Here is a 144,179-nt window from a genome sequence, read left to right on the forward strand (position 1 = left end):
GTACCCAATATATTGGGGAGAACACAATATTTTATTTCAATCACAATACGATTTTATCGAATTTTGATTTTATTGTTGATGGATACAATGTACTTATAAATATGGTTGATGATGGACGGTGTCGGTAGCGAATGGAACCCGGAGACGCCTACGCCTACATAACGGGATCAACGGATGTCGCGAACCGGATCGGTGTTGCACGAAAAAGTGGTGATGTCGAAGAAGGTTAATCGCAGGACGCAGGACCGCTGCTGTCCAATGTCTCATCAATTATCGAAAGTTGTATACGTAGCGCGCTGGATCGCTTTCTAATCGAATGTTGATTAAACGATGATCCTGTCCTTTTTGTTACTGTTGTCGACCACAAAATCGTTTCCTTTCACTTTAGTTGTGATAGTTCTACCATTATCATCGGGCGATCGACGCTTACACATTGGACAACCATCGTTACCTGTGATGGTTGGTATCTGCCGTAATTTTGCGTGGATACGGTTTAGAACACTTTCCGTCGACCATGCACGGTGATTGGCGGTTGATGGTGCCACACGGCGAAATAATCATATTCTTGATTACAACATCATGTAGGTCTGGGTCGGTTTCAGGATCAAGAATCTCCTCATATATGATATCATTTATTTGATCTCGCCGAATTCTATCGACTAACCAAATTAGAATGTGTGCATGCGGCAAGCCTCGTTTTTGCCATTCAATTGAACACATCCAGCATTGGGTAATCCCAAAGACGTGTTGTTTAACAATGTAATTCATCAGTGACTGGATTTTTTCGAATAGATTATCTTCAAATATCCTTGGTTACGAGATTAACAAGTGTAATTTTTGTGCCGCGAGATCTGGCTAAATCTAGTAGAGTAGTGAAATAATCTACTCCACAGCCTAAATCTCGTGATTAAGTGTCGGAACATAGTGTTGTAACGGATTTCTCGATAAATCGTCTACTTATAGCTCACTCTTGAGTTTGATCACTGGATGGTTAAATGAAAGTCCCAATTTAATTGCTATACACTTATCTTTATTTCTAATTCCAATAACTTAACACTTATTGCTCGATATTCGAGTTTACAACTTCATGTTTATAGCTTAATTGCTCATATTACGACAACACTCTAACAAGAACTCTGTCTGCTGCAGAGTCCGGCAGCCCTTATACAGTAAATCTTTAATAAAAGTTCGCTGCTAGAACATTCTGGCAACTATGAATTTGCTGTCAAGTTGCTTCTGGCAGTTTATCGTCGATTCTGATTTGTTCTGGTATTCGTGTTCGCCACACTGCCCTCCACCTAAGTCGATCGTCCCGATTAGACATATTTGCGGTACCAAACGCTGCACACCGTTCCAGATGAACCACCTTCATTTTATTCCTTGGTCTTCCAATGGTCTGTATGCGATACACTACATCCTGGTATGGTCCTTCTCAATTACACTGTAGTTTGGGAGATAACCCTTGCTTTCGTTGTGGGTTATATAACAATACTCAATCGCCTTCAATAAAACCCTCAGAGTTTGTTGCCTTGTCGTATTTTGCGTTGCCATCTGGGACATTTGCGCTGACATTTGCGATATTGCAGCCAAAACAACCTCTGTTGAACATTGAATCCTTTCCTTTTCTTGTATTCTCGTTGTTTCTTCCTCTAATTCCAATTGAAACACATATATGTCAACATTAACGTTTTCTGCTTCAATGGCCTCTCCTAAACGTGACTGTAAGTCGGCCTTTACTCCATTTGTTGTCAAACCAAGTTGCCCCAACTCATTTTTCAGTTGTGAAATCTTCAAATCATTAAACTTAGCCATTTTCTCTCGTTGGGAGTTTATTTGAAAATCCCACTTCTGACACCAATTGTAACGGATTTCTTGATAAATCGTCACTCACTCTTGAGTTCGATAACTGGATTTTTAAATAAAAATCCCAATTTAATGGCTATACACTTATCTTTATTTCTAATTCCAACAACTTAACACTTATTGCTCGATATTCGAGTTTATAACTTCTTGCTTATAGCTTAATTGCTCATATCACGACAACACTCTAACTAGAACTGTGTCTGCTGCCCAATCCGGCAGCCCTTATATAGTAAATCTTTAACAAAAGCTCGCTACTAGAACATTCTGTAACTACGAGTTCGCTGTCTAGTTGCTTCTGGCAGTTTATCTTTGATTCTGATTTGTTCTGGTATTCGTGTTCGCCACAGTATATTCTACTTAAAATCTACCTGTGCGAATCTGACTTCGCGCCATCTGTTTGTCACAATTTCTTTTATCGCACTGATTTTGACACCAAACACTGTCAAAGTGAAAAAAATTAAAGAAATAAATAAAGTAAAATGAAAAAATTAGAGCAATAACAAGTAAATAAGTGAAAATGGCAGAAAATAATTTCCAAAACAGGAGAGTAATATGGAGTGAAGCTGCAGAAGGCAATATAATACAATTGTGGCGAGAAAAAATGTCACAGCTTTGATCGGTTAGTCAAAAACAGATGTTTTGTAAATCTGCAACGGCTGTGAAAACAGTCTAGATTAGTAAATGAATAACACTTCAAATTTTTGGTACGAACATGTTGTTATTCTCAAGAATGATAGAATACAATATTACGACAATTATTTACTCTTACCTTTTTTCAATTTAGCCTGTGACAATCGTCACAAAAACAAACTATGCGCCATAATGTGGCTTAATTTTTTTGAGATGAGAAGAAGAAGCATCGAACAGCATGTAAATTGTGAACAAAATCCTATAAGATGGGTAAAAGTTAGCTAACTGGTTACCGATAGGCTATCAGTAATTAATGCATTTGTTATCTGATAAATTACGTTTGTTCTAGCCTCGGGAAAAAAGTAACTATTTCTCCCCTTTCACTACACGTCGGTGTAATCTTAGTCGCTCTCTTTCATTGATTTTCCGCAAATGTCATAATTTAGGTTCACGATGCGGCCATTATCAAAATATTTCACTTTTCGCTGAGGATCTGAAAACGATGAGCGTGTTTCACTACAGAAAATTATTAACGTGAAACACAACATCAGGGGACCCAAAAATAGCAGAGCATTTTCAGTATTATATGAGAAAAATATAATATTTCATGATAAATACCGCCTAACAGTCAATTAATGTCGTGTTGCCTTTTAGCTGAACTAATTTAGGCTTTGATGAACGTAATACAATGATACAAAATAAATATAAACATAGATAGACGTATAAAGTATTTTATTATGATCAACAATACATACAGAAAGGGAATACAAATAAAAATTAAGTACACTCGGATTAACTCTGTTCATTCAAGCCCTTGTGGGCCCCGACATTCTTTGTTTTTTTGTCAGACGCAAGAAAAAATAAAGCGGATGGTTTATCGGCACGTGAACATGCCACGTACAATTGACCATGAGAAAAACATGCATTTTTTAAATTGAGGCCACAAATAGTTCATTGCACAGTTTTGGTTGGTTTAAATTTCTAATCATGATGACTATCCAGCCAACCCTCAGTTGCAAATTGTGCGGTGGTAAACCAGGCACATCCAAGGAGTTTAAAAATTCAGTTGGATAATTAGTGGCTTCATCTTCGTTCGTTACACAGTCGATAGATTTGAAAGAATACAAAGTACCTACGATTTGATTCTGAATTATAATATTTAGGTCAGCTACATCTTTATTCTTAGCCGCCAAAATTGCTAGCTTACTTAACCATTTAGTATTTTTGTGGTTAGCAATGATATCCGGGAATACTTTGTTGATAAGCTCGTCTTTCGATGAGACGAAATTGCAAAAATTTGAAGGAAACGAAATCAATCCGCTCGATTCGTCAACAGGAACACGTCCATTACCGATAGTTAGCAATTGCTTAGAGAAATCATCAACAGATAGATCGTTCAACAATGCAACTCTCATATTTACTGACAGTTGAAGTTTCTTTGCATATCGCCACAGATTTGATGCTTTGAGGCAAGCGATGATTTCGTCGGCAGCAGTAGATCTTGGATTGAGTGGTAGTGTTTGTCGGAAATCGCCAGATAGTAAAATCATTGAACCACCAAAACATCTCGAGTCATTGCGTAGATCTTGTATTCGGTCAAGAGCCTCCAATGCGCGTTTGTGCGCCATTGCGCATTTGTCCCATATTATGAATTTTGATGTTACTAAAACTTTGGCTATTGCGGATTGTTTCGAAATGTTACATGTCGGTTTTTCAGTAGTTTGAAGGTTTAATGGCAATTTTAACGCTGAGTGAGTCATACTGCATCCGTCTAACAATGTGGCCGCAATTCCAGAAGAAGCAACTGCAACCGCAATTTCTGATCTCGCACGTACAGTGGCCAAAATCAATGACATAAGGAATGTCTTTCCAGTTCCGCCAGGGACATCCAGAAAAAATAAGCCAGGTACATTCGTTCGAACTGATTGTACTAATTCATGTGGATCATATTCACGTTCACGTCCCAATTCTACATTAAGTGCGTCTCTCATTCCGCGACCGGGCGCTGGCATTCTTAACCTGACTAACAAACTGCCGCAAATGAAGTAACACATATCTTCGATCAAGAGTTAGCGCCTGGTTATGCATCTCCACATTCGCCTCAATATCGGGGTTTCTTGTGCTGACACGAATTCGATGTAAAATGTCTTCTCACATGTTATCTTTGAATTTGTTGCACAGGTCACGTGGGTTCGATGGAAAGCATATCGAAATGATGATAGCAAATAATGTGCGTATCTGATTTGGAGATGTATAAACAATTGCTTCAGCGATTGTTGTATCCCAATGAGCATCGTTTCCAAGCAAATTGAGCTCTTGACATGCTGCAGGAAATGTGGGGCACTCTATACCAATAACAGTTCGTAGTGATTTAAATGATGTTGGGACTCGAACATGTACCCACAACAACCGCAAATAGAAACATTCATCATTCTTCGGATGAACTGTGTGAATACGACCAAGAGCATCAGTAGAACGCATATCTAGATGACCAGGAACTGCATGGCCTTGCTTCCGACGTTGAAATTACTTCTATGTAGCGTTCCATGTGTAAAAACGTGGCATCTCTGAGTACAGCAACGTTCGTGCGAACGGATCGCTTTGACAAATCGCAAAGAAACTGGTCAGTGTTGTCGCTGGAGGTGTTGCAGCACGTTGAGCAGCATTCGACGTTGTGAACTAAACTCTCTGACCGTTCTCTAGATGCACCCCCATATGTACAACAGTGAGATGACGTTCGTGAATAGGGAATGAGAATATACGCCAAATTGCTTCATTGCAGTTCACATATCTACCGACTTGATAGCGCGTAATTTCATCGTTGGTATTGGATGATTGGATACCAAAAACCACCATGTCGCTGCCTTTCGTGACATATTTGCAAATGTATTTAATTGACTTGACCTAATTGCAATACTTAACATTACAATGTGCCTTGAATGTTTTGGAAAAAAGTGGCGAATATGGAACAACCCAACTGTTGTCGATGATAGTTTTACCATCATCATCGGGCGATAGACTGCACGGTGATTGGCGGTTGATGGTGCCACACGGCGAAATAATCATATTCTTGATTACAGCATCATGTAGGTCTGGGTGGGTTTCAGGATCAGGAATCTCCGCACATATGATGTCATCTATTTGATCTCGCCGAATTATATCGACTAACCAAATTAGAATGTGTGCATGCGGCAAACCTCGTTTTTGCCATTCAATTGAATACATCCAGCATTGGGTAATCCCAAAGACGTGTTGTTTAACAATGTAATTCATCAGTGACTGGATTTTTGCTTGAAAACACGTGCGGTAATGCCGTGTCGATCACTTGATGTTTGTCCGGGAAGTAGCAGTTGAATAATTTCCATCCATTTCAGATTACAGGTACGAAACAAAGTAACATTTAGGGAAAATGATTCATCGAGTTTTCATTATTTTTAAGATGTATTCTGCTATTCGGGGCGGGGACAAGTCCAACGAACCAAAATCCATGAAAATTGGTCTAGCCGATCTCGAGTTATAAGTGTTGTAACAAACCCGACTTTGTTTTATATACAATATTGTTTTATATTGTAGATAATTAAATGAAGTTTGTATTATTACCTAAATATTTAATTAATATAGGTTATATAAATAAAAACAAACAGTGTGTCATGATGGCTAATTGGAAACATGAAAGGATTGAAATCAATGTTATTATCACACAATATTTTTGGCATATATAATTTTTTTTTTTCAAAAACAATTTTTTTAAATTTAATTCTCACTTTCAGCGGTCACTGTATTCATATTTTTTAATATTTGCAAGTGGATTATGATAGATAAAATAATAAAAAATAATTTTTCTGCCGAAAACTGCATAAATAGTGGTCCCCTCTTTTGTCGTTGGATTGTATTGTAGTTATGGCGCATCTTCTAACAATGAAAAACTGATATTAAAATCATCCGCAAGAACTACCGACTGTTCACAATATTCTACGCGTTCTCCAATAACATCGCCCGGAGCTTGTGAACCCAAATTCTTGCTAAGGAGCTTGAGTAAGGAGCTTTTATTTGCAACTGAATAGTAACAACGTAATATCTGTCCTGTTTATTACGATAACTAGATGGCAACACCTGAATTCCGAATTTCATTGCATTTAAATATCGCAACAAATTCAAAACTTGGTACTTGTACCGTAGGTTCTTCATTGCTCATAAAGCTTTCTAATAACATCAAAATATTTGTATTTTCGAAGAGTCGATGGGTAAAATCATTGGCGTGTGCAAGAAGACTTTGACATCGAATCGAAATGTCTTTATTTGAGTTAATAAAGTCGAATACTTTCTTATCTAATAGGCAAATTGAATTTTCCGCAATTTAATCATCTGTGAGGATACCTGTGCTGGTATACACGCTTCGTGCTCTTCTGACTGTGAGGATATTTTTACTGCTTTACTCGTTTGCTGATCTTCTGACTGTGAGGACATGCGAACGTCTTGCTCTCTCGACTTTAAGGACCCTTGTACTGGTATATACGCTTCCTGCTCTTCCGACTGTGACACTTGTGCTGGTGTACAAGCTCCTTGCTCTTCCAACTGTGAGGGCACCTGCGCTAATATACGCATGTCCAGCTCTTTCACCGCTGACAACTGTGCTGATATACATGCATGTTGAGCTGTGAACTGCGTCGACAACCGCATTTCTAACTGCGACATTCATAAAGTCATACGAGCATCCTGCTCTTCAAACTGTGTCGATATTTGCGTTGACATTTGTGTTAAAGTTTGCGTTGATATGTGCGACATTTGCGTTGACATATGGAATAATTACGCTGACATCTTCGACATTGCAGCCAAAAGCATGTTTGTGTCCATAGCTTTTGATGAGCAAGTCTCTTCCTTTCTTCTATCTTCGTTGTTTCTTTTTCTAATTCCAATTGAAAGACATATTCCTCAATATTAATGTTTTCCGCCTCCCTGGCCTCTCCCAACAGTGATTCAGTTTTTAACCCATTTGTCGCCAAACACATTGCTCCAGCTTGTTTTTTAATTGTGGAATCTTCAGGTCAATAAATATCTCTTTGGAAATTTATTTGACAATCCCACTTCTGACGCCAATTGTAACGGATTTCTCGATAAATCGTCTACCTATAACTCATTCTTGAGTTCGATCACTGGATTGTTATATAGAAGTCCCAATTTAATGGCTATTCACTTATCTTTATTTCTAGTCCAAACAACTTAATACTTTACTACTTATTACCCGAATTCACAATTTCTTACTTATGTATTAATTTCTCTTTACAAGGCAGCACTCTGATTAAAACTGTGTCCATGGTAAAAAATTAGGTACAATTCAGGGACAACAATAATAGTACGCAAAACAATGTACCAATTAATGAATAATATTTAATAAAAACATTCTTAAATTTATAAATTTTAAAACATAACACTGCAACACACTTAAGCAGATTTGAGTCAATTGTACGTTTTAGTACTAGAATATTAGTTAGCAGCCCGTACCAAGTGTGACTTTTATAGTAGAATATAAGTAGGCAACCCCTACCAAGTGTGACTTTAGTAGTAGAATTTGCGTGTGTATTACTGACAATCCAAACAAGGATTGGTTACTTGTTGATTTATACCAGGGATAATGGGATGCCCAACTCTTACCAGTGTGAGAGCGCCTCAAAATTAGAATTTTTTGTAACATTTTCCATTGTAGCCAGATCGGAGAAAATAATAATTTTTAAAAATTAATTAAATATAAATTTAAATTAAAATACCCATCATTTACTAAGATTAAATATTATTATACTTGTATCCGTTAAACATATGCAGAAACTTTTTATATTATTTTTTTGTGATTTTGTAATATATTAAACAATTGATTTTTGAACTTTCAATATGTAATCAAAGTAATAAATGTATTAGCTCTCACTTAATAAATGTTTTTAAAAATGTTCAATTGAAAATCAATACTAATAAGCATGGCATCACAAAAGATATCATCACATACATTTCAATTTCGCGTTTTCTTTCATTTTCATTGTTTTTAAATTTTTGTTAGTGATCTTCAACATCAGCACACATTTTTCTGTTTACATATATTTCTGTAGGATTTCAATCTGGCCGTCCCTCTTTTTCCAATTGCAAACGGCAGACCTGCTGAACTTTGACAGTTGCTTGCATTGTATAAATCTAATAAAGCTTATACAATGGTTGCTTGAGTTTAGAAGGTTTTGACGTTTAGAATTTGCTCTCTCATTTCCAGTGAGAAACGAGGTGGGCAGGGATAATTAATAATTTATCTCTGACGGAAATATAGGCTGTTGAAAAGGAAGAGTCATCCCTAGTAAATTGTAACTAACTCACTGAATAAAATTAAGATTGTAAGAAGCAAATATGGGATGTGATGGTGGAACTATACCGCGACGAGATGAACTTGTACGCACTGCCAAAAAACCAGAGCAGGTAAGCTGAATTTGGAATTTTGTTTGAATCTATCAATATTCGTCTTTTCAGAAAGATAAAGATGCTGAACGCGAATTTCGCTGGCTACATTGCGCACTTACTCAAGAACATCTACAGGAGCCAATTGTAATGTGCGGGTTTGGACGCTTGTATTCTAAACAAAGCATCATTGAGCAATTGCTAGAAAAAGAAAAGAAGCCCGAATCTATTAAACATATTCGTACCTTGAAAGATATCAAAACACTTAAGCTAACATCGAACCCGTCATACACAACTGAAGATAAAACAGAAGGTTTATTAGATACTCGCCATGCTCCTTACATATGCAAGTTGATAGGCCTTGAAATGTCAGGAAAATTTCGATTTGTAGCTTTATGGTCTTGTGGATGTGTAATATCGGAGCGTGCTCTTAAACAAATTAAACGAAATGACAGTGGAGGCAGTACATGCCCTCTCTGTTTGGAACCTTTCAGTGTTGAAGATGTGGTTGTTCTGAATGGGTCCGAAGAAGATTTGGAATTAATGCAAGCAAAAATGGAAATACGTAATATAAAAAGAAAATCCAGCAAAAAAGATAAAAAGGGCCAGGATGGAGTAAGAAATGTTGGTAAATTATCTATTCAGAAAACTTTTACCGAAGAAAAAAAACAAGATTTTGAAAAAGGAGAGAAATGCAAAAAAACAGAAGATCAAAACGACAATACTCCCTCCACAAGCCAATCTTCAACGATTGGGCCAAATAAGCTGATTTCAAACCTAAAGCGTTCGGTTGTGTCTGAAAATGTATTAGAAGATCCCGAATTGAAACGTTTAAGGAATAACTATAGTGTTGCAAAAGATCCAAAGGCCAGCGATGTATATAAATCTCTGTTTACTACACATAAAAGCGAAAAGGAACAATCGCGAGCTCATTGGGTCACATACAATCCATTCTACAATTAGTTGTTAAAATCGAAGAAGTATAGTTTTGTGTTAACATATTCAAGAATTTAATAAATTCCGTATATACTTAACAATTTTATTTTTTCGAACCATGCTAAGTTTACAATTTAATATTCACAATAAAACATAAGCAATACTGAAAAGCCACAGGGTAAAAATGTCAATGGGGGTCATATATCTAATATATAAAGATGTTTATACTGAAAACATAACACTAACATTATACGCAAATTATATAATGCAGTAATCATGGACTAAACTTTGTTCTTTCTCTATTGTATTACTGACGAGATTTTGAGTTATGCATATAAAATAATGCCCTTCATTCCTCTGTTTCAACTTCTTCTTCAGCACCGTAATCATCAAAAGAATTCTGGTCGAAATCTTGTTTTACCGTTTCCAAGTTCCCATTTCCATTATTCTCATTATCTCCCATACGTTCAAAGTTACCAGGTCTTACTAATTCCCCATCGTTCTTCCTAGTATCGACATCCATAGCAATTTGCGGCAATACACCGCCAGTGCGCATAATTAATTGTAATTGTTGTATATATTGTTGCTCTTGTAAACGACGTTCCTCTTCACCCAAATAATCAGAAGACATTTGCATTTGTTTTGTATTACTGTGTCCAGTATCCTTTAGCAACACGGCATGCTTCTGTGTAACATGTAATGCTAATGAACTTACGTCTTTATGCAATACTCCGCAAACAATACAAACTAGCGTTTCTTCTGAAGGCACAATACCATCTGATAATTGAACAGCATTCGCCACATTCATGGCTATTGTGTTTTCTCCTGCTGTAAGATGAGCCTGTATGTGTTTGTTTAGATAGGCTTGCTGACTATAGGACTTACCGCAAATATGGCAAGGGTATGACTTTTCGCCAGAATGAATTTTCATATGAACACTGAGGCTAGATGCTTGCGTGAATGCTTTGTCACAGAGTTTGCATTGAAATGGACGTTCCCCAGTGTGAATACGCATATGTATTCCAAGGCTGCCTGATTGCGTGAAAGAACGATCACAAATAGAGCATGTAAAAGGTTTTTCACCCATGTGACATTTCATATGCTGCACTAACTCCGATGATGTTCGAAAAGCTGTATGACAAATGGAACACTGATATACAAGTTGTTGTGTGTGCATTTGGAGATGTTTCTCGAGTAAGTCTTCTTGTTTAAAAGATTTGTCACATTCAGGACAATTGAAAATTTCAGTGTCATCATGTGATTTGAGGTGTAATACGAGCGAGCTTGAGTTTATGAAACCTATAAAGATAATTTAGAGAATAAAAATCTGTAGTATAGGAGATGTCATAAAAAATATGAATACCTTTATCGCATAAATAACACTGATGTGGCTTTCGTATAGAATGAGATCGAACGTGCACCATTAGGCTGCTTGATTGTGTAAAAGCCTGTAGAAGAAAAAAAAACGTATTTATTAATAATTATTCGAAAAAATTTGTTTTCTTCCTTAATTTACCTTTGGACATAATTCGCACTTATACGGTTTCTCGCCACTATGAATTCTAATATGAGTATTCAAACTGCCGATGTGTGTAAAGGTCTTTTCACAGATTCCACATTGAAATGGTTTGTTTGTAATATGGCATCGCACATGTTTCGAAAGGTCACCGGCGTTTTGAAATGAGACTTCGCAATGTGCACATTGAAAACATTTTTTGTCTCCATTTGTTAAAGCAGCAAGTTGTGCATTTTGTGCTGCGCTGCGTCTTCCTCTTCCTGGCTTAGGGATAAAGGGTATTACAGTCATACTATTTGAGCATTCCTCGCTAATATTTTCCAGCAATGGCTTAAGTAATATGATCGAAGTAGATTCACGAGGATCCGCAGTTCTTAATTTAATCATTGGATACGCAGACTCACTAGTTGTACAGAAAGAATTTGTGGACTCATTCCCAACAATCTCTTCATAAATAGCTGGTGGCACTGTGTTGGTACTTACTGAAGTCATGCGTGTGTAATCGTCATCATGACCTTGAGAGTCGTTCAAACTCGTATCTCTAGTTACCGAATTGGAATTAGAGGCACTAACAGTAGTTGAGCTACTGCTTGAGGTTTGAGAAGAACTGGTGGACGAATCTTCGTCCGAATCCGAATCGCTATCTGAATCATCATCTCCATCATCGCCTTCCATATCAACTATTTCGCAAACTGGCTCAAGTACCCAGCTATAATCTTGATCATCATCATCAGATGCCGTTTTACCCCCTTCGTCGCTTTCTAATGGTTGTGGATGTTGACTGTTCATGTGTTGATATAACATATAAGGATTTACAAAGTATGCCGGGCAGCACATACAATGAAATGTTAAATCCGGTTGCACAGAATTCATATCAGATTTCGATGCAGCCGAAACAGTAAGATCTTTCAAAGCGGGTATTATAGGTGTTATTGTGAGAGGAAGATTGATATTTGCGATATTGAAGGAATTTAACTGAACTGTCATTTTGTCATATGATCTTATTTTCCAACATATAAAGTTGCTGTTTTAAGGCTGAAAGTATATCCGAATATGATGAATATGTTAATTAAAACAATATGAGTTTAAAATATCTAAGTAATATATTTATGATTCTTCATATTTATCTAACATCCTTAGGTATTTACCTCTTGTTTGAACTTTTATAATTTAAATTTGGTTCCAATCGCTTGCAGGGAGTGTTAATTTTGTAGGACCGTATCTTTTCATTCATAAACACAATGAACATAGATATAACATCTTTTATTTTAAATATTTTTTTCCATTATTTTAGTTTTATACATAAATTGACTTTCCTATAAAATGTAAGAACGCCTGAATTTATTAATGAAATGAAATCGTACAAAAAGCTTCAATTTCTGTTTTTCATATTTAAAAAAAAACTTATTTGATATTGTAAAGCGTAAACCACCCGAATACACGCCATAATTGTTGTTGACAATATTTTTTTTACTAGCAAATGACTTACAGCGTTGCAAATGCTTAAGGTATACACAGACTGTCATTATTAATATGATGAAATCATCTAAGGTGTTAAAATGGGATGAAAAATTTTATTATGGAGTAAACAAATTTTACATTTTGCTGTGACAAATAGAAAGAAGAGTTTTGTCAATTGAGGCTGTGTGCCAAACGGTAACATTTTTCACTATGTTGAGTTGAAGTGAAAAAATTTACTATGATGTAAATAAATTTTACATTTTGATGTGCCAAATGGAAAGTAAAATTTTGACAGTTGAAGTTCAAAACAAACAATAGCGAAGTTTGAATTTTTGTCTTGTTGATTAAATTATTAAATACATTCGTCAAATAAATACAAAGTTACGAAAATACTTTGCTTTGTTAATAACAATATTGTGACGAACACTGAAAGAACAAAATCTAATCGACGATAAATTGCAAGAAGCAACTAGACAGCGAATTCGTAGTTGCCAGAATGTTCTGGGGGGGAAGTTTATCAGCAGCGAAAGAGCTGGACATGCGTATGTCAGCGCAGGTGTCCTCACAGTTGGATGAGGAGGAAGCGTGTGAACCAGTAAAAGGGTCCTCCCAGTCAGAAGAGCAAGAAGCTTGAATACTAGCACAAGCGCCCTCACAGTCGGACGAGGTGGAAGCGTGTATACCAGCACAAAGGTCCTCACAGTCAAAAGAGTTGGAGATCAAGAAACATGTGAACCAGTAAAAGGATTCTCACAGTCAAAAGAAGAGGAAGCGTGTATACCAGTACAAAGGTTCTCACAGTCATAAGAGCAAGAAGCTTGTATACCAGCACAAGCGTCCTTACAGTTAGAAGAGCAGGAAGTTGGTATACCAGCAAAGGAGTGCTCACAGTCGAAGAGTGTATATCAGCACAGGTGTCCTCACAGGTGGAAGAGCAGGATAAAATCAAACCTGAAACGGATGACTCTTTGCAAGCAGGACCAGAATTGGAAGGTGTAATACGTTAAGTAAAGTTGAACCAATGTACAACGAGTGGAAAAATAAATATAGAGTGGAGCAGTTTAAAGTTGGTGTGTGGCTGCTTGCATGGAGTATGAAAAAGCGAAATATACTGAGTGTATTGTAGCTAAAGGATCAACGTCTAGGAGTCATGGCTAGATGAAACAGTACAATTATTATAATTCTCCTAAAACTTTTTGCTATCAGCACGTGCTGTGTCCGAATACTTTAATTAACGCTCCAATTATTTCTGAAGAAGACGTCCTACGTAATTTAAATAAGTTAAAACCATCTTTTAGTTACGGCCCAGACATGATACCCTCTGCTTCCTAAAAAATAGTGCCCCTCTCTTAAACACGGTATATTTCCTTCAATATGAAAACAGTCATTTATAATTCCTTTGCATAAAAGTGGATTTAGGTCCAACATTGAAAACTATAGATGTATCGCAAAACTATCAGTTATACCTAAACTTTTTGAAGCTATCGTCGCTGACCATATAACCTTTTCGATTTCTCCGTTAATTTCATCTCAGCATGGATTTCGAAAGGGAAATCGACGCTAACAAACTTACTGGAATTTGTAAACCATGTATCATTGGGTTTTAGGGAACATAAGCATACGGATGTTATATACACTGACTTTAACAAAGCTTTAGATTAAGTAAATCTCTCATACATAAACTTGATCTGCTGGGCTTTCTGTCAAGATTTCCTGAATGGGTAGCTTTTTATCTTTATAATAGAACACAACGAGTGAAATTTGAGGATACTCTTTCAGATACAATTAATGTCTCTTTAGGTGTTCCGCAAGGTAGTCATCTTGGCCCGATTCTGTTCTTGTTGTTTATTAACGATATCTCTTCAGTAATTTAATTCTTAAAAATTTTATTATACGCTGACGACGTAAAGCTTTTTAAATCATATACTTCAACAGAGGAAAGGTGTCTGTTGCAAACAGACTTAAACAATATGGTTGCATGGTGTGATAGAAATGATTTGCCAGGGAATCTGAATAAATGTAAGATGATGTGCTTTTCTCGTAGATCTGTGCACCCCTCTTCTTATGTGATAAAACACCATATTGTGGAGCAAGTTTTTAACTATGTTGATTTGGGAGTTAATTATTAACTTAGCTTAATTTTTGTCTTCATATTGACACCATGGTCTTGAAAGCAAAAGCTGTCCTCAGTTTTGTTAAACGTTGGTCTAAAGAATTTAGAGATCCGTATATTACTAAAACACTTTATATAACTTTGGTTAGACCTATATTGGAATATGGCTCTGTTGTATGGAACCCTAACTACCAAATCCATTCTAACAAGTTAGAGTCTGTTCAAAAACAATTTTTACTTTTCGCCTTAGGGCATATCCGATGGGATTCTAGGGTAAGCCTACTTCCATACACTAGTCGTTTAAAACTTATTAATCTACCTACACTTTCTAGTCGCTTGGCATAATATTTTTAGTGAAAATTTGGAATGGAAAAGTTTGCAGTTCTTTTCTCCTGTCTGAAATTAAATTTAATATCCCGATTCGCTTTTCGAGACAGTTTAGACCTTTACTGTTAAAATCCTGTAAATCAAATTTTGAACTAAACGAGCCATTCCGCCGTATATGTCACGATTTTAATTCTCATTCCAGCACATTTGACTTATCTGACTCACTTTTCAAAATTAAAAAGACTTTATTGTTTTCTTTTAATCAATGAAAATGTAACAATTTATTATATTGTAACTATAAATCTTAGCTGTTGAAATTTTTGTTTCTGCAGCTGAGCAGTTTTAGATATCAACATTTAAGAAACTCTCTTACCTTTTCTGACTCGGCTAATTCCGCACATATACGGATTGCGCCCCTCACGTGGGGCTTGGCGGGTGGAGGGTAATTGTTGGGTCATTATTATTTCAGGAAACTCGAAATAGCAGAATTGAGCATTTTCAGCAAAAACGACTCTGCATATAATTTATAGATATTCTGTATATATTTGATATCAAAGCATATAAGTATGTATGTACAAATTTACCTATTTCAAGTTATATTTCATAAAATCTCTTTTAATTTATATATATAACAAAAAGTCGGGTTTGTTACAACACTTATAACTCGAGATCGGCTAGACCAATTATCATAGTTTTTGGTTTCCTATAAGAAAATGCTGATGGGTTCACCAATGCACTTACATTTATTATGTCAGTACTTTATTTAGTTTACTTGTCAACTGACCGTCACTGTTATTGTTAAACAGAGACATCTAGAATCATGTAAGAATGAAATTGCTGAATCCTTTACTCAACAACTGCGCAAAACAATTTTTAGTGTTCTTCTTGCCACAAACGAAAAGTGTTGTACTCTTCTTTTGGGTTTGGTGTTAAAAATATAAATTTTTATGAAAGAGAGGAGCTTTCAAATATGATATACACACAAGTGTAAGTTAAATAAGCTTTAAATAAAACTATTTATTTAGTTAATTTCCGCTTGCATTTTTAAATTCAGAAATATCCACTGAACGACGTACGCAGAGCTATTGAGAGGAGGAGATGGCATCATGTGAAAATTTCTTTTCATATTTTATTATTTAATTATATTTTTTGTTGCAATCCATTTTATATTTATGTATATTGTTATAAATAATTTTGATTCAAAGTTTGAAATTTATTAAAAAAATGAAAATTATATTATCTACTGCGCAAAAGACTTTTTCACTTGTGATATATTTACAGTCATGACTGACAAATTGCTGCTATGATAGCGTTTCAGTCATCACTGACAATTTTCAGCTATGATGGCTTTATAGTCAGCAATGACTCAGAAAAAAAGATATATAGTGAATAAATTCCGAATACCCATGGGTTAAAGAGAGACGCAAACTCACACACATGAGTTTGTTTACATCAGTTTTTGCACAAGGCTCTTAAGAAAATTATAGAAACTTTGTTTTGCGCGTTGACAAAATTTTTTCAGCTGTGACTGTCATATGACCAGTCAGATGACTGTCACTGTTTTTGTAGGGATATTTAAGTATCTATTTGTCCTATATGTGTGTGCATGTAAACAAATATGAAAGAACCATACGCAGAATGTTTGTAAATTTGTGTACACACAAATTCGTATGCTCTTTGCTTCACCCTACATGGACATTATATAAATCTACATGTAACCAATCCTGAGATATTTGCCTCAAATATTCTATTACTAAAGTCATCTTATAATGGATTGCCTACTAATATTCTACACTAAAACGTCCAAATTCCTCATATCTACTACCCTACAAGAAACTGCTGATGGGTTCACCAATACACTCAAATTTAATATGTCAGTACTGACCGACAGTTTACTTATCAACTGATCGTCACTGTTATTGTTAAACAGAAACATCTTCGAATTATATTGCTTACATGTGTAAGAATGAAATAGCTGAATGTTTTAGTACTGTCACCACTGACAGACAAATGAATAGTAAAATGACTGTCAGTGCTGACAATTGTCAAAAAAAAAAAACGCTTATCAACACTAATCATCATTTTTCCACAATTATCTCTTTGCGTAAAAGCAACCCTGTCAAAAAGGGAAGCATGAAATTCCATGTGTTTATCAACAACTGCGCAAAACAATTTTTACTGTTATTCTTGCCACGAACGAAAAGTGTTGCGCATTAATTTTGAGTGAAATTATATTTCGTGAAAATTAATAAAATATATAATTTATTTAATAATTTAAGATAAGTTAAAATTAAAAAAAGGACATTTCAAAACTATTTAAATAAAGAACCAAGGATTTTCGAATCCAAAATAAAAAAAATATAAAAACTTTCAAGAATGTGCGGGAAAGTTGAACAGAGCAGTGCAAAACAGTGAACTTAAAAAGAAAATTAAAAGTGTTACGAAAAATTGTGAAGAGAATGATGGTCTTGCAATAGTGAATTGTGAACTTACGGATGATGCTTTTACTTCGGCCTTCTCACCAACAATAGCAGCAGTTGGGATTTCAGCTTCATCATCCTTACGAGATATTTGGTGTTCAGATAACAAAGTAGAATCTGAGACGAAAGCGAGTGAAATTAGGTTATGGGCTATTAGAAATAATGTCCCTCAAAATACTTTAGAGGATTTATTAAAAACTTTGCGTAAGATAGGAGTTAAAGATTTGCCGGTCGGCATAAATCCCCCACTGAACCCTCCCCGAGGGTGCCGACTGGTTATAGATACCACAGATTTACGACACAAGCGGGGACGAGCTGGTAACAGTCCGCCCCTGCCGTAGACGTGAGGAATCTAGCTAAGGTCAGACTTCTTATCTGTGTGTTCGATGTTCCTCAATAGCATAGCATACAGATAAGGAGCCTTACCATGGTCGGGGGTAAAGGGCTGGGTCAAGGTGTCATGCGATCCGTGCCGAGGATCAACCTGGCTGGGGGACCAACAATGAACCAAAACGCAAATAAACAAAAACAACAAATAACGAAACAAAAAATCGGAGAGAGCCCGGATCTTCAGGAAAAAAGCCGGAGGGAGCGAGTTGCTCCCATAAAAGAGCAGCATTTGGAGCGAGCTCAACAAACACGAAGAGGACAGGAGCGAAACTTGGTCCTGATGACAAGGCAAGCACTAGTAAAGGGGCAGAAGCTAAAGCTGGCCCACAGAAAGTGGTAGCGCCGGAGGCAGCCAGACCCAAACCCTGCGGCCAAAACACGGCTGAGAAGCAGGGGGAGGGAGGAGATGCCAAAGGGGCTGCTACTGGAAGTGCATCTGCCAGGGAGTGGCCTGCATTTAGCATGCAGGACCCGACAAAGGCAAAGTATGCGGAGAGACGACGCGCCGCATACTTACTAAGGTTGGTAGAGCTAAAGCCGCCAACGAAAGAGGAGCTAACGAAGGAGCTCCAAGCATCGATTGACTGCGCGATAGCAGTCATACCCAACTTCAAGTTGGAGCCGCCGGTAAAGGCAGCCAAGCGACAGAGGTCAGCTAAAGAGGCAAAGCCGTCAGCAAAGAGACCGAATACCAAGGGTGTAACGCCCGCAAAATCATTTGCAGAAGTGGCCCGGAACCGAATTTTCATTGGCGTTCTGGATGAGGGAGATCCCGAAGGAAGAATCCCCAGATCCCAATGGAAATGGGTGCAGGCTGCGCTGACAAATGTGGCGCTGGAAGTGCTATTAAGCAATCCGGGTCCGCCACCGTCATGCACAGATGCCGGCTGGTACCAGGCCCAGATCAAAATGATTGCTTGCGATGACGAGAGATCGGTCGCTCTATACAAAGCTGCTATAGCCAAGGTGGGAGAGGTATACCCCGGGGCAAAATTGGTAGCAGTGGACAAGAAGGACATAAGATCCAGACCAAGGGCAAGGGTATGGATTACGGCTACACCATCACAGCCGGACCAAATTATGCAGCTCATAAGAACCTGCAACCCGAGCCTACCCACGGAAGGGTGGAAGTATGTCAGGACATTTGATGACAGCGTAGCAGAATCTGGCGTGGAGACCAAAAGGGCCACGATGCAGATTCTGCTGTTATTAACGAAAGAATCCATCGAACCGCTGGCGAAAAGTGGCGGGGAGATAAATTACGGGTTTACGAAAGTAAGGATAACGCCTTACAAGTCGGACGCCGATGCTGCAGACTATCTGGCATCGGGGAAAGAGTTATGCGAAGTAGAGGAAGATCCTATGGAGTCCTCGAGCGACGCGGAAAGTATGGAGCAAGGTGAGTGTTCTTCTTCCGGGTCTGAGCTTGCGGCCAGACTCTCAAGCTTGTATACTGAGAAAGAGCTTTTAAGCGACTCTCAGGAAGACGCAGATATAACAATAGTTAATGCGTCTTCTACAAATTAATCTCCATCATAGCAAACTAGCTTCAGCAGCCCTAATTAACCGCGTGGCAATGGAACAGCCTGAATTTGTCCTCATTCAGGAGCCATGGGTTAATGGAGGGCGTATTTGCGGACTGAGGACGGAGAACTATAAGTTGCTGATGGCTAACTGTGAAGGTAAAATCAGAGCCTGCATAATGGCAAAGAAAAACCTTAATGTTTTTATATTACATAATTACAGCAACAACGACACAGCAGCAGTAAGCTGGGAAACGGGCTCAAGCAGTTACCGGCTAGTGTCGTGCTATATGCCGTATGAGCAGGAGCTGGTGCCACCTCTGATGGTAAAAGAGGTGGTACGGGATAGCGAGGCATCCAAGTGCATGACGATACTTGGATGCGACTCAAATGCGCATTACACAATCTGGGGCAGCACAGATGTAAACGACAGAGGTGAGTGTCTCTTTAATTACCTACTAGGTACTAAATTACTGGTGTGTAATAAGGGAAGCACTCCAACATTTATTACAAGAAACCGACAAGAAGTGCTGGATATCACACTTGTGTCGGAAGAACTAATTGACAGGGTAACCCAATGGAGGGTTCTCGAAGAACATTCCTTTTCGGATCACCGATATATCGAATGTACAATAGAGGAAAGGGCCGATAGAGGCATTAACTTTAGGAATCATAGGAGAACGAACTGGCAGGTGCACATGCAAGAGCTAGAGAAACGTATCCCTATGATTCTACCGTTTCAGCCCAATAGCAAGGAGGATCTAGATATCCTCGTTAATCGACTCACGGAATCGTGCCGGCAAGCACTAGAAGTGGCTTGTCCAATAACACGAAGCAGGGGTAGAATAAGGCCCCCCTGGTGGTCTCTAGAACTTAAAAAGCTACAAAAAGAATGCAGAAAGCAGTTCAATTTAGCTAAGCAATCCCAAGGCGAGTCAGACTGGGATTATTATTACAACCTCCTTAGGTCATACAAAAAGGAAGTTAGGAGAGCAAAAAGAAATTCATGGAAATCGTTTTGCAACGACATCGAGAACACGGCGGAAGCGTCTCGACTTAGGAAAATAATGGCACAATCGGTGCATAGTATCGGTTATCTTCAGAAGCCAGACCGAAGTTGGACGGTATCCAGTGAAGAGTCCTTGGGGCTACTAATGGATACCCACTTCCCAGTCAGCTCTGAAAGCCATACTGCAGAAAATACTCAAGACAGTGGAGCAGAAATGAGCCCCACTCTCATAAACATAGTGTCAGAAAGCAACGTACGCTGGGCAATAAACAGCTTTAAGCCCTTCAAGTCGCCGGGATCAGACGGTATATTCCCGGCTCAATTGCAGCAGTCGCAGAATTACATAATGAATTGGCTAATTGCCATTCTTAAGGGGGCGCTGCAATTAAACTACATCCCTTCGCTTTGGAGGGAGGTCAAGGTAATATACATACCAAATGCAGGCAAAAGCTCGCATACAAGTCCAAAGGACTTCAGGCCAATTAGCCTCTCCTCTTTCCTTTTAAAAATCCTGGAAAGATTAATAGAATTACATATAAGAAATAAACTGAAACCAGAAAAGTTGGCTGGTTCGCAGCATGCGTATTCTAAAGGAAAATCCACAGAAACAGCACTAAGCACTGTGGTGGCGGAGATTGAAAAATCTCTGGAAGTCAAAGAATACACTCTATTTGCCTTCTTAGACATAAAAGGAGCCTTCAATAATATCCAGCCTAGGGCCATACTGAGTGCGCTTAAGGATCTGGACATCTCTGAACCTCTCAGGAAATTAATTGAACAAATGCTCACGACCAGGTCAATAATTTCAACGATGGGAGCGTCAACGATGTGCAGATCTGTCCAAAGAGGTACACCTCAAGGAGGCGTGTTATCCCCACTTCTCTGGGTCCTGACAATGAATAAGTTGCTGATGGATCTAGAAAAGAAGGGGGTACATGTTGTGGCCTACGCTGACGATGTGGCAGTATCGGTCAGAGGCAAATTTTCGAATACTCTCGCAGACCTTATGCAAACGATATTGGACGATATAAATCGCTGGGCAGTATCGTGCGGATTAAATTTAAATGCTGGTAAGACAGAGCCGTATTGTTCACCAGAAAACATAATGCTCCAGAAGTTACGGCGCCAATAATAAATGGTTGCAGACTAACAATTGGAGATAAGGCAAGCTACCTGGGACTAATCTTAGACAGGAAGCTTTCTTGGAAACAAAACTTGGATGCTAGGGTGAAGAAGGCATCCACAGCACTCTACACCTGTAAAAGGATGGTGGGCCCCAAATGGGGACTTACACCTCGGGTAACTTATTGGCTCTATACAGCAGTTGTCAGACCAATCATGACATACGGTATATTGGTATGGTGGCCAATAATGGAAAAGAAATACGCGGTAAAGCGTATGGAAAGCATACAGAGAGCAGCCAGTATATCCATTAGTGGAGATCTTAGAACAACGCCAAGCCAGGCTCTTAACGTCATTCTACATTTACTGCCAACAGACCTGTTCTGTAAACAAGTGGCGGAAAAGTCAGCTCTTAGACTGAGGGAATCCTCTCAACTAGTCGCATGCAACAAGGGGCATTCAAGGATACTCAGTATATTCCCGTTCCTACCCAAAACCACGGATTTCCACAATCCAATAGAACGGATGCTAAATTCGGTCCATAATATTGCCTTCCCCACAAGAGATGAGTGGAAAAGGGGCGAGGTGGACAGGAATACAGGAATTAGCATCTACACGGATGGATCCAAACTGGATCATCGAGTGGGAGGTGGTGTCTTTTGCGCAACATTAAACACCAATATCGCCTTCCGTTTGCCAGATCACTGCAGTGTCTTCCAGGCGGAGATCACAGCAATTAAAGAAAGCCTAGTGGTATTGACAAAAAGTGTGCTCACAACAAGGAGCATATATATATACACGGATAGCCAAGCGACCTTGAAATCACTCAAGTCTCAAATGGTCTCATCCAAGCTAGTGAAAGATTGTCTTGATCTATTAGAGGATCTGACATCCTACTTCACAATAAACCTGCAATGGGTTCCAGGACATAGCGATATTCCTGGTAACTGCGAAGCAGATGAACTAGCCAGAATAGGCACCACTTTGCAACTAACCCCTGAAAAAGAGGGTATCTTTATGCCTCTGGCAACTTGCAAACACTTAATCAGCGAACATGCTATAAATATAGCTGAGTCTCGGTGGAGACAATCAATAACCTGCACAACCAGCAGACTAACGTGGCAGGAATGGAGCGTGAGTCGCACAAACCGACTACTAAAATTTAAAAGGAATGATATAAGAACTCTGATAGGAGTACTAACAGGTCACTGCCTAATTGGAAGACATGCAAGTAGGCTAGGTGTACCATACAACAACTATTGTAGAAGCTGTCAAGAAGTAGAGGAAGAGGAGACTGTAAAGCATCTTCTATGCGAATGTAAAGCTCTATATAGGAAAAGAATCGCAACTATCGGTCGTGGATTCCTTGAGGACGTATCAGAAGTTGCTAATATAAAATTATTTGTACTGATGAACTTCATCAGGAGCACAGGTTGGTTCAGAGAGGAGACGATAGAGTGAGGGAACATTAGTCCCGGTGGTATCACAATGGGCCTCTAGGCCTAGGTGCGTCATTGGACAGCCACTCAACCTACCTACCTACCTAAAGATTTGCCACTTTCAGCAAAAACTCTTTTAAATACAAACAGGTAAACGGTTAACGTTGAGACTATGTCTAATGGCGAATTCCTTTAAATATAGGTATACAAAAATATTTTCTTTATAACACCGCAAACCTTTTTTAAAATTTGGAAGAAACATTGCTTGATATAGGTATTGATGGCTTAAAACTTTTTAAAAGTTCTAATCGAGTTTTGTGGCCCATACTTGGGACTATTTCAAACTTACCAAATGGGACACCATTTTTGATTGCTTGTTTTTCTGGTTTTAAAAAACCGGATAATATCAATTCTTTTACGGCAAATTTTTGTGCGGAAGTAAGGCTTTTAAAGGAAAACGGAATTGAAGTTGGTCAAGACCAAAGTTTAAAAAAATTTAATGTTCGCTTATTTTCATGTGATACTCCTGCTAGGGCTTTTGTTACAAGTGTTATTTCACATAATGGTAAACATGGTTGCCCTAAATGTTGTCAGGAAGGAACATACAAATACAGAAGTGTATGTTTCTCAAAGCAGGTTGGTTTACCTAGGACAGATTTAACTTACGCGCTAAGAACTAGTCCATCTCATCATCTCGATGATTTTAAAACAAAAAAAGCATTATGGAGGAGTCCGGATTCGGAATGGTTTCACAATTTACTTTGGACTCTATGAATTTAGTTGATCTGGGAGTCACTAAAAAACTACTAAAGTTACTAGTTAAAAAAAAGTGATGTAAAAAAGATTAATAAAAAAATTAATTCTATTGCTCAATTCATTCCCTCAGAATTTGGTTGTATAGTTAGAAGCTTAGATGAAATAAATCATTGGAAATCTACTGAGTTTAGGCAATTTTTATTATACACTGGAATGTATCTTTTAAAAGATTGTATTATTAGCGATTTATACTATCATATTTTGCTGTTACATAGTGCCATGCTTCTTTCATGTGAAAGGTCCTATAGAGTTGAGGCAGATACAGCTCAAGAAGTTTTAAATGATTTTGTAAATTATTTTGGGAGCATATATTGAGATGAGTTGGTAAGCTTTAATATACAAGGTCTGCTCCATTTGTCGGAATGTGTCAAACAGTTTGGTCCATTAGATACCTTTTCAGCATATAAGTTTGAAAATTATATGCAGTTTCTTAAAAAAATTGTTAATAAACCAAACAAAATATTGCAACAAATATTCTTACGTCTCAATGAAAGGCATACATTTTGCGACGATTTCAATATGGCATCGAAAATAGGAACATTTGAAATTAATCCCATTAAAGAAAAGGATTCTTTTTGTTTTAATAAAAAATTTGGACCCATGAAAGCTATAAGCACTAACACATCAAATAAAGCGAATAAATATATATGTAAAGCTTTTAAGAAAATAGAGAACTATTTTGAGACACCTTTTGAGTCTGCCAACAGTCTGGGAATTGTTTTGGCTAGTAATTTAAGTAATGATGTTAGTGAAATATCAATAGAAGATATAGATTATAAGTATTTCTGCATACCTCATGGCGACAAGTTTCTCCTCATTCCTTTTTTGCATCATCTCTTTCACGATTTTTCGCAACAACCCACACATTCTGTTTCAACGAAATAAAACACATACAATAAACACATTTAATAAAATTTGTATCTTCACATGAGCTTCAATACAAGCAATATGTTTGGCGATTCTATATTTGAGAGCCAAGAGCAAAATGGTAAGTAAAACAAAAATATGAGATACTCGTATACAATCAATAATATTACATATCTATCATTATCAGATTATCAATCAATGATACCAAAAAAAATATATAAAACAGCAATAGCAACAACATCAACTCCTTTGAAATGTAAGGCGAAATAACATTAAAATAAACATTAAATTAAATTTTTTAATTATTAATTTGAATATAATAAAGTAATTTAATTCATTTCAGAAATGATGGTTATGCTAAATAAAATTTTATGCATTATTGCATATGCATTTATTTTTTCTAAAATCTATAGCAACAAGTATTATTCGATAAAATTGGCTCGTTGGAAAATGGATATGTGACGATAACTGCCAATCAAGACATATTACTGGTAAATTGGAAACAATTGAACAAGAAGTAAGAATTTTTATATAGAATTAAATTATAAATATAAGTGTTTTTCTATTTTAAAAGGCAACAGATAAATCGGAAGTACTAGCACAAAGCTCCCTGATTAGAGAATGCAAGGTGCATATTAAAAAAATTTAGCGATCGGTATGTCTCATGACCGGAGAGGCAAGAGATGACACTATTGATGAAGTAGCAAGCCTTTTACCAATTGAAACGGTTGAGGTATGTCTGGAGGTGGAAGAAAAACTAAGAAAACCCGAATTCACACAGGCTATGGTAAACACGTTCTTTATAATTACATTAAAAATTAATTACTAATTACAACTATATATTCTTATTTTACAGACCACGTATATCTACAAACTGAAGGGTGCATCCGATGACATCGAAAACGTTTTTAGAAATATTTTTACAGACTGCCTCCTTGAGTCCTTTAATTGGGATGGAAGAGGCGAAAAACATGCCCTAGGCGAACTAAGGCTCATTAAAACCATTTTCCGAGGTAAATAAGATGAGTGTAAGAGCTTAAGACAACTGTTTTTAATTAAAAAGAAATATATGGAAAGGAGACGAAAAAATTAAAATGTATATAATTTTTTAATAATTTAATTTTATTTTATAACAATTTTTTAGTTTTGCAATTTAATTTGTATATATGAATTATATTTTTTTAATTAAATTATGTAAATATTTAAATATTAAAAAATTAATTATATTAATTCAATTAATAATGTAAATATTTAGAGTTAAAAAATGAATTATATTGATCTTTCAGTTAATCATGTAAATATTTAAATTATAAGAAACGAGTTATTTATGTAAATATTTAAATATAAATTATTATAATTTTTCACTATTCTGTATATATGTATATTTAAACATTTAAAAAAATTACCTAGAGAGGAAGAAATGTTATTAAATTCTAATAAAACTTATTTTAAGAATTATATAATTTTTATTAAATTTTTTGTAAAATTCTGAATTTTATAAGTTTAAAATTGAATAAAAATAAAACTATTTTGAACAAAAACAGAATTTGTCATTAATGATAGATTTACGGTCATAACTGACAAATTGCAGCTATGACGGATTTATGGTCAGCAATGACTCAGAAAAAGACATGAGAGTGAGCAGTACAGACATATAGTGAATGAATTCCGAATACCCATGTGTTAAAGGAAAATGCAAACTCACACACATACGTTTGTTTACATCAGTTTTTGCACAAAGCTCTTAAAAAAATGATAGAAACTTTGCTCTGCGCGCTGACAAAATTTTTTCAGCTGTGACTGTCATATGACCCATCAGATGACCGTCACTGTTCTTGTAGGGTACAGTGTGTTGCCATGTTGTGTTTTAAAATTTATAAGAATGTTTTTATTACATAATCAAATGTTTTTCGAATACTAAAATTCCTAAAGATTAAATTTACATTTAATTAGTATATCGCTGTGAGTGATTTAATATATTTGGTAAATCTTATTTACTAATTAGTTAATTGTTTGGTCTATTATTATTGTTATTCATGAATTGTACCCGATTTTTTATATATATTTTTCTTTTATTTTCTTTTCAAATTAATACAAAAAAATTGTTTTGTCATGTATTTGTTAATGAATACAACTGAATTGTAGCTGGTTTTATATATTCATTTTGGTTTTTGTTTTAGGTGATTATTATATATACATATATATACATTATATATATATATTTTTTTTAGTTATATTTGTTATTCAAAGTATATTGATTTAAAACTGTATATATTATATGGGTGAATATAGGCCTCTGGGGAACCAAACACCCAAAATAAAAACGGTGACGTGCCTATATTGCATCCTCAGAGGTGGTGAAGAAAAACAATAAATATATAATAAACTTTTGTTTCGAAAATATTTTTGAAAGTTTTCATTAATGTTTTCCATTACAAATACCTGTTTACAAAAAAGTTATTAAACTACATTTCTTTTATTTACATCTCTGTGTCAAAAAAGGCAGATTTCGATCAGGTGATCTCAGCTTTGTTACACACATAAGAAAACAGCTGATTCTTTTGTTACTTGTAGGGTTATACAATGTACATGAATCATGCGAAATTTTCGTTGACACGGACAACCAGTGGCCGAATCTCACGTTTTTTGCTTTCATGTCAAAGAGTCAATGTGTCGAAGGACTGACGCGACGACAAAGCGGCATTGTGTTGTTGGTATAAAATCCGATCGGTTTCGAAAAAAACATACGAACGATAGCCGATTGTCACCGCATCCCTTGCCGCTCTAACAGCTTTGTCTACAAATCATCGTAAATATGTATGTTTATGTTTGAGCATGTATAGATATCGACGCAGATTTTTGAGAGCCACGGAAAAATATTTTAGAATTGACAAATATTTTAAATCGACAAGAGCTATGTTGCCATTTTGGCACTTTTTTCTGTGTTTGCGCAGTTGTCACTTTTCCCTTCAAGAGGGAACGTCAGAAACTTGTTTAATTTATGATTTTCAGCTTTGCTAAATGACCACTCAATCCCCCCTCACCATAGGACACTGTCACACCACACCAATTCACATCCACACAACCACACCTACTGACTACACCATGCACCAACACGCACGTAAATACAACAACACCACGATCACACCACCATGAAGACATCAATATATTATATTATATAAGGGACTAAAAGAAGGATCCCACTCGCTTTTTAGCATTTCGATTCGGTTACGACCACATCTCTTTATTTCGAGCACCCGCCTCTTCACTTCGCTTTACTTGTACGAACGGTGAGTGAAATTAAAATTAATTTACTACTTAATTGAATTATGGTCCTTCGAGCCCTAGTGGACGGCACTATGGGTTATTAAACATAAAATAAAAAATATTAAAATAACGTGAAAAAAAACAAGAACCGGTGCATTTATTGAAAAGAAAAAAAAAACAAGTGCAGTGACAAAGTGAACAAAAAACCAAAACGGTGCAGAGACAGTTATTGGAAAAAAAGTGCAGTGTAATAATATAAAGAAATATATACATATATATATGTTACTAGGCGCCCTCCGCTGCACTCCGGAACGCTCGCTCGCCTACGTCCGCTCCCCGCCGAGCGCGAGCTAGCTCGCTCTTATGTTAGTTGATTCTCGACAGCAGCAGAAAACGTTTATATATAATAGAGAGATATGTATGTGTACACATGAAAAATATATGTACATATTTATATACATACATACATACATACATATGGAAAAGTGAAGTTCAAAGTTGAGTGATCGAACGTTTTTTCGAACACATACACATACATATATAACATAAAAGTTTGAAAGTGTCAAAACATATTAAACGTGCAAAAAAACAAACACATAAAATCAAAAAATACTTCAACACAAAAACAAACGGGCGCGAAACCCAAAAATATACAAAAAATATTAATCACAAACGGGCGCGAGACTAAAAACAAAATATATATAGCAGCCAAAACACAGGAAGAGAGCTGCACAACAGGCATCAGAACAGCTGGCGTTAAGGAAGTTGGGAAAGAAGGGAAAACCAAAAAACCCTCAAAAATAAAACTACACGTACATTCTCCCCAAAATCCCCTTGAGGCGAGACAAAATAAGTGTATCGTATTAATTTTTCTTATTAATTATATATAATATGTATGTTTGTAAATCCTGTATACCATTAAAACTAAAAAAGTCCGTTTTAACAACGAATATATATATAAAAGAAACACGGGACGGAACTAAAAATTTAAGTACTATATACTTATAATTTTTCCTAACGTTAACGGAAAATTTCAAAAAACAAAAAAACGGGTGAATATTCTTATATACATATATACTTATATTTACACATATATTATATTAACAAATTATTGATTGCCTAAACTTATGTGCTTATATTTGTGTATATATACACACACAACAACCACAAAATAAACAAGTAAGGAAGGGCTAAGTTCGGATGTAACCGAACATTTTATACTCTCGCAAAGTCAAATAGTATACTCGTTTGAGATTTCTTTTTGGATTGACTGATATTTTCGGTAGAAGGTCAACTATAGGCACTGGGGTCCACATATTTAGTACTTAGGGGCTTGAACAGTTTTGTTTCGATTTAGACAATTTTTGTCCACAAGGTGGCATATTTTAATCGCATTATTCACGCAAAGTTTTATCCCGATACAGTCATTGTTGCCTGATCCGCATAGTGGAAAGTGAAAGAATCAGATAGAATATAACATGGTGTAAGATGGGAAGTAGGCGTGGTTGTAGTCCGATTTCACCCATTTTCGCACTATGACATAAAAATTTGAAAAGATCGTTATGCACCGAATTTGGTTGAAATCGGTTAAGCAGATCTCAAGATATGGGTTTTCACCTAAAAGTGGGCTGTGCCACGCCCACTGTCTAATTTTGAACGCGGTTCCTATAAAGTCATCTCATACCATCCCAGAGATAAAATTTAATGTATCTGGCGTGTTTAGTGCTTGATTTATCGCGCTTTTAGTAGTTTTTAACAGTACCGTTATATGGGGAGTGGGCGGAGTTGCCACCCGATTTCACCCATTTTCACACTGTGGGTAGAGGTTCTAAAAACATTTGCTTGAATTTGAATTATGTTATTAATGCATTAGCGGTTTAGGAGATATGCACATTAAACCTATTAGGGGCGGGATCAATTTTTACTCAAGTTAGAGCTTGCACGGACGGACGGACAGACAGTCACACGGATTTCAACTCGTCTCTTCATCCTGATCATTTATATATACATAACCCTATATCTAACTCGATTAGTTTTAGGTGATACAAACAACCGTTAGGTGGACAAAACTATTATACTCTGTAGCAACAGGTTGCGAGAGTATAAAAATAAAATTCAAGTATTTACTTGCAAAGAATTTCTGGCAGTACCTCTTAGGCTTAATAAAGCAATAAGCAGGACTGCGTAACGATAAGTAAGCTAAAGGCACAATAATAATTACAGCTAGAATCTACAGCAAAAAGACAAAAATACAAACATATATATATATACATTCAATCGGCAAACAATATGCAAATTGCATTTACCGATAAATCTTATAACTAAACACTCCCTTATATTTTTATACTCTCGCAACCTGTTGCTACAGAGTATAATAGTTTTGTTCACCTAAAACTAATCGAGTTAGATAAAGGGTTATGTATATATAAATGCTCAGGATGAAGAGACGAGTTGAAATCCGGGTGACTGTCTGTCCGTCCGTCCGTTGAGATATCTTTATGAAACTTGGTACACATGTTTCTTGGTACCGTAAGACGGTTGGTATTGCAGATGGGCGTAATCGGTCCACTGCCACGCCCACAAAACGTCATTAATCAAAAACAAATAAATTGCCATAACTAAGCTCCACAACAAGATAAAAGACTCTTATTTGGTATACAGGATCACAATAGGGAGGGGCATCTGCAGTTAAAAAATTTTTTAAAGTGGGCGTGGTCCCGCCCCTAATAGGTTGAATGTGCATATCTCCTAAACCACTAATGCAATAATAACATAATTCACTGGAAGCAAATGTTTTTAGAACCTCTACCCACAGTGTGAAAATGGGTGAAATCGGGTGGCAACTCCGCCCACTCCCCATATAACGGTACTGTTAAAAACTACTAAAAGCGCGATAAATCTAGCACTAAACACGCCAGATACATTAAATTGTATCTCTGGGATGGTACGAGATGACTTTATAGGAACCGCGTTCAAAATTAGACAGTGGGCGTGGCGCAGCCCACTTTTAGGTGAAAACCCATATCTTGAGATCTGCTTAACCGATTTCAACCAAATTCGGTGCATAACGATCTTTTCATATTTTTATGTCATAGTGCGAAAATGGGTGAAATCGGACTACAACCACGCCTACTTCCCATCTTACACCATGTTATATTCTATCTGATTCTTTCACTTTCCACTATGCAGATCAGGCAACAATGACTGTATCGGGATAAAACTTTGCGTGAATAATGCGATTAAAGTATGCCACCTTGTGGACAAAAATTGTCTAAATCGAAACAAAACTGTTCAAGCCCCTAAGTACTAAATATGTGGACCCCAGTGCCTATAGTTGACCTTCTACCGAAAATATCAGCCAATCCACAAAGAAATCTCAAAGGAGTATACTATTTGACTTTGCGAGAGTATAAAATGTACGGTTACATCCGAACTTAGCCCTTCATACACACATATACGGAAGCTAAAATTAATTTTGTCGAAAAAAAAAACTCTATTTACTTAAAAGAGTTTCGTTATATACAAGCATATAGCTTGGATTCCATCGGTCGACACTGAGGAATTTAAACTTACTTCACTATTTTCTAAATGAGCTCAGATTCAAAAGAATCCAAAACAATACAGTCTCTAAAAGTACCTAAAATGATTTCTGAAGAAAAGAGTCCATTTACACCTGCAGAAGCTACACGCTCAAAGCAAAGTGATACAAAACAAAAACCGGTGAAAGATATTTCATACACTAAATTTATCTCTGAGAGTGACAGTCTAATACGATATTGCACTCGATTTTCATCTTCGACGATTCAGGACAATTCTGAATAGGTATTAGAAATCAAAAAGGAAAATCTTGATAATTTCTGGACACGTCTACAACCATATGACGCAAGAGTAGAATCTGACGACTCAGATCTACCTGAAAATTTTAAATCCTCTACTTACGCCAAGTACGAAAACTGCTTAGACCAGTTTGAAGAAACAAAAGCAATGATTTCGGAGGATAATTTCAATCTGGCTTGGGAAGCTCTAAAAGCAAGATACGAAAATGAAATAATATTGGTCGATAAGAAAGTAACGATACTAATAAACTTGCCTAAAATTCAGAAAGAAATAAGTGATGAATTTATTAGACAACAATCCACTGTTTCTAATTGCTGGGACCCTATTCTGGTAAACATAAGCACCGCGGCATTAAAAGAAAAATCGTTACTTTTGTGGGAGCAATCGCTCTCATCTCGGAAAAAATGCCCAACGTGGCAGCAAATGAAAGAATTTCTAACTACCCAAATGAAATAGCAGAAAGGGTAGACAAAAAACTAGTTAGAACTAAAAACGTTCAAAAAGACCTCAATAGAAGCTTCAATGGACCCCAAACCAGTAGCAGTAACAATTTAAATAGAAGTTTTTTTAAAAATCAATCGTTCACATCCGAACAGTATAAACAAACGTCATGCGAACTGTGTACAGGGGGGCATAAACTTATCTCTTGCGATAAATTCAAAAAATTAAATATTGTCGATAGGAACAATTTTGTGAGAACAAAAAAACTTTGCACAAACTGCTTGTCACGTTCGCATACTCTAAAAGAGTGTGAAAGCAAGTTCATTGCGTTTATTGTCATAAACGACATCATTCTATGCTTCATATAAATAATTTTACCAGTTCACCCCCAAACAGCGCAAATATGAAAAGAGCCACGGGTTTAGTTGCAACAGCAAATCCCGAAGTGCGAGTCCCGAAAATTGCCAAGAAGCACCATGCTGCTCAAAGGCATTAAAAATGCAAACGCTACACAGCGAAAATCAAAGTAGAGTACTACTACCCCAGCAGTCGTCTCCATCGAACACCGGTGAGAACTGTTTAAACTTAGGGCCTTAATAGACCAAGGATCACAACGATCATTCATAGCGTCTAGGGCTCAAAATAGGCTACAACTGCCAACAAAACTAGCCAATTTTGAAATCACGGGAATGGGGGGAAGAGTAATCCACAACTCAAATAAAATCTGCCCCATTACCCTAATTTCCCCCCAAGCGGATAAGCACATACAAGCAGAAGCTATAGTCTTACCGCAACTTACAAATATGCTTCCAAGCTATCACATAAATAGCAAGCATTGGCAAAAGGTTTCACACCTAAAGCCAGCAGATCCCAACTGCAACACTCCCGCTCAAATTGACCTTCTATTAGGCAGCGATTTCATACCACAGATAATACTCGAAGGTATTGAGAAAATTTCAAATACACTATTGGCACAAAATACTATTTTTGGTTGGATCCTAAGTGGGCTTGTTTCAGAACCAGTTACCACCATGACCACTCAAGTTGAGGAAATCTCAAACGAATACCTCAATTAACAATTAAAGAAATTTTGGGAGTTAGAAGAGGTCCCCCCATATCAATCACAACCCCTGAAGATCAGTATTGGGAAGATTTTTACAAAGCCACAACTACTAGATCAGATAATGGTTGGTATGTCGTACGACTACCACTAAAACAACAATTTCCTAACACACTCGCCTTAGGTCACTCTCGCACCTCTGCAATACAGCAGTTTTTAAGGATGGAAAACAACTTACTTAAAAAAAGTGAACTTAAGCCAGAATACGATGGCGTGTTAGAAGAATACCTCTATTTAGGCTACATGGAGGAAGTAAGCCCATGCGAAAAAATCATAAACGGCAAATATTACTCATTTTACTTGCCTCATCACGCAGTAGTAAAGCCAGACAAAAAAACAATTAAATAAGAGTTGTCTTTAATGCATCAAGATCCACTAGCTCGGGGAATTCCCTAAATGATATTCTATTTACGGGATCCACGCTCCAACAAGATTTAATGCTCCTCATATTAAATTGGCGTATATTCAAATACGTATTCAATGGGGATGTTGAGAAAATGTATCGACAGATAGTCGCGCATAAAGACAACCAAGATTTTCAACGAATTACTTTCCGAAAATCTCCCAATAGTCCACTACGCGATTATAAACTAAAAACAGTTACCTTTGGCGTCAACTGTGCTCCATATTTAGCCATTCGAACACTCCACGAATTGGCAGAAAACACTAAGTCAGAATTTCCTCTGGCAACCAAAGTGTTTAAAACTCAAACGTATGTTCCTATCTGGAAGTCACACTCTTTCACAAGCATACGAGTCACTAGCTCAAGTGACACAGGCCCACAAAACCGCAAAATTTCCGTTAAAAAAGATAACGGCGATAACGGCCGCAGGATGGCTTTCGCCAATTATGATGCAAGCCAAAATCCTAATACAAGAATTATGGGTAGATGGAACCGACTGGGACGAACAAGTAAAACCACTTCGTTTAGAAAAGTGGTCCCAGTTTGCGAGCAATCTAAATGATATCACACAGATACAAATCCCACGATGGGTAAATTATGCCCCAGAGCACAAAGTCGAACTACACGGCTTCTGTGACGCTTCTGAAAAGGCATATTGCGCAACTATATATGTTCGCACACAAACCGACGTTGCGACCACAAGCCACTTACTAGTAGCAAAACCAAAAGTATGTGTGTGGAGCGCTACTACTAGCCAAACTAGTATCCATGGTGCGAATGCATTTAAACATGGCAAAATACAAACTATATCTATGGTCCGATTCGGAAATTGTACTAGCCTGGCTAGAAAAACCACCATATGCATGGGAGACGTATATTTGCGATCGAACGTCTCAAATACTTGACCTAGTAGGATCAGCCACTTGGCGACACGTAGCCAGTGCTGACAATCCAGCTGATCTAGGTACAAGAGGGTGAAAACCCCTGCACCTTGCCACCACCACCCTATGGTAGAATGGCCCTCGATGGTTGATAGAATCTCCCGATTCTTGGCCACAATCGCCAATGTGTAACATTATTACCCCAGAGAGTCGAAAAATCGACTCCTTCCACACAACATTGCAGGATAATGACATCCTCGAGCGATTTTCTTCGTACCCCCGAGCACTTAGGTTAATCGCTTATATGCTCAAGTTCATAGAGCGACTCAAAATTAAACTTAAGGGAGTAACCTCATTATATTCCCAATGCGATACAGTTATGCACCTAGACTTACAAAAAGCAAAGGTCGCTCTTATCGCATATACTCACGCACGCCACTTCAGCCGCGATATATCACTATTGAGAGAATCAAAACCTATTGACAAGAGAAGTCCCCTCTAAGTTCTAAACCCATTCCTCGACACGAAAGGTCTTCTTCGTGTGAATGGTCGGCTTGCCAATTCAAGCCTAACGTATAATGAACGCCATCCCATAATTGTTCCAGAGAAGTCTCGACTCGCCACATTACTCATCAATTATATCCACATATTAATGCTTCATGCCGAACATCGCCTGATGCAACATATGGTCCGCCAGGAGTTTTACATTCCCGGACTTAAGCCCCAAATAAAAAGTGCATTTTCTTGTGCAAAATCTGTACCATGCACAAGCAAAAGATTCGAACACAGATTATGGTAGCACTTCCTCCGGGACGCTGCAACTTTGCTCTGCCGATCTCCATCACAGGTGTCGATTTTGCTGGGCCTTTTCAAATAAAGGCGTCCCACTCTGATAAAAGGCTATGTGGCTGTTTTTGTCTGTTTTACGACAAAAGCAGTGCACCTTGAGCTTTGTACTAATCTGACGAAGGAGGCTTTCCTTGCGGCATTTGACCGCTTCTTGGGTCGACGCGGCTTTCCATCGAAGATAATTTGTGGACTTTATCAAACAAGTCTCACCTGAGATTGTACAAAAGTACGCGTGCATTAATTGGTAATTCATCCCCCCAAGCGCTCCTCATATGGGTGGTTTATAGGAATCAGCTGTAAAAAGCTTCAAATCCCACTTCAAAAAAGTAGCTGGAAATTACAAATTCAATTTCGAAGAATTCACGCCATTATTGATTCGAATTGAAGCTGTTCTCAATTCACGGCCTCTTACAATCCTCTCGCAAGATCCCTCCGATTTCACAGCCTTAACTCCAGGGCACTTTCTCAAAGGAACACCCATTCTGGCCATACTTGAGCCAGGCGTGGAGTCGCTATCCTTATTAAATCGCTGGGAAAGAATTAAAATTCTCCATCACGATTTCAGCCGCCGATGGAAAGAAGAATACATAAAGGATCTCCGATACCGTTGGAAGACTCCTGAACAAGCATCAAAACTTGGAGATTGTGTCATCATCCATGATGATTGTCTACCTCCTACCGAATGGCGGCATGGGCGCATAGAAAAGCTACATTACGGCTCCGACGGTCACATACGAGTTGATCTTCGTACGCAAAGCGAAAAGCTAACCAGACCGCTCGTGAAGCAATGCTTTCTCCCAACCCCCGATAATAGCGACACAACAAATCGCAAACAATCAACCGATACTACCGCAATACAATAATATAATCAAATCAAGAAGCAAAAAACCAGAAACTCGGTAATAATCGTTAAAAATAACAAATAACTAATAAAAAAATGGTCGATCAATACGATGACCCATTCATGCCATATAGCGTGGCACGATCATCCATATCCTTTATATGACAAATCTGCATAATTAAAAAACTCTTTCATGCAGATTAACATGGATGTGGATACACCAACTACTTCCACGCCAACTGTGCGGTCGGCTACCAACGTGCCACGCACGGGGCCTACCCCAACGCCCCGATCTGCAGCTGCAACTAACCCTGCAAGCGCACCTGCAACAATTTACACACAATTTACACAGATATCTTTATAAAACTTGGTACACATGTTTCTTGGTACCGTAAGACGGTTGGTATTGCAGATGGGCGTAATCGGTCCACTGCCACGCCCACAAAACGTCATTAATCAAAAACAAATAAATTTCCATAACTAAGCTCCACAACAAGATAAAAGACTCTTATTTGGTATACAGGATCACAATAGGGAGGGGCATCTGCAGTTACAAATTTTTTTAAAGTGGGCGTGGTCCCGCCCCTAATAGGTTTAATGTGCATATCTCCTAAACCGCTAATGCAATAATAACATAATTCACTGGAAGCAAATGTTTTTAGAACCTCTACCCACAGTGTGAAAATGGGTGAAATCGGGTGGCAACTCCGCCCACTCCCCATATAACGGTACTGTTAAAAACTACTTAAAGCGCGATAAATCAAGCACTAAACACGCCAGATACATTAAATTTTATCTCTGGGATCGTATGAGATGAGTTTATAGGAACCGCGTTCAAAATTAGACAGTGGGCGTGGCACAGCCCACTTTTAGGTGAAAACCCATATCTTGAGATCTGCTTAACCGATTTCAACCAAATTCGGTGCATAACGATCTTTTCATATTTTTATGTCATAGTGCGAAAATGGGTGAAATCGGACTACAACCACGCCTACTTCCCATCTTACACCATGTTATATTCCATCTGATTCTTTCACTTTCCACTATGCAGATCAGGCAACAATGACTGTATCGGGATAAAACTTTGCGTGAATAATGCGATTAAAGTATGCCACCTTGTGGACAAAAATTGTCTAAATCGAAACAAAACTGTTCAAGCCCCTAAGTACTAAATATGTGGACCCCAGTGCCTATAGTTCACCTTCTACCGAAAATATCAGCCAATCCACAAAGAAATCTCAAAGGAGTATACTATTTGACTTTGCGAGAGTATAAAATGTTCGGTTACATCCGAACTTAGCCCTTCATACACACATATACGGAAGCTAAAATTAATTTTGTCGAAAAAAAAAACTCTATTTACTTAAAAGAGTTTCGTTATATACAAGCATATAGCTTGGATTCCATCGGTCGACACTGAGGAATTTAAACTTACTTCACTATTTTCTAAATGAGCTCAGATTCAAAAGAATCCAAAACAATACAGTCTCTAAAAGTACCTAAAATGATTTCTGAAGAAAAGAGTCCATTTACACCTGCAGAAGCTACACGCTCAAAGCAAAGTGATACAAAACAAAAACGGGTGAAAGATATTTCATACACTAAATTTATCTCTGAGAGTGACAGTCTAATACGATATTGCACTCGATTTTCATCTTCGACGATTCAGGACAATTCTAAATAGGTATTAGAAATCAAAAAGGAAAATCTTGATAATTTCTGGACACGTCTACAACCTGCATATGACGCAATAGTAGAATCTGACGACTCAGATCTACCTGAAAATTTTAAATCCTCGGCTTACGCCAAGTACGAAAACTGCTCAGACCAGTTTGAAGAAACAAAAGCGATGATTTCGGAGGATAATTTCAATCTGGCTTGGGAAGCTCTAAAAGCAAGATACGAAAATGAAATAATATTGGTCGATAAGAAAGTAACGATACTAATAAACTTGCCTAAAATTCAGAAAGAAATAAGTGATGAATTTATTAGACAACAATCCACTGTTTCTAATTGCTGGGACCCTATTCTGGTAAACATAAGCACCGCGGCATTAAAAGAAAAATCGTTACTTTTGTGGGAGCAATCGCTCTCATCTCGGAAAAAATGCCCAACGTGGTAGCAAATGAAAGAATTTCTAACTACCCACATGAAATAGCAGAAAGGGTAGACAAAAAACTAGTTAGAACTAAAAACGTTCAAAAAGACCTCAATAGAAGCTTCAATGGACCCCAAACCAGTAGCAGTAACAATTTAAATAGAAGTTTTTTTAAAAATCAATCGTTCACATCCGAACAGTATAAACAAACGTCATGCGAACTGTGTACAGGAGGGCATAAACTTATCTCTTGCGATAAATTCAAAAAATTAAATATTGTCGATAGGAACAATTTTGTGAGAACAAAAAAACTTTGCACAAACTGCTTGTCACGTTCGCATACTCTAAAAGAGTGTGAAAGCAAGTTCATTGCGTTTATTGTCATAAACGACATCATTCTATGCTTCATATAAATAATTTTACCAGTTCACCCCCAAACAGCGCAAATATGAAAAGAGCCACGGGTTTAGTTGCAACAGCAAATCCCGAAGTGCGAGTCCCGAAAATTGCCAAGAAGCACCATGCTGCTCAAAGGCATTAAAAATGCAAACGCTACACAGCGAAAATCAAAGTAGAGTACTACTACCCCAGCAGTCGTCTCCATCGAACACCGGTGAGAACTGTTTAAACTTAGGGCCTTAATAGACCAAGGATCACAACGATCATTCATAGCGTCTAGGGCTCAAAATAGGCTACAACTGCCAACAAAACTAGCCAATTTTGAAATCACGGGAATGGGGGGAAGAGTAATCCACAACTCAAATAAAATCTGCCCCATTACCCTAATTTCCCCCCAAGCGGATAAGCACATACAAGCAGAAGCTATAGTCTTACCGCAACTTACAAATATGCTTCCAAGCTATCACATAAATAGCAAGCATTGGCAAAAGGTTTCACACCTAAAGCCAGCAGATCCCAACTGCAACACTCCCGCTCAAATTGACCTTCTATTAGGCAGCGATTTCATACCACAGATAATACTCGAAGGTATTGAGAAAATTTCAAATACACTATTGGCACAAAATACTATTTTTGGTTGGATCCTAAGTGGGCTTGTTTCAGAACCAGTTACCACCATGACCACTCAAGTTGAGGAAATCTCAAACGAATTTAACAATTAAAGAAATTTTGGGAGTTAGAAGAGGTCCCCCCATATCAATCACAACCCCTGAAGATCAGTATTGGGAAGATTTTTACAAAGCCACAACTACTAGATCAGATAATGGTTGGTATGTCGTACGACTACCACTAAAACAACAATTTCCTAACACACTCGCCTTAGGTCACTCTCGCACCTCTGCAATACAGCAGTTTTTAAGGATGGAAAACAACTTACTTAAAAAAAGTGAACTTAAGCCAGAATACGATGGCGTGTTAGAAGAATACCTCTATTTAGGCTACATGGAGGAAGTAAGCCCATGCGAAAAAATCATAAACGGCAAATATTACTCATTTTACTTGCCTCATCACGCAGTAGTAAAGCCAGACAAAAAAACAATTAAATAAGAGTTGTCTTTAATGCATCAAGATCCACTAGCTCGGGGAATTCCCTAAATGATATTCTATTTACGGGATCCACGCTCCAACAAGATTTAATGCTCTTCATATTAAATTGGCGTATATTCAAATACGTATTCAATGGGGATGTTGAGAAAATGTATCGACAGATAGTCGCGCATAAAGACAACCAAGATTTTCAACGAATTACTTTCCGAAAATCTCCCAATAGTCCACTACGCGATTATAAACTAAAAACAGTTACCTTTGGCGTCAACTGTGCTCCATATTTAGCCATTCGAACACTCCACGAATTGGCAGAAAACACTAAGTCAGAATTTCCTCTGGCAACCAAAGTGTTTAAAACTCAAACGTATGTTCCTATCTGGAAGTCACACTCTTTCACAAGCATACGAGTCACTAGCTCAAGTGACACAGGCCCACAAAACCGCAAAATTTCCGTTAAAAAAGATAACGGCGATAACGGCCGCAGGATGGCTTTCGCCAATTATGATGCAAGCCAAAATCCTAATACAAGAATTATGGGTAGATGGAACCGACTGGGACGAACAAGTAAAACCACTTCGTTTAGAAAAGTGGTCCCAGTTTGCGAGCAATCTAAATGATATCACACAGATACAAATCCCACGATGAGTAAATTATGCCCCAGAGCACAAAGTCGAACTACACGGCTTCTGTGACGCTTCTGAAAAGGCATATTGCGCAACTATATATGTTCGCACACAAACCGACGTTGCGACCACAAGCCACTTACTAGTAGCAAAACCAAAAGTATGTGTGTGGAGCGCTACTACTAGCCAAACTAGTATCCATGGTGCGAATGCATTTAAACATGGCAAAATACAAACTATATCTATGGTCCGATTCGGAAATTGTACTAGCCTGGCTAGAAAAACCACCATATGCATGGAAGACGTATATTTGCGATCGAACGGCTCAAATACTTGACCTAGTAAGATCAGCCACTTGGCGACACGTAGCCAGTGCTGACAATCCAGCTGATCTAGGTACAAGAGGGTTAAAACCCCTGCACCTTGCCACCACCACCCTATGGTAGAATGGCCCTCGATGGTTGATAGAATCTCCCGATTCTTGGCCACAATCGCCAATGTGTAACATTATTGCCCCAGAGAGTCGAAAAATCGACTCCTTCCACACAACATTGCAGGATAATGACATCCTCGAGCGATTTTCTTCGTACCCCCGAGCACTTAGGTTAATCGCTTATATGCTCAAGTTCATAGAGCGACTCAAAATTAAACTTAAGGGAGTAACCTCATTATATTCCCAATGCGATACAGTTATGCACCTAGACTTACAAAAAGCAAAGGTCGCTCTTATCGCATATACTCACGCACGCCACTTCAGCCGCGATATATCACTATTGAGAGAATCAAAACCTATTGACAAGAGAAGTCCCCTCTAAGTTCTAAACCCATTCCTCGACACGAAAGCTCTTCTTCGTGTGAATGGTCGGCTTGCCAATTCAAGCCTAACGTATAATGAACGCCATCCCATAATTGTTCCAGAGAAGTCTCGACTCGCCACATTACTCATCAATTATATCCACATATTAATGCTTCATGCCGAACATCGCCTGATGCAACATATGGTCCGCCAGGAGTTTTACATTCCCGGACTTAAGCCCCAAATAAAAAGTGCATTTTCTTGTGCAAAATCTGTACCATGCACAAGCAAAAGATTCGAACACAGATTATGGTAGCACTTCCTCCGGGACGCTGCAACTTTGCTCTGCCGATCTCCATCACAGGTGTCGATTTTGCTGGGCCTTTTCAAATAAAGGCGTCCCACTCTGATAAAAGGCTATGTGGCTGTTTTTGTCTGTTTTACGACAAAAGCAGTGCACCTTGAGCTTTGTACTAATCTGACGAAGGAGGCTTTCCTTGCGGCATTTGACCGCTTCTTGGGTCGACGCGGCTTTCCATCGAAGATAATTTGTGGACTTTATCAAACAAGTCTCACCTGAGATTGTACAAAAGTACGCGTGCATTAATTGGTAATTCATCCCCCCAAGCGCTCCTCATATGGGTGGTTTATAGGAATCAGCTGTAAAAAGCTTCAAATCCCACTTCAAAAAAGTAGCTGGAAATTACAAATTCAATTTCGAAGAATTCACGCCATTATTGATTCGAATTGAAGCTGTTCTCAATTCACGGCCTCTTACAATCCTCTTGCAAGATCCCTCCGATTTCACAGCCTTAACTCCAGGGCACTTTCTCAAAGGAACACCCATTCTGGCCATACTTGAGCCAGGCGTGGAGTCGCTATCCTTATTAAATCGCTGGGAAAGAATTAAAATTCTCCATCACGATTTCAGCCGCCGATGGAAAGAAGAATACATAAAGGATCTCCGATACCGTTGGAAGACTCCTGAACAAGCATCAAAACTTGGAGATTGTGTCATCATCCATGATGATTGTCTACCTCCTACCGAATGGCGGCTTGGGCGCATAGAAAAGCTACATTACGGCTCCGACGGTCACATACGAGTTGATCTTCGTACACAGCAAATCGCAAACAATCAACCGATACTACCGCAATACAATAATATAATCAAATCAAGAAGCAAAAAACCAAAAACTCGGTAATAATCGTTAAAAATAACAAATAACTAATAAAAAAATGGTCGATCAATACGATGACCCATTCATGCCATATAGCGTGGCACGATCATCCATATCCTTTATATGACAAATCTGCATAATTAAAAAACTCTTTCATGCAGATTAACATGGATGTGGATACACCAACTACTTCCACGCCAACTGTGCGGTCGGCTACCAACGTGCCACGCACGGGGCCTACCCCAACGCCCCGATCTGCAGCTGCAACTAACCCTGCAAGCGCACCTGCAACGACACCGATATCAGCACCAGTTCCTCGTGGTGGCACGCGACCTCCACCGACGCTATCATCACTGCCTTCAGAGGCACATCGTATACGATGTCCCATATGTCGGCGCCCACACCGCCTGCAACATTGTGGGATTTTTAGAAGTATGCGACCGTGGAACGACAGCAAGTTGTCCAGGCACACGGGCATTATCTAAACTGCCTATCGCATACGCATGGGACTCAAGAGTGTGAGTCCACGGGTCTGTGCCGAATTTGCAGCAGACCACATCACACGCTACTTCATCGCACCTCGAGGCGCGACGTCGGTCGGCCACCTATCCTTCGAAGCCGCGCAACAAGACCTCAACCCTCAACTCGTGCGGTACACCCGCGGAATGTAATATCAATACGGCGTCGACAGCCTAGACGGCAACCACGTTGTTCCACGGGTCTGAGCAGCATTGTGGCAATGCCACAACAGCTGCAGCGACTACTAGGCTAATCATTTGCCTAGGGGGGCCGGGATGGCTAAATGACCACTCAATCCCCCCTCACCATAAGACACTGTCATACCACACCAATTCACATCCACATCACCACACCTACTTACCATACATTCCACATCACTACACACGCACGTAAATACAACATCACCACGATCACACCACCATGAAGACATCAATATATAAGGGACTAAAAGAAGGATCCCACTCGCTTTTTAGCATTTCGATTCGGTTACGACCACATCTCTTTATTTCGAGCACCCGCCTCTTCACTTCGCTTTACTTGCACGAACGGTGAGTGAAATTAAAATAAATTTACTACTTTATTTAATTACAGCTTTTTCCATCGTTGCGAACAGACGCTTGTGGGCAAATATTATATATGTTCGGAGAGATGTGATGGTGTCTGGTGAATAAAACGAAGTCGAACTTGACCATCCGTCCCTGGAGAAGTGCCAATCACACGGCCAAGTTTCCATTTTGTGGGGGGCGTGTTGCCTTCATGTATAATAACGATATCATCTTTCTGCAAATTCGGCGTTGAGCGTATCCATTTTGAACAGCGTTGAAGACTGACAAGATACTCATCTCGCCATCGATTCCAGAAGTGTTGTCTAATCGACACAATGCTTTGCCAACGTTGATATATGGTTCTCTTGAAGACTTCAACGTCAGGATCTGGAAGCGCCTTTAGCGGTTCGCCAATCATGAAGTGTCCAGGCGTAAGAACTTCGAAGTCGTTTACATTAGTAGGAATACAGCAAATAGGACGCGAATTCACACAGTCTTCAACTTCAGTAGGACTGTTGCAAATTCTTCGTAAGTAAGAAGCGAAGTGTCTAAGGCGCTCTTAAGATGATATTTGATTTGTTTTATATCAGCCTCCCAGAAGCCACCCATGTGAGGGGCGCTTGGGGGGTTGAAATGCCAACTGCTCAACGCAAAACGAGACTTTATCCAGAACTCGGCAAGGACATGACATATGGCCATACTTTTTTTTGCTTAGGTTGGCAGGACTGTTATATGTTTACATGTCAAATTTGAGCGCGATCTGTCACATAGTTTTTTTTTTAAGGCACTATAAACAAGTCAACCTCGAGTGTGTTTTTCGAATTTTACTATGGAAATTAACGTTGAGCAAAAAGTGTTTGTTTGAAATTTTGTTATGGAATAAGTGCGACGGACGCAATGAAAATGTTGCAGAAGGCATATGGGGAGTCTTGCCTATCACGTGCACGTATTTTTGATTGGTATAAGTCGTTCAAGGACGGCCGTACATCGCTGGAGAACTTGCCCCATGATCGTCGTCCAGCAACGTCAATAAACGAAGAAAACTTCGAAAAAGTAAAGAAAATTGTGTTGGAAAATCGTCGTGTGACTGAAAGAGAGATAGCTAGTGAGCTCAACATATCAAATGGATCCGCTCATAGCATTATTCACGATGTTTTGGGCATGAGACGTGTGTCTGCTCGACTTGTTCCAAAATCCAGCTCATACGTCTCGTCTTGTACGCGATTATTTGACCAAAAACAACGTAAATATTGTTCCGCAAGCACCGTATTCACCCGACATGGCACCGTGTGACTTTTTTCTTTTCCCTAAACTCAAATTGCCGCTTCGTGGAAAGCATTTTCAGTCGATTGAAGTCATAAAAGAGAATTCGAAGAAGCAACTGAAAGCCATACCTAAAGCGGCCTACCAGAAGTGTTAGGAAGATTGGAAAAAAAGGTGGCATATGTGTATCGCCTCTAATGGTGACTATTTTGAAGGGGATAAAATAAATATTGAAGAATAATTAACCGTTTTTGTTGTTTGAGCCAGTCTCGTTTATATTTGAGCAGAAGGTATGATGACACCCTTTCATCACGAATGCAGCGTTCGTAAGCTAACCGTAGCTCCTTTGCAGCGCCGACGAAGTTAGTGCCATTGTCAGAGTAAATGTGGTGGCAATACTCTCTTCTGTTAGTAAAGCGTTTGAAAACAGCGATGAAAGCGATTGAAGAAAGGTCTCCAGCAAGCTCGATATGCATTGCACCAGTACTCATGCAAATAAATGAGCATATGCATGCCTTTGTAGATTTTGCGCCTCTTCCATGCGTAAACTTTACGGAGTAAGGACCAGCGTAATCGACTGCGCTATGTAGAAAACAGCGGGTTGAAGTGACGCGGCTTGGAGGCAGCTCAGCCATGAGCTGCTGTAATGGTTGGCAACTCAGTCGTCTGCAACGAATGCATTTTCGATATATACCACGGACGAGGTTACGAACGCCTGCTACCCAATATCGTCGTTTAAGCGCGGTATGCATTATCTGAGGTCTACCATGTAATGTTAAAAGATGTATTTCTACCGCGATTAATTTAGCAAGCGGTGATTTCTTCGGCACTACTATAGGATGTTTAACATATACCGATAGCGTTGCGTTTTGGATGCGGCCTCCTACACGTAAGATACCTTTTGAGTCTAGAAACGGTTGGAGTCGTGCTAGACTGCTTTGTATATTTATTGGCTTGTTTACTCTACAATTAGAAATTTCCTTTTTAAAAGCGATAGACTGAGTAAACATTACCAATGCTATTTCAGCGTTTTGATTTTCAGCGCAGGATAAACTGCCGGATTTTCGTATCCCGGCACTAGACCGTGCATTATTGATGAAACGTAATAAATAAGCGGTAATACGTTTAAGTTTGTTGAATGAATGATACTTCGTCAACAAATCTCAAGTTTGTAAGTTTGTTAGGCAAGTCATCGAAATTCACTGCTATAGAAAGCCAGTCATGGTTTGCGTGCCATATTGTACCAAGAGTGCGGACATGGTCTCCATCGGCTAAGAGATGCGAAATTTGTTTAGATGCTTGCGGTATCAGATCTCTAAGCCTTTGAGAATTGGTTCCCCACTTGCGTTGTTCGAATCCACTTTCAGAGAGTGCGCGGGAAACGTTTTTTTGAAGTAAAGCGAGTTCATTAAAGGTATCAGCACCAGTTAGTAAGTCAACCATATAAAAGTCTGACTTTATAACTTCTATAACTTTTTTGCTTGCGTTTGACGCGTTAAGTGCTGCTGGATGCAGTGACCTTACGGAAAAATGCGATGCTGAAGCAACTCCCTCGGGACCCTTAAAATTCGATAATCACGTACTGGATCTGCTGGATGCGAACGCCAGACTACTATATGATAATCGGTGTCTTCTTTGGCGACATAAACCTGGCGGTACATCTTTTCGATGTCGGCTATGATTCCAAAACGATGAGTGCGAAAACGAACCAAAATAGAAAATAGATCTTGCTGTAGTTGTGGGCCTAACATGAGAGCGTCATTTAACGAATTCCCAGATGTTAACTTCATAGATGCGTTGAAAACTACTCGCAGTTTCGTGGTTTGACTAGTGGTCTTTTCCACCGCATGATGGGGCATGTAGTAAACTTTATGTATTGTCATCTCTGCTGGTTCCATGTCTCCCATAGAGGTGAGTTCCTCCATAAACATGGTTTACTCTTTGTGAAGTCGTTCGTTAGCCGCAAATACTTTTTTCATGCGAAGTAATGCTCGAACAGCTGCTCCTCTTGATTCACCTATCAAGACGTTTTTCTTCAATGGTAAGCGCACGATGTAGCGCCCATCCGATGCACGTTCGGTTGTATCGTCGTATAGTTTCTCACACATAGATTCTCAGGTGAGAGGAATTTTCGGGAAGGTAACTCTTCGAGTTCCCAAAACTTGTGGATGAGTTCAGTTAAATAAATGTCGGAATGTAATGTTGAAATGTTCATCGGTGGACTTTGCAAATTGGCAGCGTTGGCGAACAGTACCCATCCGAACATGGTATGGTGACGTCGTTCGCATATGCGACACAAAGACGTGCTATGGCAACTAGTGAGGATATGCCCCTTGTTTAGGCAATTTATACACGTGCCTAACTCTTTAATAGCGGTTAGTTTGCCCTTGGAGTCGAGTTGGCTGAACTTTGAGCAAACGTAGATTTTTTGCTCACCCTTGCAATAAGCACAATTCGGTCCCTTAGTAGCGGTACTTCTGGTTGTGCAAATGCCGTATAGAAGACATTCTTTGTTGTTGTCGTTGTCTTTGCGGTAGTGGTGAGTAGCGATACAATCTCCAATCAGCGTGCGCGGTTTCCAAGCAATTGGTAGTTCGTCCATGACAAGCGATAACTCGCATTGCTTACGGGTTTCGTGTGCTAACTTTGAAACGGTAAGGTGAATGAGCCAATCATCCCAGAATTCGACTGGTCGTTCGAGCGCACGTAGAGCACCAACGTGCTGAAGTATGGAATTTAGAACTTGCTTTATTCCCTTAGCAGTGTCCTTAACTGCGCTCCCAATCGACATGAGTGCTTTGATGTGGCTGTCCACCATGATCCGCATGACCTTGTACCTCGCGGTCAATAAGTCCCAAGCTTCACGTAGTTGTTATCACATACCGCTAAGCTACTCACCAAATCCAATTCTCCATTCAAACAGTTTCGTAAGTAATGCAATTTTTGTCCATCTGACAAATTCACATTCGTATGAATAAAAGAACAGAAGGTGTCATGAAAAGGAAGCCATTGAGTGGGATCACCACTAAATGACGGCAACTGCCCTTTTAAAAGTAGTACAGGAGCAGCTGAATCTTGAGCGATGTCTGCTGCCTCTGACTTACGCACAGACGTTTCAGATTAGCTTTAGCGGTGCTGTACCACTCCTCACCTTGTATGCGTACCTACTCCTCCATGGAAACGTTCTCGTCCCCACATGTTAGCTCCATCTCTTGTTGGGCTACGCAAAAGCGAATCCCTTGCCCCTCCAACAATTGGAGGTAAGTCGTCATAACCTCGGTATCTAACGACACAGCATCCACTTTGCTAGATTGCAAATAGCGTTAATTAGCATTTACCGCGGAGTCCTGAATCTTAACAGGAGACAAGTTTAATGTTGAAAATGCGAAAATATATTGAAAATAAAAGCGGGTTTACGGAATATCATTAAAATGCGATGATATCCGGCTCGAAGGACCAAAATATGTTGATGTTAATAACGCACGCGGTTAGATGCGGAAGATTTAAGTGGATTATTGTGGATTAAAATTAAAAACGACCTATATGTTTGAAATCATTTATTGAAGAGAGCGAAAGAACGGGAGCTAGTTTGACAGCAAGCACATAAGTGCTGCCCAGCAAGCTTTAAACATATGTTTACAAAGGTGATGCCAGATAGGCGCGAACACATACATTCATATATGCATGATACATGGGTATGTACAGTATGTAAAATTTTAAATGATGAATGGTAGGATTTACATTAATTACTATTGTAATATATTCAGTTTATATATTATATATATTATGATAGTATGTATATAGTATACATATAGCATTTATGAAGTATGTACATATATTATATTATATTATCAAACAAAAGAAATACTTATATAAAAATTAGGTATTATTTGCACAACACATTGACTACAAATATTACTTTCAAAATTACATAATTTAATTAGAATGTTATCAGTTTTGCAAGCATTCATAAATATTCGCAAAATTATATTCATATCAATAAATATGAGTGCATGTAAACGTATAAAAATATAAGCCAATAGGCTAACATGCGGCGGTAATATCAATACAAACTTCTGAACATATTATAAATTTAATGCTCACCTCTGTTAGCTGTGGTGAACACACACTTATCGCATTTTAAAAGGTTTTGACAATTCACACGCTTGGACCTTCTATATAATAAACATTTTCAGGTAATAAGTGTAAGTTGTTTAAATTAGAAATAAAGATAAGTGTACAGTCATTAAATTGGGACTTTTATTTAACAATCCTGTGATCGAACTCAAGAGTTTGTTATAAGTAGACGATTTATCGAGAAATCCTTTACAATTTGTGTCAGAAGTGGGATTGTCAAATAAATTCCGAAACAGATAATTATTTAAAAATGGCCACGTTTAACGACCTGAAGATTCCACAATTAAAAAAGAGCTAGAGCAACGTGGTTTGGAGACAAAAGGTCATGGAGACGGAAAATATTAATATTGAGGAATATGTCTTTCAATTGGAATTAGAATTAGAAAAAGAAACAACGAAGATAGAAGAAAGCGAAGAGACTCGGTTATCGAGCGCTATGGACATAAACATAATTTTAGCTGCAATGTTGCAGATGTCAGCTCAAATGTCCCAGATGTCAACGCAAATATCGACACAGGGGAACGAGCAGGATGCACGTATAACACTACAAATAGCAGAGAGCAAAGCAAATGTCGCAGTGAGAAACGCGGTTATCAACGCAGTTGGAAGAGCAGTTCGTAACGCAAGATGGACGTACAGGTGTCCTCACAGTTGAAAGAGCAGGATGCACAGATATCGCAGGTGACCTCACAAATAGCAGAAGTGTCATCACAGATTTCGGAAGAACTACAACTGAAGTGAATGAATTGAAAGATCGTCTCTTCGAGCTACAATTAAATCGACCAATTATGTCGTAAGCTTCTGCCAAGGTAAAATCTCCATCCTTTGATGGCACAGTTCCATTCCATGTTTTAAGCTTCAATTCGAAAAGACAGCATCTTCAAATAATTGGAACTCTGAAGATAAAGTAGCTACATTATTCGTTGCATTAAAAGGATTTGCAGCGGAGATATTACAAACCATTCCAAACTGCGAGTCAAGTAATTATAAAGCGTTGATGGGTGCATTAGAAAGAGAGCACAGTATTGAAGCAGATCTTCCAAAACGAGTTGCAACATCGCCGCCAGAGAGCTAATGAATCTCTGCGGGAGTTATCTACAGAGATTGAGAGGTTAGCTCACTAAACTTATGTGCATAAATCCGTGGAGGTTATCGAGGACACGAAAATTCAGACCGTTGTCAATGGAATACGAGATAACACTACACGCTTTGCTGTGTTAGCATGTCCAAAACATTCAAAACTCATCAAGTAGAAATAGAAGATCAATGAACCTATTACTTGAAAAAGAAGAAGAAAAGAAGCAGAGAGTACTCGAAAAATCTACAGAAATCCGTAAGAAAATGATGGTGTGGTTAAATGTTTCAACTGCGGAAAAAGTGGTCATTTAAGCAAATGTCAAATCCAACCAATCGTTAAACTAAATAGAGTCAGCTTGAAAAGGACACGGGCTAGATCCCGGAAGCAAATTCCCTGTAATCTTCATTTCACAAATAAGCAGGAATACGAGTAACGTTACCGTTAGTGGTATGTAGACGGCAAAAAGCGTATAATGGCTGTGGATATTTCATAATTCGATGTGATTCGGAGAAGTAATATGCGATCGTAATTGGAAAGATATTACACAGTTTATAGTGGAAAATATCGTCGACGAAGTCATATGTGAATTGGTGTAGACTTTCTAGCAAATCAAGAAATAAAAATTGACATGGAGAACCGGATTATGACTTTTACAAATATGGAGGTGCTATACTCATGTTCGGTTATGATAACGAGTACAACATTAGACGAGTGATAATAGCAGAGAGCCATCAGATTACACTAAAAACAGAAGTAGTTATTTGGGCAGAGATAGATGGAGATCATGGGACCAATAATTTGCGGGTTGTTGAAGCCACAAAAGAATCTACATCAAACTTACTTGCCGTGATAAATTGTGAAATACGTCTTCAGAAAGATTCAATGGGCGAAAGTTACATATCGAGCAAAATTAACGCATGGACCAAGGGACTAGAGGCAGACCGTCAAAATAAGGCTAAACAACTCCTTCTAAGATACTCAACCATATTTGATAAAGACGATTCCAAATCACAGGTGACGCAAGACCAAAGTTCTAAGCCAGACCATTCGTGAAATGAGCGGCTTAATCGAACCATCAGCGAGTCCATGAAGTTCGCCTGGAGTACTGATAAAAAAGAAAGATGGCAACATAAGATTCTGTATGGACTATAGAAGGTTGAATGATGTAACGAAGAAAGACAGAAACAGTAGCGGATGTATTCATCAACAATTGGGTACCGAGAAATGGTGTTCCAATAGAATTACATTCTCCAAGAGAGAAATTTTGAATCAGCTCTAATACAGGAGATATGCCAGAAACTGGGTATCCGGAAAACCTGTATAACTGTACTACATCCGCAGTTCGATGGCATGGTGGAACGATTCAATCGAAATTTGGAAGAATATTTGAGAAAAGTTGTGGACAAGTATCAAAAAGATTGGGATATCCATATATCCTTGTTCCTGATAGCTTATCGGTCCGCTGTACATGAAACACCGGGGCAGACTCCAGCCAGGGTTGGTAATGGTTTTCGGTTACCATTTGATTAGCAGTTTGGAATTAACGCCACCGGAGGAAGGAATGCTAAGGAAGTCAATAGCATCCTAGAAGACAAGATGAGGGACATACATGCTATGGTAAGACAGCGCACCAAAATTATGAGCGATAAAATAAAAGCAAAATACGACAAGGCAATGAACTCTGAAGGTTTTAGAGAATGAGATTGGGTATTGTTATATAACCCACAACGAAAGAAAGAACTGTCTCCAAAATAACAGTGTAATTGGGAGCCCAGCACTAACAACAAGAACATAAGGCTCTGTCGTGCCGTTGTAAGTTTCGAACCGTCAAGGAACTGCTGACTTAGTCCAGTGTCATAGATGCCAAGAGTTCGGACACATGCAGAGATTCTGCACAAACCTTTTAGAAGTGCTAAATGTACACAAAACGACCAAAATTCGACTGCTAAAGTAAGGGAAGCCGCTACCTGCTGTACTCACTGTGGAGAAGAGCACATTACATCCTACAAAGTCTTGAAAGTCTACAAGCAAACAACCCAACGATTGTTTAAATTGCAAGGCAGACACTAACAGCCTAATGATGAATGAAGCTTCGTCTGCTCCACCAAGTCAACTTATTACTTGCAGTTTGCTGCGCCACGGACCTCAAGTCCAGTCTGGTAACCCTCCCCAACCCATTACATCACCAATCGTCGATGATGTCATGACGTCAATTAATCAATGCAAGTATGGTTAAAAATTACTATATGTAATGCTAAAGGTCTATGCAAAAGTAGAACCGAAGTAGAACATTATATTAAAACCAACAAAACATCGATGTACCTCTTGTAGCAGAAACCTATTTTAATTATCGGTCATATTTCAAAATCCCAGGATACGAACTAATCAAATCAAACCATCCTGGTATTTCTTACACGAAAGGCAGACTACATTTGAACTATATTTGGAACAAAGACTTGACATGCCATTCAGCTGGCTCGCCAACTCCCGCAGTTTTTAAACATTGCTTTTCAAATGGAGGTACCAAACGCAGAAATAAATGCTATAAAAAATCTCCAGGTTATAAAAGAATTAATGCACTAGCCTTAATAGCGCTTCCAGAAAACGTTATCGACATTATCGTCACGCTCTTTAATGGTGTGCTCATACTTTGCTATTTTCCTTCTCAATGGAAATGTGCTGGGATAATTTTGACCGAAGCCTGGTAAGCTTGAAGCCTGGTAAACCTGAGCATCTGGTCAATTCATATTGACCGATTTGCCTACTGGTAATTATTTTTAAAATATTTGAAATAATATTTTTGCGCAGTATCTTGCCTCTGCTGGAGGAGAAACAGCTCAACCCAGATCACCAGTCTGACTTCAGAAAGTTTCATGGCATAATTGAGCAATGCCACAGAGTAGAAAACTTTATAACTGATGCAATGGAAAATTGTAAATATTGTTCTTCAGTTTACATTGACGTCCGCCAAGCATTTGACAAGGTCTGGCACCTAGGTCTATTATATAAGTTAAAGGAAAAGCTGCCCATGCCTTACTACCTAAGCTATAGTCATACTTGTATAATCGGACGTTCTACGTCAGGTGACGTGATGCTGAGTCGGTTCTGAGGCCCATATGCGTTGGTATACCTCAAGGCAGCGTTCTTGCGCCTGATTCCACAATTACGGCATCTATTCGGATGACACTGCACTGTTGGCGTCGAGTAGTAATTCTACTGCTGCCTCCAGAAAACTGCAAACGCAATTGACTGCTTAAGAATCGTGGCTCACCAAAAAGAACATTGGCATTAATACTGAAAAGTCCATACAAGTGGTGTATATCCTCAGGCAGGAAATATGTCCTCAAGTGGCGTTGTATAGTCCGTTGTAGTTGTTACCAACAAGCACAAGGTTAAGAGTATGTTAGGCCGCCCGCGCACATACACCATTTCGGCTCTAGGGAAAATTAACTACATTACGTTGGCTTATAGTTAATTCTTCGTTTTTTTTTTCACGAATCACTTATTTTTCTCATTACTTTTTTAGTTAACAATGCTTTCACATCAAATACTTTTTTACGACTAATATCAAAAGCACAAAGTGAGGCATTCAGAAGTCAGTATTCCAAAGAAGCAAACAAAACTAATAAAGGTAAATATTTTTTGTTAGTTGTCAGTATCAGAATTTCAATGTAAATCAAAGAGAACTAAACAAATACTGCTTCTTATAAATTTTTCTCTGGTTATTTTTTTTTATTTTTATTCGAATTTTTAATTGAAATTAAGTTACGAATCTTACGAATAAAGTAATAAAAATTTATTTAATTATGGCTGTGTTTTCTTATTTATATATAGAGTTAAAATAAAATTTCTGATAACTTGTTCGGTTTTGCACTGTACTGTAGGTAGGAAGAGGCCGCTGAAGCAGAGACAATGTGCTTCTTTACGGATGACTTAAAGATTGGGGGACGGTTGGTGGAGGAACTTACTGCGTGGACTATTCATGAACACCAGCTTTATGCTTTCTGACCATTATAACGGACTGGGCCACATACTAAGGCACATGCAATTCTCTAGCTGATAAGATTTCAAGGAAATTCGCTTCACTGTCGGTGAAAAGAGAGGAGGTATGCTGTCTTCTTGACTTTCCTTAATTGTAGGGTTTCTAACTAATTATCGTCCTATTGATATCCACGCGGTAAGATTTAGAACGTATGCTAATTGTATGAGCTGCATGGAAAAACACAAGGTAGAAACATCTCAACACTTCCTTCTTGACTCACCTACCTTTACAAGATCAAAGATCTTACACCTTTAAGATTCAGGTGAACTGGCGGGAAAAGAAATTCAAAGCCTATGATTTCTGATGGTTCAGTTCAATTCTACAATTTCATTATATGTTTGATAAAGCTTTACCGCAATCTTCATGTATAAAACGTAAACAGTATTTTTTACTATAATACATTTTTCAATGTGCAATTCGTTTGTTAAACACAAAACAGTTAGGCTTTTAACTTGTAAAAACACAAATTTAATTCAATTGGAATTGATTAATAATCTAAATAAAAAAATAATTATTGAAACGAATAATTTCTATTATTAATTTCAAAATATTTAAAGTGTAGAAACGAAACCCCATGGGTCAAGCTTTTTGTTCAACAACTGCAATGAGGATTCGGCTAACTTGGAGAGCAGTTCAGCCAGCTTATGCTTTGTGTACACTTTATACAGTTGTCGAGTTTCCGAGGCGATTTCGTCTGACAGCTTAACACATCCTTGGTAATCTCCTGAGACGTGTAAAACTTTATACAATAGAAGTACCATCTCGGGTATGCAGATACTTCGTATTTTTACTAACTGTATTTGACGATTCTGCCAATCTAATCCATTGATGTTTACAGGATCTTTTGACGTATCTGGATCAATTAACCACCCCTTTTCCGGGAAGAGTAATATATTGAATAATGCATCTCGTGTTACTAATGATAAGTGATGAAAAATATTATTAAAATACTATAATGTAAGTTTATAATTTTTTAGCTTACGTTTAGTTTGTTCTTCAAGATTTGCTTTCCAGCGTTTTAGGTCTGCATGATAAACTTGCCCTTTATGCTCTGATGCAACTCGTTCAGTAAAATTTGCGCCAGCTGTGACAAGATTTGGTTCCTTCGGACGACTATGCAATAGCCGTGACCATTCCTCAAAACTGTCGATAGCAGCTAAGTAAATTTTATAACTTAGATATTCCTTTATACTACACTCTTCGCGACAAGGAAAGTTCTCACTTGAACCATATATATTAATTATTTGAGAAAGTGAATCGGTAGGGACAATTTCATAAACTGCGCGTACGCATTCCGATTTATTCTCGCCAAGAAAATTACGTATCATCGCGTTTGCTTGCCACAACAGGTCGCCACGTTGGGTTGGTAAAAAAGTTAACCATTCCAACGCACTAATTTTTCGCTGATCGAAAGGTGAAATCTCCCCAATTTTGATTTTAACGTCAGACATGGCAGCTTTGTCGGTAATTTCTGGCATACGTTGACGTATAGTATCAACTGTATGGCGTGTAATATTCTCTACATCAAGACCAGCATTTATGGCCTCCGTGAGTGCCGCTGAGCGACTCGCATTCTCCGTAATTCCTTCTAGAAATTTGGAATATAAAAACATTTGAAATTTTCCAGGCAACGCAGCAGTGTAAAAAGCAACTAATTGTGCATCTCCCATTTTGATTAAACTTTCAACATATGCCGCTACTATAAAGTCCGCTGTTTCTTCCTTATCAACACGTCCAATTTGTCGCAGAAAAAGTACAATGTGCGTGATGAACCGTAGAAGATGAGGATCTCGTGGATCGTTGGACTTATCAGACTCCTCAACCCAACGGCGCATTATTTGTAGCAATTCTCCTATATTGTCCAATATCAAGCACTTTTGTATTATTCCGACTTTACTGCAAGTGTAGTCGCGGACGGCTACGTCTTTGTGAACCGACAGTTCTTCGAATATCTGTTCCAACGACATTTTCGAATTCCAATAAGTATCGGGTAGCGGAAGGTAAGCTTTAATGCAGCAAGCACGTATTTCACTCTCCACACGTATGTCAATTTGCACTTTAAGATATGCCCAAAGTAAATCCTCCCATGAACCACTTAATAATGCCTTTAAAGACTCGAGGTGACCACAAAACGCTCCAGCTATTGCGCGGGTATATTCATCAAATTTTTTACAGTCAGCCATTAGCCAGGCGCATTTCTTCCAAATATCACGACGAGGATTCCCTTCGATTGGCTGCTTTTCTCGAGTATTAAATTGTGTTTCATAGTTGGGATCTTCATGTAGACGCCAACCCTCTAGTATAGCAGCGCGCCATGTTTGTCCACTATGTTTACAAATAGCCATTGCTTCGTCAATTCGTCCTTGACGAACTTCTGTAAAAATACAACGTGATAGACGTAAATTATCTTCCTCATCCAGCGCATGAAGTGGACGACGTTCACGATATGGAGCATCCGGATCTAAGGCTTTGACAATAGCCACTCCTGTGCCAAAAGCTACATCACGACGGGTTTGTAGTTGAAAAAGAGTGTTTTCCCAACCTACTGCGCGATTAGTAACATGACCAACTTGAGGTTGAGAATCCTTTCTATCGTAACATGCTTCAAGCCAATCGACCATCAGTTGGTACTCACGTAATGTAGAGTTGCCTATATATTAAAGAAAATGTGTTATATTTTTTTTTTATTAATTATACAAATATATTTATTGCTACATACATGCATAGAGTTGGTCAATTACTTCTTTCTCTGAACCTCCTAAAGGTGGCATATTACAATCCATACCAACATCTTCTCTTTGCACCATGATCCTATCTTTGTATAAGGCAAATAACAGTCTCCATGTTTTCATTTCTTGGTCCAACCACATGTAATTTTTAATTTGAAATTTGGAGATAGTCGCATTCTGTCGAATGGCTTTCTGTAACTCATCAGCTACTCCAGCACATATGTGTATCAAATTTTGTATTGTATCAAAAACTTCAGAGTCATTTGTGCGCCCTTGCAAAACTTCTAGGAATTGAGGAAATAATGAATCTGTTTTTTCCTTAAGTAAAAATATATGTTTATTTTCCTCTAACGTGGACCTGTCACTAATGTTCAAAATATCACAAGTAGTGTCATTGTAATTCCCGAAATATGTGTCAGAATAATTGAACGACCGTTGTCGTTCCGGCTGATCTAAAACGCGGGACAATTCGTTTGGTAGTAATGTGATGGATGACGTATTTTGGGGTGAGCCTAATTCTTTAGTTGTTTGAGGTTTTATTTGAGTTGGGCCGCGGTTTGAAGTAGTGAATGTACTATTTGACATTTTAACACAATTTGGTATTATAAAACTATTTTTCTTTAAAAAGGAAGCAAACGCCGATGGAAACCTTTCGTCTTTTTACTATTTGACTCAGTTTGCCCTAAAACATGTAGAAATGGAATTACAGGGTGCAATTATTGTTTAAATAAATTTAATGGAATAAATTGCCAATAGTATTCACAATAATTTAATCATATTCTGACCCGAGACAGAGAACGGAGAACGTATATCCAGAGAACTTAAATGAATGAAGTTCTCTGGTTCATGGTGTGCCGATTGTCAAAATGTTCCTCTTGACGGAATGTTACTCAGAGAACATAAATCAGAGAACGCAAATGGATCATTTTACACTTTATGTTGGGAGATACGTACTTTGTCAGAGAACGTTGTTATAAATACTCATTTCTGTTAAATAACAGTAAATACTACAGAAAATGGTGAACTCCTTGATCTCAATTTTTAATTAGTAAAAATGAATTAACATAAAATAATTTAAAAAATAATAAATAATAGTTCAATAAAAGGGAATATATTTCAAATGGCATATCAATATTCCCAGTTTGGCATACACATTATATTCTCTTCAATATTCGCCGTTTGGTTATGTTAAGAGAGCGTATGTTTACAGATTCACCGCTGTTATAAAAGCGAGAAATGTTATTTGTTTCTCGTGCATGTGTGGTGAAATCCTTGATAAGTTCCTACAAATTGTTCGCTGTCGAACCTGCACCTTCTCATTGTTCTAAGTTCTCTGGTTCAACAGCGAACAATTTGTAGGATTTTATCAAGGAGTTCACCTCACATGCACGTGAAACAAATAACATTTCTCGCTTTTATAACCGCGGTGAATCTGTAAACATACGCTCTTTTAACATAACCAAAGGACATATATTGAAGAGAATATAATATGTAAGCAAAACTGGGAATATTGATATGCCATTTGAAACATATTCCCTTTTATTGAACTATTATTTATTATTATTTTTAAATTATTTTATGTTAATTAATTTTTACATTATTGTGAGTTATTATTAATAATTTAAACATATTTTCATATATTTCTTAAAATAATTCATTTAATGGAGTCACAAAAAGTTCGAAAATAACATGTCACTACACCTATCAGGCGACGCAACGAATTACACCACTCTATAAGCAAAACGTATATACATACATATACAAGATGTTCTTTGGTATGCGCATAAACAAAAATTTAAGTAATAAAATGGATAATAATTGACTTCGGACAAGAAAATATTAATAATGAGCGAAGTAATATGAAAATAGAATTAAAATATCTTTCAATAAAATAGGATTATAAAAAAAAATTGTATATAAAAATATCTGATAAGATTTGAATTAGGCAAAATATTTCATTGCAATACTTGAGTCAGAGAATGTTAATGAATAGAGAAGGAGCAAATGTTAAATGAAATCTTTTTGTGTACTAATTTGTAATTCCAGATGAGGGAACATCGAAAAATATAACTTTGAAAAAGAAAAATACACCACACAATATGCGAAAAGGAGAACAATAAAAAGGTACGTTCGAATCCTAAAACTCATGAAACTGAAATTTTATTTAATTTTTTATTTTATTAATTGGAATCTAAGCATATCTCAATTCAATTACTTTAATAGCATATTTTACTTCCTGATATCATTAAAATATATCAGAAAATTTTTGTTCATATGTTTAGGTTTATTGAATATTTCCTTATTCACACATACATTCTTAAATACTCGTACGCTGATGCTTGCTTCTTCTTGCCACTCGCAAGCAATGACTTTTGTCTACACTTTTTGGTTTTTGCGAGAAGCAAGTTGAACCAGAGAACTTAAAACAACAATTCATTTAAGTTCTCTGGTTCAACTTGCTTCGTTCTAGCTCATTGTATAAATCTACAAGTAGCCAATCCTAAGATTTTCACTAATACACACGCTAAAATATCCCACTTGGTACGGGTTGCCTCGAAAATTCTACTACTAAAATCACAATTGGAACGGGTTGACAACCAATATTCTGCTACTAAAAGCACACTTTGTACGGGTTGCCAACCAATATTCTACTACTAAAACGATCAAATGACAGAAATCTGCTCTAGTGTGTTGCCGTGTTATTTTTTAAAATTAATAACTTTAAGAATGTTTTTATTCCATATTCAAATATTTTTCGGTTGTTTTAATTCCTAAAGATTAAATTTACATAGAATTATTTAATTTATTATTTATTGTATTGAAATATTATTAAATGTTTCCAATTTTATCTTTTTTAACTTACATGTTTATGTTTTTGTGAGTAAAAATTCTTTGTCTGTTGAATATTTAAATTCTTAGTTTACCGGTTTAGTCCTGGGGAAAGAAACACCCAAAAAAGGTCTGTAACGCGCCTATATTGCAACCTCAGAGGTGGTGAGGAATAGCAATGGGAAAACTTTAGTTTACCACCCCACGATTTCAGGGTTAAGAGGGGTATGGTTGGATAGAGGAGATTCTCCAGATCACGAATATATATAACTATTGGCGCCGGAAACGTATAGTTTTCCAGATATTTCCATTTTAAGTGCAAATTGTTACACTACAACCTTTTATTTAAAACTCTGTGTCAAAAAAAGGCATATTCGATCAGGTGATCACGGCTGTTTCACACAGATAGGAAATCAGCTGATTCTTTGGCTACTTGTAGGCTTATACAATGTTCTAGCTGTTCTCGTAAAAAGCAAAAAGTGTAGACAAAAGTCATTGTTTGTGCAGGGCAAGAAGAAGCAAGCATCAGCGTACGTGTACCTATGAATGTATGTGTGATTTACACATTTGTATAAATACACATAAATAAGGGAATATGCAATAATCCCAAACATATTTTCCTGAAATATTCTAATTATTTCAGTGAGTAAAATATGCTATTTAAGTAACTGAATTGAGATCAGCTAAAATGTAAAATAATAAAATAAAATAGATATAAAAATTAAGATTTGTGATTTATAGGACTCGAACTTAAGCGTTTGTATTGGGAATGGCTTAACTCCTTCACGCTTACGACCTAAGCCACCTCATGCATAACTCTGCGCCGCGCTATTTTTTCTGTGCGCCTGGTAAACCACATTTGGTTTTCATATAGAATTCCTACGCAAATGCGCGAATATAAAAATGAACGAATGTCTTCAGTAAAATTGAAGAATCAGCAAAGTTTCAATTTTACAATTTGTATCACTGAAAATCCTACCATCCCCTCGCATTTGTATGTTGCCCACAAGCTGCTTCCTCACAACATTTGCTACAAATCAGTAATTGAAGAATTCGTCTGGTGTTCCCTTCAGTAAGGAGAATTGGACACACGACCTCTTAGCGATTTGAAATATTATTTTAATTTTTTTCATATTATGCACTATTTTATATGTTAACTTATTATCATTATTTCAGAGTTTGTCGATTTAGCCCATTTTATCTAACTACGACGCTATGAAAATGCAGCCCAATTGGTAATCGCAATCATTGTATAAATCTACAAGTAACCAATTCTAAAATTTTCTCAATACACACGCAAAAATATCAAACTTCGTACGGGTTGCCTCGAACATTCTACTACTAAAATCACACTTGGTACGGGTTGCCAACCAATATTCTGCTACTAAAGTCACACTTTGTACGGGTTGCCAACCAATTTTCTACTACTAAAATTAGGCTTATACAATCATCGCAATATTTCAAAAGTACATAAGTTAACTTTTAATAGCTAACCACTGCAATAAAACAACATAGCCGACCGACGTTGTCGCAAAATTGTCGATTCAAACAAATTGTGTCAACTCCGCCACGATGCGCAAAATTCGGCGTCAATATGTATGCGAGCTCATATGTATATATGTATGTTTGTGGATAAAGTCGTCATTTGGTTTTTTCCAACAACACAATGTCCGCGCGAACTCGCCGTTATTTCGTTGGCTTGCCACCATGCACAGAGGCGTGTCAAGTGAGGACTCCTAATATATTGTATTAATATGTTGCTTAATTGTATTGAAAAATACTAATGCATTAATGACTTATTTTTGTAATATAATAATAATAATCGCAAAAATATAAATACACATAAATATACTTATAATCGTTATAAAATAAATTCGATTAATAAAAACTATCTGAAATAATTATATGGCAGTGCGTCCCTGCCCCCTTCTTGCTTGCGATCGTTCAACCAGAGAACTTAAAACAACATCTTCATTCATTTAAGTTCTCTGGTTGAACGATCGCAAGCAAGGAGGGGTCCGGGGGGGTACTACCACATATTTATTTCAGATATATTTTTATCAATCGAGTTTATTTTAAAAACGATTAAATAAGTGTGAATTTATGAGTATTTATATTTTTACGTAAATATTATAATATTGCGTAACTAAGCCCTAAGATATCAGTATTTTTCTATAAAAATTAAGCAATATAATAATATGATAAAAGCCCTCCGTTGAAACGCCTCTGACCATGATGGCACGCCATGGAAGTAAGGCGAGTTCGCGTGGAGACGAGGCGGAGCAATAAATTGAGCTCTGACAAAACGTTGAAAAAAAACGAAATGACAACTTTGCCGACAAACACACAGAGCAATACATACGAGCGTCGTATTTAAATAAAATGGACTAAATCGACAAACTATGAAATAATGATAGTAAGTAAACATATAAAAGTACTATATGGAGTGTGCTTAGAGTATATAGAAGTAGTTAATGATTTCATATACATGTCAATTTTATATAATTTTTTTAATTTAATGCCATATATAGTGCATAATATGAATAAAATCAAAATATTATTTTAACTCGCTAATAGGTCATGTTGCCAATTCTCCTTTCTGAAGGGAGCATCAGACAAATTCTTCAATTTCTAATTATTAGCAAATGTTGTGAAGAAGCAGCTTGTTGGCAACATTCAAATGCGAGGGGGATGGAAGGATTTTCAGTGATACAAATTTTAAAATCGAAATTTTGCTGATTCTTCAATTTTACTGAAGGAATTCAAATTCAATTTCAGTCATTTTTATTTATTGTAATTTCATTTTCGCCATTTGCGGTAGCAATTCCATATGAAAACCAAATTTGGTTGACCAGGTTTACTTTTTCGGCACATCTCGGAATTTTTACCAACAACACAATGTGGTGACGCTTTGTCGTCGCGTCAGTCCTTTGACAGATTGACTCTTTGACATGAATGCAAAAAACGTGATCTTCGGTCATTGGTATATCAATATTCCCAGTTTGGCATACGTATTATATTCTCTTTAATATTCGTCGGTGGATATGTTAGGAGAGCGTATGTGTACAGATTAACCGCGAGAAATGTTATTTGTTTCCCCTGCGTGTGAGGTGAAATCCCCAATCAAATTTTACAAATGTTCGCTGTCGAACCTGCACCTTCTCGTTCTTCTAAGTTTTCTCTGATTATATGACCCAGAAACAAATAACAGATATATAATTGAAATTTAGAGAGAATCCTTAGCCAATAGTAGTGTTGCTGTGTGTCAGAAAAAGGGGAAAGGGGTAAATACTTCCCTTAGTCCCCATATACCTAATATAAATATCTTCTGGCTTACTTCATATCGCATATATCGGCCAATATGTAAGCTATCTTAATAAGATTTGGTGTATATTTTTTCTTATAATGGTGTATTTCTAATAACATATCAGTCAATAAGTAAGATATCTTATCAGAATTAACTGAACGTATAATAATGGATACACTATACAAGGTACAATTCAAAAGTTCCAGGACTTTTTAAACAACGCGGCTTCTAGTAGCGCCATCTGTCTGAAATTTTTATCCCTCAATTGTGTATTCTTCAGTGTTGTCGTATAAAATTTATATAACAGCTGACTTGTATATCAGCTGAGATATCGCGCTACATGTGACATTACATTTGTAGTGTCGGTCGGAAAATGAACATCGAACAAAGAGCCAACATTAAGTTTTGTTTTAAACTAGGTAAAACTTGGTAAAACTTTTACCAAAACGTTTCAATTGATGAAACAAGTTTATGGCGATGATTGCCTATCCCGTAGCAGAGTGCACGAGTCAAAAGTGAAGACAATGCTGATTTGTTTTTATGATACCAAGAGTTTTGTCCACAAAGAATTTGTTCCACCCGGCCAAAACGTTAACGCGGTATTCTACCTTGGAGTTTTGAAGCGTTTGGTTTGGTTTGGTCTCCTCGATCGACGCATGCACCTTGTAGTTAAATGCCGAAAGTATTTGAATTTAATCTACGGTGTACCCTTACTCCCAAATACTATATATGTAAATACTTGTATGGACATATAGAGCTTTTTGTTATTCTAACTATAAAATTTACCTTCTTCAGTTGTGTTTATATCCCAAATATTGGTAAGTGCGGATTTCACTCATAGCGTAGTCCAAATGTAAAACACATTTTGTTATTTGATAGTTGGAAATTCAGCTGTCATACAGTAAGTTTTTTGATCGGTTGCGTAGTTTTCGTTTGGCGTTCGTTGAAAAATGGAAGATCAAAAGGAACATTTTCGCCATATTTTGCTTTTTTATTTTCGCAAAGGGAAAAACGCATCGCAAGCTCACAAAAAGTTATGTGCTGTTTGTGGCGACGAAGCCATAAAAGAACGGCAGTGTCAAAATTGGTTTGCCAAATTTCGTTCTGGTGATTTTTCACTCAAAGATAAAAACGCCCTGGTCGTCCAGTTGAAGTTGATGACGACCTAATCAAAGCAATAATCGATTCGGATCGTGCAGAGAAGCTTCAGGTATCACATACATGCATAAAAAATCACTTAAAACAACTTGGCTATGTTCAAAAACTCGATACATGGGTTCCTCAAGAACTGAAAGAAACGCATGCGATTTGCTAAAGAAACGTAATGAAAATTATAATTGATAACTGGCGATGAAAAATGCGTTGTTTACAACAATATCGAACGGAAAAGATCGTGGAGCAGACCAGGTGAACCAGCTCAAACAACATTAAAAGCTGGTATTCATCAAAAGTCACCCGAATGATCAATTCTGTTGTCTACATTGAACAACTAACGAAATTAAACAATGCAGTTGAAGAAAAGCGGTCCGAATTGATAAACCGAAAAGGTGTTGTATTCCATCATGACAATGCAAGGCAACATACATCTTTGGTCACTCGGCAAAAATTATTGGAGCTTGGTTGATATGTTTTGCCACATCCACCATATAGTCCTGACCTTGCACCATCGGATTACTTTTTGTTTCGATCTTTACAAAACTCCTTGAATGGTAAAAATTTCAATAATGATGATCAAATCGTACCTGATTCAGTTTTTTGCTAATAAAAACCGGAAGTTTTATGAACGTGGGATTATGATGCTGCCTGAAAGATGGCAAAAGGTCATTGATCAAAATGGGCAATACATTACAGAATAAAGTTATTTAGCTCCATGACAATTACCACAATTACTTAGTTGCCAACCCAATACATACATATGTATCTCATTTGAAGATGATTTTAAAACAATTTTAGCTGACGCGAAGTAAAATATGGTAATAAAACTAAGTGAGTCTATGACCTATAATATAAATTAAACAAATAATATTTCACTAGCACCTAGCAGTATATTGGAGTTCATCAATATGCTGGCGCATGTGTATGTATATGAGTCGTTATGACTTAGGGGAGGGCACAATAGACCATAGGACGTGGTGCATACCTCTAGCCATATCTTTCTATCTATTTAAATGCGCCAAGTCGTTCCATACGTCAGTCCGAGTTGTTGTGAACGGCGCCGAATCGACTCTCCACGGTCTTCGTAAACACTCTCTTCTACGGCCGCTATATTTTCTTCACTGCGTGCTAGACGTGCTCTATTCGGTCGAATGCTCGGCCTCAAGATGGGTGATGGTGTTGCGAATAGTATGCTCAGTAAGCCGATTAGTCTTCTAGGCTGTGAAGCCATGATGTTCAAAATTTCTTCGTTCGAAACATCAATATCTCTATGGATATTGAGAAGAGTAAGGCCGTACTATCTATCTTCGCTAGTCGCATTCCGCTCGATATACGAAAAATATGGCACAAACCATACCACGCTTTTCTCACAACAATACAGGTATCTTTCGGTCAACATTACGGTCATCAGTTTATACAAGGAATTATTTTTCACTTTTTAGTTTGAAGTGCTTTAAAAGAATGTTTTTAGTATTTTAAATCATACTTATTATATTGTATATTATTTTCACATTCTTTAAAAATGCGTTTGAGTAAATTTGTTATTCAAATAACAGCAGTTAATGCCTTTAGCTGCATAGTTTTAGGGACCCTTTTTTCATATTTTAGGTTGCATAGTTTTATGACCGTTGTACCATTTCGTCTATTTTCACATTGTGTGATAGGAATGGTATAGGATTTTACCTGAAGGTTGGTGGTGCCATGCCCATTGTTAAATTTTTACACCTTCTGCAATAAAATGCTTCCCTACCATCTTGTTTGTGAAATTTAATGCTTTTGGCGCATTTATTCAGTGAGTTATCACACATTTAGTAGTTTTCAACATAATCATTATAGGGAGAGAGATTTTCACAGCGAATAAAAAGTGCTCCCCCAAGAAAATTGTGTTGAGTTAGCTTCAGCAGTTAGGAAGATGTGTACATTAAACCATTTAGGAAATGGAGGTACGCCCTTATTAAAAAAATATTCAGCCAATAGGAGTCTCTTGTTACCGCGACCCTCTGTACCAAATTACATTTCGTACATTATCTTAATTTAATACTAAGTTGTGGTACTTCATAGGTTTTTTTAATGGAGTTTTGTGGACGTGGCAGTTGTCCTATTCGCCAATCTGCAATACCGACCTTACTTGGATACTAAGGAACATATGCAGCAAGTTTCATCAAGAAAGCTCTATTTATACTCAAGTTATCGCTAGCACAGCATACAGGTGATGCTAATAAAAGTGTTATAAAAAAAAGAGTTTTGCTGGTTGAGTTTCTGATTTAATTTAATGAGTTTAAGTACAAAAATGTGATTTTTCGATACCAGTTAAATACCACAGTTAAATACAAATACCCTTTCCACATTGTAACTTCAACTTCAAACTCTTCAGTAACTGTGACGTGGTTTGCCTGCTGTTTTTCAAAACTTTCCACAGTCTGTTTCAATTGTTTTGAATCCAGGTTTGGAATTTCTGTTGGAAGAAGATGTTGAATGTTTGATAAAATATTACGAGTGTCTCAATTTCCGATGGCTGGCGAATCTAATTGTGTTAACATGTGCACACACATTTCGGACACGTGAATACACAGTAACAACAACAACAATTTATTTCTCACTATAAAACAGGGTTATTGCAATATTTCATGATCTGGAAGATCAACTTACCGCAGTGTCTCAGCCAGTCTCTTCGGCGTTCGGAAATTGAGTGAGTTATAATCGAAGTACCAACAATATGGACACCGAAACAAACGTCAAAAACAAACGACAAGGACACTGTGATAATTCACAATTGTATGCTTAAACTATTTATCCACCATGATATACTTACCATAAACTGATAAACAATTAATTACAAATTCGTTACAACTAATCGCCGTTTTTTTACATTGCCTCCTCCGGGAATCGATCCGGTTTACTTACTCCATGGCCAAAACGGTCAACTTTGACACGAGGCGACTAAGGATTCCACTGCTGCTGCGTACATCAGCTCTTCTGATAATATCATCACATCCATGGTGTATCGCTTCTACCCCACCACGACACCATTGTTCTGTGGGATATTGACGTCGCAATCAAATGGTTTCGTCGCATACAAATGGTGGTTTCGCCCTTTCGCACCAATTTATTTCACGTTTAAGTGTCGACAAATAATCCAGGATCCATCGTCCCCAAAACGTGTCTTTTAACTGTCGGGCGATGAGCCACTGTTTGCCAAGTGCGCAGGGTTTCGCGAAGGAATTATTGATGGCTGGTGTTTGTGAAGTATTGTCATTACCAAGCAGAAAATGGTTCGGAGTGAGTGGCTTATCGTGGTCTGACGATAGCGGCATATGTGTGAGTGTTTTGGAGTTGATGATATTCTCGGCATTTATGAAGATATGAAGTTACAGTTCGGCAGGTGGTCCACGGGTGAAATAGTGACGGGGGACCTGAAAATTCAAAACATTCTTTAACTAACGGCGACACTTGTCCCACTTTTAACACGTAGGTTTGGGTAGGGCTAATCCCACTGAAATTCGTAACGCCACGATTCGAACACCAATAAATTCGCGTTGACCATAAATTTGGATAAAAACCCAGGCAGATCAAATACTGACGTAACTATGGTTAATTGCTCTTTTTGGACTGTCGTTTGTCTTCACTGATGACTTGGGTCTACGTTGTGAAATTTTAGTGTGTAGCTAAATACGTCGTTACTTGGTTGCCAATATATTCCAAACACACGTTCTACTATTAATGTGACTAGGTTCTCTGTCAATTGTTCCGATTGGTAACCATTTCAGGCGATTTTAGCTTCTAAGAAATTTCAAGAACAGTTACGTAATTCAAACCCGGCTTTCTAGGGAATATACATTCCACTCTAACTCCATTGGCAATTTAAGTGCATAATGATGCTGTGTGAAAGAATCGTGGGCTTTTGGATAGCGTTTGCGGTGCTCAAGTGCGTTAATATTTTTAACGTTTGGCTCTGTTGAGGTGAACATGAAGCTCTAAATGTCATCACTAGGTATTCATCTGGGCGGATCTTTTTGGTACCGTCCCGCAAAGAAGTCTTTGGAGAAACATCTCTTTAATGTCGGTGGAGATGGAAATTGGGCCCTTTAGCAGGAAACTGTTTAGTGAACAACCATTGACACCGAAGTGTGAAAGGTATCACGTTCTTGGATTTGTAAGCGCAGCTTCTTCCAGGCGTTTTTGGTTTTTGGCAGAATTTTTGTCACGTAATCCTATTTGACTGCACGATACTCTCGGGCAAATGTTTCATCCGGTCTCGTTTCATCTTAGGCTCGATTCAAACCAGTCTTCTTTCGGCCATGGAGTAGCTTTCGGGGAGGTGGACCCCCGTTAACTGTGTGACTGTAGACTCGAGGATTTGGCGCGCTCTTTTATCATAATCGGCTATTACACTACAAACACGACGCCTTCGTTTTATTGAAGTTGTCAGTCGGCCCCAAAAGGCCCCAACCTAACTTCATACGGACCGCATAAGAGCCCTTGTGTTGCAGGATCTCGATCTCAATAGGAATTTCGAAGTGACTGTGGTCTAATCCGATAAGCAACTTGAGAACGGCGATGTCCTACGCTTAAATCGACATCCTTTTCAAACGAGCTGCATCTACATCAGCTTTCTGTAAATTTTGCATTGGAAGTTGTAAATCTTGGATACCGTAGACATGATGCCATATATATTTCTGGACACCGGAACCACTAATTTCGATGGCGACGATAGTTGCGTTATCAACTCTTCCACCCAACCACTGTAGGTATACTCCGCTTTGGAAACCCTTTGCTCCGAGCTTCTCAATCAAAGAAGAATCAGCCATAGTTGTCGATGATCCTTTATCCAGTAGAGCGAAAGTCTCAATACGTGCTTTATGCTGTATGTGAAACTATTTTAAATAACACTTTTTGTTTTGTCGTTGTCGTTGTTGGTCCAGGTAGGATCGGTTGCGGCTTTGACATGATTCTCAATGGCTCGTGTAACAGTTTATTATGTACTCTTTGGCATCCGCTTGTTTTGCAGATTTTCGGTCGGCGACAATCTCTTGTGGTATGACCACCCTGAAGGCCGGAGAAACATAAGTGAAGAAGCTTATGTTTCTCGGACGCTTAGCGACTTGAATGCCACAAGATGTAGTGTCCATCATGGCACGGTGGACATAGGATTTCTCTAATATTGTTGGCGGCTTGAAGGAGAACGCAGCGCTTTGGTTTATTTGAACGAGTCCTCCTACTATCTTGCACTGTACATATTGGATCGGCCACTAAACTAATCCATGAGCTGAATTCTTTAATTGTGGGATATGGCTGTATCATCGATGAGGTGTTTGCTCACTCGAGTTTCTTGCTCAAAGGTAGCTTTCCCACAAGCTTCTCCAAAAATGTTGGGTTACACAAGTGCTGCTGACCATTTATGGTTTGTAGGAACTCGGCCAGGTGTTTTACTTTGACGGAGAACAGGATTATTTTGTCGGTGGCAGATTCTGATATATGGCATCTCCCGTACGAGTAGCTCACATTTAATGAGTAATTCTCGACGGGCGATTCGAAATCGCAAAGTGTTCATAACGGCAGAAACATTATCCGGATGGTTAGGTGTGAGTGCACTCTCTAGCCTCACCCTTTCAGCATCTCTGGCAGATCTTGAAATTTTGTCGGCAGTGTGAGCAAATATAAACAGTCTGGTATAACGTTAACTTTTGGTTGCGACTGTAATGAACTTGAAGACGTAGTACCTATCGAAGAGGCGGTCAAAGTCGGCTGTGTAGTACTTTCATAAGGGCATTGAGTATCCGTATGCGTGGCGGCTGTATGCGTTGACGTTGACTGTACAGATATATTCGAATGGTTCTGCGGTCAAAAGTTCACACTGGCGTTGACTTTCTTTTAACCTTTCCTGGGTACTCAGGGCGTTGATCTGCTTTTGCATGGCAATAAGCATTTGTTGTTGATTTTCTACTGTAACTTTAGTAGATGCGCTGGAATTATTTGATGCACTAACTTGATGATTCGATCCGTTACGACATAATTATTGTCTAAGCAAATAAATTGCCATAACTAAGCTCCGCAATAAGATACAAGACTGTTATTTGGTACACAGGACCACATTAGGGAGGGGCATCTGCAGTTAAAACTTTTTTTTAAAAAGTGGGCGTGGTCCCGCCTCTAATAGGTTTAATGTGCATATCTCCTAAACCGCTAATGCTATAATAACAAAATTCACTAGCAGCAAATGTTTTTAGCACTTATATTGACGGTGTGAAAATAGTTGAAATCGGGTGGCAACTCCGCCCACTCCCCATATAACGGTACTGCTAAAAACTACTAAAAGCGCGATAAATCAAGCACTAAACACGCCAGAGACATTAAATTTTATCTCTGAGATGGTATAAATTGGCTTTATAGGAACCGCGTTCAAAATTAGTCAGTAGGCGTGGCACAGCCCACTTTTAGGTTAAAACCCATATCTTGAGATCTGCTCAACCGCTGCTGTCATAGTGCGAAAATGGGCGAAATCGGACTACAACCACGCTTACTTCCCATGTAACACCATTTTCAATTCCATCTGATTCTTTCACTTTCCACTATGCAAATCAGGTAACAATGATTATATCGGGGTAAAACTTTGCGTGAATAATGCAATTAAAGTATGCCACCTTGCGGCCAAAAATTGTCTTAATCGAACCAAAACTGTTCAAACCCCTAAGTACTAAATATGTGGACCCCAGTGCCTATAGTTGACCTTCTACCGAAAATATCAGTCAATCCACAAAGAAATCTCAAACGAGTATACCATTTGACTTTGCGAGAGTATAAAATGTTCGGTTACATCCGAACTTAGCCCTTCCTTACTTGTTTAAGTTTCTGATTGAAAATATAATGAATATTATTGATGTTTCAAGATCCAAAGTAAATAAAACTAAAAACAATAACAGACCTAATGACTTAGGAGGTACTTGTATCGATAACATTTTTGTTAAATCAAATATTAAGAAAATCAGATCCTTTACTTATGCTAATGTTTTTACTGATCATTATCCTATTTTTGTTGCTCTTGATTTGTTCCCTATAAAGTCTATGCTTAAAGAAACCTATTTCATTAACAACAATCTTATAAAAGTAATTAGTAGTTTATATGATTGGTCTCATATGCTCCATATAAAAGATCCAAAAGTCTTTTTTAAGTTTCTGATTGAAAATATAAAGAATATTATTGATGTTTCAAGATCCAAAGTAAATAAAACTAAAAACAATAACAAACCGAGGAGTAAATGGATAACTAAAGGTATTATAAAATCATGTTAAACAGAAGAAACTTTATACAGACTATGGAACCTGGATAGAAATAATGTAAAATTAAATCTGAATATAACGCGTACTGTAAAATACTAAAGAGAGTTATAACACTTGCCAGAAATAACTACGAAAGTAAATATGTTAAAAAAATATCCAAAGATAGTAAAAACATTTGGCAATACTTAACACGAAAATAGGTAAAAAAAACTTAAGTAACGCCAGTTCTGGATTATCTAGTATGTAATGATGAAATCATATCCGATCACCAGGTTTTTGCTGATTAGTTTATAACTTTCTTTAGTAATATTGGAGTTGAATTAGCTAATAAAATTGATAAAATATCGATTGACATAAATAAAAATGTTAAGCATAACCCTAATAGTATGTTTCTTACTCCAACTGAACTGAACAAAAAAGTTGGTGTGCCACAAGGCACAATATTGGGTCCTCTGCTGTTTATCATGTATATAAATGACATCTTTAATACTCTACCGGAAATGGCTCTTGTAGACTATGCTGATGATACTGCAGTGCTTTGCTCTGGTAAAAATTGGAATGAAGTTAAAACACGCCTGAGTAGATGGTTGGAGATACTAAGAAAATGGCTACGAAGTAATCAATTATCTCTTAACATAGACAGGTCAACATACATCACTTTTGGCAGTTATTGTGATAGTATACCTGTCAATTATATACCAAATATAAACAACAGAGAACTCACAAGAGTAGATTACAGCAAATATCTGGGTCTGTACTTTGATACACATATGAAGTGGAATTTTCATGTGAACACGCTGGCTAAAAAAGTCAGATACTTTGCTTTCCTTTGTTTCAAACTGAGTAAATGGGTTGACATAAAAATCTTAAAAACTATATACTATGGACTTTTCGAAAGTGTAATCAATTACAGAATATTAAAATGCTCTGCAGCCTATAACTAATATGCAAAACCGTTTATTAAAGTTCTTTGAAAACAATTATGAAACTAATTTGCCACTTGACATCAAGAAAACTTTTATTGTTAAGGCTCTAATACAATACTATGAAAAGTGTAAATCAAAATATCTTACTAAACAAGTACAAACTAGAGCTAATACTCTAACATTACTAAAAATTAAAATGTCAATTAGCATTAAAAATGCATATTATATAGCAATTAAGTACTTTAACATGCTTCCTAATAATTTGAAGATTCTACCATGTAATAAAAAATCTCTTAACAAAAATCTAAAATCCTGGATAAATAACTTATCAATATAGTAAATTTTAGCTATCTATTAAGTGTCTCATTTTTGCTCTTACTTGGTATAATTTATAACTTTTATATGTATAACTTTGTTACGCAATATTTAGTGTAATATACTATTATCTATGCTAGAATATTAATAATATTAGGGAATAAGTTGTTAAATATATTGTATTTGTAATGCCCTGGTTCTATGCACAGATGTTAAACATCTGTATAGACTTGTACCAGATGAAATAAATAAAAAAAAAAGAAAAAAAAATGTGCCAAGGTATCAACCAATGTAATCCGGTACCGATATCATTTTTGGCATCTACAAATGCATGAAGTCTTTGTGGATGCAATATTCTCCGTTTTAGAATTCCAGGCATATCAGTGGATTTATTAGCCATTACGGCAAAACAACGTGAGTCGTGGACGCGTCTCACCAATTTTGTTACGATTATTTTGTCTGCTAATTAAATGATTTCATTTTAAATACGTGGACTCAAGTACGTTGTATTTTTGGTAGATGTCTCCAAATGAGACTTCAAGTCACCAAAGCGAAACGTAACAAGGCTCTAAAGTTTAGGGCTACAACTTCCTTTGCCGACAAATTTTCATGCAAACAAAACACAACAATGACAGTAAGCTCCACCTTCCGCAGAATAATATTTTAATCAAGGGAGTAAACGAAACTATGAATGTTGAAATTTTAAACGGTCCATAAATTTATCAAATTACGTTGGTGTTTTGTGTGTTATCCGTTTTTGGTTTCTTTTTTGAAGGACTCACGAATTCTATTCTGGGAACCTCTTTTGGAACAGATTCAGAATTACGACTATTATAAGGTTTGAAGAAATCAGTTATTCTCATTGAATTAATTTTTCATGATTATCGTCTCGATATTCTGATAAACATATGTATTTTTAAAAAAATTCCGATGTTTCAAAAATTTCATGGGAATGCGACGCATACATTCGTGTTTGTACGAATTTCGTATACCCTAGCATCCGCCGATTCGCACGAATCTCGGGCGAACTGATCATATGTATTGCCTTCGCATGAAATTCGTGCGAACCAGTTCTCACTATTTTTTAATCAGAGCTTCTAATTCTGGTGTGGGGTTAATTGACCGATAATTGATGGATTAGCGGGAGAGGTTACGGATGGACTTAGTTGCTTGCATAGTGTTGATATTATAATATACATACATTTTTGTTTTATTGCATCCGAATAAAACTATGTACAAATAGTGTATTTAAGGTATGCCATCTCGCGACTAAAAATTGTCGAAATCGGACCATTACTTTTTAAATCTCCAGATACCGAATATGTGAGCCTCGACGCCGGTTGCTAACCTTTTATCGAGAGTATCGGTCATTCTGTGAGATATCTTAATGAAATTCAAAGCACATATTTTTATGTTAAAAGTTTGATTTGGTGCCGAAAATAGTTAAAAACGCCATATACTAAATAGAAGGATTTTCAACCCTTAGGTTTACTTCATGCCGTATATGTATATGTATTAAGTGGACATGATTCCTCAACTAAATATGGGAATAAATTAGAGTTAACTATGACTATTTACCCAATATATTGAACTTATAGGACCAGAACCGTACATAGCGGATAGTCCACATACCATTAAAGAGCTGTTCCGTAAAGAGGAAAGATCAGGCAGGGAGAGACATTGGCAACATCTCTAAGCATGTGCCATGCCAGGTTGTCGGAACCCCAGAACACCTGCTAGTGGACTGCACAGCAGTCTGCAGACGCAGAGTTAAGGCCCTGGGATCCATTTTTCCAAACAGGGATCGCATCGCTTCACTAGCACCTAGCAGTAGATTGGATGTCATCAATATGCTGAGGCTAGATGAGTCGTTGTGACCTAGGGAAGGGCACAATAGACCATACGTCGCCGTACATACCTCTATCCTTATCTAATCTAATCTAATCCCTGGTGTCTTGCTCTTGGCATTTTCTGCCAACCATGTTCCTATATTCTATTCTATCGAGTGCTAATAAGAACTTCGTGTATTTCTAATTTAAAACCTATGTTTAAAATATACTGCAGTGGTCCGTCTACGATTTTCAAGTCGTGCATATAAATATTAAATGTGTTGCGTGAAGCTACAATACCTTTACCGCAACCATTTCTTTTAAAGTTTACTCGAAATCTTCTTTACCAATTGATTAGTGAGATAATGTAGTCCGTGCCAGCCATAACGATAGAGCTCCCGTTATTCACAGCGCAGCGAGCCGCTGAACCCTTTCCATTCACTTCTGGTAGGTAGATTTCTATGTGCTTATTCATCACACTACAGCACCGTAGATCAGAATTGGTATTACTATTGCAATGTATCACCAGTGCATGAGAGAGGGAGATAGCCTTCAGGTTGTGCCGAGGCTCTGCCTACATAAATATATGGCTTTACTGACCTTTCTAACTATTTGTGCCACAGCAGTTGGCGGTCCTTGTGTGAGAGTTCTATCCCATTTATCGAATTCATCAAATTCGTTTTTTTCCGGATTCAACCCAAAACCCGCTTGCGAATACTAATTCTGTATAGTATAGAGTGATAGTCATAATGTTTCTGATGATGTATAGACTCCTTCCCGTTATTAAGTTCGCACATGCCACTATCTTAGGGGTTCTGACTTTCTTGATCAATCTAGCATCGCTACTCTGCTTTTATCCTTCTAAAAATCAGTTGGTTTTTGACCCGCCGATGTATAGCAGATTCAATACCAATTCAATACCCACTATTACGACTGGGTTGAGTAGTTTTTACCTGCCTTCGGTATGAAAACTGCCCTAGCCTTTCACCACGAGTGCAGCCCATTGCTGATCTTAAAACGTTCTTTCAAAATCTCTTTAAGCCACGGTACGTCTAGACAAAAAGCATTTTGCTGAATGGCTGAAAAGATTCTATCCATACCGGGAGATTTTAGAGTGTCGATGGAACGGATTGCCCATTTTCCAAAATTTACAGCACTATTCCCTTTATACCTAGAACTAACTGGGTCCCTACATCCGGAAAAGTGCTCACTGACTAGATATTCTAATGAGCCCTCTCAATTGTCCGTCTACTCCCCGTTACTCTTGCGAATTAGACCTAGCGGTGTGTGGGTTTGGATAATAGCTTGCTGAGTCTTGTCACTTCGTTTTTTCAAAACTACTACAAAGTTCTTTTAGGACTGTCTTTTGGTTCTGCGCACCAACTTTTTGCATTCCCTTAAAATATCTTTATATAAGAATTAATTCATTCACAACTGTTTGACGAGGTCACTTATTATTGAGGTCACAGACTCAGTTAGTTTTATTACTACATTTTACTTCACTACTCAAATATCTGACATAAACCAAATCGGAGAGGCTAACGTCAACCAGAGGATCGGAATTCAGTATATTAGGGATATGAGGTTTGGGTCAAGGTTTAAACCAATGCCATTTATATTACGCGCCAAACCGCATACATTTTAATAAAGCTTGTCTACCTAATTTCACAAAAATATTGGGGGCAGAGAAAATCTGGGCTGATTGCACAAACTTTTGACGTTACTCGGTAACATATTTTAAAGTAATTTTATAAATATAACTATGATTCACACACTAACTGACATATTCGGCATAAGGATGTGGACCAATTTCACATAATATTGGTTTTCACCTAAATGCGGGCAGCGCCACGCCTATCGTCCGAGTTTGACACCGGGTCCTATAAAGCTTTCTTGTATCATCTCGGGTGTAAAATATGTCTCTGGCTCATTTGTAGTTTTAATGCACTTTTTGCAGTGTTTAACAAAATCGGTGTATGAGGAGTGGGCGGGGTTAAAATCCAAATTCACCCATTTTCACAGAGCACGGGGTGTAGGTATGCCAAAAAGATTTACCCTGAGTTTGGTTATTATAACTTTATTAGTTTAGGAGATAAGTATGTACATTAAATTTATTAGAGGGCATGCCGCGCCCACTTAAAAAAAAAACAATCCACCATAGACTCCCTTTTATAATGAAATACGCAAATATGTTGTACTAAATACAAGCTTGTATCTTCTTGTGGGGCTTAGTTATGTCACTTTATACATTTTTGATTAATGGCATTTTGTGGGCGTCGCAATGGTCCGATTCATCTATCTGCATTAGGTGGTCTCATCATCCTGATCATTTATATACAAGTATATATAATTTCGTATCTATCTCGATTAGTTTTAGTTGATACAAGCAACCGTAAGGTGAACAAAACTATTATACGCTGTAGCATGTTGCAAGAGTATAAAAATGTTACGAAAAAATTCAACATTCGTTATAATAATTATTCAACGAAGCGGTAAATGAATAGCAATCATATTTAGCATTTTGTTAACTTTTCACTATAGGTCATATACTCGCTTGGTCCCGTTAGTACATTTTGCTTCGTGTCCGAGATATTTAAATATGTTCCTTTGCACCCAAAGAAGGTTGGTATTGCAGATGGGAGTAATCGGATCACTGCGACAACGACAAAACGCCATTAGTCGAAAACCTATAAAGTGCCATAACTAAGCACTTAATTAAGATGCGTAACTGTAATTTAAATGGGCTCCTTTAAATTATTTAATGTACATATTTTCCAAACCGATAAAGCTAAATTATCCAAACTTGCTGAAAGGTAGTTTTTTAGCACCTCATTATATACTCTGAAAATGGGTAAAATCTGATTATAACCACGCATGCTCCCAAGGAGAAGGAAAGGACTTTATACCGAATATGTGAACCATAGTGCATATGACTGATTTTTTACCAAACATATCGGTCAATCTGTGAGTTCTAGGGGATAATATCTATGTGATGACAGCATACCCTTGTGTCAAAAATGGGTAAAATCGGGTCGATACTTCCCATAGTCTCTATATACCTAATACTTATAAATATTTTTGAACTTCCGGTTGACTTTATACCGCAGCTATCGGTCAAAATGTAAGAAATCTTAATGAAATTTAGAAATAATATCTTTCTAATAATATTGTATCTTCTCGCTGTGATTGTAAATAATGAATGCAATACTTCTTACTTTTAATTAAATTACATACGCAAATCTCGTATATCACTTTACCTGGCGAGAGTATAAAATATTCGATTATACCCGAACTTAGCGCTTTCTTACTTGTTTAATATAAAGTGTTGCCAACACCTAAATATATTTCCCCGCTTTTGGATCGCGAAATTATGTATAACAAGCTTTGTATATAACTCTTATCTTAAAAGAAATGAACGTTTTTGACGTTATTCGTTCGTTCAAAGTCCTATGTTTTTAGAAATAAATTTCAAACAGTTATTTCTTAAAGCAAGTAATTTTATTACCTCGTAAATTACAAAGTTTGCTCCTTTTAACTTACTTGTACAATATTATTTATATTCGTTCGGTTTATGTGATTATGCGTTTGTGTGCATACTAATATAAGTAATAGTTCACGAGCAAACTTATTTTTAATTTAAATTATGAGTTTTTAAGTATAAGAAGTTTTATGTTAAAATAAGTCTTAATACATACATTTCCATATAAGCAACTATTTTTAATAAAATTTTAATGGTTGGTGAGCATCAATTCAGATTTTACAACAGTTGAGGTTTGAAAACGAAAACATTTTTTGTTTTTACAACAAGTATAGCATAATCATGAAAGATTTTGTCTTTATACAATGATCTTTAATAAAATTGATTTGACTTTATTTGCGAATTTATTTATTTTTTTGTATAGTCGAGACTAATATTTCATAGCTGGAGAAGTACGAGTATAAGTGCTGTGGAAAATATGGTAAAATTAAAGTTGCTTATATTAAAAATTTTATAAATATTAAGAAATGGCATCTACATTAATTAAATATTACGGTGAATGAACAGACAATTCGAAATTTATGTATTTTTTTAATCTCTCGATGTTTATGTTAAAGTCTTTTTCGACTACATTTTAAGTTGAAGAAGTAGGTTTTATTATAATCTTGCAATGTATTACATCCCTAAACCCTATATAGTATTATAAATGTGAATGTAAGTTTGTTATTTAGAAGATTTTTATTTTCAAAATGACACTCAGTAGGTTGACATTCCGTGATGTCTTATGAGCTTAAGTAAACTTCAATTCAGAATAAAAATAACATCCAGAAAATAATCTTATTACTCATAGCAAATAATTAAATTATGAATATTTATTATTTATATCTAGATTATGCATTGCTAATAAAAGATTCGCCAATTGTTTTGTGGTTAACGTTTAGCCCAATGAAAAACTATAAAACAATCTTAACGTTTGTAAAAAGTTTTTATTTTATTTTTGAAATTCTATAGATAAGAAATTCTCCTGTTATTTTCTCAATCTTGGTAAGATCCTTGAAACAACATTACACACGAATACAAACTTCTGTGGACACTCTCCAATTCATTCCAAATATTCTTATCAATGTTAAACCTTAGGTTCATTTTAGATAAAACATGGCATAAATGGCATGATTCTAAGAAAACCTCTTAACGGATGTATGTACCGTACTAGAGGAAATAGATGGAATTCTTTAATAACAGCGAATAGAACGACTTTACATATAAAAGTATTCTTATATAGTTTTACGTTTATAAATTTTCTCAAATAACACGATATTTTTCTATTTGCAAGAATAAGAGAATGTATGGATCCCTAAATGCACGCGGATCCAAACATTCTATTTTTCCGGATTAATTTTTTATAAATGAAAGTCTGTTTTAAGTAGATAAGAACTTTTCTCATTGTTTTTCTCTGCACGAACGGAAATTTGTACATTAAACAAATTTCATAAAATTTTGGTGGTTGCAAAAACACACAGTGAATTTCGACCAAAATCACGCTTCATAATAAATGGAACAAAATTGACGATTCATGTGTTTACTTCTACATAAAAGTATGCAATATCAGTCGAGTCGAATGCTGCCATTCGGGAGATCGTTAATTCTAACTCCTATCGCAGACTATTTCCTATGTATCAAGTCTATAACTACAATGACTTATTAAGAGTAAGCGTAAATCAGTAAAATACAATGATTTTGACATTTTTTGTGAATGGGCTGCAATAAATTAAATAAAATATGTAAATTTCATTGTAGGGTAAATAATAATTCAGAATTGAATATTATGGAATTTGTTTTCATTCGTCGTTATAATATCAAAAACTTTGAATTTAGAATTTGAATTGAATTTAGTTTAATAATGCGTAACCGTTTTTCGAATATTTCACTTACTATACTTTGTTACTTCATATAAAGCTCCAATTTTAAATTTAAAAGATTTTCGACTTCAATTTTAATAAATATTTTGTTAATACTACACACCTCTATACCTACATATATCCCATATCATACGTACTCATTTTAGAGATGCAAATATAATATCTTTTGGCAGTGAACCTGAGCTTTCTTATATATTTTGGTGATTAATTTTACTTTACAAATTTTTGTTCACCCATATGTTTTACAAATATTAAATCGTAATTGCAAAACTAACGATACTTGACATAAACTTCTTGCTTACAGTTATATGTATACAAAGGGATTGAGAAAATAAGCATTCTACTCTGCATTTATATAGGAATCGATTTGCCAAAGATTTTAATTCAAATATATGAATATGTAGTATTTGCAAAAAATAAACGCGCGGTTCAGAAGTCCATTGATTTTATTTGTGCATACAGACGTGTTCCATGAAATAAGAACAACCACAGCAAATTTTAAAACTTGTTAGCAGTTCATTCGTAGCAATATTTAGAAGTCAAATAGGATAAATTGTCTGTATTAGATATAATAACAATTACTTTATTTTAATTCGATTTTACTTCTTCCATATCAAAATTTTTTAGTAAACAGTTTTACGACTCGAGAATCTTTGAGCTCCAGATGCAGTCAAATGTATATAATTTAAAATGGTTATCTGAAACTGTCAAACCATAAATAAATAAAAAAAATTTGTTTATTCCAAATAATTATTCAGACTTACAATGTTAAGTGTTCATTTACTTTGTTATAAATTGTAATTTGTCTACATTTTCCTTAAAATTAAGTTTACCTTTAAATAACACTGTAAAATTCAAAACATTTTTTCGAACACATCTATATGTAAAATATTTATTCTTGGCTGTTTTCAAAAAGTTAGCTTCCATTACATCGACTGAGAAGCATAGTCTTACGTAATACATCCTGCGAAAGTAGAACCACACAAATCATAACTTAACCAAGTAAGGAAGGGCTAAGTTCGGATGTAACCGAACATTTTATACTCTCGCAAAGTCAAATGGTATACTTGTTTGAGATTTCTTTGTGGATTGGCTGATATTTTCGGTAGAAGGTCAACTATAGGCACTGGGGTCCACATGTTTAGTACTTAGGGGCTTGAACAGTTTTGGTTCGATTTAGACAATTTTTGGTCACAAGGTGGCATTCTTTCAACGTATTATTCACGCAAAGTTTTACCCGGATATAATCATTGTTGCTTGATATGCATAGTGGAAAGTGAAAGAATTAGATGGAATTGAAAATGGTGTTATATGGGAAATAGGCGTGGTTGTAGTCCGATTTTCGCCCTATAACATAGAAATATGAAAATAACGTTATGTACCGAATTTTGTTGAAATTGGTTAAGCAGATCTCAAGATATGGGTTTTCACCTAAAAGTGGGCTGTGCCACGCCCACTGTCTAATTTTGAACGCGGTTCCTATAAAGTCATCTCATACCATCCCAGAGATAAAATTTAACGTCTCTGGCGTGTTTAGTGCTTATTTGTTTTTGATTAATGGCGTTTTGTGGGCGTGGCAGTGGTCCGATTACGCCCATCTGCAATACCAACCGTCTCACGGTACCAAGCAACATGTCTACCAAGTTTCATAAAGATATCTCAATTTTTACTCAAGTTACAGCTTGCACGGACGGACGGACACCGGACGGACGGACACCGGTCACCCGGATTTCAACTCGTCTCTTCATCCTGATAAGTTATATATATATATCCCTATATTTAACTCGATTAGTTTTAGGTGATACAAACAACCGTTAGGTGAACAAATCTCTGTAGCAACAGGTTGCGAGAGTATAAAAATATGGAAATAAAACAAATATGGAATGTCTAAGTACGGGTGTAACCGAACACTTTATACTCTCGCAAGGTAAAGCGATATACGGGATTTTTGTAAATATTTGAATTAAAAGTAGGAAGTATTGCATCCATTATTTACAACCACAGGCCAGAAGATACACTCTTATAAGAAAGAGAATCTTTCGGATTTTGATTAAAATTTCTTACAGATTGACCGATAAAAGGGGTAAAAAGTCAACTATCAACTAAGTATTGCCCGATTTTACCCATTTTTGACACAAAAATATTTTTGGTCACAAAAATATTCTAACCGATATTCTCACAGACTCACCGATATGTTCGATAAAAAACCAGCCATCACCTAAGAGTGGACGGTGCCACGCCCATCATTCAATTTTTACACCGGCTTCCATAAAGCTTTTCCCTGCTATCCTGGTTGTGAAATTTATAGCTTGTGGCTCATTTATTCAGTGAGTTATCGTACTCTTAGTAATTTTCTACATACCCGTAATGTAAGGAGCTATTATTATCTGATTTAATTTTTCACGGTGTATAAAGAAATGCCAAAAAGACTTGTCCTCAGCAAGTTTGGTTACGTTAATTTCATTAGCTTGGAATATATGTATATTTAACCATTTAGTGGGCGGGGCAACGCGCATTTTGAAATTTTTTTATTTTATCCCACAAGTGCCGCTCACTACTGCGATCCCCAAATTACAGTTTTGTATCTTAATTTAGTGGTCCGATTACGCACATCTGCAATACCAACCCTCCTTGGGTGCCAATAAACAAATGTACCAAGTTTCAAGAACATATTTAAATTTTTACTCAAACCATCGCTTGCACGGACGGACGGACAGACAGTTACTCTGATTTCAACTCATCCCGTCACCCTGATTATTTATATTATACATATATCACTCCATTAGTTTTAGGTGATACACACAACCGTTAGGTGAACAAAACTATTATATTCTATGCAACATGTTCCGAGAGTATAAAAATTTATTTTTCAATAGGCTTTTTTCACTAACAAAACAATCTTTATATAAGTAAGCTTACCAATCACTCAATAAAACAACCACTCTCCCACTCAAATTGAAATTTTTTAATGGCCGGAAAAATCTATTAATTGATAGAGAAAAGGCATTAATGCGAATTATTTTTATCTTAATTACATAATTACTGAAGTAATATTTGGGCTTCTACATATACTATTGCATAGTACACATGAGCACACAGAGCTGTACACATCTAACAAGTGTGGGCTGGTTGGACGAAGCTATGTTATTTTCTCCTGGACACACAGCACAAAATTTTCTAACAAGTCCGTGATCTATTTGTACCTGAGAATGATTGCCCATTACCAGGTAGAGAGAAAATTGTGAGCAATCAAAATTTAGGTAATAATAGTTATTCACAGTGAAATTTGATTTTATATGTTGTTTATTTATGGAATATTATATTAACAGTACAAAATTAATAAAAAAGAGAAATTTTTTCAGTTTTTGTGGTCTCAAACATCGAACACTGTGAGAGAGTAGACTATGAAGGTAATTTAAATTTAACTAATTGGTTATGGTCCCACTTTTAAAGCATACTAGCATTTTTTATGAACATTTGTGATAATTGCGATATGTGGGTATTTTCATTGTATACAAATCATCACACGAAGCCCTGAAAGTTGTCAAAATTTCAGATACTAAATTTAGTACTTGTTTTGTTTCAATAATTTATTAATTCTTTTTTATTATACAAGTGTATGTATATCTTTGTGGTGTTGTCATGATTGGCTGCTTAACTTTAATATATTTATTTTGTGTTTCAGAATCACTTATACTTATATACTTAACTACTGAAATTTATATTTTTATGATTATTTTTGGTTATATTACATGTCTGACCTAAATATCATTCATGTGCATTTAATTTTACAAATGATAATAAATTATTTAATTCTATATATGTCTATATGTATGAATATTCAATATCTTCTATGCGCGTCGTATATAAAATGTTTATATAATTTTAATAATACAATATTTCAAGTTAAAAATATGGCTTTAAATCAATAAACATCTTTAAACAATTTTTTGAAGAAACAACAAAAGGCATTACATATTTTTTTAAACAAAAAGGTTACTATTACAAAGTTATAGATTTAGGTTTAAACTTAATCTGAATTCTTCCGGCTTTTGTATTTTTAACTTGTTAATGAAGTGCCATTGCGCCAGCGCGGTAAATCTACAGTGTTTTTGCTCTATCCAACAAATCACTGATGAATTTCTGTGGGAAGAAACGTTTCATTACTTCAAATGTTTAAATTTGAACCTCCGATAATTTTATAAATATTATATAATATTTATATTTACGTATACGACTTACGGATATATCCGCTTGAGGGCGTTTGCAGACTGACAGAAGTCGCTGAAAGAGAAATGAGAATGTAAATAAGTACTTATAAAATCCAATATAATTATATGTCATTCTAAATATATAAACGACTTGTTTTTATCGTAAATTATATCTAAAACTTAACTATACGTAAATATGAAAAAAAAGAATGATATAAATAGATATGGCTTCACACCAATATCCTACACTGCGTAAACTGTATTCATACGACGAGGAAAGACGAAGGGACCGTCCCGCTCGTGTTCGGGTGGCACGCTTTATGTTATTGTTAGTAACAGTTCGCTGCTACGCAATTTATTACACATTTGCATGCTTGCAATTGCGCTCGGTTTCAATCTATTTTTTATGAAATATGCAAATATGGATAATATGATATACATATTTTAGAAAAGGGTGAATAAGGAAAAAAATTACTTAACAAAAATATTTTTGTAAGAAAGTGATAATGAAAGGGAACGCTGAAAATTTTCCGAATCAAGTTGTCGGACTCGTGTCGGTTGTGTGAACACAATTAGCGACATCGAAAGAGAATTTGCCGATAATGAAAGACACAAGAATCCATGGGTGAATGCAGTCTTACACAACAGGAAAATGGGAAAACTACACATATTCTGTATTGCGTCGACAATATTTTGACCTAAACAAAAAATGTTATAATAATTACTTAAATAAAGTAAAAAAGAATATTGTAATTAATCCAAAATCGTCCTCCAAACGCAGGATTTCCAAATTTCCGTTCGCGATGAAATACAAATCTATTATTTTAAGTGACAATGACATTATATCCAATATATTTGCAGAATTTTTCAAGTCAAACTACTGTAATAATTCTGCTAAAACTTTTTCCTATTAACACGTGCTCTGTCCGAATACTTTAATTAACGCTCCAATTGTTTCTGAAGAAGACGTCCTACTTAAGGTAACCCCTTAGGTCTTGAAACTTCAAAAAATTCATTTTTTTGATAATTTTTTGTATAAAAGTACAAAGTGTCAGAAATATTTTCCCCAAGTTTCAAGTCGATCGAGACGAAACTGTAGAAATTAGAGAGTTGTACACCCCCTCCTTTGTCATGGCTTGACCGAAAAAAAAAACTTTAAACGCGTTTTTCTTAAAACAACTTTATCGAAATCGGTAGTCAAAATTTTTCAACGACTATTGATGCGATCAAGTTCAAATATTTCACACTTCTTTTAAGCATGTTTTTGTAGTCACTGCGAAAGCACTTTCTTGGGGACGGTCTACCTCACGACACTGCCAACGCCTTAACTTATACTATTTTTCATTCAAATTTTCATCAAATGTTGTCCACATATTGTACTTTTATATGTAAATAAAATAAATTGTATACATTATTTAGTATCTTTTAAAAAAATTAGAAAAAATAAGCTTTTTTTTGGCCTTCAAAACCTATGTAACCCCTTAATTTAAATAAGTTAAAACCATCTTTCCTAAAAAATAGTGCCAAATATATTTAATTGCCTTTGATCAGGATATTTAATTCCTCTCTTGACCACGGTATATTTCCTTCGATATGGAAACAGTCATTTATAACTCCTTTGCATTAAAGTGTCCAACATTGAAAACTATAGAGGTATCGCAGAACTATCAGTTATACCTAAACTTTTTGAAGCTATCATCACTGACCATATAACCTTTTCGATTTCTCCGTTAATTTCCTCATCTCAGCATGGATTTCGTAAAGGGAAATCGACTCTAACAAACTTGCTTGAATTTGTAAACCATGTATCATTGGGTTTTAGGGAACAAAAGCATACAGATGTTATAAACACAGACTTTAGCAAAGCTTTTGATAAAGTAAATCTCTCGATTTTTACACATAAACTTGATCTGCTGGGCTTTCAGCCAAGATTTCTTAAATGGGTAGCTTCTTATCCTTATAATAGAACACAACGTGTGATATTTGAGGATACTCCTTCAGATACAATTAATGTCTCTTCAGGTGTTCCGCAAGGTAGTCATCTTGGCCCGATTCTGTTCTTGTTGTTTATTAGCGATATCTCTTCAGTAATAGAATTCTCAAAAATTTTATTATACGCTGACGACGTAAAGCTTTTTAAATCATACACTTCAACAGAGGAAAGGTGTCTGTTGCAAGCAGACTTAAAGAATTTGGTTGCATGGTGTGATAGAAATGATTCGCCATTGAATCTCAATAAATGTAAGACGATATGCTTTTCCTGTAGATCTGTGCACCCCTCTCCTTATGTAATACAGCACCATAGTTTAGACCAAGTTTTTAACAATGTTGATTTGGGAGTCAATATGGGCCCTAAGCTTAATTATTGTCTTCATATTGACACCATGGTCTTGAAAGCAAAAGCTGTTCTCAGTTTTGTTAAACGTTGGTCTAAAGAATTTAGAGATCCGTATATTACTAAAACACTTTATACAACTTTGCTTAGACCTATATTGGAATATGGCTCTGTTGTATGGAACTCTAACTACCAAATCCATTCTGACAAGTTAGAGTCTGTTCAAAAACAATTTTTACTTTTCGCATTAGGGCATTTCCAATGGGATTCTAGGGTAAGTCGACCTCCAAACACTATTCGTTTAAAACTTATAAATCTGCTCTAAAAAGACTTTATTGTTTTATCTTAATAAAAGAAAATGCAACAATTTATTATATCGTAACTATAAATCTTAGCTGTTGAAAATTTTTGTTTCTGTAGCTGAGCAGTTTTAGATCTCAAGACTTAAAAAACTCTTTTGCCTTTTCTTACTCGGCTAATTCCGCACGTATGCGGATTACGCCCCTTGCGTCGGTTGGACGGGAAGAGGGTAATCGTTGGGTTATTATTATTATTATTATTACTACATTTAACATATATGGACAATTGAATTCCATCTCCTCATTTAATTTTTCAATAGTGAACTCACGAATTTAAATCTAGTAAAATTTACATTTACCTATTGGACTACTCTGATTTAAGTAAAAATAAGTTCACTTTAAAATAGAAGAATATATATTTTTTTATTCAAAAATATTCATTCCACATAAATTCTTATAACCTGTGTTAGCATTAATATTATGTTTAACTTAATTTCATATTTTTATTACAATTAAAGCTATGTACTCTTCTAATCTCATTTCTAACAATTCTATCCTGAGGTTTAAAATATTAAATAATTACAGTATAATAATTGAACGTTTAGGTTTTAGCGTAGTGTTTAAAGTGCATATATAAATCCAATGAAAAATTATTAACTTACTATTAAATGTGATCTTCTTATGTCATCGGTATCCATGTCTAAAATTTCATCAATATCCACATCGATGGCCTCACTCTGCAACGCAAAAATATAAAAATTGAAAACAACAATTTAATTATTGCTGATAACAGTACTACTATCATATGTTGCAACTTACTGGTGGATCAAAGAGCTTCTGCAGTTCATCATACAACCACATCTCAACGGCCAAACGCTTACGTATCAGACTCATCTGATGTGAACCATACTTGGCAGTGAGAAATTTTTCGCGTCGCTCTTTTACTTCAGCTCCCTTTTCATTAAAGTTGACACGAAGATTGGTCCGGTTCGGTGAACGTTCGCAGTCATTCATTTGTTCTAGGCTGCACTGCATTTTGTGTTTAGGTGGCCGAGTTTTTATCTATGTGTATCCTTTTGTTTTTGGTGTAGAATTTGATTTGTTGAGTACTTGGATTTTATACAATTCGCGATAAGTAAAGAGCTCTTTAATTATGTTGCAGATGTACGTAGTCTGTACTTAAACCCTTTTCAGTTAATATCTTAACTTAATAAGATGGGCGATTGATTGATAGTACATACATATATATCAGGGTGTTCTGGACGTTGCAAATGTAAACTGTAAATAATGTACATTTTTTAATTAAGTTTCCCTCCTTTATATTTAATATAAAGTATGCTTCATAACTTGAAATTTTAATTCTCATAGTTTCGCGGCGGGTTAAAGATTGTATTATTGTAGTGTTTTGGTGTTTCGTGGTTAAAGTTACCTTATGAAAATTAACACCACCAATATTCCAAAGCATTTAGCCATGATATAAACAAAAACAATAGAATTAAACTATTAGAAAATGTCACTGACACATTGACAATTAGGAAGGGGCGATCAGATAACACCTGTAATCTATCTATGTATCTAGGTAGACTTAAGGAAAATAATGTATAAAAGGGAAATAAAGATATAATAGGTTTAGTCGTTTGATAGCTTGAAAAGGCGCTTTAACTCAAATCTGCTTCTGTTTAAAAATTTAAAGTGGCGATCCTGCCAAGAGATGAAATAACAAATCAACCGTAAATTAAATTTAAATATCGCGAAAAGTGCGAGGAAAGAAAACAAAACAACAATGACAAAATAAAACAAAAATCAGCGGGTTACTTAAAAACAAAAAAAGAAACTCAAATAAGATCGCGAAAAGGGCGAGAAAAGAAAACAACACGACTTCTTTCCAATTCTCACAACAGCCGTTTCTACGATATCCGAATTGACCCGGATTTTATCTGGCTAAGGACTGTTATTTCGAGGATCTAACCCTGTCATCAATTTTAGAGCAAAACTTAGCAGCGGGTTGCTTCGTATCCTCCTGATCTGTGCTGGCAGTGAGTCCAACTCAGGCCCGGAAAATTTTTTCTGCTGTGTCTGAGCTAAAATGATCCAACTCGGTTAGATGCAACACATGCAATGGTTGGAGCCACCTTAAGACATATTCAGTCCTTAAGCCACATAGGAAGTGGTCCGTTAAGTGGTGTATGATATTTCCAGAAAAAAGTCAGTCATATGCACTGGAGTCCACATATTTGGCGTCTGAGTTATTGAAAAGTTATAGTTCGATTTCTACTGTTTTATATGGGAAATAATCGTGATTTTTTTCAGATTTCACACATTTTCCCACGGTAATGTAGGAATTTCAGTATAATATTATATTACACACCGAATTTGGTTGAAATCGGTCAAGTAGGTCCCTATATATGGATTTTAACCTAAATATGGGCGGTACCACGCTCATCGTTCGAATTTAATACCGTCTCTTATAAAACCCTTTCGTACCACGTTCAGAGTAAACTTGTATATCTCTGGAGCGTTTAGTTATCGATTTATCGCGCTTCTAGTAGTTTTTAACAAAACCGTTATATGGGCAGAGGGCGGCGATATAACCCGATTTTATCCATTTTCACACTGTCCATAAGAGCTACTATAGGAATTGTCTTAACTGAATTTTGTTATCGTAGCTTTAGTGGTTTTGGAGATATATACATTAAACCTATTAGAGAGCGGGGTTACGCCCATTTAATTTTCAATTTTTAGCCCACAGGTATCCCTTGCTACAGCAATGCCCTGTTTCATAATACAGCTTTATATCTCCTAGTTTTAACTCAAAAAATTAAACAAAGTAACTCAAGCAAAATGAGAAGAAAGTTGTTCAATAAACGAGTTACCATCGTGAGAATCATTGGCTGCATTTTTAGAACAACGATGTCGTACCCTCGAGAACGTTAGCTGATACATTTGGTAAAACTGGAAAAACCGTCTGATTATTTAACGAACATTACTGCTCTCCTCACCGATAATCAACCTGGAACTTCAGTAACCACCGATGATTGGAATGTTCCTTCGAATATCTAACTAGCTGACCCTGCTTATAACATACTACAACGCATCGATATGTCCATCGGAGCAGGACTTTTCTTTGATCGCATTTGTGTGGGACACATAAAGTTAGGTGCCAACTTTTTTTAAAAACTCGATTGGAATGAGTGTTATCTTGTGGTTGGCAACAAAGCCCTTAACTATCAGCATTTATTGTAAGCCAAAGATAATCAAGTGGAATTGACCTAGATACACAGTTAGACAAATTAGTACGTGATCGAAGAAAGACCTCGAATGTGGGGAACATTTCAAAAATATTTATATACATTTATCATTCGGCGAGTATTCAGTTCACTTGCTCATTAAGCGTAGCTTGGATTCACTTAGTGATTCATATTTAGCTGCTAGACGCAGATTCGAGAATACTAAACCCTCAAAGTCCAACGTATTTGTTGCCAATCGAATTTCCACCATACAACAACTAACACAAGGCATGCAGTGTCGTCAATGTCCATTAATCCAGCTGACATTCTATCCAAGGGTGATACACCAAAGATGTTCCTAAGGTCAAAGCTTTGAATGCATGGTCCTCAATTTGTGAAACGTTGAATCTTCCTGGCCGCAACCATGCGCCTCTCACATCTGTCTACCAGAAACTCGTCAAAAGGTCTTGCATATTTTATTTGATAGTCCCGACATATCATTCTCGTCGGAACAATGCAGCGTATCTTTGGATACATGTACAAATTTATGAAATCGAAGAAGTTACAGCTCACAACTGCAGATATTCATCGTGGGACTCAATTGTTCATATGCCTAGTCCAAAGAGCGCAGTTGGGGCCAGATATCGTTGCTTTGAATAAGAAGAACTTTGTTCACTAAGTAAAATCGCTTCGTTATCTCCATTTTTAGACTTTGGAGTTGGAGTCATACGAGTTGGGGATCGTTTAAGAATTCAACACTGGGCTTTGAGTCTCGCCATACAATGATTTTACCAAAGGATCATCCATTAACGTGGTCAATAATAACTAACTTTCATCGAAAGTATCACCACACAGGTCCTCAGTATCTACTTGGCTCAATTCGTGTGCAATTTTGGCCTTAATGGGGAGGAAAAACTATTGCGCGTGTTCTAGTAAATGTATCATATGCTGCAGATCAAAACCCCGACTGGTCGAGCACATCATGGCTGATTTGTCTAAAGAACGCATTCACGCATCGCGGCCCTTTATGGTCACGGGCGTAGACTACTGTAGACCATTTTACTTCAAACCCGATACTCGTAAGAAAGCATCTCAAAAATGCTACGTAAGCGTTTTCATTTTCTTCGCTACAAAGACGGAATGAATGGAACTGGTGAAAGATCTATCAATAGGTTCTTTTCTTGTTGCACTTACGAGCTTTATAGCCACTCGTGGCATACCAAGTTGCATTTGGTCAGACAACGCTACAAACTTTGTTGGCGCTAAGAACGAGTTGAAGGGCTTACGTGAGCTATTTCTTAGTGGGAGTCACCGCAACCAGGTTCACGCTTACTGCCTCAATAATATAATAGATTGGCGTTTTATACCTCTTCAATCACCACTCTGTGGGACACAGCTGTAATGTAATGGCAAAAAGGTACTTCTTATCGCTCTGTTGGTTCATCGCTTCTTGATTTTGAAGAATTAAGTACCTTCGTATGTGAAATCTTAGCAGTAGTTAATTCAAAATCTCTTGTGCCACTTTCAAAAATTCCAGAAGATCTTGATGTCCTGACGCCCAGACATTTTCGTTTTGGTGGCCCTCTTATCACTATTCCTGAGCCTAACCCCACGTATCTAAACTACAATTGTTTAGATCGCTGGCAGAAGGTTACCTACATACAACAGATATTTTGGAAACGATGGAGTGACGAATATCTCACTACTGTACAACAACAAGCGCAGTGGCGTATATAACACCGAAATACTGAAGTTAATGACGTGGCTCTTGGCTCGCTTTACCGAAATCTCGATGGAACTGCCAATAATTTGTAGCATCACTCTTAATTCTCACTTATATATAATACAACTAAATTTATACGTACACATGTATACCACCCTCTGTGGTGAGAAATTATTGTAATTATTTAATACCAATTGCTATCTGGTCACATTAATTTGCATACCTATCATTCCATTACTCGTTATTCTAATTCCTCATTTCCTTTTGTCCTTCAATATGTTTATATAATCATACATGTGAGAACAACTGGGCTTGACCTTGCTTAAGTCTATTATTGTAAATCAGATCGTTTTTTATATTCGCTACCTGCAGACGCAGATAAGCAATATGTATAGTGAGTTGATGTGGAAAACGTCATCCAGAGGATCGGAATTCATTATATTAGGTTATGAGGTTTACACTAAGGTATATACCAATTCCATTCTAATTCAGCGCTAAGCCACATAAATTTTAAGAAAATTCGGAAATCATTACATAAGCAATATTGGGGGACAAAGAAAAAGCGGTCTGATTGTATTAATTTGAATATTGCTCAGGTATACATGAGAACATATTTTCAAGAAATTTTTTTGAATATATAACTCACACACTGGACGACATATTCGGCATAAAACTTGTTAGAAAATCGAAAGTCCTTATATGTAGTATAGGATATTTGGGGGTACTATTGACTCGATTTTATCTATTTTTGCCAATACCACATACTATTAACGGGCCACATACTAATTAAATGCTCCCTGGGTTTCATTAAAGTATCTCACATACCATCACTAATCTATGTACACATATGGGGAAATGTCAGCCGGATGTTCGAAAATTCTGATATTAGTTATATAGGGGCTAAGTCAAGTTTTCGCCCAAAGATAGACTGTTATTAGAAAAACACTATCTCTCATTTTCATTGAAATAACTCACATATTGACCGATAGCTTCTAGTATAACTTTTGAGATGCTAATAACAGAAACTTTATTACAACAATAGAGAGGTATTAATAAACTTGGCGCAATTTGGAAATTAACGAATAAAGTAAACGATTTGATAGAAAATAATAATTAACAGTTCACAACAAATTCACAAATATTTAAAACAATTACACAATTTATACATATACAAAACAGCACGTATGCACAAAGAAACAAACTATAAACAAAAGAAACCATTAAGATGTCAAAGGTAGGAATTTTTAAAGCTTTAACTCTAAATATGGCAGAAATAAAAAAAAATAATAAATGAAGAAAAAGTTAATGTAACAATATCTGAACAGGATATATTGATTACTTCTTAATTTGAATACTGGAAAGTGAAAGAATCAGATGCAATTTTAAATTGTGTTATATGAGAAGTAGGCGTGGTTTTTGTCTGATTTTCGCATTGGAATTTAGAAATTCAGGATAATATTACCTACCGAAATTGTTTGAAATCGGTCTAGAAGGTTCGGAGACATGAGTTTCACCTAAATGTGGGCAGTGCCACGTCCATCGTCCAAAATTGACATCGACTCCTATATAGCCCTATCGTGCTATCTCGGGTGTAAAATTGTATGTCTCTTTCACATTTAGTTATAGATTTATTTTTTTAGCGAATTTGGTTTTTGGAGCTTTGGTGGTTAAGGACATTAAACCTAATAGAGGGCGAGGCCCATAGCTGCCCCTGGCTACTGCAATCCCCTGTGACAAGTAACGGGTTTATATCTTAATTTGCGGCTTAGTTATGGCATTTAATAGCTTTTCGACTAATGGCTTTTTGTGTGCGTGGCAGTGATCCGGTTTCTCCCATCTACGTCCTCACTTTTTTGCCATGGTACACGTGTACCAAGTTTCATTAAGATATTTTTATTTTTACTCAAGTTATCGCTTGCACAGACACTCGGATTTCAGCTCGTCTAATCATCCAGATCATTTATATATAATCCTATATCTTATTCAATTATTTTTAGGTCATACAAACAACTATTAGGTGAACAAAACTATTAAACTCTGTAGCAACATGTTGTAAGAGCATAAAAATGTAAACGGAAAAGAGGAAATTTTAATAAAATTGTCAAATCAAATAAATCACCTTATCACTGCATGGCCCATAGGCCAAAAATCAAAAAATTCATCTTACAATTTTTAGTCAAAATGTATACAAATTGCCTCTAAATTGTCCAATCTTCTTATTTGCAAACCGGTTTTCGCTGAAAATCTAAAGATACTTTAAAAAATAGAACTAGAAGCATTACGACATGTTCATTTTCAAATCTGAGCTTTGGTTAAATCGCACATCAAATTGGTCTCGTAATTGTTCAGTTAACAAATTAAAATTATTTTTAAATTAAAGGTACTTACTTTAAATTATGAAATCAATTGAGACTAACCATATTTGTGTTTTTTTTGTGAAATTAGTGTTTTATGTTACCTATTTGTTTGTACCTTCTTTTTATATTTGTCTCCTGATTTATGGATTGGTAGGATTTCTGCACATTTTAATCCATTTGGCCATATTCCTATAGTCATACAGTTATTAAAGATAAATTCCAATGGTTTACTAATAAATTTACTTATTATTTTTAAAACTTTAGTGTTAATTCCATCAACTCTCCAGCTTTGTCTTTTAGGTTTCTGATTACTTTTTCAATTTCTTGTTCATCAGTTGGCTTAAAGAAAATTGATTTAGTATTATTTTCTATATTATAAACCGTACTGTTATCTGTTTTTTTATTTTAGCAGCTAAATCTATACCCACATTACTAAAAAAATTTACAAAAGTATTAGCAATTTCCACAGAGTTAGTGATCTTCACATCATGTTCGATTAAGTAGTCTATATCTTTAGATGCCTTTACATTTTTACCTAATTTATGATTTACATAATTCCATAAGTCTTTACTACAATTAGATTTACTATTTATCGAATTACTCTCATAATTACACTTAGTAATTTTTATAACTTTGTCCAGTTTTTTACAGTAAGTATTGTATTTGTTTTTAGTTCTATATTATCTTTATTTTTTTTTCATTTATTATATAACTTCTCTTTAGTACGACATGACTTCATAATGCCAATCGTAATCCAATTTTTACGCTGTTTAAATTTACGATTGTTGTGTTTTGGTTTTACATGAGCATTTTTTATCAAATTTTGTATTTTAGCTATGAGACTATTAGTAGCAATATTTGGATCCTGTATATTTAATGTCTTCCCAAAGTACATTTTTACTATTTTTCTTCAGCATTTTATAACTCAGATAACTCTTAGGTTCTTTATGATGTAATAATTTATGCGTATTTAATGACAAAAACAAAATATAATGATCAGTGATCATTTGTTTATATGTAATTGATTTTACGTTGGGAATATTTGTTTTAACGAACATATTATCTATACATGATCCATCCTCACTATAAGGTACATAATTCATATCTAAAACACTTGATAGTAGTAGATCTGAGTGATAGTCTATATCATTTAAATTTATATTGAAGTCTCCAACTAATATATGATTTTTAATCTTAGAATTAGTATCCATGTATATTTTTAAATTATTAATAAATTCATCCTTAGGGATGTCATGACATCTGTACATTCCAGTTACCTTTAAATTTAAATTATTGTTAATACTTATACATGTAGAGAGAAAATTGCAACACCCGATAGTATCTACGGATGTGGAATGTAAAACTATAATAAAAAAATACACTGCATACCGGTAATGTTCAAAACTACTAAAAGCGCGATAAATCAATCTCTAAACACGCCAGAGACATTAAATTTTATCTCTGGGATAGTATGAGATGACTTTATAGGAACTGCGTTCCAAATAAGACCCATAGCTTGGGACTTAACCGATTTCAACCAAATTCGGTACATATTATTCTTCTTCGAAATCGGAATACAAACACGCTGATTTCCTATATAACACCATTTTAATTTCCATCTGACGTGAAAAAAATTGACGTCTTCGGGAAGTTAACACCACCAATATCCCAAATCGCTTAGCCTTTCAGTAAAAAAAAAAAACAAGAAAAAACGTTAACTTCGGTTGGACCGGAACTATTATGCCCTTCACAGAACTTGCTTCCGCTCGTTCAATTTTTAAAGCAGCTATATGATATAGTGATCTGATCTGAACAATTTCTTCGGAAATTGCATTATTGCCTTAGACAATAACCCCACCCACGCCAAATTTCGTTAAGATATTACGTTAAATAAAAACGTTTCGAATTCAAGTATTTGATTACGATCGTTCAGTTTGTACAGCAACTATATCATATAGTGATCTGATTTGAACAATTTCTGGGGATATTACATTTTTGGCTTAGACAATAACTTATGCCTAATTTCGTGAAGATGCCTCGTCAAATGAAAAATTCTGATCGTCTCGTCATTCTGATCATTTATATATACATAACCCTATATCTAACTCTATTATTTTTAGGTTATATAAAAACCGTTAGGTGAACAAAACTATTATACAAACAGTCGCTTAATTGGCTTTATAAGTTCACAAAATATTTTTCAATGCCTCTAAATCAAAACAAAAACATATTTGACAGTTTGTCGAAGTTCACAATAGCATAATCGAAACTAAAACAATTTTTCGTTCCTATGAAAATAAAAATACATGTGATTGATTTATTCACACGAAGTTTACAATAAGGCTGAATATCTCTTTAGAACCCATACCTCAAAAAAAAACTTTGACTTGAATACACAAGTCCACTTGGTTACCTTCAATCGAGCCTTTCTGACAAAAAACGAAATTCACAACTTATATTTAATCGTTAAAAATGCGCATTACTGTATGATGGAGATAATAAAAAGTTTCTCCTTGTAAACCATGATTAGATATAGACATACCATATATTATATATTAGGTAAAGTAAAAAGTTCGTTCGGTTTTTTTTATTGATTTTTCAAAAGATGATAACTTTGTGTACATTTGTCCGACTTAAGTCAAATATGCGCCGTTTTGTTCGTAAACTTGTTGCCAACGAGATGCCAACTTCATTATACCCCTCTCGTAGAAGACTGCGTCCCTATTGCCAAAAAATTCGGAGAGCCAATTTTCACAGGCCTCTCTTGAGGCAAACTTCTCACCATTATACCATATTAGCGTTCGCCATGGACAGGAAAAAATGGTAATCACTTGGTGCCAGGTCCGGACTATAAGGTGGGTGCATTAGAACCTCCCATCCGAGCTCCAGGAGCTTCTGGCGAGCCACCAAAGACGTGTGTGGCCTGGCGTTGTCCTGATGGAACACAATTCGGCCTCTGTTGATCAAAGATGGCCTCTTCTGGATGAGTGCTGCCTTCAAGCGGTCCAGTTGTTGGCAGTAGAGGGCCGAATTGAGCGTTTGGCCATAGGGGAGCAGCTCGCAGTAGATGATTCCTTGCCCATCCCACCAAACACACAGCAAAACCTTCCTGGCCGTCAATCAGGTCTTGGCCACCATCTGGGCCGCTTTCCCGAGCTTTGACCACGACCGTTTGCGCTCGATGTTGTCATAAGTGACCCATTTTTCATCGCCAGTCACAATCCGCTTCAGAAACGGGTCGTAAATGGATAAAATTGGTCAACGAATTACGCCAGCCACCATACCATATACTACATATGCTGATTTTCATTATTATAGCAGACTTTATGCTCTTCTCTTTATAAAATGGCATGGAAACATAGTACCGAATATACTTAAGTAATGTCACAAGTTAACGCAATCCTTCCAGACCTTCTCCTAGCCCAAATACACCCGATAATATGATTTCTTACTTTCCAAAAGGCGTTGGGCCGTTTATGTTCAAAGTTTTCATAAACATAATGTGGTTTAGGGAAATTGGTCTAGACCGTCTTTTAAGCTCTTTCTAAATGATTTCCGTTTAATTGGTTTTTTTTCTCCTTATGTACCTAATATATAATGTTAAATTTAGCCTCTTTGTTGAGTTCATATCACATATGTATGTATAAAATGTTCGGTTACACCCGAACTAAGCCCTTTCCTACTTATTTATGTTTGCTTGCATGCACACTTTCATAATTTACGTTGTGAGTTAGGTACAGATTTTGGACACAAATTTCAACAGATTATCTGTAAAAAAAGCTCCAACTAGATTAAAAAATCAACTATGATATAAAGGTATGTATGTATAATATAAAAGCTATCCTTTTATAATAGGCGTTTCGTCACCCGTCAGCATATAAAATTCGCACGTTCCGCCATCCATTAGCATAATAATTGTGTATTAAATAATAAAAAAACTAGTAAAGGTCACAATGGTAAATCGTTATACTTGGCGTTTTCTCATGTTTTTATTTATTATGTGAATTACAAAGTATAGTTTTTGTTACGTAAGATTTTGCTTCGCACAGTAATTGTGTGAATATTTTGTTTTTGTTTGCTTATGGTATTTGTATTTCCTATCTATGCACGTAACAATTTTTTATATTATATATTAGGTCAAGTAAAAAGTTCGTTCGGTTTTTATCTAAGAGATGGCGTTATTGTCCATAGTACTAGTGTTACGTGTCGTATCATGTCATACTATACGGCTATAACGGAAAACGTGTTCATTCGCGCTAAAAGTTTGTCTTTGACAGTTTTTCGATTGATTGACTCAGTACGTTGTGAGCGCTCGGCAAAGATGTACACCAACAAAGAGAAAATTCGCTATATTTTACAATTTTTCTTCGATCAAGCAGTCAAAGCGTCTGAAAAAATTAATTTAGTTTATGGGCCCGATACTGTAAACGAACGTGTAGCACAAAAATGGTTTGCTAGGTTTCGTTCCGGTAATTTCGATGCCAAAGATGCGTCCCGCGTCGGGCTTCCCGTCGGCGAAAATTGCGATAAAATCATGGAAATAGTGGAAACAGACCGTCACGTGAGCACTTATTTAATTTCTGAGGAATTAAAGATAAGCCAGAAAAAAGTTTGGAACCATTTGCATAACCTTGGACTGAAAAAGAAGCTCGATGTTTGGGTGCCACACGAACTAACGCAAAAAAACATGATGGACCGAATTTCCATCTGCGAATCACAACAAAATCGACCCGTTTCTGAAGCGGATTGTTACTGGCGATGAAAAATGGGTCATTTACGACAACATCGAGCGCAAACGGTCGTGATCAAAGCTCGGGGAAGCGGCCCAGATGGTGGCCAAGACCGGATTGACGGCCAGGAAGGTTTTGCTGTGTGTTTGGTGGGATTGGCCAAACGCTCAATTCGGCCCTCTACTCCCAACAACTGGACCGCTTGAAGGCAGCACTCATCCAGAAGAGGCCATCTTTAATCAACAGAGGCCGAATTGAGTTCCATCAGGACAACGCCAGGCCACACACGTCTTTGGTGACGCGCCAGAAGCTCCGGCAGCTCGGATGGGAGGTCCTAATGCACCCATTTTATAGTCCGGACCTGGCACCAAATTATTACCATCTTTTCCTGTCCATGGCGAACGCGCTTAATAGTGAGAAGTTGGCCTCAAGAGAGGCTTGTGAAAATTGTTACTCCGAGTTTTTTGCCAATAGGGACGCAGCCTTCTACGAGAGGGGTACAATGGAGTTGGCAACTCGTTGGCAACAAGTTTATGAACAAAACGGCGTATATTTGACTTATAACATAACGAACTTTTTACTTGACCTAATATTTATATGAGAAATTCGATGGGAAGTAAAATAGCGGTTGTTATTAACAATATAAGAGAAAAACATAAGATGATGATTGAACCGATGCGAAACAAAATAACTTGAGCAAGAATCTTTGTATCGGGGCAAAAAGAAATGCCATACAAAATGACTGATCTAAATCAAGTTCTTGTATAAAAAACTTTTTTATGTGAACAGATAACTTCATGAAATTTGACATAAACTATTGTCCACGGCAACGCTACAATCTCCAAACATATTGTTCGAATCGGACTACTATAGTATATATGTAGCTGTCATATAAACTGACCGATTAAAATCAAGTTCTTGTATGGAAAACTTTTTGATTTGATAAACTATATTTAGTATAGATATCCGAACATAATGTTCAGATCGGACCAATATAACTACCATAAACACGGACTGCCTTTATGCCTTTTTATACTATAAGAAATACACCTGTGTAGGGTAAGATATGTAAGTTTCGGTGCAGCCAAAGTTACCGTTTTTTCTTGACATAATACATTTACAGTCTTGATCATAATGTTTTAAACATATCTCTTAATGAAATCATGAGTATTTTGAATATATGAAAAACAAAAATGCTTACAATTATAGTATTGATACTATAGTACCCCTTAATAATATAATCAATAATATAAATTCTTACCCCTTACTTGTAATATGGTACAAAACTATTTACAAATTTAAAAGAGGACTACTCTCACGGATGCAACGGTTCGCAAAATTTTTAATTTTTGAAGATAAAATACTTATACATATCAGTCGTGATGTGAAAGTTTCATAATTAATGATATCATTCCTTAATTGAAATAATAATTTTTGTCAAAACGAACACACATTATAATAAAATAAAACAAAATAAACTAAATACCTGCTTTTGTCTATGGTGAATAATTTTGCTGGTGAAAAATTCCCTTCAAGAGAAGCTTGTGAAAATGAACTTTAACAATTTTTTGCCAAAATGGTAACTGGCAACAAGTAAAAGTGTTTGCCAGATGTTTTTCCATATTTAGGACTCGATTGGCGAGGCGTATGGGGTATACAATGTATTACAATAATATTATAAAGCACTGATTAACTGATTAGACATTCGTCTTTAGAATGTCTAACAAGTATAGTCTACAATTAAATTTAAAATATAGATTGCGACCGTTTTTTTATTGTCAAAGGGTAAAGAATATCTAATATATTTGAACCAAACATTCAGAGATTCTATATATAATTGTTAGAAATTATTAATGAAAAATGAATAAAATAAAATAAGGTAAAAAATTATCCAAATAATAGCCGCAATTTTCACATAACACTTCTTATTTCAGCCAATTTTAATATTATAGTATATTAAATTTTTTCACTCTCGCAAGATGTTGCTACAGAGTATAATAATTTGGTTGACTTAACGGTTGTTTATATCACATAAAACTTATCGAGATAGATATAGGCTTTGGGATTACCAGGATGACGAGACGAGTGGAAATCCGGGTGATTGTATGTACGTCCGTCCGTCAATGCAAGCTGTATCTGGAGTAAAAAATAAGACATCGTCATGAAACACATACGTGTTTTTTGTCAAATTGAAAGGACGACCATTGCCACGCCTACAAAATTCCATTAAGAGAAAACCTATGAAGCGCTATAACCAAGCTTCAAATTAAGATATAAAACTAGTTCGGTACAAGGGATAGCAGAAGTGATGTGCACCTGTGGGTTTTTGAAATTTGAAAGGGGGCCCTAGCTCCCAAAACCCGAAACTATGCCAAACCAAACAAGAAATGTGAAAATGCGTGAAATCGGAACTATGTTGAAAACTTACTCATTAAGTAAATACGTCAAAAGAATTAAGTTTCATATCCTTTTTGGCACGAAATATAGCTTCATAAGAGCCCGTGACAAAATTGGAAAATGACACCGCCCATCTGACATAAACCACGGACTATAACCGAAAATATCGGTCAATCTTTGAAATATCTTATTTAATCTCGGAGAGATATTTCCCTGATAATAGTATGCCTGCCTGTCCCAATCGGGTCTATACTTCCCTTGGCCCTTATATTCCTAATATTTGTATAAAGATTTTCGAACTCCCAGTCGACTTTATATTGGACATATATCAGTCAATATGGGAGTTATCTTAATCAAATTCATAGAGAATCGCTTTCTAAGTGTATAATTGTGTGTAATGATGTGTCGTAATGCCAAAAATGGATAAAATCGTCTCAATACTATCCCTAGCTCCCATATACCTAATATACAATATATAGAATATAGAAACATGCTGTATACTTATTGTATAACGAACAAGTAAGTAAGTTCTAAGTTCGGGTGTAGGTAGGGTGAACATTTTATACTCTCGCAACTTGCAAGGGTCAAGGCCCATTTATTTATTTTATTATATGAATTTCAATTATATATCTTACACATTGACCGATATTTTCCGTAAAAAGTCAACTATAGGATCTGGGGTCCACATATTCAGTACCTCGAGACTTGAACAGTTTTGGTTCGATTTAGACAATTGTTACTTGATTTGCATAGTAGAAAGCGAGAGAATCAGATGGAATTTAAAATGGTGTTATACAAGTATGGGAAATAGGCTTAGTTGTAATTTGACTTCACCCATTTTCGCACTATAACATACAAATATGAGAAGAATGTCATATACCGAATTTGGTTGAAATCGGTTAAGCAGATCCTAAGATATGGGTTTTCACCTAAAAAATGGGCGGTGTCCACTGTGTAATTTTGAACGCCGTTCCTATAAAGTCATCTTATAGCATCCCAGAGATACAATTTAATGTCATTGGCGTGTTTAGCGCTTGATTTATCGCACTTTTACAAGTAGTTTTTAACAGTACCGTTATATGGAGAGTGGGCGGGGTTCTCACCCGATTTCACACTGTCGATAGAGGTGCTAAAAGCGTTCGTAATCAGTGAATTTTGTTTTTATAGTTTGAGCGGGTTAGGAGGTATGCACATTAAACCTTTTAAGGGGTGGGACCACGCTCACTTTTCTTTAGTTTTTCAAACTGCAGATGCCCCTCCTTAAATTGATCCTATATACCAAATAACACTCTTGTATCTTATTGTGGAGCATAGTTATGGCGATTTATTTGGTTTTGATTAATGGCGTTTTGTGGGCGTGGTAGTGGTCCGATTACGTCCATTTGCAATACCATTTGTCCTACGGTGGTTTCATAAAGATATCTAAATTTTTACTCAAGTTACAACTTGCACGGACGAACGGACAGACAGTCACCCGGGTTTCAACTCGTCTCTTCATCCTGATCATTTTTATATATAATATATAACCCTTTATCTAACTCGATTAGTTTTAGGTGATACAAACAACCGTTAGGTGAACAAAACTATTATACTCTGTAGCAACATGTTGCAAGAGTATAAAAAGGTTAACTCAATCACCCCAGAACTTCTCCTTCTCAATATGCGAAGTATAGTGATTTCCATCCTATTACTACATACTCAAAATGTATTTGTTTCTCAAATTGTTTCTGATTCGTTTAACTAGACGGCGTTTTTATATTAAGTATACGGGAAGTTTTTTACGATTTTACACTTTTTTAGCACAAAAGCACAATGTTGAAAACAAAAAAGAATCTTTTCGAATTTCGAATATATATTTTAGAGATATATTTTGAGTAAAACATTAGTTATATGCACTGTGCTCCACACATTCGGTAGCTGGGGGCTTAAAAACCTTTAGTCTTTGTTCAAAGTTTTATTTCCCTACCTTCATTGGTACTTTATTTGTATAATATATTCTATATTTATAAGTGAACATATGGAATTTGAACTTGTGATATATGGGACGTGACGTGGTAGTTTTTTTTTGATTTCAGCCATTTTCACAAGTTAACATACGAACGTCAAAGTAAAGTTATGTACCACATTTGATGAGATCGAATAGTTATAGAGATACAGGCAGATTTCGCAAGAAGGTGGGTGGTGTCATACCCATTATCCAATTTTGATACCGACTCTTTCGTAGCTTTCGAGTGTAGAATTTCGTTTCATATTTAGCTACACATTTTTTCAACTGTGTATAATGTAATATTTAACTCTACACGCTATGGCATGCAAACAGCATATTATTGCTTCGTGTGCTACTTTTATGTCAAGAATTACATATGTTGTTGTAAATGTAACATCATTGGCGCAAATTACTAGCCTTGCGTGAACTTCACTTTCCAATACTAATAATTATTTCCTAAATAATATAGCCGAATTATTTGATTTTTGTAAACTAAGTAAAGTTTAACTATGAACTAATCAGAAAAGTCTGAAATGCAACTTCGCAATATATGTAGAAGGAAATAGAAAGCATAAAATGCAATTTAAGCGAAATATATCCAGACATTTTTTTTTAAAGTATCTTGTCGTGTTATCATATTCGGTCGGCCGGTATTTTGCTCCTATCGATTCTATCAAAAAAAGTATGCTTGACTTAATTTATTTTTTTAATATCCAAATATGTACATATCAAACCAAAAGTGTTTCAAGACATGTCTCAAGGCTCGTGTTTTAACAATTGTAATCGATAACTTGATATGTAATGCGACGAATTAGAAAAGTGGGATACTATTTGTTTTTTCGGATTAATATCACCATGAAATGAAAATGCATATTTTTTACTATATTTTACCACTGAAAAATAAACTTTTTAAACGGATATTCCAAGCTCAATCGCTTTAACGTGCCGAACGTTATCAATGTATTACCTAATACCCTCCGAGGCAGCGTTGCCGTTTGATCCGATCGGACCAAAATTGGTAATTTCATTTGTTTTTGGTAGTTTGGTTAGAGGGCAAAAGGTTTTGGTATGCAAAAATTCATCAGTATTTGCAATAAAAGTTAATCTTAGCGAGTGGTAAAAAGAATTCGATTGGTTGGAAAAAGGCACATTTAGTTGACCTCTAAGGATTATTAGGAAATAAAACCCAATGTTTTGACGATAAACAAGTAAGGAAGGGCTAAGTTCGGGTGTAACCGAACATTTCATTCTCTTGCAACTTGCAAGGAACAAAGGCGAAGGAACACCTACCACACTGACTTAAAACTACCGTGCCTCACACATAGATGGCGCTAGTTTGTAGAGATGAAAATAAATATTCAAGACGTTAAACAACTATTTGGACTAGTCTTCGGAATTGGTAGTTTCAATAAATTAAATTGGGGGAAAGATATTTAAAATTGTACTTTCGCATTCTAAGAAATATACTAATATTTATGGCACTTTTAAATATCTTATTAACAAATACTTCGTTTTACAGCCACACTCTAATGACATATGTTTATATAAAATTATTTGACTCATAACAGTTAATTTGACTTTTTAACACCGTTTTGGCTTACGTAATATGGAGTGTAATGTTATCAGCGAGTTTGGGTGTTCCTAATAAAATATAGTCCCAAAATATTTATATATTTATTTAATTGTTTCCTCTGCGTTAAATTCACTAACGCACTAAGAATAAATAAATATGAAAATTATGTACTCTTTGATTTAATTCATATTCTGTATACTGTTGTGCTGCTTTCCACCTACTTTTCTGCAATGTGCAAGTAATCACCTAAAATGCAAAATATCGAAACCTACGACACTTGTCATAAGTTTAAAGGAGAAGGAAAAACTGATGAAAAATAGAAACTACTCATATTGAAAAAAATTTTAATTTTGGTTATGACTTGGTTATACTTATGTGATAACAGAAGCTTAAAATATTGTACATATATGTAAATATAAAGATTTTCCGCTTTGCTAGATATATTGATGAAACCGGGTACACATGTTCCTTGCTACCCAAGGAGGGTTGGTATTGCAGATGAGAGGAATCGGACCATGGTCACGCACAAAAAGCGTCATTAATTGAAAACTTATAAATTCCATAACTAAGCTGCACAACAAGAGACAACACTGTTATTTAGTACAACAAATTGCATAAGGGATGGGCATCTATGGTTTAAAAAATGTTTAAAAAGCGGGCGTGACCCCGCCTTCTAATAAGTTTAAAGTACATATCCCCTAAACCATTGAAGTTATAATAACCAACTTCGCTCAGGGCAAATATTTTTGACATCCCTACCAACCCTGTGAAAATGAGTGGATTCGGTTATATAGCAATGCGGTTTGAGGAAATTTTTATTTATGCTGAAACGAGAAAAATTAATAAAGTGGGACTTCAACCCTTAACAGCTTTAAAATGTACTAACTATAAATCTTTGTTATTATCCGGGGTGTGAGTCTGCATTTTTATCCCTTTCGTTACTTAGTAATTAATTAAATGAGTAACTTGAAAATATTTTACTGTACTATGAAATTTCGCACATATTTATTAAAATATATACATAATATAGACATATACAGTATTTGAAACACATCACAATTTATTGCTGGACAGATTTTCATAAGCTCGGCTTTGCATAAAATGTATGTATGCATGATTAAGTCTTAATAATAATAAAACACACACACAAGTGAACTACCACTACTTTCTAAACAAGTAAACTATCATTTATCTATGTAAATATACTTATATTTTATTTGATTTCACTGTAACTAACGTCATAACGGAAACTAAATCAGGCTAAGAAATGAGGAAGAATGATCGCATACCAATTCTAGTTATAAAACATGGAAGCAGTAGATGTTTGTAACAAATGAGCATTATGTTATTTTTTTATAATTTTTAAAACTTCTATAGTCTGGAAACTATATTTAAGGCTTTAAACTATGTGTCGCCCAATAGATTCAGATAAGTGTATATTACACTATAAAAAATTTAGATAATAAAAATTTCTAGACTATACATACATATGTATACGCATACAAGTATATTAATTTGAAGTTGAACACAATTGCAATCATTGAAAGTTCGGGTGTTATCGAACATTTTATACTTTTTTATTTGCCAGGATCAACGCCGCGAAAATATATACTTACACATATTCGGTATCTGAGGGCTTGCACAATTCTAGTCCGATTTCGGCAGCCACTTTTGTGCAACTTTTTATTTTGATAATTTCATTTGTACTTGATTTATATGCTGATAAGTAAATAAATCATATGGAATTTACAAATGCGATAAATGGATAGTAGGCGTGGTTGTAGTCTGATTTCGTTCATTTTCACAGTGTAATATAAGAAGATAAGGATAATGTTTGCATCAAATTTGGTTGGATAGTAACTGTGATATAGAATTTCACTTAAAGATAGGCCGTGCCACACCCTATGTCAAATTTTTACACCGATTCCAAATCAATCTATCCAAACCATCTTAGCTGCGAAATTTAATGCTTCTCTAGTGAGTTATCGCACTTTAAATAGTTTTCAATATAACCTTTATATGGGGGATGGGCGTGGTTATAATCTTCTCACCCAACACTAGATAGAAAGACTTGTCCTCAGCAATATTGGATTAAATCACAGAAGATCCTCCATACTTGTATGCCCTGTACTGTTTGCTAGAAAACTGCTATGCTGATTGCAGATATTGAGGTAGGATAGTCAAACGCGAAAAGTCCTTTCTCCTGATGAGCATACTTGTATACTTTTCGTAAAAAACTTTAAGAAAAAAAATTACAAAAAAAAGTGGGCGTCGTAGCAAATGATTCATCGATATCGGATCACTATAGCAATATGGCATACAAACTGAACGATGTAAATTCAGTCCCTGTATGGAAATTTATTTTTATTTGACAAGATACCTTCGGGGTTTTTGGCATGTATTATTCTCCAAGGCAACACTATAATCAGCCAACAAATGGTTCAAATAGGACATCTATAGCATATAGCTGCCATACAAACAAACCGATCAAAATCGAGTTCTAGAAAACTTTTTTATTTGACAGATATCTTCGCAATATCTTCACGAAATTTGGCATAATTATTGTCCAAGGCAACGGTATAATCTATAGCATACATCTGATCGATTAAAATTAAGATCTTTGTTATACCCTTTTATGTTTCAAGAAATGCACCTGTGAAGGCTGTTATAGCTTCGGTACAGCCGAATAAAATGCTTTTTATACTCCTGCAACATGTTGCTACAGAGTATAATAGTTTTGGTCACCTAACAGATGTTTGTATCACCTTAAACTAATCGAGATAGATATGGAGTTATATATAGCTATATATATATATATATGTGAACAGGATGACAAGATAAGTTAAATTCCGAGTGACTGTCTGTTCGTCCGTGCAAGCGATAACTTGAATAAAAATTGAGATATATTAATGAAACTCGGTACACTGTTCTTTAGCAAAAATGTGAGGACGTGTTCGTGGATGGGGCACCTTTGGGCTAAAAAATTAGAAAAAATTGATTTAATGTAGATATCTCCTAAACCACTAAATTTTACAACAACCAAATTCGCTTAGAGCGAATCCTATAAAAACCACTACCGAAAGTAGGAAACTGGATGAAATCGAACTATAACCGCGTCCACTCCCCATATAACGGTTTTGTTAAAAACTACTAAAAGAGCGATAAATCAAAAACTTAAAGCGCCAGAGGTAGTAAATTTTACACCCAGGAGGATACAAGAGAGTTTTACAGGAGCAATAACATCTCCGGACCCACCCAAACAATTTTAACCAAATTCGGTGCACAATATTATTCTGACGATATATATGTATATATAATAAATCTTTGATCCCATATACCTAGTATAAAGATTTTCGAACTTCCAGGTGAAGTACATTTTTTTGATTATGAAAGGTGACATAAGAGTAAAAAATTATTAAAAATCAACAAAATTTAAACGAGTTGCTGACACTAAGATGTACTTGTCACTTCTCTTCCCACTCCGCCTCAACAACAAAAACGATATGTGTAGTAGGTTTGTATATCTTTACTACTTTCGAATAATTAGATACGTGTAAGACAATGGCTTCAGGTTAACTTCCTTTGTTTCTTAGTAAACTGTTTAGGTATTTATACCAATTAGTGTGCATTATGCATTATGTAAGTACGAATACATAAATATATGTATTAGGGTGGGTAAAAAAAAAATATGTTTCATAAATTTTGTAGCTAATTAAAGTTGTGTAGCGGTTAAAGTTGGATTATTTTTATGCAAACAATTTTTTCTTATGAATTTTATAACTCAATGAAAAAAATCAGTAGAAATCGGAGAACTTATAATTTTGTAGAAAGTTTACTGCTTAACAAAATTTTCGATTAAGGTAAGCGTTTACGAGATATTCATCGTCAAACATCAATTAATATCATATATGGTATATGTATATACATTTTTTTCGTTGTTTTACAAATTATAACCTTATTTCTAGAGCAGTAAGTTTCGTACAAAACTATGAGCTCTCCGATTTATAATGATTTTTTTTTATTGAGTTTTAAAATTCATAAGAAAAAAATGTTTGCATTAGAACAATCAAACTTTAACCGTTAATATCTAATAACGGTTAGGTTTACGAAAAACTCGTAGGGGACTTTTATGTAGAGCATTCAATTTCCTACAAAATCTATGAAACGGGATATTTGGAAGTAGTTGAAAGCGAGATTTGAATTTTTATATCTGATGATAAGAAAAAAATAAAAAATTGTAAAACCGGGGACCTTCCCGTTACTATTAAGAGCTCATACTTGTAAAGACTTTCTTAGAGGTGTCTAAGAGGATATTTTTCAGAGTACCAAGCGAAAAACAAATAATCTTTTATTTTGACTCACCCCAATATGTATACATGCAAATATAATATACTAATTTTTCTCGAACCTCCCGACCAGAAGCACACAATTTCTATTACCAGAAAATATATGAATACGCAAAGTTTTACTCACATATCTGGATCTATAAAGACTTTCACAAAGCTATGTGAACTTACACACAAACTTCTCCGCTTGTATCATAAATAAATTATTTTGAAGGTGGCTGTATGTGTGAATTTAATGTTAACAAATCATTCACTTCGTTATGTTTCGTTGGATGTGCACAAAAAGGTTGAAAACTAAAATAAAATAAAAACAAGTAAGGAAGAGCTAGTTTCGGATGTAACCGAACATTTTAAGCGTAACATAAAAATATGAGAGGAATATTATGTACCGAATTTGGTTGAAAACGCTTAAATAGATCCCAAGATATGGGCTTTCACCTAAAAGTGGGCGGTGCCACGCCCACTATCTAATTTTGAACGCGGTTCTTATCAAATCATGTTATACCATCCCAAAGATAAAATTTAATGTGTCTGTCTTGTTTAGTGCTTGATTTATCGCGCTTTTAGTAGTTTTTAACAGTACCGTTATATGGAGAGTGGGCGGGGTTGTCTCCCGATTTCACCCATTTTCACACCGTCGATAGAGATGCTAAGAATATTTGTTCCCAGTGAATTTTGTTTTTATAGCTTCAGTGGTATAGGAGATATGCATATTAAACACATTAAGGGGCGGGACCACGCCCACTTAAAAATTTTTTTAACTACTGATGCCCCTCCCTTATGTGATCTTGTATCCCAAATAAGAGGCTTGTATCTTGTTGTGGAGCTTAGTTATGGCAATTTATTTGTTTTTGATTAATGACGTTTTGTGGGCGTGGCAGTGGTCCGATTACGCCCATCTACAATACCAACCGTCTTACGGTACCGAGAAATATGTGTACTCAAGTTACAGCTTGCACGGACGGACGGACGGACAGACAGTTACCCGGATTTCAACTCGTCTCTTCATCCTGATCATTTATATATATATAACTCTATCTCTAACTCGATTAGTTTTAGGTGATACAAACAACCGTTAGGTGAACAAAACTATTATACTCTGTAGCAACAAGTTGCGAGAATATAAAAATAATAATAGTCAACAGGTAAAAAAAAAAAAAACTGCAGAGATATAAAAGTTCTTCTAAAACTAAAAAGCGATAGTATGGTAGCAAACTTGTTAGTAAGCTATAATAAGAGAAAAGAGGCAATGTGGAAAATCAAAAGATAAACAAGTAAGGAGAGGCCAAGTTCGGGTGTAACCGCACATTTCATACTCTGCAACTTGCGAGAAACGAAGCCGGCTAAATACTTTCAGGTATTGGCAATATTAAAAGATATAGCGAAAGGATTCAACTTCATTGTTTGCCGAAATGGTGACAAATTAAATTATAATAATAGTATCATATTAACCTATTTTGAGGGTCATAGACTCACTTTGTTATATTACTATACATCCTGAATATCAGTTATATGGGGCAAGTTTCTATCCATTTTAGGCACAAATATACCCTAAATTACTAGAAAAACACGCTCTCTCAGTTGCATTAAAATAACTAGCACATTGGCCGATATATGTGGTATAAAGTCAACTGGAAGTTCGAAAATCTTTTTATTAGGTATATGGACCTAAGAGAAGTATCAATCGGATTCCAACCGTTTTTGACACAAGGGTATATTTATATCAAATACACATTAATATATCTCTCAGATTGGCCGATATTTTTAGCAAAAAGTCAGTCATACGCACTGGGGTCCACATATTTAGCGTCTGGATTCTTGTAAAGTTATGGTCCGATTTCGACAATTTTTGGGCGTAAGATGAAATACCTAAAGGACACTATTTTTGCAAAGTTTTATCCGGTTACATTGATTGGCTCTTGATTTGTATACTGGAAAGTAAAGGAATCAGATGTAATTTAAAATTGTGTTATATCTAAAGTAGGCTGGGGTTTCGTCAGATTTGGACTTTTTTTGCACTGTATTGAAGGAATGTCAGAAAAATATTACATACCGAATTTGGTTGAAATCGATCGAGTTGGTCCTGTGATATGTTATTTCACCTAAATGTGAGCGATGCCACGCCCATCATCCAACTTTGAGACCGGCTCCTATAAAGCCATCTCGCAGTTTTTAACAAAACCGTTATATGGTATGGATTATAACCGATTTCATCTATTTTCACACTGTCGGCAAGGGTTCTTATAGAATTTGTCGTAAGCGAATTTGGTTATTATAACTTCAGTGGTTTAGGAGATATGTGCATTAAATCTATTAAAGGACGGGGCCACGCCCATTTTTTCAAAACTTTTCGTTGACAAGAAAATTGCATTGCAATCCCCTCTACCTAAATACATTTTAATATCTGAATTTAGTGCTTAGTTATGGCATTTTATAGGTTTCCGATTAATGGCGTTTTGTGGGTCCGACTACGCCGATCTACGAACTGATCCTCACTTTTTTGCCAAGGAACACGTGTTTCATTAAGATATCTTCATTTTTACTCAAGTAACTTAGAATTCAACTCGTCTCGTCATCCTGATCAATTATACATACAAAACTAAATTTTTCGAATTTACAATATTTGGGCTTTGACATTTTTTAGGTGATAAGGTTTCAGACGTCCTTTGTTTCAGTTTCTCCTACTCAGATCAGATACAAGACTTACCCATATTTCTTCTATTGCGTAGCCTTTGCAACGTTAGTTAAAAACCAACTATACGCCTTAGCTACTTTCAAACAATTTATGTTAATTACATTATTCAAAATGAAGAAGAGTTGTATTTTTATACTCTCGCAACCTGTTGCTACAGAGTATAATAGTTTTGTTCACCTAACGGTTGTTTGTATCACCTAAAACTAATCGAGTTAGATATAGGGTTATATATATATAACTTATCAGGATGAAGAGACGAGTTGAAATCCGGGTGACTGTCTGTCCGTCCGTCCGTCCGTGCAAGCTCTAACTTGAGTAAAAATTGAGATATCTTTATGAAACTTGGTAGACATGTTTCTTGGTACCGTGAGACGGTTGGTATTGCAGATGGGCGTAATCGGACCACTGCCACGCCCACAAAACGCCATTAAACAAATAACTTGCCATAACTAAGCTCCGCAATAAGATACAAGACTGTTATTTGGTACACAGGATCACATTAGAGAGGGGCATCTGCAGTTAAAATTCTTTTTTAAAAAGTGGGCGTGGTCCCGCCTCTAATAGGTTTAATGTGCATATCTCCTAAACCGCTAATGCTATAATAACAAAATTCACTAGAAGCAAATGTTTTTAGCACTTCTATTGACGGTGTGAAAATAGTTGAAATCGGGTGGCAACTCCGCCCACTCCCCATATAACGGTACTGTTAAAAACTACTAAAAGCGCGATAAATCAAGCACTAAACACGCCAGAGACATTAAATTTTGTCTTTGCAGATGGTATAAGATGACTTTATAGGAACCGCGTTCAAAATTAGTCAGTGGGCGTGGCACCGCCCACTTTTAGGTGAAAACCCATATCTTGAGATCTGCTCAACCGATTTCAACCAAATTCGGTGCATAACGTTCTTTTCATGTTTCTATGTCATAGTGCGAAAATGGGCGAAATCGGACTACAACCACGCCTACATATAACACCATTTTAAATTCCATCTGATTCTTTCACTTTCCACTATGCAAATCTGGCAACAATGACTGTATCGGGATAAAACGTTGCGTGAATAATGCGATTAAAGTATGCCACCTTGTGGCCAAAAATTGTCTAAATCGAACCAAAACTGTTTAAGCCCCTAAGTACTAAATATGTGGACCCCAGTGCCTATACTTGACCTTCTACCGAAAATATCAGTCAATCCACAAAGAAATCTCAAACGAGTATACTATTTGACTTTGCGAGAGTATAAAATGTTCGGTTACATCCGAACTTAGCCCTTCCTTACTTGTTGAAAATGTTTTTACTCGGTAACGGCTGTGGCCGTGTTTTTTTTTTCAAACGTGTTTTTCTGGAAAATACATTTTGTAAACTGGCGACCACGATTTCTCAAAAACGGTTTATCGATTGCTTTAATATTTTAATGGTGGATTCATTACACGTGTGGCTATCGCTCGAACTAGCATATTTTAAAAATATTGAAGCGTTTTTTTTTCATAAAAAATTTGTTGCAAAATATTATGAAATTTTGGGCTTTAATGTTTAAAAGCATTTAAAAATTTAATCTTCAAGATATGTAGAAGATCCTAGTTTCGGCAGTAGCCATATACCTACAGATTAACATGTTATTTTTTTTTATACTCTCACAACATGTTCGTACAGAGTATAATAGATTTGTTCATCTAACGGTTGTTTGTACTAATCGAGTTAGATATAAGGTTATATATTGTATATATAAATGATCAGAATGAAGAGACGAGTTGAAATCCGGGTGACTGTCTATCCCTTGATCACTAAACACGTCAGAGACATTAAATTTTATCTTTGGGATGGTATAAAATGACTTTATAGGAACCGCGTTCCAAATGAGACAGTGGGCGTGGCACCGCTCACTTTTAAGTAAAACCCCATATCTTGGGATCTGCTTAACCGGTTTCAACCAAATTCGGTACATAACATTATTCTCATATTTCTATATTTTAGTGCGAAGATCGGCGAAATCGGATTACAACTACGCCCATTTCCCATATAACACCATTTTAAATCTATCTGATTCTTCACTTTCCAGTATGCAAATCAAGCAACAATGATGGTAAAACTTTGCGTGAATAATGTGTTCAAAGTATGCCACTTGTGACCAAAAATTATCGAAATCAAAACTGTTCAAGCCCTAGGTACTGAATTTGTGGACCCCAGTGCCTATAGTTGACTTTTTACCGAAAATATCGGTCAATGTGTAAAATATATAATTGAAAATCATATAATAAAATAAATAAATGAAACTCTCGATAATATATTGTTTTTGATGTCAAAAAATGGGTTGAATCGGATCAATACTTTCTATAGCCCTCATATACCTAATATAAGATTTTTGAACTTCCGGGTGACTTTATACCGCATATATCGGCCAATATGTGAGTTATCTCAATGAAAATGAGAGAGCGTGTTTTACTCAAAACAAGGTCTCTTTGTGCCTAAAATGGATGAAATCAGGTGAAAATTTTATCTAGCCCCCATGTAACTAATATCAGGATTTTCGAACATTCGTCTGATCTACTCCATATGATTGGTGATGGTATGTGAGGCACCTTGACCCTATGTTAGTAACCGGGTACCGCGGTTTTTTAGAAAAATTTTGTTTTAATAAAATAAACAAAATAATAATAATACTCAGATCGTGGGTAGCCCGGTACCCGGATGCTAAAAGACGTTGGTAAAGTTGGTTACTAACAGAAGGGTTAAAATATATAAAGAAATTTTAAACGAGTATGCCATTTGACTATGTTCGGTTACATCCGAACTTAGCCCTTCCTTACTTGTTTGATGTTAGGTTAGTCATTCTGCTGGAATCATAGACGCCGTTTGTCTACCTTTTTCAACATGGGCGTCATTAGACTGATAAATTTTGCTTTTAACAAAATATTTTTACTTAAAAAAATTCAAAATTACAGCTAAAGGCTTAAAAAATATATAGCAAAAAACTGTGTTTTTCATTTCACTATGAAAACTTCCGAAAAAAAATTTAAAAAACGGCCGTCACACGGGATGACCTCCTTAAGACTTTACATATATTTATTGTTGGTGGTATATTACAATTTTCTATGTATATATTTTTTGACTACAATAGTTTTTTACATGGTAAATTTTGAAAAAAGCCAGTAACATAGTTCGGATGCAAAACTTTCTGTTATGTGAACACTGCATTAATAATTTAAGCCCATCGGTCGAATAACACGCAATCCATTGGAAATCGGACTACTGCGACGTCAGTTAAATGTTCCATTAATAAAAGAAATATTCTTATTTCAAATAAACGCAATACATATCGACAAATTGTCGTTACATAATTAATTACATAATTTGTTTTGCAATTAAGGAATTAGAGTTTAGCGTTATAAGAGAATATCTACATATGTAACATGAATATTACCGCTTGTATTGTTGGTTACTGCTCCCCTATAAAATGCTGCACTGTTTTAACAATTCTCAGTGTAATGTCACTTGCTTTTGTAACTGTAGTGGATAAGGTGTTTTGAGTAGTGACTGCTGGCTTATTTAAGTCACAAAAACACAAAAAATTTAGGCAATTGTGATTGAATTGAATATGCACGATATAAGTATGTATGTATGAATTTAAAAGCGATGCAAAACTTTCAGTGATTGTCCTAATAAAACTGTACTAATACCAGCTTATAGTATAATTTTCATTCACGCTTTTACAGACTTTTGCTTAACGCTTTGATAACTTTTGCCATTACAGCTTTAACAATTTACACAATAGCGTTGCGTTATCACTTTTTGTTAAATATGATGTATGCTGCATTTAAAAAGCACTAAATTGTTTAATTCCATGCCTTTAAAAACTTGCTTATCTTTGTTGACTTTTAACCAACACATCCATCAGCACTTTTAAAAATCGCACTTTATTTTTAGCACTTGACTATTTTTCAATTTGAGGCATATGTTTATGAATTTATTTAAGCATACATACATATACACTTTTGTCTCTTCTTTAACAATAAATCTGCACGCACCAAAAAACACCACAAAACCTAAGTAACTTTGTACACTTGACAATAAAATTCCTGGTTTCCGCAGAACTTGGCGAGCACCATTCAAAGACTAATGTTTGCCACCGTCCAATGTCTCACAGCTGCTTAAAAGTTGTTGCAACCGTATTCGCTGAGTGCTGAATGCATTACATAGTATTGGAGATACATACATCCAATGATAACTCCACTTTTACACACAGATTCTTTTGTAACCCAAACCGGTTTATTGATGGCGAGGAGACGACGAGGAAAGACGAAGGGACCGTGCCACTCGTGTTCGGGTGGCACGCTTTGTGTTCTTGTTCATAATAGCTCGCTACTACCCTTTTCAGCATTCCTTTTCACTTTCAAATTCTTTGAATGGTTGCACACATTTGAATTCTGTTATCTATTTTTTGTATGTAATATGCAAATATGTATGCATAGAATAATAGAAATATTTTCAAAAATTGTAAATAAGGAGAAAATTAAGATATAGATTATGGAGTAAAGAAATTATGAATTTTTAATAATTAAAGATTAGGAAATTCCTGTTATAAATTTGGCCTTGAAAATATTAGTAGCGGATATTCAAAACATTCTGGTGGATTAGGGAATTCCCGTCTTAAGTATTTCTTTGAAACTATTAAGCAGGTAGGTATTATTCATGTTGTTCTACCATATTCATGGTAATTCATTGCAAGCAAAATGTGTGACCAACATCTCAACATAAAAATGAAATGCAACACGTTCTAAGTGTTGCGCAGTCGAACCGCACAAATATTAACGAAAATTTTGTGAAAAGGAATGCAGAAAAACTAGAATCGAGTTGCTGCACTCTTTTTGCTCGTGTGAATGCACAGAGCGACACCAAAAGAGAATTTGACGAAAACGAGGGTCAAAAGAGTCTGTTTGTAAAAGCCGTCTAAGTATGTATAATATAACGCTTTTCTATAAACTGTTAAATGGGTTTGAGATGTTGGTGTGAGCATTAAACGGAGAGAGAGTGCATGCGATATACCGGACCGACGTTATTTTTTCATTTTATACAGTTGTTGCGAGTGCACAATGCTCACTGAAGTAAGACTTGAGAGAGTTTTCAGTTTTTTGTTTGTTCGTCTTGTTGTAATTTTTACTGCTTTAAAATATGGAACTTATTTAATTTTTTTAAGATTATATTTGATATTAAGTTTACAAGTTTTGTTTATAAGCAAGGGATTGGACTAGTATAAACAAACTATGTGGTACGGATATAAAACCACAGTGAAAGCAAATGTTTAGAGGTAATATTTTAATCTGAAAAATCCTTCTAAGATATACACAAACGCATATTTTCCATGAATGCGTTTAAAGTAGATAATGCGTGTTCTTACATATATTGTACATACATATATTGTACATACATATATTGTACATACATATATTATACATACATATATTGTACATACATATGTATGTATATGCACAGATGTATCAAATTTAAATATTGTACCTGGTCATGAATATATTTTCCTATAATCCATATAAATATGTATACCCACATACATAATATGATATGTAGTATGTATTTGGTCGGCATTGAGTAGAACGGTGCTAGAATTTAATTTAGTATCAAAAATTCTACATGGCCTTTTATTAATAAAGGATTATGGTATGGAGTATACAGAAGATGTTATGCTTTATTACAGCTGGTAGGTACATAAATACACATGCAGTTTGTCACTCTGTATACACATAGATAGATATATGTATGTACCTACATAGCTACGCCATCAAACAGACGAAATCAATGCTCACAGTGCCTAGTGCCGTTTCACACAGGGATCCAAAAGAGTCTCATACCAGTTTATTGTGGGCGAGGGGACGACGAGGAAAGACGAAGGGACCGTGCCACTCGTGTTCGGTTGGAACGCTTTGTGTTCTTGTTCGTAACAGCTCGCTGCTACCCTTTTCAGCATTCCTTTTCACTTTCAAATTCTTTGAATGGTTGCAAGAGCGCTCGGTTTCAAATGAATTCGATCGCAAATTTGAGTTCTGTTATCTATTTTTGTATGTAATATGCAAATACGTATGCATAGAATAATAGAAATATTATGACAAATTGTAAATAAGGAGAAAATTAAGATATAGATTATGGAGTAAAGAAATTATGAATTTTTAATACGGAGTAAAGAAATAATGAGTTTTTAATACTTAAAGATTAGGAAATTCCTATTATAAATTTGGTCTTGAAAATATTAGTTGCGGATATTCAATACATTCTTGTGGATTAGGGAATTCCCGTCTTTAGTATTTCTTTGAAACTATTTAGCGGGTAGGTACTTGTATTATGCATATTGTTCTACCATATTCATGGTAATTCATTGCAAGCAAAATGTGTGACCATCATCTCAACATACAAATGAAATACGCAGCACGCAGTGTTGCGTAGTCGAACCGCACAAATATTTACGAAAATTTTGTGAAAAGGAATGCAGAAAAACTAGACTCGAGTTGCTGGACTCTTTTTGACCGTGTGAATGCCCAGAGCGACACCAAAAGAAAATTTGAAAAAACTCAGACTCTTTTGAATCTCTGTCTGAAACGGCACCTAGCATTACTGAATAAGTATTTGTAAATTTTGTAGTTGTCGACTAAGAATGATAAGCGGCCTTTACACGGTCATTTTTGTATGCAAACATGGTATGGCAAAAAAAAACTGGTTTTCGTTTAAACGGTCGAACATGCAATCATACTTTATTTCTCTGTTATTTGGGAACGAAGCAAGATCAAGGATGAAATGACAAGGATGACATGAAGAGACTCTCTCATTTTCGCTGATTTTTCTGTTATTATCTTTCCCTGATTATTAAAATCAGGGAAATTCGAACAGCTGATGTCAAAAAAGGCGGGATGGCAGAAATAAACCCGCTAAAAATAGATAACAAAAGCAGTGCGAAACGAAATTTCAGAGAACGACACAAATACATTTGAATAACGTGCAACTAAATTTTATTTGTTAATTTAATTTAAAACGTTCATTATAAAACCATGATATTTTATTATGACTTGTATTGTTTCTTTGTTATAAGTTTTTTTTATTTATATGTTTTTTTTTATATTATATGATTTTTTTTTAAATTTATAATCCAGCCATCCAGAACGCTTAGATAAATTTCAAAGAAGTCCTTCGACAGTTCTTCGTTTATCCGTGACGTCATTACGCTTCAATGTTTGCTTACGACTGAAAAAATATACTGCGTGCATGATGCAAGCGTTTACACCATAAAATATGTTCATAACAACATCATGTTTTTAAAAATTTTTAAAAACCATCGCACATGTATGACAAACACGAATTTATTATGTTTACACGCTCATTCTTCTCATCACGCCGCACATGCTTGCAAACATGAATGACCGTGTAAAGGCCGCTATAGAATACAAGACAATTGCTACATAAACAAATTGTATTATGCCGCCATCTTTTGATTTATTTCACGAATTAACAAAAGTGTTTACGTTTTTATTTACAACTTACATGCTGTTCTATGCTCCTTCTTCTCAACTCAAAAGAATTACGTCACAAGATGGCGGTTGTCGTAATCTTGTATGTTATCATTTCTGTTATCCGACCATAAAATTTGTTTTAATGAAGCAATTTCCAAATCTTTTTCTTCTATATTTCTATATTATGGGTCAATACATTTCTCAACATATTGAAATATTTTGATATTCACACTTTTACATAGTCCTATCAGATGCATTGGCATTAAACATTTTATTCATGGTCTTCCTCTCATCAAGTGTATGGCATTCTGATATAATTAAAAATTATTCGCATTTATTTGTCTGACCGTAGCAGTATTGTTGGGTGCATAACGTGTTCTTAGTGTCTTCAAAATTTCGGCTAGCATTTTTTTTTACACTTTTCAATATTTTTCGAAGATCATTTCTTCTCATACTGGACAGTCGATAAAGGTCTTGACTATGTACAACTTCTGTCAATTTCTGTTCAGAGTTGCTACATAGCCTAAGTAGTAGTAATGATAACTTTTATATTGATATCTTCCTTCGTTTGAGTTATCTATTGTTAAGTAAAACAAGAAAAAAACGTTAACCTCTGTTGCACCGAGTCTATAATACTCTTCATACCCATATGGCAGGTATATGCTATAATAGTCCAATCGATTCCGCCAAAGGGGTTTTTTGGGAGAAAAGCCCGTGTTCAAAACTTCAGATCGATATCTTCCAAATTGAGGAACTAGTTCGCCTATATACATCGCTTAATCGACTCAGCTCGCCATCTTTTATATACATACATATTTATTTCATAGGGTGTTAAAAACTTCGTCGCAAACTTAATATACCTTATTCAGGGTATAATAACCTATAATGTCCAATTAAATATTAAATTCCCATGAGAAACTAATATATGTATAGTGTAATTTTTGCTAATTTTGAAGTTTTTAAATAAAAACATATATGTATAAAAGTCAGTTTACTGAGGGTCGATACATTGCATCTCAAACACGTGGCCGGACGACATTACATGGTGCTGTAGTATTGCCTCTTAATCAAGTGTAAACGTTCTCATTCAATTAAACACAAGTAGTAAAAATTTTCTTTACTTGTGAAGGTTTTTCTTCCAGCTAATTCCAGGTCATTAATGCCAGTGACACCGTCAAGGATGAAATTATGCGAGACTCTTTGAATCGAGAGAGAGCTGTCAAAACCCACATTTTTTATAACATTTGCCAACCATGCCACTGTCGAAAGAAAATGGATTGGGTATTATAAAAAAAACTTTTGGGTATTTTGTATTTCAATATTATTTTTAGGTGCTCCGTCCCCGAGTAGGCCTTTATAACGCATATACATCCCTATATACGTATATGTATATTATAAAATTTTTTAAAAATCATATAACATAAAAAAAATTGCATATAAATAAAAAAAAATTATAACAAAGAAACAAAACAAGTCATAATAAAAGATCATGGTTTTATAATGAACGTTTTAAATTAAATTAACAAATACAATTTAGTTGCACGTTATTCAAATGTATTTGTGTCGTTCCTTGAAATTTTGTTTCGCACTGCTTTTGTTAGTTATTTTTAGCTGGTTTGTTTCTGGCATCCCGCCTTTTTTGACATCAGCTGTTCGAAATTCCCTGATTTTAAAAATCAGGGAAAGAGAATAACAGAAAAATCAGCGAAAATGAGAGAGTCTCGCATCATGTCATCCTTGACACCGTTGTTGGCGCCATACGCTCAAAAAGTTTAAAGTTCAATGGCAGCATCTGTACTTAATGATTTTTTGCTTGCTTCTTTGGCATAGGATTTTTGTAACTTTGCTTTGATCCATTATTCATTAATGCGTTGCTCGCACGTTTTCTCACAAGTCACGCATTGACTTCTATTTTTCTTTTTCGATTTATCTTTTAACATTCGTAACTCGTACAATAACTGCAAAAACATACATATCTGCTTACTATTTTCCATACACATATATATTCTATGATCTAAGTTATCCAATACTCTAATTTTGTAACTTTATATACATACATACATATAATAATGCGTCTATGGTATACACTAAATACTAAGATAATAAACGATTCAATGCAGTGAAATTATAATTAACGAATAAAGGCGAAAACTTCATTGCATTGGTTTAAATTGGATGATGAATGATACAAGTATTTGTCAATGTGAAAATAAATATATTTTCCATTTGGCATTTTACTTTAAACTATAATAATGTTTATTAATTTTAAACACATAGAAATATAAAGATTTTTATTTATAAATTGTTTTGTCTTTTAACATTTGATTTGGATCCATGAATATGCGTGTTGTCTTCATTGAAATTCAGAGTTGTGGCAAAATAGATAAAATGGAGTGAATACTTCCCCTAGCCCCATATACCTAACATAAAGATTTTCAGTCATCAGGTTGACTTTATATCTTATATTTTGGTCATTTTGTGAGGTTTTTTAATCAAACTCATAGAGCTGGAAATAATATGTCGTAATCCCAAAATTGGATAAAAACTTAAAAAAAATACTTCCAATAGCCCCTATATACCCAATATAAGAATTTGTAATTTCATTTTGCTGTAGTAAGATATATACATACATATATGTATAGGAAAATTAAGTAAACGTATAATAATGGATATACCATACGTTTTCGTTGCTCTAGCAAACTTTATGCCTGTGATATAAGTATGTGCGTCAGTGTGTAAATCATCTTCACGTGGAAATATCTTCTCGAGTATAATGATATAGGGATTACAGACTTCCTGTCAATATGTGTGATATTTCAATGAAATTAGATGGACAAGTTGTTTTAAAAATAAAGAGGCATAGGACTGAATATTAATGAAATTGGTCTAGACCTTGATGTAAAACTTATATTATTAATTTACTCATTTCCGGTTATTTGTTTGATGTTTCCCTCTAAAGAACGAGCTGTACAATATTATCTTACCTCTGGTGGGGGACACCGTTATTTAATGAGAACTATTTCAGTCTGATTTTATTTCAGTATCTTTATTGCTTATATACGATTTTTAAGATCTATCTTATCTACCTAAATGTGTATATTGTTTGTCATGCATGTGCATGTGTATTACATTGTATTGCATAGATATTATATTATGTTATGTTTTGTATTGTCTCGGCATTGTCGAAGGATATTTGAACATATTGCCAAAGACAAAGAAATTATTTAAAATTGGTGAACTGTATGACAGTTAGGATTTTACATTTTTTCATTAAAACTTAAACTACAAATATTACCTATGCTGCAGCTCACCGACTAAGTGGCAATATATTAAACTGAGCCTCTTGGTTGAGTTAATATCACATACATAGGTATATGTATCTCATTTGAGGTTGATTTTAATATGACACAAAGCAAAATGTAGTAATGCAACTAAGTGAGTCCAGGGCCTATTTTGCCAACACCTGAGACGATCCCCTGATTTTGATCTAAGCAAATTGCGACAGTATAAAATGTTTGGTTACACGCGAACTTATATTTCTTACTTGTTATTACTTATTTCTACTATTTTTCAATCGGGTGATTTAGATAGTTTACTGATTTTATCAAGACGAAAATAACAATGCTGGAAATACTAAATATCATTACATATCTTCGCTTCGTTGTTAAAGTACGAGCTGTCAAGTAAAGCTAGAATCGGTTGCTTTATAATACAACTATAAGACAGTTCAGATTATCGGTGCTAGTGTTAATCGACAATCGCCCATATTTTAAAAATGTTGTTCTAACTCGTCTCCGCAAACCAAATTTGAAATTGAGATATATTGAATAAATGAATTATTATTATTATGATTCTTTAGTTCAGTTTTATTTGTTTCAGAAACTCAATTTGTACAAAACGAGACCATAGTGGAAGCTCTGGCAGAACAATAGAAGCTCTGACACAAAAATATATTCGTGATGAGTCAATAGGGGAGTCAATAGCTGATTTTTTCCATTACAAACGGATGAAAGTTTGACGTCATTGGAGAAACACATCTTTCCAAAAAATTGCGAACTTTTTGGAGTGTAAAAATTATTAAGATATCGCGAACACTTTTCATCCTTATTTATTCTACTATTGCAACATGTTACTACAGAATATAAAAGTTTAGTTCACCTAACGGTTGTTTGTATCACGTAAAACTTATCAAGATAGATATGCAGTTATATATATGTATTAAATGATCAGGATGACGATACGAGTTGAATTCCGAGAGATTGTCCTTCCATCCGTCCGTCCGTTCGCGAAAGCGATAACTTGAGTAAAAATTATGATATCGTTATGAAACTATCTACACGTGTTCCATAGGCAAGTAAGGACAAGTTCGTAGATAGGCGCAATCGGACCACTGCCATGCTCACAAAACACAAATAATCGAAAATTTATAAAATGCCATAACTAAAGACAAAATTTAGATATAAACCTATTTTTGCCGAAAATATTGGTCAATCTATGAGATATGTTATTGAAATTAAGGGAAAATGTTTCTTTGATAATAATATACCCTATATACCACATACATATATCAGCCAATGTGGGCTTTAATGAAATATAAAAAGAGTGTTTTTCTAGTAACAATTTATCTTTATTGAAAAAATCGGGCGAAAACTTGGCTTAGCCCCCATATTCAGAATTTTGAAACGTCCAAAATTGTATGCTGCTCTTCTAGACAAATTATATTAGTTTTAATCTCATTATATCTACATATATATTAGTTTTGTATTCATTCGGTAAATATGTATATTAGTTTAAAATTGAAAATATTGTATATAAAAAAACAATATAATATTTATATTTGTTTATCAATATCGCAGTGTTTTATTTCAAGTGGTTTTTATATATTTTTCCCGACAAACTCAAGGTCCAGGAAATTCCTTTAGGTGCTGACAATACATTATATTCACAAAAAAAAGTTGCGAAAGAATTCAACATTTACTATTCGAAGAAATCGTGAATAAACTACCCCTAGCTCTCAATTTTTTTTTGCTCAAGTTGGTACATCTGTCGTGAGAACACATGCAAAGTTAAAAGTCATTCTGTCAATTAATTCTTTGTTTACAAGCCATTGAAATTTACGTGTTAGAGTATTTTTTTAATATGGGAAAAATTGAATACCGCGCATTGATTAGATTCTTTGTTTTGAAAGGTTTAAAAGCAAAGGAAATGTATGAACAATTGTTAGAAGTGTATAAGGAGTCCTCACTTTCAAAACGCACCGTTGAATTTTGGGTTGGTGAATAAAACCGATTTATTGCGTCGTTTTATAAATACGGATGAGACTTGGATCTATCACCATGATCCTAAATTGAAACAAAAACGATTAGAGTGAACTGAAACTTGTTGTACAGCTCCAAAGCAGGTAAAGTCACAACGATCAGCAAAAAAAAGTACGGCATCAGTTTTTTAAGATGCAAAAGGAATTTTGTTGATTGATTACCTGCAGAAAGGTAATACAATCAACTCTGAATATTAAACAGTATATTTTCATTTCAAGAGCAGGAAATTTTCAACCAACCTGTAATTTTAGCTGAACTAAAACATACTAATAAAACTAAGTAGGTGTATGACCTAAAATATAACTTAATAAATTATCAAATTTTATTGCAATCCATTCAGGATTTCGTCGAATAATGTTGAATTCTTTCGCATTTTTTTTAATATAAAGGTATTTAGTCGAGTTTGATCCTTACAAGTGGAAAGAGCATTAAATGTTCGGTTACACCCGAACATAGCCTTCCGTACTTGTTAAAAATCCAAAAAGTTTCAACATCTAAACCAACTAAAAAATTTGTACAGTTAACTTTAATTGACATTTTACATAATTCCTGCGATCAAAACAAGGTTACCGACGCCACTACTACCACTGAACCCCTTTTACTCCTATTGTACCGTACACCATAACACAGCCTCCACCATGCTTAATAGTATTATTCAAATTTTCAATCAAATCATTTCCACATCTCTTGCGTTAGCGTGAAAATAGGTGAAATCGGATAATAACCCCGTTCACTCCTCATATAACGGTTTTGTTAAAAACTACTTAAGGTGCGATAAATTTATAACTTAAGGCGTCAGAGACATAAAATGTTACACCCGAAATGATATGAGAGGGTTTATAGTCGCCGGTATTTAATTTGGCCCACTTTTTGAGCGAAACTACATATATCCACGCCTACCTCCCGTATAACACAATATAAACTGCATCTGATATTTTCACTTTACAGCATATCAATTAAGCACCAATTAATATATTGGGATACAACTTTGCACGAATATTGTTTTAATGGTATACCATCTCAGGTTTAAAAATTGTCGAATTCTGACCATAACTATTCAAGCCCTCAGATACCGGATATGAGGACCGCAGAGCCTATGGCTGACGTTCTACCGAAAATATCGGTCAATGTGTTAGATATATTATTCAAATTAGGAGATAATCCTTTCTGCATAATAATATGTCTTTATGTCAAACATTTTTTGAATCGAGTCAATATTTCCCTTAGAACCCATATACCTAATAGAAAGACTTTCGAACTTCCGTCTGACTTTATACCCCATATACGGCCAATATGTGAGTTATCTTAATTAAATTGAGTGTGCATGTTTTTTCCAAACGGAGCATCTCTGCGCCTAAAGTGGATAACATCGATTTACTCTTTATGATGACTTTACTCCTTATATATTGTTGTGGTTGGTATGGGAAGTACCTTAATGAAACTCAGAGGGCATCTGTTTCTATTTATAATATGTAGTAATGCCAAAAATGGATAAAAATCGAGTCGATGGGAGATTCCCATATACTTAATAAAAGAGTTTCAAATATCCGGTTGGCCTTATACCGTATATATCGGTCAATATGAAATTTATTTTAACAAAATTAACTGAATATATACTATTGGATTTACATTAGTTTAATGAAAATAATCCATTATTCTAACAAACCGCTGAACATAATTGGAGTTGGTCTAGGCCTTGGTCTTAATCTCATACCCCTAATATCTCAATATATTAAATTTAGCCTCTTCGGTTAAGTTTATGTCAGATATATATCATTTGAGGATGATTTTAATATAATTTACGCTGACTTAATATAATAAAGCTTAATAAAATTTCAAATTTTATTGTAATTCATTCACGATTTGGTTGAATAATCAATGTTGAATTCTTTCGCAACATTTTTTTTTTAATATGAAGTTTTGCCAACACCTGAAGATATTCCCCCGAATTTGATCCTTGAAAGTTGCAAGAGTATGAAATATTCGGTTACAGCCGAACTTAGCTCTTCCCTAGTTGTTTTCAATGGTTAACATCAAACTTATTTTGGTATTGAACTTTTTTATAAATAACGAAAAATACATTTGTTTCACATATTGTTACTCTTGGTTGCAACTTAAAAGCTTAAATAGTTTAAGATAAAAGTTACTTTAAAGTCAAAACAACAGAAAGCAAATATTAGAGAAATAAAATATCGTTGAGGATTTTATATTGTTGAGATTTTTGAAAGAAATGTATTAAGATACGAATTCCACACAAATTACCATCAATATGGCAACAAAATATTCAATATTCAATGAAAACATCAATCTTCTAAAGTTTTTCCAACACTTCGACAACTTTTTCACTACACCTTCGACGATATTTAGTTAGACTGAAAAAACAATGTTACCATTCGAGAAAATATTAGTCCAAAATCATGTCCTCTCCTCCTTCTCCTCGATGCAGTCATAAATATCGTTAATGGTTACTCTGCCACATTCCATTTTGTAATACGACGAGTAACAGGTAGAGTTGAATTAAATTATTCAGAATGTACTATAAACGTATATAGAATTGGAGTTAGTTTTAGGAAATGGTAGAACTTCATTTTCACATAGCTAATATATCGCTTTAAATATTAATTTTCAGTTTCCGAAGTGGAACTACTTCCAGATATTGCAAAATGATGTAATTACTAAAAGTCTTCAGATTTATCGCCTAGTAGGCAGCTTTGAAAATAAATACAGAAGCCTTTTTGATGAATTAAATAATTTTGTACAAATTACAAGTAAATAAATGTATTTTACATGTACAATAATTCGATAGAAATAAATTATACTGTCCCACTGTTACATACCATACATATATACATATGTATATATGTTTCTAACCACAAGTAAACACACTTTCATAAATTTCATGCAGCTGACCTATCCAGATCGCCGTGGGCTTGGTTGGGTTAAAGAAATATTGGTGCGGTCAAGCGTCGAGGATTATCAAATTTAGAATGTTAAATAACTGCTTGTTGTGCTTTATTGCTCCACATGTTCACTTTTTCTTCAAGTATTATGAATGTAATTCGTTCAGCATTACATGTATGAGTACCTTGCTTACAACTATCATTTTTTGTCATTTTATACATCTAAGTTGTTATGCTTATACTTTTTTTGGAATTTGTTTATATTTTTAAACCCATGTAATGAGTGGGGGCCTTAAATCAACGAAATGGTCCTCGTTTGAACCGCTACTAGTTCGATTTCGGAGAATGGATGCTGTCAATATTTTTTCGTATATTGTTGGATTAAATAAAGGTTGACTACTAATTCGTAGTATACAAGTGCAAAGGAGTCATAATAACCGTCTCGACATCATGTCGGCATTATATTGTTGAATGCAAACGACCTAAGGCAGGGCAACCTATAACTAATAAACAACAATAAAATAATATATGCATCCCACATATTCGTATTCATATACATACATGTATAATAATGATTGCTTCAGCATTACAATCAGGCTACAAGGGTAAGATAGGTAAGCAGGACTATCTTGGCAGTACCACCTTGAGTTGGCGAACTTGTCAAGCATTTTCATTAACAACCCGATTCGTTTTTTGCAAATTATCAAAAATATGTACATTACACAAAATGTATGAGCGACCAAAAATGTGACTCATGCGCAATGTTAACTTAGAGGTAAAAGAGCTAAACGGGAAAGGATTGTAATCTGGCTTTTGCGACTTTTTGCGATTTTCATTATCAACCCGCCGGCATGTACTTTGTATAAAAAGCTAAACGACTATGTAGCATAAACGATTTAATGAAAAATCTCCAAAATAGATAAATGCAAGAGCGGCTCATGCGCAGTGTTAATTTTGTTGTTAGAAAACGATAGATCAAATATTGAGAGTATAATGATTATTTCAGTGATGCTTATTTCATTGCCTAAAGGATAACTTATTAGTGCACTGATATAGCTCAAAACTTTTGTTATCGCTCTGCATGTGAACATACCTTGCAGATATATGCATTGAATGCAAACATTAAAAAACATAAAATATGTCCATTTTATATGACTGATAAGTGAATTGTTTGGAGTAAAACAAAAGCATGAGGTATGATACGAGATTTTATTCTTCTCTAAGAATAATGTACATCATATACTTCTATATAAGTATATATATAAATTACCTGTCACGTTTTGTCTGGGGTAAACTCCTAAACTACTGAACCGAAAAGAAAGAATAGTTTATTTCTCAATTAATGAATAAATAATAAATTTTGAAGGTCAAAACAAATATAAATAAAGAGTACAATTTCTTGGATTCTTATACCGGCAATAAGAATTTCGCCTATATTCATAAATAATATTTTCACTGTATTGAATAGTTTATTTTAATAAGTATACTTTAGTCACACCAGGGCGTGGTCGGATCTTACTAGTCATAATACAATATAAAATATTGAACAATAGTTTTAAAATTACTGCATCAGTTTTAAATATTGTTTTGTAAGATCTTAGTGGTGGCGATATCACAACATAAAGCTCACATACAACTGAGTGTTTCATTATAAGAAACTGCTGATAGTTTCACCAATATAATTACATTTGTTAGATCAGGGACGTGGTTTCGTGACATTCAGTTTATTAGTCAATTGGTCGTCTTTGACCGTGATTGCGACTTATAATGGTTACTAAGCTTTATGACCTCCAGGTATGTTGGAGTAGCCGAATGAAATTTTTAGTTGACGCTTAATTGTTTTTTTGATATTTTGACTTTCATTAAGGTCAAAGTACTCCAGTGGTTTGGCAAACTGGCACGAATCAAACCTCGGGAAGTTTCTTCAAGTGGTGGCAAAACTTTATATTAAACAAGTAAGGAAGAGATAAGTTCGGGCGTAGCCAAACATTTTATACTCTTGACAAAACTTTATTTTAAACTAGTAGGAAAAATACATAGCTTAGGGTGTAACCGAACATTTTATATACTTGCAACGATCAAAGCGGGAGAAATATTGTACATTCAGGAGTTGGCAAACCTTTAGCAATTTTATAAATATATACCACAAACACTGGCCGATATACTCGGCATAAGATTTGATAGAATAACGAAAATCTTTATATGTAGTATATGGGAGTTTGGGTAATTCGTGGACCAACTTCACATATTTTCGGCATTAAACCATAGTATATCGAATAGTATACCGAATATATTAATTTTGCTAAGATATCTTAGATACTGACCAATATATACGGTCATTACTAATATTATTAACAAAAATTCGCCGATATACCTACATATCTACACTACTATTATAAAGAGGAAAGATTTGTGTGCATATTGCAATGCATAGAGTCAAAAACCAACGTGCCGATTTCAAAAATCTCCTAATCATTGGAATGCTACACCCTGAGAAGTATAGGCTATATTTATTGCTAGAAAAGAGTAGGTATCCTTACTAAAACTTATGTAACGTAACCCAAGGTGTAAAAAAGTACCCTAAAACGTGTGCTTAGACGGCCCTTTGACCCTCATTTTTTTCAAATTCTCTTTTGGTGTCGCTCTGTGCATTCACACGGGCAAAAAGAGTCCAACAACTCGAGTCTAGTTTTTCTACATTCCTTTTCACAAAATTTTCGTAAATATTTGTGCGGTTCGACTGCGCAACACTTAGAGAGTGTTGCATTTCATTTGTATGTTGAGATGTTGGTCACACATTTTGCTTGCAATGAATTACCATGAATATTGTAGAACAATATGCATAATACCTACCTGCTTAATAGTTTCAAAGAAATACTTAAGACGGGAATTCCCTAATCCACCAGTATGTTTTGTATATCCGCTACTAATATTTTTAAGGCCAAATTTATAACAGGAATTTCCTAATCTTTAAGTATTAAAAATTCATAATTTCTTTACTCCATAATCTATATCTTAATTTTCTCCTTATTTACAATTTTTCAAAATATTTCTATTATTCTATGCATACATATTGTTTTGCATATTACATACAAACAAGTAAGGAAGGGCTAAGTTCGGATGTAACCGAACATTTTATACTCTCGCAAAGTCAAATGGTATACTCGTTTGAGATTTCTTTGTGGATTGGCTGATATTTTTGGTAGAAGGTCAACTATAGGCACTGGCGTCCACGTATTTAGTACTTAGGGGCTTGAACAGTTTTGGTTCGATTTAGACAATTTTTGGTCACAAGGTGGCATACATTAAACGTATTATTCACGCAAAGTTTTACCCCGATATAATCATTGTTGCTTGATATGCATAGTGGAAAGTGAAAGAATCAGATGGAATTGAAAATGGTGTTATATGGGAAATAGGCGTGGTTGTAGTCCCATTTAGCCGCAATATAACATAGAATTATGAATAGAACGTTATGCACCGAATTTGGTTGAAATCGGTTAAGCAGATCCCAAGATATGGGTTTTCACCTAAAATGGGCTGTGCCACGCCCACTGTCTAATTTTGAACGCGGTTCCTACACCATATCTTGCAACCATTCCAAAAATTTGAAAGTGAAAAGGAATGCTGAAAAGGGTAGCAGCGAGCTATTACGAACAAGAACACAAAGCGTGCCACCCGAACAAGAGTATTGATGATAGAACAAAAGTATGTTCCACAATATTAAAGAACATATCAATCATATCGAGCACGCTCATTAAAATCTTCGTTATCACTATCTAATTTAAATATATCAGGATTTTTATCCATTGTGAATACAAAAATACACAAAATAACTTTTAGAAAAAGTAAACTTTTGACCATACTGTAATGAAAATGTGCTAGAATCATAGAAACGAAATGAAATTAGAACAGCAAATTTTTTGCTGGAATTAAAGGTTTTAATGTGTATATCTCAAACTCGTGTAACATAAAACATCTTCGGAATAGCTTCAGTGTTGAGAAAAAATTCAATCATAATTTGAAATGAGTGCATAATGACTTACAAATATTCTCTAAGCATTGCACATAACAATTCAAGATTTAAACGGCAACGATGAAATTACTACTATCTTGTTATTTCCGATAGATAGCCCATTCTTCGTTTTCCTTAATTCAAGATTAACAAAAGTTGAATTAATCGTTCTTATGTTGAAGTGTTAAGACGATTTGATTCACCATATACATATGTATATGCGTATGCCATTGCAAATTAATTAACCATTAAATATATTCCGATCAATTGCTAGAAATTGGGAACTGTAAAATAGAACTGAAACCAAATATTCAATGCATTAAATTGTCAGACAAATTCTACACTGCTGTTTGTTCACGATAAAGATTTATTCACGACAAAAATGAATTAATTAAGAGTATTATGCAATGAAATACAAATCTATCATTTCAAGTGACAATGATATTATATCCAATGTGTTTGCAGAATTTTTCAAGTCAAACTACTGTAATAATTCTTCCAAAACTTTTTCTTATCAGCAAGTGCTGTGTTCGAATACTTTAATTAACGCTCCAATTATTTCTGAAGAAGACGTCATATTTAATTTAAATAAGTTAAAACCATCTTTTAGTTATGGCCCAGACATGATACCCTCATGCTTCCTAAAAAATAGTGCCAAATATATTTACTTGCCTTTGACAAGGATATTTAATTCCTCTCTTAAATACGGTATATTTCCTTCAATATGGAAACAGTCATTTATAATCCCTTTGCATAAAAGTGGATTTAGATCCAACATTGAAAACTATAGAGGTATCGCAAAACTATCAGTTATACCTAAACTTTATGAAGCTATCATCACTGACCATATAACCTTTTCGATTTCTCCGTTAATTTCCTCATCTCAGCATGGATTTCGTAAAGGGAATTCGACTATAACAAACTTACTTGAATTTGTAAACCATGTATCATTGGGTTTTAGGGAACATAAGCATGCGGATGTTATATACACAGACTTTAGCAAAGCTTTCGATAAAGTAAATATCTCGATTCTCATACATAAACTTGATCTGCTGGGCTTTCAGCCAAGATTCCTTCAATGGGTATCTTCCTATCTTTATAATAGAACACAACGAGTGATATTTGAGGATACACCTTCAGATACAATTAATGTTTCTTCAGGTGTTCCGCAAGGTAGTCATCTTGGCCCGATTCTGTTCTGAATGTTTATTAACGATATCTCTTCAGTAATAGAATTCTCAAAAATTTTATTATACGCTGACGATGTAAAGCTTTTTAAATCATACACTTCAACTGAGGAAAGGTGTCTGTTGCAAACAGACTTAAAAAATTTGGTTGCATGGTGTGATAGAAATGATTTGCCATTGAATCTCAATAAATGTAAGACGATGTGCTTTTCCCGTAGGTCTGTGCACCCCTCTTCTTATGTAATAAAACACCATATTCTAGAGCAAGTTTTTAACTATGTTGATTTGGGAGTTAATATGGACCCTAACCTTAATTTCAGTCTTCATATTGATACCATGGTCTTGAAAGCAAAAGCAGTCCTCAGTTTTGTTAAACGTTGGTCTAAAGAATTTAGAGATCCGTATATTACTAAAACACTTTATACAACTTTGGTTAGACCTATATTGGAATATGGCTCTGTGGTATGGAACCCTAGCTACCAAATCCATTCTGACAAGTTAGAGTCGGTTCAAAAACAATTTTTACTTTTCGACTTAGCGCATTTCCGATGGGATTCTAGGGTAAGTCTACCTCCATACACTAGTCGTGTAAAACTTATTAATCTACCTACACTTTCTAGTCGTAGGGAAATGCTTGGCATAATATTCTTAGTGAAACTTTTGAATGGAACTGTTTGCAAGTTCTTTTCTCCTGTGTGATATTAAATTTGATATCCCGGTTCGCCTTTCGAGGCAGTTTAGACCTTTACTGCTAAAATCCTGTAGATCAAATTTTGAACTAAACGAGCCATTTCGCCGTATATGTCATGATTTTAATTCTCATTCCAGCACATTTGACTTATCTGACTCACTTTTCAAAATTAAAAAGACTTTATTGTTTTCTCTTAATAAATGAAAATGTAACAATTTATTATATTGTAACTTTAGATCTTAGCTGTTGATATTTTTGTTTCTGTAGCTGAGCAGTTTTAGATCTCAACAATTAAAAAAACTCTCTTGCCTTTTCTGACTCGGCTAATTCCGCACGTATGCGGATTGCGCCCCTGGCGTCGGTTGGGCGGGAGGAGGGTAATCGTTGGGTTATTATTATTATTATTATAAATATAGAAAGAGCACTAGAGCATTCAACAATTTCTCCAGAAACGCAATCGTTAACAATCTGGAGGCAGCTCGGATAGAGCCTGCCATCATCGCATGGATAAAAGCACTACTGAGCTGCAGGAGGATAAATGTGGAATCGAATGAAGCCAAACTGCTCAAATTAGCGAGCAAACAGGAACTCCTGAGGAGGTTGTGTATTGTCACCACTCCTATGGTCCCTTGTACCTAATGAGTTTTGATAGATAGAACTGATAGCCTATACGGCTATACTAATGACGTTGAAGTTCCTAGATACAATAAGTAACGTGGTGGACATCGCTCTAAGGGTCATACACCGATCGACGGTATCGGCCAATTTTGAGGTAAATGCCGATAAGATAGATATAGTACTTTACAAGGATGTATACAATTACGCCATGGAAATCCCGAGGCTAACAGTGTTGAATTAACAGTAAAGGAGCATACTAAGTACCTGGGAGTAATTTTGGATAGCAAACTGATACGTAAACTCAATGTGGAGGAAAGAGTGAAAAAGGCCAGTGCTGCCCTATATGAATGTAAGAAGATGCTAGGGTCTACATGAGGCCTATCCCCTGGCCTCATGCTTTGGTGCTTTTGCTTAACCGTGCTTTGGTGTGAAGGACCGCTGTCAGCAAAATCCCATACAGAAAACCGATGGTGCGGATACAGCGACTCGCTCTACTCTGCATGACGCGACCGCTTAGAACCACTCTAACAGCTGCACTAGAAACGTCACTCAACCTATCACCAATCGACATTGCAGTAGAATGCTCTGCAGCAATATCATCTGCAAGATTGGCGGCCTTAAAGGGGTTCTCTGTAGGAACCTTCGGGCACAGCTCAAAAAGCAAGGGGTTGGTGGATAAAATAGACCACATACCCTCACGCTTTATTTGGGAGAGAAGGTTTCAAGTCACACTAAAAGAGGTGGTGCAGGGGCATGCGACTCGCCAGCGGAACTTATAACATCTACACAGATGGATCAAAAATGGCTACTGGAGTGGGAGCCAAAATTTATTGCTCGAAGATGGTCACGAAAGCGGCTAGGATAGCTAACAACGCAGGAAACAATATAAATAGGGTAAATATACCAGTATATGAGTCGATAGCCAGCCGGTAATAATATCACATGGCCTTACGTCAGAGAATGTCGTTAGAAACAGGAAAGCAATAAATATTTTTTTTACATTTCTTTATTTATTGTATCCGTTATTTTTTAGGCTAACAACATGTAATAAAATCTTAAATCTATTTAAAACTTAACAACCTACTTTGATACTTTGCCCTTTATAAGGCTGGTAGAGTTCCTCTTTTTAAGCGGGTTAATAACAAGATTATAGCAAAATATTAGCTAATGGATTCGAATGTTCCCGGAGTTTAAGTTCGTATTTCTATCTGCTGTCCCCTACTTCCTCCTACCATAGGAATACCAAGACCTTTGTGAATGTTTTCATTTCGAAAGTACCATGGTGAACCCGTTATCGCTCTGCACAGATGAATACCATACATATAATTCGGCTTTATCACCGCTTTGTACAGCAGAACTTTGTTGTCAAGGTTAAGTTTATAAATTTTATTTAAGGAAGTCATCCCATGTGACGCCCTGTTTTTTTGGGAATTTTTATGAATTTATTTTCTACGACCAGTTTATAATCATTCATTAACATATATTTCAACAGTATAAATATAAATTTTGAGCTAAAATTTTGTGTAGTCGCAATTCCTCCACGATTCCGGCGGTGATTGGCTTATCTGATACAAAAAAAAATTAGCGGCGGTTTAATCTGTAAGCTAAATGTTCGGAATAGACTATTATCAAATGAATATACCAAAAATTGGACTTTTGGTAGAAAAATTTTGCGTTTTTTTTTTTTGGGAATTTTTGATTGTTTTTGAGATACAATAGAGGAAATTTTTAAGAACACAGTTTTGAGAAAAACACGTTTCAAGCCTCAAGTCCGCTTAAAGAACAGCCGAACAGCTCCTTCTTCTAATTGCTGCCTCTTCGAATTTTTAAAAATGACTTTACTAACGTATTCTAGACATGTTAAGAAAGCAATTTATGAAAAAAAAAGATTTTTTGAGCTATCACATGGGATGACCACCTTAAAAGCCAGTTTAAATTTGCTGTTCTTAATGCTAATTATTTTGCTGGATATACCATACGTATGTTTTCTCCATGTAAGCCTTCTGTCCAAGTGAATGCCAAGGTTACATCATTTGCTAGTGGTACTAAGATGTTATTCATTTTATTCGGCTGACACATTTTTTGACTTAGTGAAAATGCAGTATGCTCAAACTTTTGTTCCTTTACATATATTCGCCAGTTGACTATCAATACTTCGACCAAAGCTAAATACTCCTCTAGTATTTATGTATGCATCATACAGTATCCCCCACTTATTTGATCCCTGGTTAATTGATTTTCCCGCTTATTTGAATCACCTGATCGGTCAAAAATATATGGAATGGCATGTTATTTCTCGTAGATTGAACAATACGTGGTTTGTTTAAAAAGTATCTCGAATTTTGAATTTTCGCGGGCTACGTGTATTTAATTTTCGATTGTTTTGTTACGTTATGTTGGTATTCATATCCCTTACTTATGCTAACAAGTTCAGCCATTTTAAATGTTTTATTAATTTTTGATAACTGTTTTGCTTGGACGCGTTTTGGTTCGTCTCCAATTTTTGCTTATTTCAAAAAATAGATCAAAGAATTTGTATAAAATTTTGTATGAAAAACAAACTTAAATGCCGAGTAGAGAATGTTAATGAATAGAGAAGCAACATGTTAACTGTGCTAAAATGTTAATTACGATGAGGGAACATCGAAAACGCGTAAGTTCGAAAATAAAATTTCACCACCCTGTCAGGCGACGCAGCGAATTACACCTCTATAAGCAAAATGTATATACATATATTTGCGCAGATTTTATTTGGTATGCGCATGAACAAAAATTTAAGTATTGTAATAAAAAGGGAAATAATTGACTTCTGACAAGAATATATAAATAATGAGGGAAATAATATGAAAATATAGTTAAAATATCATTTAATAAAAAAGGGTTATAAAAATAAAAAAGAGTATATAAAAATATCTGATAGGATTTGAACTTAGGCAAAATATTTCACGTTGCAATAAGTAAGTGTGTTATACAAGCAGCACCGCAGACGATATTTGAGCAATTTTGTCTAATCTGTGAACTCAAACAGCTATTGTTGTTTACTTGCTTCAAATATTCATATATTTATAAATGAATATTCTTGAAATTGCCTTCCTTCATTCGCATGTCCAAATGTATTTACATATATGTACAAATGTATGTCCCTCAATATGTCTTTCGCAAAAAATTAAACATTCGCGCAAGTGACAAAAAACGTAGAATTCGAACTATGAACTCGCGGCATATTTTCTAAGTATTTCATATTACAACGACAACAAATTAATTCGTTCATAACTCTGCGCCGCGCTATTGCACCTGGGCAACCACATTTGGTTTTCATATGGATTCCTAGGCAAATGTGCGAAATTAACTTTATAAAATGAATGAATGAAATGAATTTGAATGGTTTCAATAAAAAAATTGTAGAATTTGACCACTGAAAATCTGCATGTTGCCCACAAGCTGCTGCCTTACTACGATGCTAAAAATCAGAAATTGAAGAATTTGTCTGATGTTCCCTTCAGAAGGAGAACTGGCAACATGACCTATTAGTGAGTTAAAATAATATTTTAATTTATTTCATATTACTCATTATATATGAAATTATATAAAAAAAAATTATATAAAATTGCCCTTTATATGAAATTCCTTATTACTTCTATTAGTTCTAATCACATTTCATATGGTGTTTATGTTATATATAGCAATAAAATTTAGTCCAAGTTAATGATCTAAGTCAAAAAGATACCAAATTTGATCGTAATTTATTAACGAATATTTACTTTACTTCGAATATTGGATGTTTAAATCTTTCGCAACATGTTACTACAGAGTATAATAGTTTAGTTCACCTAACGGTTGTTTGTATCACCTAAAACTAATCGAGTTAGATATAGGGTTATGTATATGTATATAAGTGATCAGAATGAAGAGACGAGTTGAAATCTGGGTGACTGTCTGTCTGTCCGTCTGTGCAAGCAACTTGAGTAAAAATTGAGATATCTTTATGAAACTTTTTACACATGTTTCTTGGTAACGTATAACGGTTGGTATTGCAGATGGGATAATCGGACCACTGCCATGCCCACAAAAAGCCATTATTCAAAAACAAATAAACTGCCATAACTAAGCTCCACAATAAGATACAAGGCTTTTTTACTATTTGGTATTATTAGAATCACATTAGAGAGGGCCATCTGCGGTTAAATTTTTTTAAAGTGGGCGTGGTCCCGCTCCCTAATAGCATGCATATCTCCTAAGCTGCTTAAGCTATAATAACAAAATTCATTGGAAGCAAATGTTTTTAGCACTTCTATTGACGGTGTGAAAATAGTTGAAATCGGGTGGCAACTCCGCCCACTCCCCATATAACGGTACTGTTAAAAACTACTAAAAGCGCGATAAATCAAGCACTAAACACGCCAGAGACATTAAATTTTATCTCTGGAATGGTATAAGATGACTTTTTAGGAACCGCGTTCAAAATTAGACAGTTTCCACGCCCACTTTTAGGTTAAAAACTCATATCTTTCCCATATAACACCATTTTAAATTCCATCTGATTCTCTCGCTTTCTACTATGCAAATCAAGTAACAATGATTGTATCGAGGTGAAACTTTGCGCGAATGAAATAAAGTATGCCACATTGTTATCAAAAAATGGCTAAATCAAATCAAAACTGTTCAAGCCTCTAGGTACTGAATGTGTGGACCCCAGTTCCTATAGTTGACTTTTTACCAAAATATCGGTCAATGTGTAAGGTATAATATTGAAATTCATTTAATATTATAAATAAATGAAACTCTCGATAATAGTATGTTTGTGTCAAAAAATGGGTTGAATCGGATCAATACTTCCTATGGCCTTAATATACCTAATATAAAGATTTTTGATATATTTATTTATACCGCATATATCGGCCAATATGTGAGTTATCTCAATGAAAATGAGAGAGCGTGTTTTACTCATAACAAGGTGTCTTTGTGCATAAAATAGTGGTAATAATGAAATCGGGTGAAAATTTTACCTAGCCCCCATGTAACTAATATCAGGATTTTCGAACATTCGTCTGATCTACTCCATATGATTGGTGATGGTATGTGAGGTACCTTAATGAAACAGTGGGAGCATTTTATTAGTCTGTGGCATGTTAGAAGTATGTGGTACAGTTCTATGTCGAATATGTCGGTCAGTGAGTATATTTTTTTTTTCTCAGACGACTATACCATTTCACTTTGCGAGAGTATAAAATGTTCGGTTACATCCGAACTTAGCCCTTCCTAACTTGTTTAATATAAAGTTTTGCCAGCACCTGAGGTTATTATGAAAATAATGGGATTTACATGTTTCACCATGCAACGGAAAGTGAAGACTCTTCACTTTTTGAGGAATATTGAAAATCTGTTCCTGCATCTGAAATAAGTGAATTACAATAATATTAGATGAAAGTAAGTAGGGCAAATTAATCAAAGCCAAATTGAGCTGCTTCAATCATATAAACAGAAAACATCGCAGAAGAAATATGGTAATTGGCTTTTTTGTCTTCTTTGTTGTCCATATAATCGAACACTACTCTATGTTGTCATTAACTAACGTTATTTCTGAATGTATAATGCATAATTCTACTCCAATTTGATATGCATGTATGTAATATTTTGTCTTTAGAATTTTAAGAAAATATTGTTATACATTGTCACCGATGAGGTGGGACGAATTTAACGCATATTTGGTTTATGGTTTCTTTCTAAATACACAAACATTTAAATTATGCACTTACAAAGAATTATAATATATTTAACTTACCGATGACAAAGCTCGAATATGATTTAGCAGAACTTATATGCACAAATATTGTCATTTACCGTACAGATCAGCACAGGAGAATAGGGGAACTGTACACTGCAGTTTACAAACAACAAGCATGTAGATAACTTAACATATGTATTGTAGTTTGTGCCTACCTGTTTATGCGAAGGGAGAATGGCAAACATATAAATCGCACAAACAAGGAAACATAAACTTTATAGCGGGAAATGTATGTATGTAAATGGTGGTTAAATTTCACATTCCACACAACCCTATCATCACGATCACACCACACATGAAGACACACTACACACCACACCGAAGGAGGTAAAAAGGGGACGACGAGCGACCACCAGCTCTCTTTGCGCAACGTCATCAGTGAATTCGCTATCTCCGCTACCAACCGTCAAGACTTTCGAATCTTAAAATCGTTGTGTTAAATTTTATCAAAAAAAGTTATAAGCTATATTTAAATTTCTAAAAAAACAATATTATTACTTTTAGTGCTCAATTTACATTGATTTAGGTGTTAAACCAATAAAAGGATTGTGGACAATAACATTTAATAAAGAAAAAAAAATAAAATTTTTTTTAATTTAAACCTTAAAAAAAAGCGTTTTGTGAAGAAAGAAAAAGGAAGTAATAATGTCATTGGTGAGTGCTAACCTGGTAACAAAATAAACATTGGTCCTTCGAGCCTTACGGAAAGGCACTATTAGGAAAAAAAAAATAATAATAAATAATTAAATAAAATAAAGTGCAGAGATCAAATACTTACATACAATACATATACCTAAATCAAAAAAAGCAGTGTACAGTGAAACAAGCAAGTGCGGTACAAGTGAATATACATCTTATATATATAAAAAAAATAAATAAAAAAATAAAATAAAATAAAAAAAAGTACCGAAGACAAAAATATACATATATATACATTCAGTGTCGTAAAAATAAATACATATATACAAATTGTGCGGAAAAATAGATAAAAAGATAAGATATAAATACACAAAAAAATATATATAATAAAATACATAAAGAAGTGCAACAAACCTTTCACATACTGTCTGTGAACAAACATAAAACATATAAAATAACACAAATTAAACGGGCGCGATTACTAAACATTCATACCAACATAATTATATAGTAACCGGGCGCGAAATAAAAAATAAAAACACACAAATCTTCTACAACAAACTAAGGAACATACCTGCGGTACAAAGGACAACAACAGCAAGCTCGGACAGTGGAGAGAGAAACAGACTTTTCGGCATTGGCACACATACACACATCTAAAACCCCCAAAATACCCTTGAGGCGGTACAAAGTGAGTCGTATCGATTCCTTTTACTTATTTATAATTTATTGGCATATATGTATGTTAAAAGTAATAAAATCGGCTTATATTCAAATATAGCGGTTACGGCCAAACTGTTTTAACGTACGGTTAATTTCGAGAAAACCGAATACAGTTTGGTGCATTATATACAATATATATATATATATATGTATGTATGTATATATGTATATACATATATATATATATATATAAATCATATTTATTTTAAAGAAACCAAAGCCTATACATGCTTACCTTTGTGTATCCAAACACACAAATTTAATAAACACAAACAAAAAAATAAAAATTTTCAAGTACTTACTTGACCACTTTTTCCGGCAATACCCCTTATGTTTAATAAATCATAAGCAGGATTGCGAAAAATAAGTAAGCAAGGCAAATTGAAAAAATAAATAAAATTCAAACGAAAAAAAAAAGAGAGAAAAACATACATACATATATGCACGATTACTTGCCAAGTACTTACAAATATATACTATATATATATATTTCATTTAATATACGTTTATATACGTAACTAACAAAGTTACGAAGAGAATAATTCTTAACATATATACACGAACGGTACGAACTATAAAGTGTGTACCTGCACATTGTTTATTTTCTTTTCCCGCGTCATTCCTCTAGCCAACCTAACAAGCATACATACACACGGCTTAAAATTTGCCTATGTCTGTATACCCTACACACATTGGGTACATTACTTAAAATTATTTTAATTAAAAATATTGCTAATAATAAAAGACTTTAAACAAAATAATAACAAAATTTCCGAACACTAAGCGTTGCGGTCCATAAGTAGGAATTATTAAATTTTTAGACAGAATTAAAATTTATTACAACAAAAAACAAAGACAAAGTTATACTTGGTGGGAATAGCGCATAACTAGCACACACACAGTTGTACATATATTCAAAGACCGTATCGGCACTTTTCTTGCAATACCCCTTGTTCTTGTTAAAACACAAACAAGCAGGATTGCAAACAAAACTTTTAAGCATATTACATATGCACAAAAAAAACGCACATAATGTGCACGCTTATGTACAAAGGTTAATAACCTCATTTTTAATGCGGTAATATACACAATTAAAATACATACAAACGAGTACGTAACAATAAATTATAAAATACAAAGAGAAAAAAAAAAAGCGGAACTAAATAAAACCCGATAATAAGAAAAACGAAATACGCGTTTGTTATTGGCGAAGTCCGGAAAAAAAAATATACTATTTATCTAAAAGGTAATCTCTTCATTTATCCAATATCATCAGTGTACACTGAGAGAAAAAATAGATAAAATATATCTAAACAAAAAAAAAAATTCAATTTTTAATTTTACTTTCAGCTTTTTAAATGAACGCAGATTCTAAGGAATCTAAAGCAATTCAACATCTAAAAGTACCAAAAATGATTTCGGACGAAAAGAGTCCATGTACACCTGCAGAAGCGACACGCTCAAAGCAAGGTGCTACAAAACAAAAAAAGATAAAAGAAATTTCATATACCAAATTCATTGCAGAGAGTGACAGTCTAATACGATACTGCACTCGATTTTCATCTTCGCCGATTCAGGACAATTCTGAATCGGTATTAGAAATTAAAAAAGACAATCTTGACAATTTTTGGACACGTCTCCAAGCTGCATATGATGCAATCGTAGAATCTGACGACTCAGATCTACCTGAACATTTTATATCCTCAACTTACTCCAACTACGAAAACTGCTTAGACCAGTTTGAAGAAACAAAGGCAATGATTTCGGATGAATTTTAAATTAATTAAAGTAGTTGCACCTACTCCACAACGGAGAGTAGAGCTGCCACAAATTCAATGTCAACAGTTAAATTCAGGCATTCATCTCAAGGTGCCCGCATGTGACACAGAAATCTTTCATGGTGGTTATGAACAATGGCCGTCCTTCCGAGACATGTTTACTGCCGTTTACATAAACCATCCAAAATTAACAAATGCTCAAAAATTGTATCACCTTCGATACAAAACAAAAGGTCAAGCAGGCGTAATAGTAAAACAGTTCGCACTAAATGACGATAATTTCAATTTGGCTTGGGAAGCTCTTAAATCAAGATTCGAAAACGAAAGAATATTGGTCGATAAACAAATATCGATATTAATGAACTTGCCAAAAATTCAAAAGGAAACAAGTGAAGAATTTATCAAACTTCAATCCACTGTTTCAAATTGTTTGTCGGTTTTATCGATACAGAATATTCCAACAGACAGCTGGGACCCTATACTGGTAAACATATGCACTGCCGCATTACCAGAAAAATCATTACTTCTATGGGAGCAATCGCTCTCATCACGAAGAAAATGCCCCACGTGGCAACAAATGAAAGATTTCCTAACTACCCAGTACGAAATCGCAGAAAGGGTAGATAAAAAAAATGGTCAGAACGAAAACTGTTCAACACGACCTAAATAGAAGCTTCCACAGGCCACAAGCCAGTAGCAACAACAATTTAAATAGAAGCTTCTTCAGAAATCAAACGTTCACATCCGAACAGTACAAACAAACGTCATGCGAACTGTGTACAGGGGGGCATAAGCTCAAATCTTGCGAGAAATTCAAAAAAATGAATATTACCGATCGAAACGATTATGTACGAACAAAAAGGCTTTGTACAAATTGCCTATCAAATGTATATACACTTAAAGAGTGCGAAAGCAGATTTAATTGTGTTTATTGTCATAAACGACATCATTCTATGCTTCATTATAACACATTTTCCAGCTCACCCCCAAACAGCGCAAATATGAAAAGAGCCACGGGTTT

The 144,179-nt window shown here is 35.6% G+C and overlaps 5 protein-coding genes, 2 long non-coding RNA genes and 1 pseudogene across 8 annotated transcripts; 3 read left to right on the plus strand and 5 right to left on the minus strand.

Annotated features, from left to right (window-relative positions):
- Nucleotides 1-3,422: 3,422 nt before the first annotated feature.
- Nucleotides 3,423-4,505, minus strand: LOC138856021 (uncharacterized). Its single transcript, XM_070106471.1, has one exon. It carries the CDS (start codon nt 4,503-4,505, stop codon nt 3,423-3,425), a length of 1,083 nt encoding a protein of 360 aa, XP_069962572.1.
- Nucleotides 4,506-8,588: 4,083 nt separating this feature from the next.
- LOC106624989 (replication termination factor 2) lies at nt 8,589-9,962 on the plus strand. Its single transcript, XM_014244785.3, has 2 exons — nt 8,589-8,946; nt 8,998-9,962. The coding sequence occupies exons 1-2, from the start codon at nt 8,878-8,880 to the stop codon at nt 9,886-9,888; spliced, it is 960 nt and encodes a 319-aa protein (XP_014100260.1). The 5' UTR covers nt 8,589-8,877; the 3' UTR covers nt 9,889-9,962.
- LOC106624987 (zinc finger protein ZFP2) lies at nt 9,944-12,840 on the minus strand. 2 transcript variants are annotated; one of them, XM_014244784.3, is made up of 5 exons: nt 12,526-12,840; nt 11,378-12,412; nt 11,225-11,309; nt 10,747-11,160; nt 9,944-10,689 (listed from the first exon to the last, which is right to left on the minus strand). In XM_014244784.3, exons 2-5 carry the CDS (start codon nt 12,362-12,364, stop codon nt 10,211-10,213), a joined length of 1,965 nt encoding a protein of 654 aa, XP_014100259.2. In that variant the 5' UTR covers nt 12,365-12,412; nt 12,526-12,840; the 3' UTR covers nt 9,944-10,210. The 2 variants fall into 2 exon arrangements, with proteins under 2 accessions (XP_014100259.2, XP_014100258.2); XM_014244783.3 differs by having other exon boundaries at nt 9,944-11,160.
- Nucleotides 12,841-18,610: 5,770 nt separating this feature from the next.
- Nucleotides 18,611-19,727, plus strand: LOC138856022 (uncharacterized; annotated as a pseudogene).
- A 34,467-nt stretch (nt 19,728-54,194) lies between these two features.
- LOC138855970 (uncharacterized) lies at nt 54,195-55,090 on the plus strand. Its single transcript, XR_011395108.1, has 2 exons — nt 54,195-54,412; nt 54,489-55,090. It is a non-coding gene; the product is annotated as an uncharacterized lncRNA (long non-coding RNA).
- Nucleotides 54,788-57,769, minus strand: Nup107 (nuclear pore complex protein Nup107). The gene is made up of 3 exons (XM_014241687.3): nt 57,068-57,769; nt 55,331-56,998; nt 54,788-55,264 (listed from the first exon to the last, which is right to left on the minus strand). Exons 1-3 carry the CDS (start codon nt 57,660-57,662, stop codon nt 54,900-54,902), a joined length of 2,628 nt encoding a protein of 875 aa, XP_014097162.2. The 5' UTR covers nt 57,663-57,769; the 3' UTR covers nt 54,788-54,899.
- An 8,850-nt stretch (nt 57,770-66,619) lies between these two features.
- Nucleotides 66,620-70,388, minus strand: LOC118683510 (uncharacterized). The gene is made up of 2 exons (XR_004979360.2): nt 67,018-70,388; nt 66,620-66,823 (listed from the first exon to the last, which is right to left on the minus strand). It is a non-coding gene; the product is annotated as an uncharacterized lncRNA (long non-coding RNA).
- Nucleotides 70,389-78,192: 7,804 nt separating this feature from the next.
- On the minus strand, nt 78,193-116,153 carry LOC106622489 (protein phosphatase 1 regulatory subunit 14B). The gene is made up of 5 exons (XM_014241681.3): nt 115,415-116,153; nt 87,778-88,236; nt 87,621-87,695; nt 84,356-84,397; nt 78,193-84,256 (listed from the first exon to the last, which is right to left on the minus strand). The coding sequence occupies exons 2-5, from the start codon at nt 87,991-87,993 to the stop codon at nt 84,215-84,217; spliced, it is 375 nt and encodes a 124-aa protein (XP_014097156.1). The 5' UTR covers nt 87,994-88,236; nt 115,415-116,153; the 3' UTR covers nt 78,193-84,214.
- Between the last annotated feature and the right edge of the window lie 28,026 nt (nt 116,154-144,179).

The sequence above is a fragment of the Bactrocera oleae genome, chromosome 3 (assembly GCF_042242935.1).
Source record: "Bactrocera oleae isolate idBacOlea1 chromosome 3, idBacOlea1, whole genome shotgun sequence".
Lineage (NCBI taxonomy): Eukaryota > Metazoa > Arthropoda > Insecta > Diptera > Tephritidae > Bactrocera > Bactrocera oleae.

Bases quoted from the DNA above. Each gene is read 5' to 3' on its own strand.
- Nup107 (XM_014241687.3), bottom strand. From the start codon at position 57,662: ATGTCAAATAGTACATTCACTACTTCAAACCGCGGCCCAACTCAAATA. The intron at 56,999-57,067 runs GTATGTAGCAAT...TTTAATATATAG, and splicing joins AATTGACCAACTCTATGCAT to GCAACTCTACATTACGTGAG. The intron at 55,265-55,330 runs GTAAGCTAAAAA...ACTTATCATTAG, and splicing joins TCTTGAAGAACAAACTAAAC to TAACACGAGATGCATTATTC.
- LOC106622489 (XM_014241681.3), bottom strand. From the start codon at position 87,993: ATGCAGTGCAGCCTAGAACAAATGAATGACTGCGAACGTTCACCGAAC. The intron at 87,696-87,777 runs GTAAGTTGCAAC...TTTGCGTTGCAG, and splicing joins AGAAGCTCTTTGATCCACCA to AGTGAGGCCATCGATGTGGA. The intron at 84,398-87,620 runs GTAAGTTAATAA...TTTCTCTTTCAG, and splicing joins TAAGAAGATCACATTTAATA to CGACTTCTGTCAGTCTGCAA.
- LOC106624989 (XM_014244785.3), top strand. From the start codon at position 8,878: ATGGGATGTGATGGTGGAACTATACCGCGACGAGATGAACTTGTACGC. The intron at 8,947-8,997 runs GTAAGCTGAATT...TCGTCTTTTCAG, and splicing joins CTGCCAAAAAACCAGAGCAG to AAAGATAAAGATGCTGAACG.
- LOC138856021 (XM_070106471.1), bottom strand. From the start codon at position 4,505: ATGCCAGCGCCCGGTCGCGGAATGAGAGACGCACTTAATGTAGAATTG.
- LOC106624987 (XM_014244783.3), bottom strand. From the start codon at position 12,364: ATGACAGTTCAGTTAAATTCCTTCAATATCGCAAATATCAATCTTCCT. The intron at 11,310-11,377 runs GTAAATTAAGGA...TTTCTTCTACAG, and splicing joins AGTGCGAATTATGTCCAAAG to GCTTTTACACAATCAAGCAG. The intron at 11,161-11,224 runs GTATTCATATTT...TTATCTTTATAG, and splicing joins GTGTTATTTATGCGATAAAG to GTTTCATAAACTCAAGCTCG.